Raw genomic sequence first — 144,179 nt, forward strand, 5'->3', positions numbered from 1 at the left:
AAGAGTTGGCGTTTGCGAGATGCTGCTACTGGTGCCGCTGCTGCTGTTCTTGCGGCGGGAGTCCATACATCTACCCAGTGGGCTGTCACAGTCATATAGTCCTGAGCCTGCCCTGCTCCACTTGTCCACATGTCCGTGGTTAAGTGGACATTGGGTACAACTGCATTTTTTAGGACACTGGTGAGTCTTTTTCTGAGGTCTGTGTACATTTTCGGTATCGCCTGCCTAGAGAAATGGAACCTAGATGGTATTTGGTACCGGGGACACAGTACCTCCAACAAGTCTCTAGTTGGCTCTGCAGTAATGATGGATACCGGAACCACGTTTCTCACCGCCCAGGATGCCAAGGCCTCAGTTATCCGCTTTGCAGCAGGATGACTGCTGTGATATTTCATCTTCCTCGCAAAGGACTGTTGGACAGTCAATTGCTTGGTGGAAGTAGTAAAAGTGGTCTTACGAGTACGACTTCCCCTCTGGGATGACCATCGACTCCCAGCAGCAACAACAGCAGCGCCAGCAGCAGTAGGCGTTACACGCAAGGATGCATCGGAGGAATCCCAGGCAGGAGAGGACTCGTCAGAATTGCCAGTGACATGGCCTGCAGGACTATTGGCATTCCTGGGGAAGGAGGAAATTGACACTGAGGGAGTTGGTGGGGTGGTTTGCGTGAGCTTGGTTACAAGAGGAAGGGATTTACTGGTCAGTGGACTGCTTCCGCTGTCGCCCAAAGTTTTTGAACTTGTCACTGACTTATGATGAATGCGCTGCAGGTGACGTATAAGGGAGGATGTTCCGAGGTGGTTAACGTCCTTACCCCTACTTATTACAGCTTGACAAAGGCAACACACGGCTTGACAAATGTTGTCCGCATTTCTGTTGAAATACTTCCACACCGAAGAGCTGATTTTTTTGGTATTTTCACCAGGCATGTCAATGGCCCTATTCCTCCCACGGACAAAAGGTGTCTCCCCGGGTGCCTGACTTAAACAAACCACCTCACCATCAGAATCCTCCTGGTCAATTTCCTCCCCAGCGCCAGCAACACCCATATCCTCCTCATCCTGGTGTACTTCAACACTGACATCTTCAATCTGACTATCAGGAACTGGACTGCGGGTGCTCCTTCCAGCACTTGCAGGGGGCGTGCAAATGGTGGAAGGCGCATGCTCTTCACGTCCAGTGTTGGGAAGGTCAGCCATCGCAACCGACATAATTGGACTCTCCTTGTGGATTTGTGATTTCGAAGAACGCACAGTTATTTGCTGTGCTCTTGCCAGCTTAAGTCTTTTCATTTTTCTAGCGAGAGGCTGAGTACTTCCATCCTCATGTGAAGCTGAACCACTAGCCATGAACATAGGCCAGGGCCTCAGCCGTTCCTTGCCACTCCGTGTGGTAAATGGCATATTGGCAAGTTTACGCTTCTCCTCTGACAATTTTATTTTAGATTTTTGAGTACTTTTTTTACTGATATTTGGTGTTTTGGATTTTACATGCTCTGTACTATGACATTGGGCATCGGCCTTGGCAGACGACGTTGCTGGCATTTCATCGTCTCGGCCATGACTAGTGGCAGCAGCTTCAGCACGAGGTGGAAGTCGATCTTGATCTTTCCCTATTTTTGGAACATCAACATTTTTGTTCTCCATATTTTAATAGGCACAACTAAAAGGCACCTCAGGTAAACAATGGAGATGGATGGATACTAATATACTTATGGATGGACGAGCGACTGCCGACACAGAGGTAGCTACAGCCGTGGACTACCGTACTGCGTCTGCTGCTAATATAGACTGGATGATAATGATATAAAAAATATATATATATCACTACTGCAGCCGGACAGGTATATATTATATAATGACGGACCTGCTGGACACTGTCAGCACTGCAGACTCCTAAAGTAAGCTACTAGTATCAAGAAGATAGAAAAAAAACAAACACCACAGGTAGGTGGTATACAATTATGGATGGACGAGTGACTGCCGACACAGAGGTAGCTACAGCCGTGGACTACCGTACTGCGTCTGCTGCTAATATAGACTGGATGATAATTATATAAAATATATATATATATATCACTACTGCAGCCGGACAGGTATATATTATATAATGACGGACCTGCTGGACACTGTCAGCTCAGCACTGCAGACTCCTAAAGTAAGCTACTAGTATCAAGAAGATAGAAAAAAAAAAACCACGGGTAGGTGGTATACAATTATGGATGGACGAGCGACTGCCGACACAGAGGTAGCTACAGCCGTGGACTACCGTACTGCGTCTGCTGCTAATATAGACTGGATGACAATGAGATATAAAATATATATATATCACTACTGCAGCCGGACAGGTATATATTATATAATGACGGACCTGCTGGACACTGTCAGCTCAGCACTGCAGACTCCTAAAGTAAGCTACTAGTAGTATCAAGAAGATAGAAAAAAAAAAACACCACAGGTAGGTGGTATACAATTATGGATGGACGAGCGATTGCCGACACAGAGGTAGCTACAGCCGTGGACTACCGTACTGCGTCTGCTGCTAATATAGACTGGATGATAATGATATAAAAAATATATATATATCACTACTGCAGCCGGACAGGTATATATTATATAATGACGGACCTGATGGACACTGTCAGCACTGCAGACTCCTAAAGTAAGCTACTAGTATCAAGAAGATAGGAAAAAAAAAAACACCACAGGTAGGTGGTATACAATTATGGATGGACGAGCGACTGCCGACACAGAAGTAGCTACAGCCGTGGACTACCGTACTGCGTCTGCTGCTAATATAGACTGGATGATAATGATATAAAAAATATATATATATATCACTACTGCAGCCGGACAGGTATATATTATATAATGACGGACCTGCTGGACACTGTCAGCTCAGCACTGCAGACTCCTAAAGTAAGCTACTAGTATCAAGAAGATTAAAAAAAAAAAACACCACGGGTAGGTGGTATACAATTATGGATGGACGAGCGACTGCCGACACAGAGGTAGCTACAGCCGTGGACTACCGTACTGCGTCTGCTGCTAATATAGACTGGATGATAATGATATAAAAAATATATATATATCACTACTGCAGCCGGACAGGTATATATTATATAATGACGGACCTGCTGGACACTGTCAGCTCAGCACTGCAGACTCCTAAAGTAAGCTACTAGTAGTATCAAGAAGATAAAAAAAAACCCACCACAGGTAGGTGGTATACAATTATGGATGGACGAGCGACTGCCGACACAGAGGTAGCTACATAGCTACAGCCGTGGACTACCGTACTGCGTCTGCTGCTAATATAGACTGGATGATAATGATATAAAAAATATATATATATATCACTACTGCAGCCGGACAGGTATATATTATATAATGACGGACCTGCTGGACACTGTCAGCTCAGCACTGCAGACTCCTAAAGTAAGCTACTAGTATCAAGAAGATAGAAAGAAAAAAAAACACCACGGGTAGGTGGTATACAATTATGGATGGACGAGCGACTGCCGACACAGAGGTAGCTACAGCCGTGGACTACCGTACTGCGTCTGCTGCTAATATAGACTGGATGATAATGAGATATAAAATATATATATATATCACTACTGCAGCTGGACAGGTATATATTATATAATGACGGACCTGCTGGACACTGTCAGCTCAGCACTGCAGACTCCTAAAGTAAGCTACTGGTATCAAGAAGATAGAAAAAAAAAAACACCACGGGTAGGTGGTATACAATTATGGATGGACGAGCGACTGCCGACACAGAGGTAGCTACAGCCGTGGACTACCGTACTGCGTCTGCTGCTAATATAGACTGGATGATAATGATATAAAAAATATATATATATCACTACTGCAGCCGGACAGGTATATATTATATAATGACGGACCTGCTGGACACTGTCAGCTCAGCACTGCAGACTCCTAAAGTAAGCTACTAGTATCAAGAAGATAGAAAAAAAAACACCACGGGTAGGTGGTATACAATTATGGATGGACGAGCGACTGCCGACACAGAGGTAGCTACAGCCGTGGACTACCGTACTGCGTCTGCTGCAGTGCTAATATAGACTGGATGATAATGATATAAAAAATATATATATATCACTACTGCAGCCGGACAGGTATATATTATATAATGACGGACCTGCTGGACACTGTCAGCAGAATGCGTTTATAGAATAAAAACACCACACGACGAGTGTTTAACTTTTTCAGGCAGACAATCACAATATACTGGTGGTCAGTGGTCACTGGTCAGTCACACTGGCAGTGGCACTCTGGCAGCAAAAGTGTGCACTGTTAAAATATGTACTCCTGCTATAACTGCTCCCCAGTGTCCCCCACAATTAAGCTGTGTGAGCAGTGAGCACTCAGCACAGTCAGATATACAGTATTACATAGATGATGCAGCACACTGAGGCTGAGCACAGATATGGTATGTGACTGTGTCACACTGTGTATCGTTTTTTTTCAGGCAGAGAACGGATTAATTAAACTGGTGGTCACTGGTCACACAATCAGCAAGTAGTACTCCTAATATGCTCCCCAAAATTAGTAAATCAAGTGTCTCTACCACTCTCTAGTCTACTCTAAACGGAGAGGACGCCAGCCACGTCCTCTCCCTATCAATCTCAATGCACTTGTGAAAATGGCGGCGACGCACGGCTCCTTATATAGAATCCGAGTCTCGCGATAGAATCCGAGCCTCGCGAGAATCCGACAGCGGGATGATGACGTTCGGGCGCGCTCGGGTTAACCGAGCAAGGCGGGAAGATCCGAGTCTGCCTCGGACCCATGTAAAAAGCGTGAAGTTCGGGGGGGGTTCGGTTTCCGAGAAACCGAACCCGCTCATCACTATTTCTAGGTACTCGGAACCCCCCTGCGTGCGCATATGCTCCCCTCCCCCCAATCAGATCTCCATTTATTTACCCAGACAGATCTCTATGTACCACTGCCACTGCAGCTCTGCAGGCAGCATGTCAGTCTTTAAAAAAAATGTCCTGCAAGCTGCAGTGCCAGTGCTACATGGAGATCTGTGCAATTGGAGCAATCAGGACAGACTTCATTACCCCATTTCTCGAGCCCTGGCTGCTTCCTCCCTCCCTGTAGACAGGCCAGCATCACATTACAGTGGTGGCCCAGGAGCACAGTGCAGGCAGAGGTTGGAGTAGACTTATACTACTCACCTCTCCTGCTGTACACGCACCTACCGCTGCGTCTCTTCCCCTGAGGTCTGACGCGCCGACCCCCTTTCCTGTCACCCTGTTCTCCCAGCTCAGCTGCTGACGGCCGCGGCACACATATACTGTCTGCTCTGCTGGGTCACCTGAGTGTGATGGGGTGGAGCTTGCTGTCCCAACGGTCAGTGGCTGCCGCGCACATACACTGCAGTCAGTGATGGGGCGGAGCCTGTTCTCCCAGCGCCAGCGGGCGATGGCCGCGGCATACATGCATTCTGAAGACAGTGTCAGTGGGTGATGTGCGGGGGGTGGAGCCACAGAAGACAGGCAGCCCCACACGCCAATCCGGCCCTGTATCCATCCATACCTGTGGTGCATTTCAGTTTTGCACAGTTTGCTGACCATCAGTATATATAATATATAGCAGTACGGTACAGTAGGCCACTGCTCTACCTACCTCTGTGTCGTCAAGTATACTATTCATCCATACCTGTGGTGCATTTCAGTTTTGCACAGTTAGCTGACCACCAGTATATAATATATAGCAGTACGGTACAGTAGGCCACTGCTCTACCTACCTCTGTGTCGTCAAGTATACTATCCATCCATACCTCTGGTGCATTTCAGTGGTGCGCAGTATATATAGTAGTAGGCCATTGCTATTGATATATTACTGGCATATAATTCCACACATTAAAAAATGGAGAACAAAAATGTGGAGGGTAAAATAGGGAAAGATCAAGATCCACTTCCACCTTGTGCTGAAGCTGCTGCCACTAGTCATGGCCGAGACAATGAAATGCCATCAACGTCGTCTGCAAAGGCCGATGCCCAATGTCATAGTAGAGAGCATGTAAAATTAAAAAAAAATAAAGCTCAGTAAAATGACCCAAAAATCTAAATCAAAATCGTCTGAGGAGCAGCGTAAACTTGCCAATGTGCCATTTACGACACGGAGTGGCAAGGAACGGCTGAGGGCCTGGCCTATGTTCATGGCTAGTGGTTCAGCTTCACATGAGGATGGAAGCACTCATCCTCCTGCTAGAAAACTTAAAATAGTTAAGATGGCAAAAGCACAGCAAAGAACTGTGCGTTCTTCTAAATCACAAATCCCCAAGGAGAGTCCAATTGTGTCGGTTGCGATGCCTGACCTTCCCAACACTGGACGGGAAGAGGTGGCGCCTTCCACCATTTGCACGCCCCCTGCAAGTTCTGGAAGGAGCACCCGCAGTCCAGTTCCTGATAGTCAAATTGAAGATGTCACTGTTGAAGTACACCAGGATGAGGATATGGGTGTTGCTGGCGCTGGGGAGGAAATTGACAAGGAGGATTCTGATGGTGAGGTGGCTTGTTTAAGTCAGGCACCCGGGGAGACACATGTTGTCCGTGGGACGAATATGGCCATTGACATGCCTGGTCAAAATACAAAAAAAATCACCTCTTCGGTGTGGAATTATTTCAACAGAAATGCGGACAACTGGTGTCAAGCTGTGTGTTGCCTTTGTCAAGCTGTAATAAGTAGGGGTAAGGACGTTAACCACCTAGGAACATCCTCCCTTATACGTCACCTGGAGCGCATTCATCAGAAGTCATTGACAAGTTCAAAAACTTTGGGTGACAGCGGAAGCAGTCCACTGCCAACTAAATCCCTTCCTCTTGTAACCAAGCTCCTGCAAACCACACCACCAACTCCCGCAGTGTCAATTTCCTCCTTAGACAGGAAAGCCAATAGTCCTGCAGGCCATGTCACTGCCAAGTCTGACGAGTCCTCTCCTGCCTGGGATTCCTCCGATGCATCCTTGAGTGTAACGCTTACTGCTGTTGGCGCTGCTGTTGTTGCTGCTGGAAGTCGATCGTCATCCCAGAGGGGAAGTCGGAAGACCACTTGTATCACTTCCAGTAAGCAATTGACTGTCCAACAGTCCTTTGCAAGGAAGATGAAATATCACAGCAGTCATCCTGCTGCAAAGCGGATAACTCAGGCCTTGGCAGCCTGGGTGGTGAGAAATGTGTGTCCGGTATCCACCGTTAATTCACAGGGAACTAGAGAATAGATTGAGGTACTGTGTCCCCGGCACCAAATACCTTCTAGGTTCCATTTCTCTAGGCAGGAGATACCGAAAATGTACACAGAAGTCAGAAAAAGAGTCACCAGTGTTCTAAAAAATGCAGTTGTACCCAATGTCCACTTAACCACGGACATGTGGACAAGTGGACCAGGGCAGACTCAGGACTATATGACTGTGACAGCCCACTAGGTAGATGTATTGCCTCCCGCAGCAAGAACAGCAGCGGCGGCACCAGTAGCAGCATCTCGCAAATGCCAACTCGTTCCTAGGCAGGCTAAGCTTTGTATCACCGCTTTCCATAAAAGACACACAGCTGACAACCTCTTACGGAAACTGAGGAACATCATCGCAGAATGGCTTACCCCAATTGGACTGTCCTGCGGATTTGTGACATCGGACAACGCCACCAATATTGTGCATGCATTACATCTGGGCAAATTCCAGCATGTTTCATGTTTTGCACATACCTTGAATTTGGTGGTGCAGAATTATTTAAAAAACGACAGGGGCGTGCAAGAGATGCTGTCGGTGGCCCGAAGAATTGCGGGCCACTTTCGGCATTCAGCCACCGCGTGCCGAAGACTGGAGCACCAGCAAACACTCCTGAACCTGCCCTGCCATCATCTGAAGCAAGAGGTGGTAACGAGGTGGAATTCAACCCTCTATATGATTCAGAGGATGGAGGAGCAGCAAAAGGCCATTCAAGCCTTTACAGCTACCTCTGATATAGGCAAAGGAGGGGGACTGCACCTGACTCAAGCGCAGTGGAGAATGATTTCAACATTGTGCAAGGTTCTGCAACTCTTTGAACTTGCCACACGTAAAGTCAGTTCAGACACTGCCAGCCTGAGTCAGGTCATTCCCCTCATCAGGCTTTTGCAGAAGAAGCTGGAGACATTGAAGGAGGAGCTAAAACAGAGCGATTCCGCTTGGCATGTGCGACTTGTGGATGGAGCCCTTTATTCGCTTAACCAGGATTCACGGGTGGTCAATCTGTTGAAATCAGAGCACTACATTTTGGCCACCGTGCTCGATCCTAGATTTAAAACCTACGTTGTATCTCTCTTTCCGGCAGACACAAGTCTGCAGAGGTTCAAAGACCTGCTGGTGAGAAAATTGTCAAGTCAAGCGGAACGTGACCCGTCAACAGCTCCTCTTTCACATTCTCCCGCAACTGGGGCTGCGAGGAAAATGCTTAGAGTTCCGAGCCCACCCGCTGGCGGTGATGCAGGGCAGTCTGGAGCGAGTGCTGACATCTGGTCCGGACTGACGGACCTGCCAACGATTACTGACATGTCGTCTACTGTCATTGCATATGATTCTGTCACCATTGAAAGAATGGTGGAGGATTATATGAGTGACCGCATCCAAGTAGGCATGTCAGACAGTCCGTACGTATACTGGCAGCAAAAAAAAGGCAATTTGGAGGCCCTTGCACACACTGGCTTTATTTTACCTAAGTTGCCCCCCCCCCCCCCCTCCAGTGTGTGTACTCCGAAAGAGTGTTTAGTGCAGCCGCTCACCTTGTCAGCAATCGGCGTACGAGGTTACTTCCAGAAAATGTGGAGAAGATGATGTTCATCAAAATGAATTATAATCAATTCCTCCGTGGAGACATTCACCAGCAATTGCCTCCAGAAAGTACACAGGGACCTGAGATGGTGGATTTCAGTGGGGACGAATTAATAATCTGTGAGGAGGGGGACATACACAGTGAAAGGGGTGAGTAATCGGACGATGAGGAGGAGGTGGACATCTTGCCTCTGTAGAGCCAGTTTGTGCAAGGAGAGATTGATTGCTTCTTTTTTTGGTGAGGGCCAAAACCAACCAGTCATTTCAGTCACAGTTGTGTGGCAGACCCTGTCGCTGAAATGATGAGTTTGTTAAAGTGTGCATGTCCTGTTTATACCACATAAGGGTGGGTGGGAGGGCCCAAGGACAGTTCCATCTTGCACCTCTTTTTTCTTTCATTTTTCTGTGCATCATGTGCTGTTTGGGGACTATTTTTTGAAGTGCCATCCTGTCTGACACTGCAGTGCCACTCCTAGATGGGCCAGGTGTTTGTGTCGGCCACTTGGGTCGCTTAGCTTAGTCACACAGCTACCTCATTGCGCCTCTTTTTTTCTTTGCATCATGTGCTGTTTGGGGACTATTTTTTTGAAGTGCCATCCTGTCTGACACTGCAGTGCCACTCCTAGATGGGCCAGGTGTTTGTGTCGGCCACTTGGGTCGCTTAGCTTAGTCACACAGCTACCTCATTGCGCCTCTTTTTTTCTTTGCATCATGTGCCGTTTGGGGACTATTTTTTTGAAGTGCCATCCTGTCTGACACTGCAGTGCCACTCCTAGATGGGCCAGGTGTTTGTGTCAGCCACTTGGGTCGCTTAGCTTAGTCACACAGCTACCTCATTGCGCTTCTTTTTTTCTTTGCATCATGTGCCGTTTGGGGACTATTTTTTTGAAGTGCCATCCTGTCTGACACTGCAGTGCCACCCCTAGATGGTCCAGGTGTTTGTGTCGGCCACTTGGGTCGCTTAGCTTAGTATCACAGCTACCTCATTGCGCCTCTTTTTTTCTTTGCATCATGTGCTGTTTGGGGACTATTTTTTTGAAGTGCCATCCTGTCTGACACTGCAGTGCCACTCCTAGATGGGCCAGGTGTTTGTGTCGGCCACTTGGGTCGCTTAGCTTAGTCACACAGCTACCTCATTGCGCCTCTTTTTTTCTTTGCATCATGTGGGGACTATTGTTTTGAAGTGCCATCCTGTCTGATACTGCAGTGCCACTCCTAGATGGGCCAGGTGTCTGTGTCGGCCACTTGGGTCGCTTATCTTAGTCACACAGCTACCTCATTGCGCCTCTTTGTTTCTTTGCATCATGTGCCGTTTGGGGACTATTTTTTGAAGTGCCATCCTGTCTGACACTGCAGTGCCACTACTAGATGGGACAGGTGTTTGTGTCGGCTACTTGGGTCGCTTAGCCTAGTCACACAGCTACCTCATTGCGCCTCTTATTTTCTTTGCATCATGTGCCGTTTGGGGACTATTTTTTTGAAGTGCCATCCTGTCTGACACTGCAGTGCCACTCCTAGATGGGCCAGGTGTTTGTGTCAGCCACTTGGGTCGCTTAGCTTAGTCACACAGCTACCTCATTGCGCTTCTTCTTTTCTTTGCATCATGTGCCGTTTGGGGACTATTTTTTTGAATTGCCGTCCAGTCTGACACTGCAGTGCCACCCGTAGATGGTCCAGGTGTTTGTGTCGGCCTCTTGGGTCGCTTAGCTTAGTCACACAGCTACCTCATTGCGCCTCTTTTTTTCTTTGCATCATGTGCCGTTTGGGGACTATTTTTTTGAAGTGCCATCCTGTCTGACACTGCAGTGCCACTACTAGATGGGCCAGGTGTTTGTGTCGGCTACTTGGGTCACTTAGCCTAGTCACACAGCTACCTCATTGCGCTTCTTTTTTTCTTTGCATCATGTGCCGTTTGGGGACTGTTTTTTTGAAGTGCCATCCTGTCTGACACTGCAGTGCCACCCCTAGATGGTCCAGGTGTTTGTGTCGGCCACTTGGTTCGCTTAGCTTAGTCACACAGCTACCTCATTGCGCCTCTTTTTTTCTTTGCATCATGTGCTATTTGGGGACTATTTTTTTGAAGTGCCATCCTGTCTGACACTGCAGTGCCACTCCTAGATGGGCCAGGTGTTTGTGTCAGCCACTTGGGTCGCTTATCTTAGTCACACAGCTACCTCATTGCGCCTCTTATTTTCTTTGCATCATGTGCCGTTTGGGGACTATTTTTTTGAAGTGCCATCCTGTCTGACACTGCAGTGCCACTCCTAGATGGGCCAGGTGTTTGTGTCAGCCACTTGGGTCGCTTAGCTTAGTCACACAGCTACCTCATTGCGCTTCTTTTTTTCTTTGCATCATGTGCCGTTTGGGGACTATTTTTTTGAAGTGCCATCCTGTCTGACACTGCAGTGCCACCCCTAGATGGTCCAGGTGTTTGTGTCGGCCACTTGGGTCGCTTAGCTTAGTATCACAGCTACCTCATTGCGCCTCTTTTTTTCTTTGCATCATGTGCTGTTTGGGGACTATTTTCTTGAAGTGCCATCCTGTCTGACACTGCAGTGCCACTCCTAGATGGGCCAGGTGTTTGTGTCGGCCACTTGGGTCGCTTAGCTTAGTCACACAGCTACCTCATTGCGCCTCTTTTTTTCTTTGCATCATGTGGGGACTATTGTTTTGAAGTGCCATCCTGTCTGATACTGCAGTGCCACTCCTAGATGGGCCAGGTGTTTGTGTCGGCCACTTGGGTCGCTTATCTTAGTCACACAGCTACCTCATTGCGCCTCTTTTTTTCTTTGCATCATGTGCCGTTTGGGGACTATTTTTTGAAGTGCCATCCTGTCTGACACTGCAGTGCCACTACTAGATGGGACAGGTGTTTGTGTCGGCTACTTGGGTCGCTTAGCCTAGTCACACAGCTACCTCATTGCGCCTCTTATTTTCTTTGCATCATGTGCCGTTTGGGGACTATTTTTTTGAAGTGCCATCCTGTCTGACACTGCAGTGCCACTCCTAGATGGGCCAGGTGTTTGTGTCAGCCACTTGGGTCGCTTAGCTTAGTCACACAGCTACCTCATTGCGCTTCTTCTTTTCTTTGCATCATGTGCCGTTTGGGGACTATTTTTTTGAAGTGCCGTCCAGTCTGACACTGCAGTGCCACCCGTAGATGGTCCAGGTGTTTGTGTCGGCCTCTTGGGTCGCTTAGCTTAGTCACACAGCTACCTCATTGCGCCTCTTTTTTTCTTTGCATCATGTGCCGTTTGGGGACTATTTTTTTGAAGTGCCATCCTGTCTGACACTGCAGTGCCACTACTAGATGGGCCAGGTGTTTGTGTCGGCTACTTGGGTCACTTAGCCTAGTCACACAGCTACCTCATTGCGCTTCTTTTTTTCTTTGCATCATGTGCCGTTTGGGGACTGTTTTTTTGAAGTGCCATCCTGTCTGACACTGCAGTGCCACCCCTAGATGGTCCAGGTGTTTGTGTCGGCCACTTGGTTCGCTTAGCTTAGTCACACAGCTACCTCATTGCGCCTCTTTTTATCTTTGCATCATGTGCTATTTGGGGACTATTTTTTTGAAGTGCCATCCTGTCTGACACTGCAGTGCCACTCCTAGATGGGCCAGGTGTTTGTGTCGGCCACTTGGGTCGCTTAGCTTAGTCACACAGCTACCTAATTGCGCCTCTTTTTTCTTTGCATCATGTGCTGTTTGGGGACTATTTTTTTGAAGTGCCATCCTGTCTGATACTGCAGTGCCACTCCTAGATGGGCCAGGTGTTTGTGTCGGCCACTTGGGTCGCTTATCTTAGTCACACAGCTACCTCATTGCGCCTCTTTTTTTATTTGCATCATGTGCCGTTTGGGGACTATTTTTTTGAAGTGCCATCCTGTCTGACACTGCAGTGCCACTCCTAGATGGGCCAGGTGTTTGTGTCAGCCACTTGGGTCGCTTAGCTTAGTCACACAGCTACCTCATTGCGCTTCTTTTTTTCTTTGCATCATGTGCCGTTTGGGGACTATTTTTTTGAAGTGCCATCCTGTCTGACACTGCAGTGCCACCCCTAGATGGTCCAGGTGTTTGTGTCGGCCACTTGGGTCGCTTAGCTTAGTCACACAGCTACCTCATTGCGCCTCTTTTTTTCTTTGCATCATGTGCTGTTTGGGGACTATTTTTTTGAAGTGCCATCCTGTCTGACACTGCAGTGCCACTCCTAGATGGGCCAGGTGTTTGTGTCGGCCACTTGGGTCGCTTAGCTTAGTCACACAGCTACCTCATTGCGCCTCTTTTTTTCTTTGCATCATGTGCTGTTTGGGGACTATTTTTTTTAAGTGCCATCCTGTCTGATACTGCAGTGCCACTCCTAGATGGGCCAGGTGTTTGTGTCGGCCACTTGGGTCGTTTAGCTTAGTCACACAGCTACCTCATTGTGCCTCTATTTTTCTTTGCATCATGTGCCGTTTGGGGACTATTTTTTTGAAGTGCCATCCTGTCTGACACCGCAGTGCCACTACTAGATGGGCCAGGTGTTTGTGTCGGCTACTTGGGTCACTTTGCCTAGTCACACAGCTACCTCATTGCGCCTCTTTTTTTCTTTGCATTATGTGCCGTTTGGGGACTATTTTTTTGAAGTGCCATCCTGTCTGACACTGCAGTGCCACCCCTAGATGGTCCAGGTGTTTGTGTCGGCCACTTGGGTCGCTTAGCTTAGTCACACAGCTACCTCATTGCGCCTCTTTTTTTCTTTGCATCATGTGCTGTTTGGGGACTTTTTTTTTTAAGTGCCATCCTGTCTGATACTGCAGTGCCACTCCTAGATGGGCCAGGTGTTTGTGTCGGCCACTTGGGTCGTTTAGCTTAGTCACACAGCTACCTCATTGTGCCTCTATTTTTCTTTGCATCATGTGCCGTTTGGGGACTATTTTTTTGAAGTGCCATCCTGTCTGACACCGCAGTGCCACTACTAGATGGGCCAGGTGTTTGTGTCGGCTACTTGGGTCACTTAGCCTAGTCACACAGCTACCTCATTGCGCCTCTTTTTTTCTTTGCATCATGTGCCGTTTGGGGACTATTTTTTTGAAGTGCCATCCTGTCTGACACTGCAGTGCCACCCCTAGATGGTCCAGGTGTTTGTGTCGGCCACTTGGGTCGCTTAGCTTAGTCACACAGCTACCTCATTGCGCCTCTTTTTTTCTTTGCATCATGTGCTGTTTGGGGACTATTTTTTTGAAGTGCCATCCTGTCTGACACTGCAGTGCCACTCCTAGATGGGCCAGGTGTTTGTGTCGGCCACTTGGGTCGCTTAGCTTAGTCACACAGCTACCTCATTGCGCCTCTTTTTTTCTTTGCATCATGTGCTGTTTGGGGACTATTTTTTTGAAGTGCCATCCTGTCTGATACTGCAGTGCCACTCCTAGATGGGCCAGGTGTTTGTGTCGGCCACTTGGGTCGCTTAGCTTAGTCACACAGCTACCTCATTGTGCCTCTTTTTTTCTTTGCATCATGTGCTGTTTGGGGACTATTTTTTTGAAGTGCCATCCTGTCTGACACTGCAGTGCCACTCCTAGATGGGCCAGGTGTTTGTGTCGGCCACTTGTGTCGCTTAGCTTAGCCACACAGCTACCTCATTGCGCCTCTTTTTTTTCTTTGCATCATGTGCTGTTTGGGGACTATTTTTTTGAAGTGCCATCCTGTCTGACACTGTAGTGCCACTCCTAGATGGGCCAGGTGTTTGTGTCGGCTACTTAGGTTGCTTAGCCTAGTCACACAGCTACCTCATTGCGCCTCTTTTTTTCTTTGCATCATGTGCCGTTTGGGGACTATTTTTTTGAAGTGCCATCCTGTCTGACACTGCAGTGCCACCCCTAGATGGTCCAGGTGTTTGTGTCTGCCACTTGGGTCGCTTAGCTTAGTCACACAGCTACCTCATTGCGCCTCTTTTTTTCTTTGCATCATGTGCTGTTTGGGGACTATTTTTTTGAAGTGCCATCCTGTCTGACACTGCAGTGACACTCCTAGATGGGCCAGGTGTTTGTGTCGGCCACTTGTGTCGCTTAGCTTAGTCGCACAGCTACCTCATTGCGCCTCTTTTTTTTCTTTGTATCATGTGCTGTTTGGGGACTATTTTTATGTAGTGCCATCCTGTCTGACACTGTAGTGCCACTCCTAGATGGGCCAGGTGTTTGTGTTGGCCACTTGGGTCGCTTAGCTTAGTCACACAGCTACCTCATTGCGCCTCTTTTTTTCTTTGCATCATGTGCTGTTTGGGGACTATTTTTTTGAAGTGCCATCCTGTCTGACACTGCAGTGCCACTCCTAAAAGGGCCAGGTGTTTGTGTCGGCCACTTGGGTCACTTAGCTTAGTCACACAGCTACCTCATTGCGCCTCTTTTTTTCTTTGCATCATGTGCTGTTTGGGGACTATTTTTTTGAAGTGCCATCCTGTCTGATACTGCAGTGTTACTCCTAGATGGGACAGGTGTTTGTGTCGGCCACTTGGGTCGCTTATCTTAGTCACACAGCTACCTCATTGCGCCTCTTATTTTCTTTGCATCATGTGCCGTTTGGGGACTATTTTTTTGAAGTGCCATCCTGTCTGACACTGCAGTGCCACTCCTAGATGGGCCAGGTGTTTGTGTCGGCCACTTGGGTCGCTTATCTTAGTCACACAGCTACCTCATTGCGCCTCTTTTTTTCTTTGCATCATGTGCCGTTTGGGGACTATTTTTTTGAAGTGCCATCCTGTCTGACACTGTAGTGCCACTCCTAGATGGGCCAGGTGTTTGTGTCGGCCACTTGGGTCGCTTAGCTTAGTCACACAGCTACCTCATTGCGCCTCTTTTTTTCTTTGCATCATGTGCTGTTTGGGGACTATTTTTTTGAAGTGCCATCCTGTCTGACACTGCAGTGCCACTCCTAAATGGGCCAGGTGTTTGTGTCGGCCACTTGGGTCACTTAGCTTAGTCACACAGCTACCTCATTGCGCCTCTTTTTTTCTTTGCATCATGTGCCGTTTGGGGACTATTTTTTTGAAGTGCCATCCTGTCTGACACTGCAGTGCCACTCCTAAATGGGCCAGGTGTTTGTGTCGGCCACTTGGGTCACTTAGCTTAGTCACACAGCTACCTCATTGCGCCTCTTTTTTTCTTTGCATCATGTGCCATTTGGGGACTATTTTTTTGAAGTGCCATCCTGTCTGATACTGCAGTGCCATTCCTAGATGGGCCAGGTGTTTGTGTCGGCCACTTGTGTCGCTTAGCTTAGTCACACAGCTACCTCATTGTGCCTCTTTTTTTCTTTGCATCATGTGCTGTTTGGGGACTATTTTTTTGAAGTGCCATCCTGTCTGACACTGCAGTGCCACTCCTAGATGGGCCAGGTGTTTGTGTCGGCCACTTGGGTCGCTTATCTTAGTCACACAGCTACCTCATTGCGCCTCTTTTTTTCTTTGCATCATGTGCTATTTGGGGACTATTTTTTTGAAGTGCCATCCTGTCTGACACTGCAGTGCCACTCCTAGATGGGCCAGGTGTTTGTGTCGGCCACTTGGGTCGCTTAGCCTAGTCACACAGCTACCTCATTGCGCCTCTTTTTTTCTTTGCATCATGTGCTGTTTGGGGACTTTTTTTTTTAAGTGCCATCCTGTCTGATACTGCAGTGCCACTCCTAGATGGGCCAGGTGTTTGTGTCGGCCACTTGGGTCGTTTAGCTTAGTCACACAGCTACCTCATTGTGCCTCTATTTTTCTTTGCATCATGTGCCGTTTGGGGACTATTTTTTTGAAGTGCCATCCTGTCTGACACCGCAGTGCCACTACTAGATGGGCCAGGTGTTTGTGTCGGCTACTTGGGTCACTTAGCCTAGTCACACAGCTACCTCATTGCGCCTCTTTTTTTCTTTGCATCATGTGCCGTTTGGGGACTATTTTTTTGAAGTGCCATCCTGTCTGACACTGCAGTGCCACCCCTAGATGGTCCAGGTGTTTGTGTCGGCCACTTGGGTCGCTTAGCTTAGTCACACAGCTACCTCATTGCGCCTCTTTTTTTCTTTGCATCATGTGCTGTTTGGGGACTATTTTTTTGAAGTGCCATCCTGTCTGACACTGCAGTGCCACTCCTAGATGGGCCAGGTGTTTGTGTCGGCCACTTGGGTCGCTTAGCTTAGTCACACAGCTACCTCATTGCGCCTCTTTTTTTCTTTGCATCATGTGCTGTTTGGGGACTATTTTTTTGAAGTGCCATCCTGTCTGATACTGCAGTGCCACTCCTAGATGGGCCAGGTGTTTGTGTCGGCCACTTGGGTCGCTTAGCTTAGTCACACAGCTACCTCATTGTGCCTCTTTTTTTCTTTGCATCATGTGCTGTTTGGGGACTATTTTTTTGAAGTGCCATCCTGTCTGACACTGCAGTGCCACTCCTAGATGGGCCAGGTGTTTGTGTCGGCCACTTGTGTCGCTTAGCTTAGCCACACAGCTACCTCATTGCGCCTCTTTTTTTTCTTTGCATCATGTGCTGTTTGGGGACTATTTTTTTGAAGTGCCATCCTGTCTGACACTGTAGTGCCACTCCTAGATGGGCCAGGTGTTTGTGTCGGCTACTTAGGTTGCTTAGCCTAGTCACACAGCTACCTCATTGCGCCTCTTTTTTTCTTTGCATCATGTGCCGTTTGGGGACTATTTTTTTGAAGTGCCATCCTGTCTGACACTGCAGTGCCACCCCTAGATGGTCCAGGTGTTTGTGTCTGCCACTTGGGTCGCTTAGCTTAGTCACACAGCTACCTCATTGCGCCTCTTTTTTTCTTTGCATCATGTGCTGTTTGGGGACTATTTTTTTGAAGTGCCATCCTGTCTGACACTGCAGTGACACTCCTAGATGGGCCAGGTGTTTGTGTCGGCCACTTGTGTCGCTTAGCTTAGTCGCACAGCTACCTCATTGCGCCTCTTTTTTTTCTTTGTATCATGTGCTGTTTGGGGACTATTTTTATGTAGTGCCATCCTGTCTGACACTGTAGTGCCACTCCTAGATGGGCCAGGTGTTTGTGTTGGCCACTTGGGTCGCTTAGCTTAGTCACACAGCTACCTCATTGCGCCTCTTTTTTTCTTTGCATCATGTGCTGTTTGGGGACTATTTTTTTGAAGTGCCATCCTGTCTGACACTGCAGTGCCACTCCTAAAAGGGCCAGGTGTTTGTGTCGGCCACTTGGGTCACTTAGCTTAGTCACACAGCTACCTCATTGCGCCTCTTTTTTTCTTTGCATCATGTGCTGTTTGGGGACTATTTTTTTGAAGTGCCATCCTGTCTGATACTGCAGTGTTACTCCTAGATGGGACAGGTGTTTGTGTCGGCCACTTGGGTCGCTTATCTTAGTCACACAGCTACCTCATTGCGCCTCTTATTTTCTTTGCATCATGTGCCGTTTGGGGACTATTTTTTTGAAGTGCCATCCTGTCTGACACTGCAGTGCCACTCCTAGATGGGCCAGGTGTTTGTGTCGGCCACTTGGGTCGCTTATCTTAGTCACACAGCTACCTCATTGCGCCTCTTTTTTTCTTTGCATCATGTGCCGTTTGGGGACTATTTTTTTGAAGTGCCATCCTGTCTGACACTGTAGTGCCACTCCTAGATGGGCCAGGTGTTTGTGTCGGCCACTTGGGTCGCTTAGCTTAGTCACACAGCTACCTCATTGCGCCTCTTTTTTTCTTTGCATCATGTGCTGTTTGGGGACTATTTTTTTGAAGTGCCATCCTGTCTGACACTGCAGTGCCACTCCTAAATGGGCCAGGTGTTTGTGTCGGCCACTTGGGTCACTTAGCTTAGTCACACAGCTACCTCATTGCGCCTCTTTTTTTCTTTGCATCATGTGCCGTTTGGGGACTATTTTTTTGAAGTGCCATCCTGTCTGACACTGCAGTGCCACTCCTAAATGGGCCAGGTGTTTGTGTCGGCCACTTGGGTCACTTAGCTTAGTCACACAGCTACCTCATTGCGCCTCTTTTTTTCTTTGCATCATGTGCCATTTGGGGACTATTTTTTTGAAGTGCCATCCTGTCTGATACTGCAGTGCCATTCCTAGATGGGCCAGGTGTTTGTGTCGGCCACTTGTGTCGCTTAGCTTAGTCACACAGCTACCTCATTGTGCCTCTTTTTTTCTTTGCATCATGTGCTGTTTGGGGACTATTTTTTTGAAGTGCCATCCTGTCTGACACTGCAGTGCCACTCCTAGATGGGCCAGGTGTTTGTGTCGGCCACTTGGGTCGCTTATCTTAGTCACACAGCTACCTCATTGCGCCTCTTTTTTTCTTTGCATCATGTGCTATTTGGGGACTATTTTTTTGAAGTGCCATCCTGTCTGACACTGCAGTGCCACTCCTAGATGGGCCAGGTGTTTGTGTCGGCCACTTGGGTCGCTTAGCCTAGTCACACAGCTACCTCATTGCGCCTCTTTTTTTCTTTTCATCATGTGCCATTTGGGGACTATTTTTTTGAAGTGCCATTCTGTCTGACACTGCAGTGCCATCCCTAGATGGACCAGGTGTTTGTGTTGGCCACTTGGGTCGCTTAGCTTAGTCACACAGCTACCTCATTGCGCCTCTTTTTTTCTTTGCATCATGTGCTGTTTGGGGACTATTTTTTTGAAGTGCCATCCTGTCTGACACTGCAGTGCCACTCCTAGATGGGCCAGGTGTTTGTTTCGGCCACTTGTGTCGCTTAGCTTAGTCACACAGCTACCTCATTGTGCCTCTTTTTTTTCTTTGCATCATGTGCTGTTTGGGGACTATTTTTTTGAAGTGCCATCCTGTCTGACACTGTAGTGCCACTCCTAGATGGGCCAGATGTTTGTGTCGGCCACTTGGGTCGCTTAGCTTAGTCACACAGCTACCTCATTGCGCCTCTTTTTTTCTTTGCATCATGTGCTGTTTGGGGACTATTTTTTTGAAGTGCCATCCTGTCTGACACTGCAGTGCCACTCCTAAATGGGCCAGGTGTTTGTGTCGGCCACTTGGGTCACTTAGCTTAGTCACACAGCTACCTCATTGCGCCTCTTTTTTTCTTTGCATCATGTGCTGTTTGGGGACTATTTTTTTGAAGTGCCATCCTGTCTGATACTGCAGTGCCATTCCTAGATGGGCCAGGTGTTTGTGTCGGCCACTTGGGTCGCTTATCTTAGTCACACAGCTACCTCATTGCGCCTCTTTTTTTCTTTGCATCATGTGCCGTTTGGGGACTATTTTTTTGAAGTGCCATCCTGTCTGACACTGCAGTGCCACTCCTAGATGGGCCAGGTGTTTGTGTCGGCCACTTGTGTCGCTTAGCTTAGTCACACAGCTACCTCATTGTGCCTCTTTTTTTCTTTGCATCATGTGCTGTTTGGGGACTATTTTTTTGAAGTGCCATCCTGTCTGACACTGCAGTGCCACTCCTAGATGGGCCAGGTGTTTGTGTCGGCCACTTGGGTCGCTTAGCTTAGTCACACAGCTACCTCATTGCGCCTCTTTTTTTCTTTGCATCATGTGCTGTTTGGGGACTATTTTTTTGAAGTGCCATCCTGTCTGACACTGCAGTGTCACTCCTAGATGGGCCAGGTGTTTGTGTCGGCCACTTGTGTCGCTTAGCTTAGTCACACAGCTACCTCATTGTGCCTCTTTTTTTCTTTGCATCATGTGCTGTTTGGGGACTATTTTTTTGAAGTGCCATCCTGTCTGACACTGCAGTGCCACTCCTAGATGGGCCAGGTGTTTGTGTCGGCCACTTGGGTCGCTTATCTTAGTCACACAGCTACCTCATTGCGCCTCTTTTTTTCTTTGCATCATGTGCCGTTTGGGGACTATTTTTTTGAAGTGCCATCCTGTCTGACACTGCAGTGCCACTCCTAGATGGGCCAGGTGTTTGTGTCAGCCACTTGGGTCGCTTAGCTTAGTCACACAGCTACCTCATTGCGCTTCTTTTTTTCTTTGCATCATGTGCCGTTTGGGGACTATTTTTTTGAAGTGCCATCCTGTCTGACACTGCAGTGCCACCCCTAGATGGTCCAGGTGTTTGTGTCGGCCACTTGGGTCGCTTAGCTTAGTCACACAGCTACCTCATTGCGCCTCTTTTTTTCTTTGCATCATGTGCTATTTGGGGACTATTTTTTTGAAGTGCCATCCTGTCTGACACTGCAGTGCCACTCCTAGATGGGCCAGGTGTTTGTGTCGGCCACTTGGGTCGCTTAGCCTAGTCACACAGCTACCTCATTGCGCCTCTTTTTTTCTTTTCATCATGTGCCATTTGGGGACTATTTTTTTGACGTGCCATTCTGTCTGACACTGCAGTGCCATCCCTAGATGGTCCAGGTGTTTGTGTTGGCCACTTGGGTCGCTTAGCTTAGTCACACAGCTACCTCATTGCGCCTCTTTTATTCTTTGCATCATGTGCTGTTTGGGGACTATTTTTTTGAAGTGCCATCCTGTCTGACACTGCAGTGCCACTCCTAGATGGGCCAGGTGTTTGTTTCGGCCACTTGTGTCGCTTAGCTTAGTCACACAGCTACCTCATTGTGCCTCTTTTTTTTCTTTGCATCATGTGCCGTTTGGGGACTATTTTTTTGAAGTGCCATCCTGTCTGACACTGTAGTGCCACTCCTAGATGGGCCAGGTGTTTGTGTCGGCCACTTGGGTCGCTTAGCTTAGTCACACAGCTACCTCATTGCGCCTCTTTTTTTCTTTGCATCATGTGCTGTTTGGGGACTATTTTTTTGAAGTGCCATCCTGTCTGACACTGCAGTGCCACTCCTAAATGGGCCAGGTGTTTGTGTCGGCCACTTGGGTCACTTAGCTTAGTCACACAGCTACCTCATTGCGCCTCTTTTTTTCTTTGCATCATGTGCTGTTTGGGGACTATTTTTTTGAAGTGCCATCCTGTCTGATACTGCAGTGCCATTCCTAGATGGGCCAGGTGTTTGTGTCGGCCACTTGGGTCGCTTATCTTAGTCACACAGCTACCTCATTGCGCCTCTTTTTTTCTTTGCATCATGTGCCGTTTGGGGACTATTTTTTTGAAGTGCCATCCTGTCTGACACTGCAGTGCCACTCCTAGATGGGCCAGGTGTTTGTGTCGGCCACTTGTGTCGCTTAGCTTAGTCACACAGCTACCTCATTGTGCCTCTTTTTTTCTTTGCATCATGTGCTGTTTGGGGACTATTTTTTTGAAGTGCCATCCTGTCTGACACTGCAGTGCCACTCCTAGATGGGCCAGGTGTTTGTGTTGGCCACTTGGGTCGCTTATCTTAGTCACACAGCTACCTCATTGCGCCTCTTTTTTTCTTTGCATCATGTGCCGTTTGGGGACTATTTTTTTGAAGTGCCATCCTGTCTGACACTGCAGTGCCACTCCTAGATGGGCCAGGTGTTTGTGTCGGCCACTTGTGTCGCTTAGCTTAGTCACACAGCTACCTCATTGTGCCTCTTTTTTTCTTTGCATCATGTGCTGTTTGGGGACTATTTTTTTGAAGTGCCATCCTGTCTGACACTGCAGTGCCACTCCTAGATGGGCCAGGTGTTTGTGTCGGCCACTTGGGTCGCTTATCTTAGTCACACAGCTACCTCATTGCGCCTCTTTTTTTCTTTGCATCATGTGCCGTTTGGGGACTATTTTTTTGAAGTGCCATCCTGTCTGACACTGCAGTGCCACTCCTAGATGGGCCAGGTGTTTGTGTCAGCCACTTGGGTCGCTTAGCTTAGTCACACAGCTACCTCATTGCGCTTCTTTTTTTCTTTGCATCATGTGCCGTTTGGGGACTATTTTTTTGAAGTGCCATCCTGTCTGACACTGCAGTGCCACCCCTAGATGGTCCAGGTGTTTGTGTCGGCCACTTGGGTCGCTTAGCTTAGTCACACAGCTACCTCATTGCGCCTCTTTTTTTCTTTGCATCATGTGCTATTTGGGGACTATTTTTTTGAAGTGCCATCCTGTCTGACACTGCAGTGCTACTCCTAGATGGGCCAGGTGTTTGTGTCGGCCACTTGGGTCGCTTAGCCTAGTCACACAGCTACCTCATTGCGCCTCTTTTTTTCTTTTCATCATGTGCCATTTGGGGACTATTTTTTTGAAGTGCCATTCTGTCTGACACTGCAGTGCCATCCCTAGATGGGCCAGGTGTTTGTGTCGGCCACTTGGGTCGCTTATCTTAGTCACACAGCTACCTCATTGCGCCTCTTTTTTTCTTTGCATCATGTGCCGTTTGGGGACTATTCTTTTGAAGTGCCATCCTGTCTGACACTGCAGTGCCACTCCTAGATGGTCCAGGTGTTTGTGTCGGCCACTTGGGTCGCTTAGCTTAGTCACACAGCTACCTCATTGCGCCTCTTTTTTTCTTTGCATCATGTGCTGTTTGGGGACTATTTTTTTGAAGTGCCATCCTGTCTGACACTGCAGTGCCACTCCTAGATGGGCCAGGTGTTTGTTTCGGCCACTTGTGTCGCTTAGCTTAGTCACACAGCTACCTCATTGTGCCTCTTTTTTTTCTTTGCATCATGTGCTGTTTGGGGACTATTTTTTTGAAGTGCCATCCTGTCTGACACTGTAGTGCCACTCCTAGATGGGCCAGGTGTTTGTGTCGGCCACTTGGGCCGCTTAGCTTAGTCACACAGCTACCTCATTGCGCCTCTTTTTTTCTTTGCATCATGTGCTGTTTGGGGACTATTTTTTTGAAGTGCCATCCTGTCTGACACTGCAGTGCCACTCCTAAATGGGCCAGGTGTTTGTGTCGGCCACTTGGGTCACTTAGCTTAGTCACACAGCTACCTCATTGCGCCTCTTTTTTTCTTTGCATCATGTGCTGTTTGGGGACTATTTTTTTGAAGTGCCATCCTGTCTGATACTGCAGTGCCATTCCTAGATGGGCCAGGTGTTTGTGTCGGCCACTTGGGTCGCTTATCTTAGTCACACAGCTACCTCATTGCGCCTCTTTTTTTCTTTGCATCATGTGCCGTTTGGGGACTATTTTTTTGAAGTGCCATCCTGTCTGACACTGCAGTGCCATCCCTAGATGGGCCAGGTGTTTGTGTCGGCCACTTGTGTCGCTTAGCTTAGTCACACAGCTACCTCATTGTGCCTCTTTTTTTCTTTGCATCATGTGCTGTTTGGGGACTATTTTTTTAAAGTGCCATCCTGTCTGACACTGCAGTGCCACTCCTAGATGGGCCAGGTGTTTGTGTCGGCCACTTGGGTCGCTTAGCTTAGTCACACAGCTACCTCATTGCGCCTCTTTTTTTCTTTGCATCATGTGCTGTTTGGGGACTATTTTTTTGAAGTGCCATCCTGTCTGACACTGCAGTGTCACTCCTAGATGGGCCAGGTGTTTGTGTCGGCCACTTTGGTCGCTTAGATTAGTCACACAGCTACCTCATTGCGCCTCTTTTTTTCTTTGCATCATGTGCTGTTTGGGGACATTTTTTTTAATCTGCCATCCTGTCTGACACTGCAGTGCCACTCCTAGATGGGCCAGGTGTTTGTGTCGGCCACCTGGGTCGCTTAGCTTAGTCATCCAGCGACCTCGGTGCAAATTTTAGTCCTAAAAATAATATGGTGAGGTGTGAGGTGTTCAGAATAGACTGGAAATGAGTGTAAATTATGGTTATTGAGGTTAATAATACTATGGGATCAAAATGACCCCAAATTCTATGATTTAAGCTGTTTTTGAGGGTTTTTTAAAAAAAAACTCCCGAATCCAAAACACACCCGATTCCAACAAAAAATTTTCAGGGAGGTTTTGCCAAAACGCGTCCGAATCTAAAACACGGCCGCGGAACCGAATCCAAAACCAAAACACAAAACCCGAAAAATTTCCGGTGCACATCACTACTATTTATGAAGCAGTGAAAAGGGTGGAGAAATGAGCCATTAGAGAAGTTGCCCATGGCAACCAATCAGCATTGAAGTAACATTTATAATTTGTATACTATACAATTGTACAGAGCAACTGATTGGTTGCCATGGCAACTTCACAGGCTCACTTCCCAACTCTTTTCACTCCTTCATGAATAGACCATAGTTACCTACCCTCCCTCATTCTACAGGAGACTCCCTGAAATAGTAGCAATCTCCCTGACTCCCTGAATAGACCAGCAATCTCCCTGATTGTACCTTACCCCCATTATATAGCTGTTACATTCTTGGGGGAAAAATAAATCAGAGATATATACATTCAAATGGGCCTGTCAGTGCCATTTCCCTGTATTGGTTATAAGGCACAATGATCCCTATGGCTACATGCATTTTAAATAAAGTTTTTCATTGCCACTTACAGTATATGTGTATACCGTATACTATCTTTGGGGCTCACTTACATTTGTATGTAAGTAATTTTCATGACACGCCTCTCAGATGTAGCAGAACATGTCCGCACTGATAGGTGTTACTTTCACAATCTCCCTGAATTGCTTTTTCAAAAGTAGGCAAGTATGGAATAGACCGCTTAATATTTCTTTGTACATATTTATTTACCTATCACCAGCATATTCCACTGCACTTTACAAATGGGAATAAAACAGTAAGAAAATGAAATGGGATTTTTACAGATAGACTGAGAGGTAAGGGTAGAAACACATATAGCGGCCAAGCGGGTCCCATTCAGCGGGACCCACTTGGCCGGAAGAAGACCACACATGTGCTGCAGTCCCGCCACCGCCGGATCCAACCGCAGTATGCTGCGGTCGGGCCGGATGACAGGACGGCGGGATTTTAATGTGAACACATACATTTCAGTCAGGGGCTGGCTGGCAACTTTCAGCCTGGGAGGCAGACTCAAGCAAGTGGCCCAGCTTTTCACAGGGAATGCAATGCAAAAATGGCCCTGGAACACTAAAATTGCACTGGTCCGGGCGGTAGATGGCACCCTGCCCCCTGCCCAGCCAGCCCCTGATTTCAATATATGTGTTCACACAGTGCGGCTGTGCTCTATTGAAATCCTGTGTGTCACTGGCCAGATCCTGTTCTGCGGCATCCCGCAGAACAGGATCCGTGTGCACACAAATCCCCCCTCCTGGCCAAGTAGGTCCCATTTAGCTGGACCTGCTTGGCCGCTATGTGTGGCCCTATCCTAATAGTGCCCTGCTTGCAAGCTTACAATTTATGGAAAAATCATTTTATACATGTGGATAAGTGTTACATCTTACATATTTGTCCAGCCAGAATGCAAGTGTAAAAGGGTTCATGGTGGTCTACGTGATCCAGTCACACAGCAAGGTTGACCAGGGTCAGTGGGAGGTGTGGGTGGAGGAAAATAACATACATTTATGTACTATAAGTTATACTTGCCCACTTTGAAGCACTGAGCTGCAGGAGGTCCATGAATACAGAGGTCGTCATGGCAAGCAAGAGCGTGGAGCTGTGGATTGAGTCATGATGGCTCTCGCCCTACAATGTATTGCCACGATGATGGCATTATGTTGCTGGAAAAGGGACTGAATGACCCAGAGCTATAGCAAGAAGAATAGCTTACAATCCCTTTAGTTAGGAGACTCTCCCCCAAATACAAGAGAGTGGGCAAATGTGATGTAAGTCTTGGCTCAACTGTATAGATCAGAGATAATTGGGTAGAATAGCTTCTGTAAATCCGATAGGTAGTTCAGGCATTTTGAAAGCTTGCCTGCAGAGGTATTTTTTAAGGAACCCTTGAAACTATGGAGACCAGAAGAAAGTCTTGTGCAGGGGAGGAGATTCCACAGAGTAAATGCAGCCTGATGTAAGCTGTGTAACGAGTGTGGGAGCAGGATGTGGATGAGAGATCTGCACCATTCAACTTTAGTAGACAGAAAAGATGGTGCGTCAACATACTGTAGCAGACAGTAAAAGACAAAGGGGTATATTTACTAAAGTGTGGGTTTATAGAAGCGGAGATGTTGATCATATTCTACTTATCATTTAGCACCTTCTAGAATAAATATAATAGTATCATTTAGCACCTTCTAGAATATAATAGTTAGAATCCGATTGGTTGTTATGAGCAACAACTTCACATCTATAAACCCACACTTTGATAAATATACCCCTCACTTTTACTGAGTTTACATCCAGGGCCGATTCTAGACCTTGTGGTGCCCAGGGCAAAAGTTTAATGTGCCACAGTTATCCCCCTGTAGCTGTGCCCCCAGTAGTTGTGCCCCCAATAGCTGTACCCCCAGTAGCTGTGCCCCCAGTAGTTTTGCCCCCAGTAGCTGTGCCCCCTGTAGCAGTGCCCCATGTAGCAGTGACCCTAGTAGATTTGCCCCCAGTAGCTTTGCCCGCAGTAGTTGTGCCCCTGTAGCTGTGCCCCCTGTAGTTGTGTCCCCAATAGTAGTGCCCCCAGTAGTTCTGTCCCCTGTAGCTATGCCCCCTGTAGTTGTGCCCCCAGTAGTTGTGACCCTTGTAGCTGTGCCCCAGTAGCGCTGCATACATACAAACACACACAATAAAAAAAAAAACTACACAATACTTACCAGCCACGCTCCTGCTTCCGGACCGCTGCTGCGCTGCCCTCCATCTCCGGCCCGCTGGCTCCTCTCTATGGGAGAGACGTCATGACGTCTCTCCCATAGCAGCACTGCACTGCACTGACACTAGAGGTCAATTATGACCTCTAGTGTCGGTCAGTGGAGCCGGGTGCAGTGGGCGCCCACATAGCCCATGGCGCCTGCTGCAGCCGGGGAGAGGGGAGCGGCGATCAGTAGCAGCTCTTGCCACGGCGGCGCCCTGGGCACAGCGATGCCCCGGGCAAAAAGCCTGCTTGCCCGTGGCAAGAACCGTTACTGTTTACATCATACATCTCCTTCTCACCTTTATGCCAGCTCATTGCTGATGGCTGCAGGAGTTAAAAGGGCATATTTGCATAATGGGCAAAGCATCTGATACCATCTAAAAATTATGTTAGCTTACAGAAACAATATATCTGAAAAGCTAATCTTTCACGAACTTGTTAAGCAGCAAACTGTGGGGATGGTTGTCGTTAGTAAACCTTTCAAAAACTACTGAGATATAGGTGATGTCGCTAGCATTAATGCTGTAATAACACTGGGGGCCAAATGTAATAGAGTGAGAGTTTCAGAAAGTGAGAGATTTGGTAAGGTTTTTCAGATTTTTTTTAAAGTGGCAATCATTTACACTGCAAAACCAGGTTGATCTTGCTGTGTAAATGATTGCCACTTAAAAAAAAAAACCCTGCAAAATCTTACCAAATCTCTCACTTTCTGAAACTCTCACTCTGTTACATTTGGTAAACAATCCTTATATACACACAGATTTCCTGAGTGGTCAATTTAATGTCCCTCCCCGGACGTCTGTGGGTAGACAATATCTCGGGCGCACCGATAAAAGAATTTTAATACATATTGCCCCAATTCTATCCAGAAAAGGGACCGATCATTTTATATCGATTGCCTCTTATTAAAAACAAGCTGCTCCCACTTATAGCTAGAAGTCTACTATACGTTAATCACAAATATATTATAAAGAGAGCGCTACACACCTGCAGTGTCTATATACTTATAGTGCAATTTAAGGTGACAATTATACCAACATAGTATATAAAAAAAGGAGGGTGCTTAAATATTCCTGATCGACGTGCAGCCACAGCTGGGAGTTGCTTGCTCTCTCACTCCCCAACCGGAAGAACTGTGGTCAGTACGTGAGGCTGAAATCACTCCGGGAATACGCGACTCCGGCAGAGACACATCGAGCGGCGCGTTGCTGCAGCCGGGCACTGCGTTTTCCGGAGCTCAATATCTGGACTTCTGCTGTTGGGGAGGTGAGCACCACCATTTCATGACATTCCTCCACTAAAACTCTGATACATTGAAATATAGCATGAGTTTATACTGACATACTCTATCAAATCAAAAGTTCAGCACTTGAATCAGAGTCTGGAAACAATAACGATACAAAATTACTCATTATGGTCGCTTGACACAAAGTAAAGCTCGTTATTAGGAGTGGCAACATATGTATCTCACTGGAGTCGGAGACCAAGGATTGTTCCAACAGCTATTTTAGTAACTATTAGCCTTTGAGTGTTTCCATTTATGTGAATCAGTGATTAACTTAAAGTTGTGAAAGATTATAATATCTAGCTTTTATGTGTAATAAATTGGTTATAATATATAAGGAATATTTAAGCACCCTCCTTTTTTTTGGTATCCGTTCAGATGGTCGACCATGTTATGGTCGACAGTCATTAGGTCGACCACTATTGGTCGGCGTTGACATGGTCGACGTGGACACATGGTCGACACATGAAAATTGTCGACACATGAAAAGGTCGACATGCGTTTTTTAACTTTTTTTTCTTTTGGGGAACTTTTCCATACTTTACGATCCACGTGGACTACGATTGGAACGGTAATCTGTGCCGAGCGAAGCGAAGGCACCATGCCCGAAGCATGGCGAGCGAAGCGAGCCATGCGAGGGGACGCGGTGCACTAATTGGGGTTCCCAGTCACTTTACGCAAAAAACAACACCAAAAAAAGTTAAAAAACTCATGTCGACCTTTTCATGTGTCGACATTTCATGTGTCGACCATGTTCATGTGTCGACCATGTCAATGTCGACCAATAGTGGTCGACCTAATGACTGTCGACCATAACATGGTCGACCATTCATACCGGAACACTTTTTTTAATATACTATTACATTTGGCCCTGGGACTGATTCAGGCCAACACCCAGTCCCGATTTGGTCACAAATGGCCGATGGTTTAGGGACTGCGCAGATTGGGCCTGATTCAGATGTGGTTGCTATTCAGAGTTACTATCAATGTTGCTTCCTTGGCAGCAGCAGTGATTGCACTGTATGGTAAAGCAGCAGGAGACATCTACAGTGCATCCGGAAAGTATTCACAGCACTTCACTTTTTCCACATTTTGTTATGTAACAGTCTTATTCCAAAATGGAATAAAAAAAAATTTCCCTCAAAATTCTACACACAATACCCCATAAAGACAATGTGAAAAAAGTTATTTTGAGATTTTTGCAAATTTATTAAAAATAAAAAAACTAAGAAATCACAGATGTATTCACAGCCTTTGCTGTATACTTTGTTGATGCACCTTTGGCAGCAATTACAGCCTCAAGTCTTTTTGAATGTGATGCTACAAGCTTGGCATGCCTATCTATGGCCAGTTTCACCTATTCCTCTTTGCAGCACGTTGAGGGAATTTTGAGGGGAAAAAAATGAATTTCTTCCAATATGGAATAAGCCTGTAACATAACAAAATGTGGAAAAAGTGAAGCACTGTGAATACTGTACTTTCCGGATGCACTGTACAAGAGAAAAAAACAATTGCATACAAATAATTCTTGCATAAATGAAAGTTATATTTGCTACTTTTATTATCAGGCTAACATGCCTCCCCTCTGTATTGTTTAACTCACCAGATGATACAAAAATCCCTGCAGAGTCACTGTCTACAAAAATATCTAATGGTCCAAGTTTTTGCAAGGACAGATTACAGTATATAGCAGACAGCAATACACCACAATATCAGACACCCGGGCAGTACTGTACAAGAGCAAACCATCAGACTTATCAAGACACCTGAATTCAACAGTCAAAGTAGCCCATTTTTTAATTATCAGGCTTTTTAAACAATACTTAGAATTTCTTATTGCCACTATTCACAACAACTATACACAGGATTATATTATGAAACACACAGAGGCCCTGATAGGAGTCCTTCCCTGCAATGTGTAAAGATATTTTATCAGCAGCTATTACTAGGGATGAGCGGGTTCGGTTCCCTGAGAACCGAACCCCCCCCCCTGAACTTCACGCTCTGAGTCCGGATCCGAGCCCGGCTCGGGTTTTCCCCCCAGACTCGGAAACCAGTACGAGGCAAAATGTCATCATCCCGCTGTCGAATTCTCATGGGTTTTGGATTCCATATATGGAGCCGCGCATTGCCGCCATTTTCACTCCAGTCCTGGAGAGTGTAGCGAGAGGTCGTGTCTCCTCAGTGTCTGTGCGGGGGAAAAGTGGCATGGCGCGTGGGGTCTTGACCTGCTCTTTTGTGTCATTCCAGTGCCGTCTTGTGCTGCATCAATTCAGTGGTGTGTCTTGTGCTGCATCAGTCCAGTCACAGTGGTGGTGTCCTGTGCTGCAATAAATCCAGTGCTGGTGTCCTGTGCTGACATAAGTCCAGTGGTGCTGCTGTACAAGTCCAGTCCAGTGGAGCTGTCTTGTGCTGCATCAGTCCAGTGGTGGTGTCCTGTGCTGCCATAAGTTCAGTGGTGTTGCTGTATAAGTCCAGTCCAGTGGTGCTGTGTTTTTCTGCGTCAGTCCAGTGGTGGTGTCCTGTGCTGTTATTAATCCAGTGGTAGTGTAATGTGCTGCCATAAATCCAGTGGTGCTGACGTATAAGTCCAGTCCAGTGATGCTGCTGTATAAGTCCAGTCCAGTGGTGCTGCCATATTAGTCCAGTCCGGTGGTTCTGCCATATAAGTCCAGCAGTACTGACGTATAAGTCCAGTGGTACTGCCGTATAAGTCCAGGGGTACTGCCATATAAGTACAGCAGTACTGACGTATAAGTCCAGTGGTACTGCCGTATAAGTCCAGGGGTACTGCTGTATAAGTCCAGGGATACAGCCATATAAGTCCAGTCCAGTGGTGCTGCCATATAAGTCCAGGGGTACTGCCGTATAAGTCCAGGGGTACAAACGTATAAGTCCAGTCCAGTGGTGCTGCCATATAAGTCCAGGGGTATTGTCATATAGGTCCAGGGGTATTGTCATACCGACACGGATTCTGACTCCAGTGTCGATTACAAAATCCATTCGATATATGATTATGGCAATAAAAGATGTTTTGCACATCACAGAGGAACCCCCTGTCCCTGACAAGAGGGTACATATGTACAAGGGAAAGAAGCCTGAGGTAACCTTTCCCCCCTCACACGAGCTGAACGAGTTATGTGAAAAAGCTTGGGAATCTCCAGATAAAAGACTGCAGATTTCCAAAAGGATTCTTATGGCGTATTCTTTCCCGTCAACGGACAGGTTACGATGGGAATCCTCCCCTAGGGTGGACAAAGCATTAACACGCTTATCCAAGGGGGTAGCCCTCCCATCCCAGGATCCGGCTACCCTCAAAGATTCTGCTGACGGCAAACAGGAGATTACCCTGAAGTCCATTTATACACATTCAGGTACCTTACTCAGACCGGCAATTGCGTCGGCCTGGGTGTGTAGTGCTGTAGCGGCATGGACGGATACCTTATCTGAGGGGATGGATATCCTAGATAAGGATACTATTTTATTGACCCTGGGGCATATAAGAGATGCTGTCCTATATGTGAGAGATGCTCAAAGAGACATTAGTCTACTGGGTTCTAGAATAAACGCTATGTCGATTTCTGCCAGAAGAGTCCTATGGACACGGCAATGGACAGGTGATGCTGACTCAAAAATGCATAAGGAGGTTTTACCTTACAGGGGTGAGGAATTGTTTGGGGAAGGTCTCTCGGACCTAGTCTCCACATCTACAGCTGGAAAATCAATTTTTTTTACCTTATGTTCCCTCACAGCATATGAAAGCTCTGCATTATCAAATGCAGTCCTTTCGGTCACAAAGAAACAAGAAAGTGCGAGGTGCGTCCTTTCTTGCCAGAGGCAGGGGCAGAGGAAAAAAGCTGCACAACACAGCTAGTTCCCAGGAACAGATGTCCTCCCCGGCCTCTACAAAATCTACCGCATGACGCTGGGGCTCCACTGGTGGAGTCCGGCCCAGTGGGGGCACGTCTTCGGAGTTTCAGCCACATCTGGGTTCACTCCCAGGTGGATCCCTGGGCAATAGAAATTGTTTCTCAGGGTTACAAGCTGGAATTCGAAGAAGTGCCTCCTCGCTGATTTTTCAAATCGGCCCTACCATGGTGGTCAAGGTTCCCCTCCTCCAACAAGGAAAGGGATATTACTCGACCATGTTTGTAGTCCCGAAACCGGACGGTTCGGTCAGACCCATATTAAATTTGAAATCCCTGAACCTATACTTGAAAAGGTTCAAGTTCAAGATGTAATCGCTAAGAGCGGTCATCGCAAGCCTGGAACGGGGGATTTTATGGTGTCCCTGGACATAAAGGATGCATACCTTCATGTCCCCATTTATCCACCTCATCAGGCGTACCTCAGATTTGCGGTACAGGACTGTCATTACCAATTTCAGACGTTGCCGTTTGGTCTCTCCACAGCCCCGAGAATTTTCACCAAGGTAATGGCGGAAATGATGGTGCTCCTGCGCAAGCAAGGTGTCACAATTATCCCGTACTTGGACGATCTCCTCATAAAAGCGAGATCAAGAGAGCAATTGCTGAACAGCGTATCACTTTCACTGAAGGTGGTACAGCAACACGGCTGGATTCTCAATATCCCGAAGTCGCAGTTGGTTCCTACGACTCGTCTGTCTTTCTTGGGCATGATTCTGGACACGGACTAGAAGAGGGTTTATCTCCCGATAGAAAAGGCCAAGGAACTCATGACTCTTGTCAGGAACCTATTGAAACCAAAACAGGTGTCAGTGCATCACTGCACTCGAGTCCTGGGAAAGATGGTGGCATCATACGAGGCCATTCCCTTCGGCAGGTTCCATGCGAGGACTTTCCAATGGGACCTACTGGACAAGTGGTCCGGGTCACATTTACAGATGCATCGGTTGATCACCCTGACCCCCAGGGCCAGGGTATCACTCCTGTGGTGGCGCAGAGTGCTCACCTTCTAGAGGGCCGCAGATTCGGCATTCAGGGCTGGATCCTGGTGACCACAGATGCAAGCCTCCGAGGTTGGGGAGCAGTCACACAGGGAAGAAATTTCCAAGGTCTTTGGTCAAGTCAAGAGACTTCACATCAACATCCTGAAACTAAGGGCCATATACAACGCCCTACGTCAAGCGGAGACCTTACTTCGCGACCAACCGGTTCTGATCCAGTCAGACAACGTCACCGCAGTGGCTCATGTAAACTGCCAAGGCGGCACAAGGACCAGAGTGGCAATGGCGGAAGCCACCAGAATTCTTTGCTGGGCGGAGAATCACGTAAGCGCATTGTCAGCAGTGTTCATTCCGGTAGTGGACAACTGGGAAGCAGACTTCCTCAGCAGACATGACCTACATCCGGGAGAGTAGGGACTTCATCAGGAAGTCTTCGCACAGATTACAAGTCGGTGGGAACTGCCACAGATAGACATGATGGCGTCCCTCCTCAACAAAAAGCTACAGAGGTATTGCGCAAGGTCAAGAGACCCTCAGGCAGTAGCTGTAGATGCCCTAGTGACACCGTGGGTGTTCCGGTCGGTCTATGTATTTCCTCCTCTTCCTCTCATACCCAAGGTGTTAAGGATAATAAGACAAAGAGGAGTGAGAACAATCCTCATTGTTCCAGATTGGCCACGGAGGACCTGGTATCAGGATCTGCAGGAAATGCTCACAGAAGATCCGTGGCCTCTTCCTCTAAGACAGGACCTGTTGCAGCAGGGGCCCTGTCTGTTCCAAGACTTACCGCGGCTGCGTTTGACGGCATGGCGGTTGAACGCCGGATCCTAGCAGAGAAAGGCATTCCGGTTGAGGTCATCCCTACGCTGATAAAGGCTAGGAAGGATGTAACGTCAAAACATTATCACCGTATATGGCGAAAATATGTTTCTTGATGTGAGGCCAGGAATGCTCCTGCGGAAGAATTCCACCTGGGCCGTTTCCTTCACTTCCTACAAACTGGTCCAGATTTCGGCCTTATCCATTTTCTTTCAAAAAGAGTTGGCTTCTCTTCCAGAAGTTCAGACTTTTGTAAAAGGAGTGCTGCATATTCAACCTCCTTTTGTGCCTCCGGTGGCACCTTGGGACCTTAACGTGGTGTTAGGTTTTCTAAAATCACACTGGTTTGAACCACTTAAAATGGTGGAGTTGAAATATCTCACGTGGAAGGTGGTCATGTTGTTAGCCTTGGCTTCGACTAGGTGAGTTTCGGAATTGGCGGCTTTATCACATAAAAGCCCATATCTGGTTTTCCATATGGATAGAGCGGAGTTGCGGACCCGTCCTCAATTCCTACCTAAGGTGGTCTCATCCTTTCATATGAACCAACCTATTGTGGTGCCTGTGGCTACGCGTGACTTGGAGGATTCCGAGTTACTTGATGTGGTCAGGGCTTTGAAAATTTACGTGGCCAGGACGGCTAGAATCAGGAAAACTGAAGCGCTGTTTGTCCTGTATGAACCCAACAAGATTGGTGCCCCTGCTTCAAAGCAGACTATTGCTCGCTGGATTTGTAACACGATTCAGCAAGCGCATTCTACGGCTGGATTGCCATTACCGAAATCGGTCTAGGCCCATTCCACCAGGAAAGTGGGCTCTTCTTGGGCGGCTGCCCGAGGGGTCTCGGCACTACAGCTGTGTTGTGCTGCTACTTGGTCGGGTTCAAACACCTTTGCAAAATACTATAAGTTTGATACCCTGGCTGAGGAGGACCTCATGTTTGCTCAATCGGTGCTGCAGAGTCATCCGCACTCTCCCGCCCGTTTGGGAGCTTTGGTATAATTCCCATGGTCCTTACGGAGTCCCCAGCATCCTCTAGGACGTTAGAGAAAATAAGATTTTAAACCTACCGGTAAATCTTTTTCTCGTAGTCCGTAGAGGATGCTGGGCTCCCGTCCCAAGTGCGGACTACTTCTGCAATACTTGTATATAGTTATTGCTTCAATAAGGGTTATGTTATAGTTGCATCGGTCCTGCACTGATGCTATGTTGTTTGGTCATACTGTTAACTGGGTAGTTTATCACAAGTTATACGGTGTGATTGGTGTGGCTGGTATGAATCTTGCCCTGGATTAACAAAATCCTTTCCTTGTACTGTCTGTCTCCTCTGGGCACAGTTTCTCTAACTAAGGTCTGGAGGAGGGGCATAGAGGGAGGAGCCAGTGCACACCCAGAACTAAAGTCTTTCTTAAAGTGCCCATGTCTCCTGCGGAGCCCGTCTATCCCCATGGTCCTTACGAAGTCCCCAGCATCCTCTACGGAGTACGAGAAAAAGATTTACCTGTAGGTTTAAAATCTTATTATATATATATATATATATATATATATTTATTTTATGTGATATAAGTAACAAGCATCCACAAGCGCAGTAATTATCTATTTATTGTTTTTTATGCCAGTGACATGGCCTGCAGTACTACTTCCAATCCTAATTGAAGAGGAAATTGATGAGAAGGGAGCTGCCGGTGTGGTTTGCAGGAGCAAAGGGATTTAGGTGTCCCTGGAGTGCTTACAGTATTAGTCACAGCTGACAGTGACTTTTTATAAATGCGCTGCAGGTGACGTATAAGGGAGGATTTTCCTAAGTGGTTAACGTCCTTACCCCTACTTATTACACCTTTACATAAGGTACATATGGCAAGACAGTTGTTGTCTGGATTTGGATAGAGATAATTCCAGACTGAAGAGGTGGATTTTTTGGTCTTCTGTCAAGGCATGATGATGGACTTATTCATCCCACGGACAACAACTGTTTTTCCCGGTGCCTGATTTAAACAAACCACATCACAATCAGAATCCTCCTCATCAACTTCCTCCTCAGAGCCAGCAACACCCATATCCTCATCCTGGTGTACTTCAACAGGGACATCTTCAATTTGAATATCAGAAACTAGACTGTAGGTGCTCCTTTCAGCACTTGCAGAGGGCGTGCAAATGGTGGAAGGAGTCACCTCTTCCCATCCAGTGTTGGGAAGGTCAGGCATCGCAACCGCCGACACACTTGGACTCTCCTTGGGGATTTGTGATACCACCTTAGAATGCATAGTTCTTTGCTGTGCTTTTGCCAGCTTAACTCTTTTCATTTTTCTAGTGGGAGGATGAGGGCTTCCATCATCATGTAAAGCTGAACCACCACTAGTCTGTGAACATAGGCCAGAGCCTTAGCGGTTCCTTGCCACTCCGTGTCATAAATGGCATATTGGCAAGTTTACGTTTCTACTCAGATGATTAAAATTTATTTTTTTGGGTCATTTTACTGAACTTTGGCTTTTTGGATTTTACATGCCCTCTACTATGACATTGGACATCGGCCTTGGCAGACGACGTTGATGGCATTTCATCCTCTATGTCATAACTAGTGGCAGCAGCTTCAGCCCTAGGAGAAAGTGGTTCTTGATCTTTTTCTATTTTATCCTCCAAATTTTTGTTCTCCATTATTTTTCTGGAGTTACATAACAATATGTGACACAGGAGAGCGTACCCCTAAACCACACACACACGGCAAAGCCTGTAAAAGATGACGGGGCGGGAGGCACGAAATTAAGATCACGGGGCGGGAGGCACGAAATATACAAAGTCCGGATCTCACGAGAATCCGATGATGACGTTTTGCCTCGTTCTGGGAACCGAGTCTGGCGGAAAAACCCGAGCCGGACTCGGTTCCCGATCCGGATCAGGGGTGTTCGGTGGAGTTCGGATTTCCCAAATCCCTACTTAAAAACGTATTTTTTTCCCTCCAAAATCTTGACGTATGGTCAAATAACAATAAAAGTCACCTGATTTGTCCAATAGTGGAAATATGACTCTGTGGCTCTTTAAAGATATCCTTACTTTTCCAAAATACTCATATGCAATAGGCACAGATATCCATGGCAGTCACCGATATGGAAAAGAAATAAAATATAAATAAAATGCAGATTTATTTTTTAAATAACACACTCTATAGGTGCACCCTTATCATAAGTAGCTGGGTGGAAAGTAACCCTTATCATAACTAGCTGTGTGGAAAGTAGCTCTTGTCACAACCAGCTGGGTGGAGAGTAACCCTTATCATAACTAGCTGAGTGGAAAGTAACCATTATCATAACTACAGTACCTGGGTGGAAAGTAACCCTTATCCTAAGTAGCTGGGTGGAAAGTTACCCTTATCATAACTAGTTGGGTGGAAAGTAACCTTTATCATAACTAGTTGGGTGGAAAGTAACCCTTATCATAACTACAGTACCTGGGTGGAAAGTGACCCTTATCCTAAGTAGCTGGGTGGAAAGTAACCCTTATCATAACTAGCTGGGAGGAAAGTAACCCTTATCATAACTAGCTGGGAGGAAAGTAACATAGGCTGATGGGTCTTTGGTATAACCACTGCAACAATCTCATATGATAGAGAACTCTCAGAAATGTACATAAATCTGGAAATGATTTGAACAGGACCGTCTCTCTGGTAATCTCAGGTGATGTGCTGCAAAGTGACAGGATTCAGGTTCCTGTGCCATGGAGGTATTAAATAGATGCCTAAATCCTGTGAGTGCAACATGGAAACATTCCAGATTGCAAGAAAATGGACTGGGTATAATACATCCTAAAGCACAAGATTTTCCCTTGGATGCAGGATTTACCAGTGGTAAAGGAGAGTTCTGCTTTGTGTAAGCGAATCTCTGAAATGAACACATTAGGCTCTGTTGCAGAGCAGCAGCGTATTTATAGAGCTGTCATTGATGATAAATATACAGGAATCTATTGCAGAGCGGCAGCATGTTCAAATCGTGATGTTGGCCGTGAAGTCCAGTGGAGTCCAATGAATAAAAAAGTAATTGGGCTAAATGTAATAGGGTGCGAGAAGCTGGAGATGTTGGAATTTGTACGAGAATGCCCATATCTTTAAAGCGGCAATCATTTACAAGGCAAAGCCAGGTTGGTTTTGCTTTGTAAATGATTGCTGCTTTAATAATACATGCATTCTCGCACCAACTTCCGCACTTCCAGCTTCTTGAGCCCTGGTACATTTAGCCTGTTGAATCAAATGATCTGTACTGGACAGGATTGCTCCCTGAATATAGGGAAAACATGCACCCAATGGAAATTCCTATGATCTATAGCTATCCTGGGAGGACTCTGGATATGTCATCTCTGAAAGGCAAAATCTGCTGGTACAATGTCTCAATAGTGGAGGGACACAAATTCCTTATCTTCGTAATACAGCACAACATAACTATACTTAACATGGTGTGGCAATATCCAATAGGCAATAAATACAGTAGAATAGTATGCAAATTTTAATTAATTACCTACCGGTAAATCCTTTTCTCGTAGTCATATGGTATACTGGGGTCATTCATTAATACAATGGGGTATAGAGGGTCTCCGCAGGAGGCAAGGTACATAAAGTCTTCAGCAGGGTGTGCTGGCTCTTCCCCTCTATGCCCCCGCCTACAAGCCAGTTAAGGTAAAACTGTGCCCAAAGGAGGATGGACATACTTGAGAGAAGGAACATAAGTGCAATATGTGGTGAGATTTATACCACCATACCATAACACACAAACCAGAACTACTGGAATTACATTTTTAACACATTGGCCAGAACATGTGGCAACTAGTCTAACAAACAGTAATACTGAACAGGATAACTTGAACAAGAACCTGCAGAAAACTCTGCACTGAGACGTCCAGTATCCCATATGGACTACAATAAAAGGATTTAGCGGTAGGTAATTAAAATCCTATTTTCTCGAACATCCATATGGGATACTGGGGTCATTCCTTAATACGATGGGGATGTCCCAAAGCTTCCAGAATGGGCGGAAATGTGCGGAGACTTCTGCAACACAGTCTGCCCTAGCTGGGTATCCTCTTTGGCTAGAGTATCAAACTTGTAGAACTTTACAAACATGTTCTTCCCCGACCAGGTAGTCACTCTGCAAAGTTGTAAGGCCGAGACTCTTGTAGAGTGGGCTTTCAGAGACTTAAGCACCGGTAACGTTGCCGACACATACGCTTGTTGAATGGTCATCCGAATTCAACAAGCAATAGACTGCTTAGATGCAGGGCAACCCTTCTTTTGAGCATTGTAAAGCACAAAGAGACAATCCGTCTTCCTAGTCCGATCCGTTCTTTTGACATAGGTATTTAAGGCTCTAACAGCATCCAGCGATTCTCGGATGTCAGGGTACCCTGAACTAGACGGAACCATGATAGCTTGATTGAGGTGGAATGCCGAGACCACCTTCGGCAGGAACTGTTGCCGCGTTCTGAGCTCTGCTTTATCCTCGTGGAAAATCAAATAAGGACTCTTACTCGACAAGGCTCCCAAATCTGAAACACGCCTGGCAGATGCCAGGGCCAGCAACATTACCGTCTTCCATGTAAGGTACTTGTCTTCCACTGACATCAGAGGTTCGAACCATGATGACTGTAGGAAATTCAACACAACATCCAGCTCCCATGATGCTGCCGGAGGCACAAAGGGAGGTTGTATATGTAGAACCCCTTGGAGAAAGGTCTGCACTTCAGGCAGAACTGCCAATTTCATCTGGAAAAATAGTGATAAGGCCGAAATCTGAGCTTTAAGAGATCCCAGAAGCAGGCCCAAATCCATGCCAGCCTGCAGAAAATGCAGGAAGCTTCCTAGTTTAAAATCCGCAGGTGGAAGTTTCTCCTTCTCACACCAGGATATATATCTCCTCCAGATATGATAGAAATGTGACAATGTCACCGGTTTCCGCACCTGGAGCATTGTGGATATTACTTCATTGTCCATGCCCTTTTGATCTAGGACCTGCCGCTCAACCGCTAAGCCGTCAAACGAAGACGCCGTAAGTCCGGGTAGATGAATGGTCCTTGTTGAAGTAAATCCTCTCTTAGAGGTAGAGGCCAAGGATCCTCGACCAACATGTCCAGAAGATCCACTTACCACGTCCTTCGAGGCCAATCTGGGGCCTCTGCTCTTTGACTTCTGATTCTCTTGATAATGTCGATATTATCTTAAAACATAAAGCTATACCTTTAAACACACTTTTACCATGGAGCCGCTGCTAAACTTAATATGTACTCTACGTACCTCTTACGCTATTTGCGTAATGAGTCCCGTACCATGTACGGACTCTGCGTACAAACGCCGCGCTGGGGGTACAAAGTACACGCAGCGTGTACACACCCAATTCAATACACTTTTAAACCTTATACAGTTAGTCAATGTAATACACTTTAAACCCAAGCAGGGAAAAGAGGACACAACACCGATTTGTAGTTAATCACTGGGTTCCGACACCACAGAGTAATATTTCTGAAAGGGGGTTAACAATACAAATTATGCACTACAATACAACAGAGTAAATGGCTACAGTCAATGTACATACGTGAGAATATTCGCATGCGCCTCCCGGTCCGGTCCTCCGCTATCAGGTAGATAACGTTAAGAGTCTTGTGTGTGGCCGGGCTGCAGCAGGCTTTATTTATACAAGTCTTCCAAAAGCAATACAATGGATACTGTAATCCCTTTGTCCATTGGACACAGGGATGCATCTTTACAGTACAGGAGAGGTCATAGGTTGATTTGAAAAGGTGGGCGATGTCTTTCTCAACTGTTCTTGTGGGTGGTCTCCTCTGGATTCCCGCCGCATACATAATATACAGTAAATACAGTTTATATCTATATTCTGCTTCTGCACATAACTATCCACAGGAACATGCGATCTTCCGCAAACCAACACCGGAATGCTACCCTTAAAATACCCTACAGCTGGATACCTGACACCACCTTATAACCTTAGTCTGTCCCCTCCTATCATGCAAAGGTGAATCCCTTTGTTCTGGAATCATTTAAACTGTTGATACTTGCTGATGTGGTGCAGGGGGACTAAGTGTACAATGTGCACTATTTGGATTAAATATGTAATGTTTTGATAGCCCTCCATGCGTTCACAAACTCCGCCGTAAATACCCATACCACACGCAGGACCGCGGGAGCGACCATACGCAAATTGCGGATATGTGCACGCACGACGGAACAAGTGCACGCGCAGTGGGCATGTGTGTGTATTTTATACGTGCTGCGTGTTCTGTAATATTTTTCAACTTTGACAGTCCACCCTTTGGCAGTCAACAATAACTGCCACTTATCTAATCACTAAACAGAAAAATATCAATACAATATCTACAAACGATTGGATGGTAGGAGGAGAGTTGTAGGCGGGAAATGTATGACCTAGTGGGATAGTAAAAAGCATGTATGTATGAATCCATGTCTGAGGGGCATGTATCATCGTGCCGTATATGTTCTAGATAAGCTTCGAGGTATTGCGAAGTATACATTAAATCCTTCTTATCCCGTATTAAGGGTCTGTAAGTGGGCCAACAAACACTACCAAGCTCTTTTTTCGGCTTCTTGTTCCAACAAATGGGGTGCACATTTAGTTGATGATACATGGAGGGGGAACATATGTGAGTGCTAGTATATGTTGATATCACCTGTCGACTGTGTGTGTTACTAACTGGAGGTTGTAGAGATGAAGATAAGACACATATCTAAAATACATTCACATAACATTTTCATAATCATTCTTGGGTATGGTCGATGTCTTTTCCGGATGGGTGTATCTGGGCAGAGGGGCAGACAAAGGAAAAACGGGTGAAAGAAACAGGCCATGGAATTCATTTGCAATCATGTCTTATCATAACACTGTCTCTATGGATGGGTCGTAAATTAAATCTGCTGCTGTAACAATGCCCCCGCTCCTTAAACTCATCAATTTTGTGCCGTGCTTGCGCCGCATCAGAATTCGAACACACCTAAATATCAAACCAATAATTATGACGACTCCCAGGATACAAAGGAGAAACTTTCCTGCACTCATAATAACATTTTGAGCCCACTCTCCTAATCCTGAGAACCAATTTCGTGGGTTCAACCATGAGACCCAGCCGGTCAGCTCATTACCCACAGCGGTCAGGGTAAGGTTGTGTCTCCTCCGGAACTCCCACTTCAACTGCAATATATTATCCATCTTTTGATCGATAATCTCTGTGGGGTCGTCACTGCTGTTTGTAATATACGTGCAGCACTTCACACCATATTGAGTTGCCAAAGTGACACAGTACCCACCCGTCACGGCTGTGATATAATTGAGGACCATCCTGTGCTGGATCAGTTCTCTCTTGTAAGCTTGTAACTCCCTACCCGTATACCTGAAGGTGTCGTCATACATCTCAGTGATATTATCTATCAAGTTCGCTAGCGCATGGATATACCTATAATTTATAATTCCTCTGGCAGTACGGGTGATGTCTAATGCGAGAAGGAATTGAATCCCGGTGGATTCGTGGATCAAATCAGAGGCTACATGCTCTGTCCTCTCTATGAGGTGTCTCTTGACGATGTGTTCATAGTGAGTATGAGTATAAGGAGCCTGAGCACTGCGGTGAACATATTTCATCTTATCATGGGTTATGGTCATGACCTCTGGCAACACTCTTCCAACATAACACAATCCCTCTGAGTTCGGGGCAAGCCACTTATACGCCTTCCTCCCACATATGAAATAGGCATCATCGGGGAGAACATATGGGACAGAATATGACATTACCATATTACAAACTTTCCAAGTGAAAAACCCAATCCCTAGTTCTCCCATCTGTTCAGTACAAGTATCAGGCTGGATGATATGAGCACAGTACCCTGGTGATACTTCTCCAACCCACATGGTCTTGCTTCCTCGAGTATACCTATACTGAAAAAACCTTCCACTGTTGGCTATTTAGCGTACAAGTTCAGACTCTATGGGTATCCTACCAGCTCTATGTGAAAAGGCCATTGTCTGGTTATTCCAGGTCACTTCCCAATTTCCCGGTTTTCGGTAATTGGAAATGTTGAAACACACTAAGGTTCTATCTACATGATACTGGTGGAGCTTCAAACTAGGGGGCCTAGAAATATTACATTTCTTGTCCACCGGTCTCCCACCCCGTAATTCGAGTACCTCACCTATTGCTAAAGGGTACGGTACTAATCCTGACTTGCTCTGACCTTGAGGTACTTGTGAGCACACCCAGCATTCTGTCTGGTTTAAGACCTTACCCACTAGTGAGTGGTAATCACTCAATGGATGACGGTCCATGTTGATATTAAGGGTGGACTGACATCTCTGGATGCATCCATCCTCGACTATGTTCTCACAATTCCTACTGTACAAATGCAATTTTCCTCAGCCAATAACCCTTCACAGTGCCTCCGAGCTCCCTGACTACCAGATCGCTTTCTGATACTCGCCTTTGCTCGAGTGATGTGTTGCTCTTGAGATTCTACAAATCCATCCTCGCCATCAGAACCCATTCCAGATCCTTTTTCGACCTCTCTGGGACCCTCACCGAAACAGACTGTCCTGGTCAACAACAGGATTAACAGGAAAATCGGGAACGCAGTCTCTTGGGGTAAGTCCATCTTGTTAAGGGAAGAGAAGGGAAACAAGAAGGGGGGAAAAGAGGAGGAGAGAAGGAGGGTAGTGGGAGATGGAGAAAATAATAAAAAAGAAAAACTGGTGCGACAACCGCCTCTGGTCTTTTTTTGTTCTCCGAGCTCAGGTGCCGTGACAACAGTCCTGCCTCTCAACCTTCCCGCAACAGACACTCCAGTGATACGATGTTCTCTACACTCTGCTCTTTGTCACGGGTTCTCTCTGGGTCAGCGACCTTCTTACAGTGGGACGAGTGGACCCAAGTCTCTCTTTCGGCAACCTTTAATGCTGTCGTGCTGGTTAGTAAGACTTGGTACGGTCCTTCCCATCTGTCAATAAGGCAACCTGAGCATAGAAAATTTCGAATCATTACATCAGGGGTTTGGTCCGGCCCACCAGCTTGTGTCAGTGAGACACGCTGCCGCTCAGTCCGGCAGCAGCATGTCTCAGCTGTCAGAACAGGGAGGAGAGCCCGGCTATCGGGTGGGAGCGGCGGCGTGTAGTACTTCAAACCAGCCGCCGGTCCGTGAGCCAATCAGAGCTCGCGGACCGGCAGCCAATCAGGAGCCGTGGCTGCCGGTCCGCGTGCACTGATTGGCTCTCGAACCGGCGGCTGGTTTGAAGTACTACACGCCGCTGCTCCCACCCGACAGTCGCGCTCTCCTCCGTGTTCCGCCGAAAGGAGCACGGTAAGCAGCACAGAGGGGAGAGGGGAGGGGGGAGGGCATCTGTATACCTGGCACTGTGGGGGCATTTGTATACCTGGCACTGTGGGGGCATCTGTATAACTGGCACTGTGAGGGGCATTTGTATACCTGGCACTGTGGGGGCATCTGTATACCTGGCACTGTGGGGGCATCTGTATACCTGGCACTGTGAGGGGCATTTGTATACCTGGCACTGTGGGGGGCATTTGTATACCTGGCACTGTGGGGCATCTGTATAACTGGCACTGTGAGGGGCATTTGTATACCTGGCACTGTGGGGGCATCTGTATACCTGGCACTGTGGGGACATCTGTATACCTGGCACTGTGAGGGGCATTTGTATACCTGGCACTGTGAGGGGCATTTGTATACCTGGCACTGTGGGGGCATCTATATACCTGGCACTGTGGGGGGCATTTGTATACCTGGTACTGTGGGGGGCATTTGTATACCTGGCACTGTGGGGGCATCTGTATAACTGGCACTGTGAGGGGCATTTGTATACCTGGCACTGTGGGGGCATCTGTATACCTGGCACTGTGGGGACATCTGTATACCTGGCACTGTGGGGGCATCTGTATACCTGGCACTGTGGGGGGGCATTTGTATACCTGGCACTGTGGGGGGCATTTGTATACCTGGCACTGTGGGGCATCTGTATAACTGGCACTGTGAGGGGCATTTGTATACCTGGCACTGTGGGGACATCTGTATACCTGGCACTGTGGGGGCATCTGTATACCTGGCACTGTGGGGGCATCTGTATACCTGGCACTGTGGGGACATCTGTGTACCTGGCACTGTGAGGGGCATTTGTATACCTGGCACTGTGGGGGCATCTGTATACCTGGCACTGTGGGGACATCTGTATACTTGGCACTGTGAGGGGCATTTGTATACCTGGCACTGTGAGGGACATTTGTATACCTGGCACTGTGGGGGCATTTGTATACCTGGCACTGTGGGGGCAATTGTGGATCTGGCACTGCACTATTGGGGGCATATGTGTATCACGTCCCATTTTAACTGGCCACACCCATTTTTTTTGGCGCGTGCCAGCGTACCTCTAAGGGGCAGACCTACTGGGGGGCAGGGTCATTTTTTAAGTTGAGAATTTTTGTATGGCCCCCGAAGGATTTTATAAATATCCAAATGGCCCTCGGTAGGAAAAAGGTTCCCCACCCCTGCATTACATAATCCCCAGGTTCAATGTCATGACAATTACTGTTCGGTAGGTCAGGAATCACCAGCTTTAGATTTCTGTTTTGATTCCTCAGCTGCTGGCTCATCTTAACCAAATATTTTACAGTCACTTCGTTATTACATTTCAAATCATCCTGGGGGTCTATCATTACATGGGGTTGTCGACCAAAAAGAATCTCAAAGGGTGATAGGTTAAGGGTGGACCTGGGAGTGGTTCTGATGCTGTAAAATACTAGTGGCAAAGCTTCTGGCCACAACAATCCAGTTTCAGCCATCACTTTGCTCAGCTTGTTCTTAATAGTGCTGTTCACTCTCTCCACCTTCGCACTCGCCTGTGGGCGGTACGGAGTATACAGCTTGCTATTAATTCCCATCAGTTTGCACATAACCTGAAAGACTTCACCTGTAAAATGGGTACCCCTATCGCTTTCAATTATTCTAGGGATACCATATCTACACACAAATTCCTGCACAATTTTCTTTGCAGTGAACGTAGCAGTATTTGTGGCAGCAGGGAACGCTTCTACCCAATTGGAAAACACATCAATACAGACTAACACATATTTTAAATTCCTACAGGGTGGTAACTGTATGAAATCAATTTGTATTACCTGAAAAGGGCTGTCTGTAGGAGGGATATGGGATGGTTCTGTTGGTATTGACTTTCCAATATTCTTCCTCAAGCAAGTAAGACATGTCATTGCTCTCTTACCCGCATGAGAAGAGAATCCTGGCGCACACTAGTAGGCTCTCACCAGCTTACATATACCCTCTTTACCCAGATGAGTCAGACCGTGTGCCGCCTCAGCTAAGCTTGGAAGATATGCTCTGGGGGCCACTGGCTTACCCTGTCCACCTGTCCAGAGTCCTGAGGACTCCTGGCCATACCACTTTGACCTCCAGACTGCCTTTTCCTGGGGAGAACACAAATTTTGCATTTCAATTAATTTTTGTGTGTTGATTGTGTAGAATGTCATCAGTGATGTGATATCTGTTTGTATGGGGGTGCTGGCTGCTGATTTAACAGCTTCTTCTGCCCGGCTGTTACCAAGTGAGATTGGATCTTGGTTGTAAGTGTGTGCTTTGCACTTGATAACAGCCACTCTGTCTGGTTCTTGTATCGCTGTTAGAAGCCTTTTTATGTGGGATGCATGCGCTACAGGTGTGCCAGCTGCCATCATGAAATTTCTGAGGCGCCATAGGGCCCCAAAATCATGCACTACTCCAAAGGCATACCTAGAATCTGTGTATATATTGTCTGACTTACCCTTGGCCAATTCACACGCTCTGGTTAGGGCGACCAGCTCAGCAACTTGTGCTGAGTGCGGTGGGCCCAGGGGTTCAGCTTCTATGATACCTCTGTCATCTACGACTGCGTATCCAGTACACAGGTCTCCCGAGTCCGTCTGTCTGTGGCAACTACCGTCAGTGTAAAAAGTAAAATCTACGCCTTCCAGTGGGTTGTCACTAATGTCAGGTCTTGCAGTGAAAGTCTGGTTCAGGTATTCCATACAATCATGCATGTCAGTGTCTGCACTAAATCCTCCTTCACCATCATTCTCATCCTCCACCCTTTGTGCCTGTCCAGGCACACCCAGCAGATAAGTTGCAGGATTTAGTGCGCTGCATCTCTTTATGGTGATGTTTACAGGGGCCATTAGTGCTAATTCCCACTTTGTAAACCGTGCCGATGAGACATGTCTGGTTTGGGCGGAGTTCAGTAAGGCTGACACTGCATGAGGTGTATGGATTGTCAGGTTGTGTCCTAACACTACGTCTTCGCTTTTACTTACTAGCAAAGCTATCACTGCAACACTTCGCAAGCATGTGGGGAGAGACCGCGCTACGGTGTCCAACTGTGCACTGTAGTAAGCTACCGGCCTGCTGGCATCACCATGTCTCTGGGTCAGGACACCTGCTGCACACCCAGCACTTTCCGTACCGTACAATTCAAAGGGTTTCCCATAATCTGGCATGCCTAATGCAGGTGCCTGTGATAGGCACTGTTTGAGTCTCTCAAATGCCAGTTCGGACTCATCTGTGTGCGAGATCCGATCTGGTTTGTTCGAAGAGACCATTTCTTGCAAAGGTAAAGCCAGTATGGAGAACCCTGGGATCCAGTTTCGGCAGTACCCACACATTCCAAGAAAGGTGCGGATCTGTTGCTGGGTTTGTGGCAGAGTCATGTCACGAATCGCCTGTATTCTATCAGCGGTGAGGTATCTAAGTCCTTGCGTCAAGCAATGTTCCAAATATTTTACCCTGCTCTGGCACAGCTGCAATTTATCCTTTGAAACCTTGTGTCCCGTATTAGAAAGGTGTAACAGAAGCTGTTTCGTGTCTTTCAAGGACAATTCGAGTGAATCAGAACACAGCAGTAAGTCATCTACATACTGTATTAATACTGATCCGCTCTCAGGTTAAAAGGATTGTAAACAGTCATGCAGAGCCTGGGAGAAAATACTTGGGCTGTCAATGAAACCTTGGGGTAGGCGAGTCCATGTGTACTGTACTCCCCTGTATGTGAATACAAACAGGTATTGGCTGTCAGGGTGCAGAGGGACAGAAAAGAAGGCAGAACAGAGGTCAATGACAGTGAAAAATTTTGCAGTAGGGGGAATTTGCATGAGGATGACAGCTGGATTTGGCACAACGGGGAATTGGCTCTCAACTATCTTGTTTATCCCCCTTAGATCCTGCACTAGCCTGTAACCCCTCCCCCCACTCTTTTTCACAGGGAAGATGGGACTATTGGCAGTGCTGGACGTCCTGACTAGGATGCCCTGTTGTAGCAAGCGCTCTATGACTGGGTATACTCCTAATTCCACCTCTGGCTTCAGAGGATACTGCAGGATTTTTGGAGCTATCCTACCATCTTTTATTTGCACTACTACTGGAGCTACATTCGCCATTAATCCAGTGTCTTGTCCATCTTTGTTCCAGAGGGATCCTGGTATTCGTGAGATCATTTCCTCTACCTTTGATGGACACCTGTCTATAACAGCAGAGTGTGACATTAGCCTTTGTGGGGTGTCTAACATATCCTGCACTTCCTGAACGTGATTCTCTGGTATATCCAAGAAGACACCCTCAGGAGTACAATATATGACACACCTCACTTTATACAATAAATCTCTCCCAAGTAGATTAGTCGGAGCCGATGCAGCTAGCAAAAAGGAATGCTTGGTCTGCAAAGGCCCTATTATAATCTCCGCAGGTCTACTCAAAGGGTACTGTTGCACTATTCCTGTTACTCCCATTGCGCTAAATATTGCACTCACGAACGCGCGGTCCAATCGCACAGCGTATAGGTACTTGTTACTTATCCGCCGTACGACCACTGGAATCGATTTCCAGGCTGCGAAACCTCAGCCGGAACGTATAAAAAAAAACTAATTGGGTAAACCTTCGCTAACCCCCTGGGCCGCGGTACTCTAATCCTCGCTGACCTCCTGGGCCGTGGTACTCTGCTACCTTGCTCCTTTGTACTTCAATCTTTATTAATGTGAGTCAGATGCCTCACGCCACCAAGTCTCCACTCACTTGATGTACCACTCGACGGGATCCCGAATTCCCTGGGTCCACTAAACCTTTATTACGTTTGCTCACTCACGTTCGTTCACTCAAATACACTTTGGTTTTTCTGTACAGAAAATTATCTTTCATTCAGATAAACAGCTTTACTACCAGAGGCAATACAGTAAAAAAGGTTTTATTTAAACTAAATCTTGGAAACTAAGCAATTTGTGCTAATGTAGCGTGGCTACTGTCCCGCCCCTAAAGTAAACAATGCTACTGTGTAATTTGTACTAAGCGGTCGTACCCTTACGCACGTTGCGTAAACACGCGACCGTGTGTATGTCTTTACATTGCGTACGCAGTCCCGTCCTTTGTCCGAGACACGTGTACAAAAACCGTACGTCCGCAATAGTACAAATCCCACACTTCTATAAATGTAAGCAATATTACCTATAATCGCTCACTTAACACAAAACAGTTTCTTTCTGTATAAACCTTTTTAACTAGGCCAGACTGTGTTTGTGTTTTACGTTTACTTCCTTAATATTTATTCTATGTTTTAACTAAATAGCAACAAATTTCTCCGCACAGGTCTAAATGGATCTAGTAATCAGTACTTATGGCAACAATGTGAGTAGGTATACAGAGTACAGGTGTACGCTTGTGTTGTGTGCGCATTTGGCGCCAAACAGAAATTCACAGACTTTTTAAATAGCTTTGCGTATTTACTCTACGGGTCCCACCAGCATCCCTACAAACCATGCAGAGCAGACGCCATCTAATCAGCAATAAAATAGGGTTTCCAGTGTATCCTGCGGCCAAAAAAAGGTTTACGTAGGATACCTGTCTGCCCTTTGCTGATAGATAAAGTCTGCTTTAACCTGCTAGAAAAAAACCTGTGGAAAAACCGGACAAAGCCCGCAATTGATAATGTCGATATTATCTTAAAACATAAAGCTATACCTTTAAACACACTTTTACCATGTAGCCGCTGCGGCCGCTAAACTTAATATGTACTCTACGTACCTCTTACGCTATTTGCGTAATGAGTCCCTTACCATGTACGGACTCTGCATACAAACGCCGCGCTGGGGGTACAAAGTACACGCAGCGTGTACACACTCAATTCAATACACTTTTAAACCTTATACAGTTAGTCAATGTAATACACTTTAAACCCTAGCAGGGAAAAGAGGACACAACACAGATTTGTAGTTAATCACTGGGTTCTGACACCACAGAGTAATATTTCTGAAAGGGGGTTAACAATACAAATTATGCACTACAATACAACAGAGTAAATGGCTACAGTCAATGTACATACGTGAGAATATTCGCATGCGCCTCCCAGTCCGGTCCTCCGCTATCAGGTAGATAACGTTAAGAGTCTTGTGTGTGGCCGGGCTGCAGCAGGCTTTATTTATACAAGTCTTCCAAAAGCAATACAATGGATACTGTAATCCCTTTGTCCATTGGACACAGGGATGCATCTTTACAGTACAGGAGAGGTCATAGGTTGATTTGAAAAGGTGGGCGATGTCTTTCTCAACTGTTCTTGTGGGTGGTCTCCTCTGGATTCCCGCCGCATACATAATATACAGTAAATACAGTTTATATCTATATTCTGCTTCTGCACATAACTATCCACAGGAACATGCGATCTTCCGCAAACCAACACCGGAATGCTACCCTTAAAATACCCTACAGCTGGATACCAGACACCACCTTATAACCTTAGTCTGTCCCCTCCTATCATGCAAAGGTGAATCCCTTTGTTCTGGAATCATTTAAACTGTTGATACTTGCTGATGTGGTGCAGGGGGACTAAGTGTACAATGTGCACTATTTGGATTAAATATGTAATGTTTTGATAGCCCTCCATGCATTCACAAACTCCGCCGTAAATACCCATACCACGCGCAGGACCGCGGGAGCAACCATACGCAAATTGCGGATATGTGCACGCACGGCGGAACAAGTGCACGCGCAGTGGGCATGTGTGTGTATTTTATACGTGATGCGTGTTCTGTAATATTTTTCGACTTTGACACTCTTTAACACCCTTGGGATTAATGGAATCCGAGGGAACAGATACACCAGTCGATAGGACCACCTGGTTGTCAGTGCATCCACTGCCACTGCCTGAGGGTTCCTGGTTCTTGAGCAATATCGGCTGAGCTTCTTGTTGAGCCGAGACGCCATTAGGTCGATCTGTGGACGACCCCACAGAGCCACAATCTGATTGAACACTTGTTCGTTGAGTCCCCATTCCCCAGGATGGAGGTCGTGACGACTGAGGAAGTCCGCTTCCCAGTTGTCCACTCCTGGAATGAAGATGGCTGAAACAACCCTTGCATGTTTTTCCATCCAGGAAAGTATCTTGGATTTTTCTCTAATGCAAGCTCTGCATTTTGTTCCACCTTGATGTATGCCACCGTCGTCGCGTTGTCCGATTGGACCTGGAAGGCGAGCAGGGCATCTCAGCGCCCAGTCCCTAATGGTGGCCGGAGCTTCTGTATATGATTATACTGGCTATTTCCAGCTTTTTACTGTGTGAAAGTCCCCCTGGTGGTCCAGTGGCTATCACCTACATGCCAGTGAAACGGGGGGGCTGGGAGACCCCCTCCGGAGAGTCAGCCACCACCCGCCATTTTGCCACACCTCGCTGGCGGGCCCCCCGAGCGGGGTCCCCGGTGTGTACTCACCACTCGACGCATCTTCAGACATGTCCCACGGGCGTGCGGCATGCTGCGGGTGAGTTCACTGAGCGCAATGGCCAGCGGTAACAAACACCCCCTCAGGACAGTGATCCTGCAGTGGGGATCGGCTCTGCACCTTAAAATGCGGTACCCGTGCCCCCCCCGTGGGCTCCCTCGATGCAGGTATGCTGTTGTCCAGACAGCATACCCCCAAAAATAAAAGAGAAAAATCTTACAGCGCTCAGGAATTAATAAACAATTTATTAAAATTACAATATTCAAAAAATGACACAAAACCACCTGCCGGTTTTTGAAATTAGGTTAAGTGTCCTCTATAATTAATAAATGTAATTAAAACTGCAGTAGATCTAAAACACAAAGTACTATACATCCATGTGAAATGTGGCAGGGAAATTTGTTTCCTTCAAATAGCCCAATAGCTCATAATGCAACACTTCATATAAAATATAACAAGGGTGTTTTCTCTATGTAGCCCATTAGCTCATAGTACACCACTTAACATTGACACATATGAGTTCATCAAGTGGAGACTTTGTTTCAAATGTGCTTGTGTGAAGACTGCTGCAGCTGAATTAAATTAGCTCACAGACTCCTCTGTGATGTGTATCCGAGCAAGCGTCCAAATACAGGCTTAATGCACAGTTTAAAATTATATTTAAAATATACTGTGCACAGTATCAAATTGATAATGCTTTAAAAAAGCCAAAAGAGAGAACATATAAAACATAAATCATAAAAGTGTGTCCAATTATGAACACAATAATGTAGCATATATGGTATCTCAGACCTGTCTCAATTAAGAAACGTAGTCATTGAAAAACACTGTTGCGCAATTAATTTAAACAGTAACTAAGATATCAGTTTAGAGTCCACAATAATGTATGGTGATTACTTAATTTGAACAGATATCTCAGTTCTTCAAGTCCATAAGGTATATAACTATTATTGTGATAAATACCTTTGAGAAAGTCACGTGGGTGTGACGAAACGCGTTAGGACTCCTCCCTATTTTCCCATCTGGGATACCTGCCACACGCAATTCCTCTGGTCCGATACCCAGAGGTTTGAACCGACACGGAAATTTTTGATTGGTGCCTATGAGACACAGCCAGCCGACCTCCGCTGCAGTACATCGGTCACATTATTCCATCTGACCCGGCGGGTCGGCGTAAGGTGATATAACTCCAGCTCGGCTCCCTCTCGCTACAGGACGGGTTTTCCGGTAAGAGCACTGCGAGGTGATCATCCAAGCCAGCGCAGTCTGGCGGTCACTATCTGCACTATCCGCAGGACGGGTTTGCCGGTAAGAGCATCACGAGGTGATCATCTAAGCCAGCGCAGTCTGGCGGTTACTATCTGCACCTTTCTTCCTGTTATTCAACCAAGGATCAGCGGTCTCAATATTGCCAATCAATCCAGCAGCTACATGAGGTGCGCTTAATCCAAACACCGGTTCCTATTTCACAACTATATCAGGTAACTTTACGGTGGGACGCCACACGTACCTGTCTTAGAGAACAAGCATTTCATATTATAGTTCCTTTTGCACGAACGGTATTTATCACAATAATAGTTATATACCTTATGGACTTGAAGAACTGAGATATCTGTTCAAATTAAGTAATCACCATACATTATTGTGGACTCTAAACTGATATCTTAGTTACTGTTTAAATTAATTGCGCAACAGTGTTTTTCAATGACTACGTTTCTTAATTGAGACAGGTCTGAGATACCATATATGCTACATTATTGTGTTCATAATTGGACACACTTTTATGATTTATGTTTTATATGTTCTCTCTTTTGGCTTTTTTAAAGCATTATCAATTTGATACTGTGCACAGTATATTTTAAATATAATTTTATTTTGTTATATATTAAAACATTTATGTGCAATATTGATTGGGCTCAATTGATCTGACACTCGGTGGCCTGTATTTGCATGTGCAATTAATTGATTAACTATGGTTCATTATATTCTCTGTTAATCCCGGGCGCAGCTGTATTATTTCTTTTCCTTATATTTATACACAAACGTACAGAAGTTTGTTTGCAGCAGCGAACGGGAGATACAGAGGTGCGAACATTTTGGATGTACATGTGCATGTTTGCATATGTATATATGTACTTATATATCTAATTTTTTTTCATAAAATTAGCGCCTAGGTTTTTCGTTTTTTTTGTTTTTTTTAATGCACAGTTTGTATATGTCTGGCCAGACACTTAATTAAGAAGCCTTTGGTCTCATCAGATGAAGCCGCTGACACTGCAAGGAGGCAGAGAAACGCGGTAAGATGATCTATCTTTCAAACACCACCTGTGCTGGATCTTGCATCCACAGCGTCTGCATTACCACTGATCATCCAACAGCACTCTCCCAGAGATGTCTGCATTTAAAGGTTGACAGCACCAGCAGCCAGGGAGACATACAGTAGGATTGGTGAGACCAGAGGCTTCTTACTTAAGTGTCTGGCCAGACATATACAAACTGCACTTTAAGCCTGTATTTGGACGCTTGCTTGGATACACATCACAGAGGAGTCTGTGAGCTAATTTAATTCAGCTGCAGCAGTCTTCACACAAGCAGCTGATCTAAGTACATTTGAAACAAAGTCTCCACTTGATGAACTCATATGTGTCAATGTTAAGTGGTGTACTATGAGCTAATGGGCTACATAGAGAACCTTGTTATATTTTATATGAAGTGTTGCATTACGAGCTATTGGCATACTTGCCTACCTGACCCTCTCCATGAGGGAGAAAATGCTCTGTTCCTGGACTTTCCTGGTAATGTATGATTGCCATCACCTGTGGTGAAACACCTTTCTTATCAATTAACTAGCTTACCACAGGTGATGGCAATCATACATTACCAGGAAAGTCCAGGAAAAAATAATACAAGTTTAAAAGAAACTGAAGAAAACTCTCTGGAGCTCCAGAGTGTGCATCCTCTCCAGCGGGCACATTTTTCTAAACTGGCTTGTGGGTGGGGGCATAGAGGGGAGGAGTCAGCACCCCCTGCTGGAGTCTTTATGTGCCTTCCCTCCTGCGGAGACCCTCTATACCCCATTGCATTAAGGAATGACCCCAGTATCCCATATGGATGTTAGAGAATTAGCAATATTGCTGAAAATGATGAAACACAGTATAGAGGAATTCTGGAAGTCTAAGGTAACTGTTAAGAGTGCAACAATAGCATTAATTCAACAGATAAGGAAGGCTCACACAGTATATTGTGACCCCAAGGGCGTAGCTACCATAGGTACAGGGAGCTTAGAGTGGCCCACCTTCCCTGCCAAAATTACATGAGTTATATACAAGGGCGTAGCTACCATAGGTGCGGGGAGTGTAGCTGCTATGGGTCCCAGAGCTGAGAGCGGGCTCACCTGCCCTAGCAAAGTTATATGAGTTATATACAAGGATGTAGCTACCACAGGTGCAGGTAGTGCAACTGCTTTGGGGCCCAGAGTTGAGAGGATCCACCTTCCCTGTCACAGTTTCATGTGTTATACACAAGGGTGTAGCTATCATAGGTGTAGGGAGTGCAGCTGCTATGGGGCCCAGAGCTGAGGGAAGCCCACCTTCCCTGTCACAGTTACTTGTGTTTTATACAAGGTCGTAGCTACCAAAGGTGCAGGGAGTGCAGCGGCTATGGGGTCCAGCGCTGAGAGGGGCCGACCTTCCTTGTCACCGTTACATGTGCTATATACAAGGGCATATCTACTACAAGTGCAGAGAGTGCAGCAGTTAAGGGGTCCAGAGCGGAGAGCGGCCTGTCACAGTTTCATGTGTTATACACAAGGGTGTAGCTACCATAGGTGCAGGGGGTGCAACTGCTATGATGCCCAGAGCTGAAGGGGCCCACCTTCCCTGTCACAGTTACATGTATTATATACAAGGGCGTAGCTACCACAGATGCAGGGAGTGCAGCGGCTATGGGGCCCAGATCTGAGAGGGGCTCCCTTCCCTGTCATAGTTACATGTGTTAAATACAAGGGAATAGAAACCATAGATGCAGGAGTGCAGCTGCTAAGGGGTCCATAGCTGAGAGGGGCCATCTTCTCTGTCACAGTTACATGTATCATATACATTTTTCACCATAGGTGGTACATAGGGGCACTTACACACTTTTGCCGGTGGGTTCTGCAATATATCTAGTTTTGCCCCTGGACCTGCTCATTGTAATATGGCATAATATGGACTAGAGACACTGTGGGGGGAATTCAATTCTTTGAAAAGTCGGTTGGCTTACAGCCAAAAGAACCACTTTTGGTCGAGTTGGACCTATAGTCTAAAGAACACTTGGTCCTACATTTTACATCACACAAACTTAAATAACAGTATGGATGGTGTAATGGTTAGCATTACTGTCTTACAGCACTGAGGTCATGGGTTCAATTCCCACCATGGCCCTAACTGTGTGGAGTTTGTATATTCTCCCCATGCTTGCGTGAGTTTCCTCCAGGTACTCCATTTTCCTCCCATAATCCAAAAATATACTGGTAGATTAATTGGCTCCCAACAAAAAAATTATCCCTAGCGCGAATGTGTGTGCGTGTTCATGTGGTAGGGATTATAGGGGTAGATGTATTAACCTGGAGAAGGCATAAGGAAGTGATAAAGCAGTGTTAAGTGCAAGGTGATAATGCACCAGCCAATCAGCTCCTAACTGTTAATTTACATATGGGAGCTGATTGGCTGGTGTGTTTATCACCTTGCATTTATCACTGGTTTATCACTTCCTTATGCCTTCTCCAGGTTAATACATCTGCCCCAGTGATTGTAAACTCCACTGGGGCAGGGACTGATGTAAATGGGGAAAATATTCTCTGTAAAGCGCCGCTGTATATGTGTGTGCTATATAAATAACTGGCAATAAATAAATAATAAACAATGATCATTCTTAACTGATTAACTGAACATTTAATGCAGGTAATCCAAACCCACAATTAATGCATCTGACTTGCGATTAAAAATATTATTATTTAATGATCATTCTACTTTATTGTAACACTTTTACACACATATTTTACACACGTTTCCCATCTAAAAGGGAGAAATATTTTTTGAATTATTCATTTTTATCTAACATTCTTGCTCCAGGTGCAAGAGCTGCACTAACTGGCACGGAAAAGCATCTTGTACATATTATTTATATATATTGCATAATATATCAACTCTGTTTGAAAATACCTTAATCAGACATTTACAAAATATTCCATACACAAAATACTTCAGATGTTATTAATGTTGGGAATTTTATGAAGACAGAAGCAGAAAGGGGCTTATTTTTTAGTTTCTAAAAAATTAAAAATGATAAAGGTCTTTAAACATAGCCAGTGTCGGACTGGGGCATGAAGGGCCCACCGGGGAAATGCAGTGGTAGGGGCCCATTCTTAGAGGCTTGGCTAACCATTAGTGCATGGTCTTGGCCCATTGATAAAAAATGTATGTAGTAAATACTGCTAGCGCACACATGATAATGTACCAAGGTGGTCATTCTGAGTTGTTCGCTCGGTAATTTTCTTCGCATCGCAGCGATTTTCTGCTAATTGCGCATGCGCAATGTTCGCACTGCGCCAAGTAAATTTGCTATGCAGTTAGGTATTTTACTCACGGCATTACGAGGTTTTTTCTTCGTTCTGGTGATCGTAATGTGATTGACAGGAAGTGGGTGTTTCTGGGCGGAAACTGGACGTTTTATGGGTGTGTGTGAAAAAACGCTGCCGTTTCTGGGGAAAACGCGGGAGTGTCTGAAGAAACGGGGGACTGTCTGGGCGAACGATGGGTGTGTTTGTGACGTCAAACCAGGAACAACAAGCACTGAACTGATCGCAGATGCCGAGTAAGTCTGGAGCTACTCAGAAACTGCTAAGAAGTGTCTATTCGCAATTCTGCTAATCTTTGGTTCGCAATTTTACTATGCTAAGATTCACTCCCAGTAGGCGGCGGCTTAGCGTGTGCAATGCTGCTAAAAGCAGCTTGCGAGCGAACAACTCGGAATGAGGGCCCAGATTCATAAAAGCAATGCACGGTAGAAAATATACCATAGTCCTGTGTATAATGTAACATATGCATAATTTATAATTCAGGTGTGCAATCTGGAATATTCTAGAGAAGGCTCCCCCCCACCCCCCACCCCCTGGTACCTCCTCAGTGACAGGAGCTGGGTGCTGCACTTAGCTCCCGCAACAGTTAAAGAGCCAGCAATGCAGCCACAGCAGTTTCCTGGGGTAGCCCAGCATTTCCTGGACCCACCGGAGTGAGGAAAAATAGGATTTTAATTACCTACCGGTAAATCCTTTTCTCGTAGTCCATAGAGGATTCTGGAGTTCACATTAGTACCATGGGTTATAGACGGGTCCACTAGGAGCCATGGGCACTTTAAGAAATCAATAGTGTGGGCTAGCTCCTCCCTCTATGCCCCTCCTACCAGACTCAGTCTAGAAACTGTGCCTGAGGAGACAGACATACTTCGAGAGAAGGATTTAATTGAACAGTGGTGAGATTCGAACCAGCACACACAAACAAGAGGTAAGCCATGCTAAGTAAACTTGAACAGGAACAGCAATGGCTGAACCAACAATAATACTTAACCAAGTAACAGTGCAGAAAAACTAAGCCCAGTATCCTCTACAGACTACAAGAAAAGGATTTACCGGTAAGTAATTAAAATCCTATTTTCTCTTACGTGCTAGAGGATATTGGGGTCCACATTAGTACCATGGGGATGTACCAAAGCTCCTAAACCAGGTGGGAGAGTGCTGAGGTTGCTGCAGAACTGATTGAACAAACTGAAGGTCCTCAGAGGCCAAAGTATCAAACTTGTAGAACTTAGCAAACGTGTTCGATCCTGACCAAGTAGCTGATCGGCAGAGCTGTAAAGCCGAGACACCCTGGGCAGCCACACAGGAAGAACCAACTGACCTAGTAGAGTGATCTTGTACTTTAGGAACCAGCAATCCTGCTGATGAATAAGCCTGCTGGATAGTAAGCCTGATCCAGCGAGCAATAGACTTCTTTGAAGCAGGATACCAAATTTTCTTGGGATCATAGTGAGTCAGATTTTCTGTGACAAGCTGTCCTCTTCACGTACTGTAGATCCTCAAAGCCCTCACAACATCCAGGGACTTTGAGGTAGCAGAGGTGTCAGTAAGCACCTGAACCACAATAGGTTGGTTGATATGAAATGCAGACACCACCCTAGGAAGAAATTGCTGACACGTTCTGAGTTCAGCTCTATCCTCATGAAAAACCAAATAGGGGCTTTTGTGAGACAACGCCCCCAGTTCGGACACACGCCTTGCGGAAGCCAAGGCCAACAGTGTAACAGTCTTCCACATAAGAAACTTAACATCAACGTCCTGTAAAGGTTCAAACCAGTCTGATTGCAGAAACTGCAACACCACGTTAAGATCCCATGGTGCCGTGGGAGGCACAAAGGGTGGTTGGATATGCAGAACACCCTTCAAAAATGTCTGAACCTCAGGAAGGGAAGCCAATTGTTTCTGGAAGAAAATGGACAAGGCCGAAATCTGGAATTTCAAGGAGCCCAAACGTAGGCCCACATCCACTCCTGACTGTAGAAAAAGTAGAAAACGTCCCAGTTCAAATTTCCCTGCAGTAAATTTCCTGTTTTCACACCACGAGACATATTTTTTCCAAATACGGTGGTAATGTTTAGACGTTACCCCTTTCCTAGCTTGGATCAGGGTTGGAATAACCTTGTTCGGAATGTCTTTCCGGGCTAAAATCTGATGTTCAACTTGCCGTCAAACGTAGCCGCAGTAAGTCTTGATATACGAACGGCCCCTGTTGCAGAAGATCCTCTCGCAGAGGTATAGGCCATGGGTCCTTCAGGAGCAACTCCAGTAGATCCACGTACCAGGCCCTTCTCTGCCAATCTGAAGCAATGAGAAGTGCTTGAACCTTTTCCCTTTTTATTCTCTTGAGAATTCTTGGGATTAGTGGAAGAGGTGGGAACCCATAAACCATCTGGTAAACCCATGGAGTCACCAGAGCGTCCACCGCCACTGCTTGTGGGTCCCTCGACCTGGAACAATAGCGCTTTAGCTTCTTCTTGAAACGAGAGGCCATCATGTCTATTTGTGGAATTCCCCATCCACTTGTTAAGGACTCGAACACCTGCTGGTGAAGGTCCCACTCTCCTGGATGGAGGTCGTGTCTGCTGAGGAAGTCTGCTTCCCAGTTGTCTACTCTCGGAATGAAGATTGCCGACAGTGCCACCGCGTGTTTTTCTGCCCAGAGGAGAATTTTTGTTACCTCTGACATTGCAGCTCTGCTCTTCGTTCCACCCTATTGGTTTATGTGCGTTACGGCCATCATATTGTCCAACTGAACCTGAATGGCTTGATCTTGAAGAAGATGTGATGCTTTTAGAAGTGCGTTGTATATGGCCCTTAGCTCCAGAATGTTGATCGGGAGAATGGCTTCCTGAATTGACCATTTTCCCTGGAACTGCTCCCCCAGAGTGACTGCTCCCCAACCTCTGAGGCTTGCGTCCGTGGTTAGCAGAATCCAATTTTGAATCCCGAACCGTCAATACTCAGTCAGGTGCGAAGTCTGGAGCCACCATAGAAGAGAAATCCTGGCTTTTGGCGACAGACGTATCCTCTGGTGCATGTGAAGATGTGATCCGGACTATTTGTCCAACAGATCCTGCTGGAATGGCCTGGCATGAAACCTTCCGTACTTCAGAGCCTCGCAAGAGGATACCATTTCCCCCAGAATTTGAATGCACAGATGCACCAATATCCAGGTTGGTTTTAGGACGTCCTGCAGGGCAGGGCCTGAAACTGGAAGTGACAGTCCTGCAGTGCAAACCTTAGATATGCCTGGTGAGGCAGCCAAATCGGAATGTAAAGGTACCCATCCTTGATGTCGACAGACACCTCCAGACCTGAGATCACCGCTCTCATAGAATCCATCTTGAACTTGAACTCCCGTAAGTACGGGTTCAGTGACTTGAGGTTTAACATGGGCCTTACCGAACCGTCCGGTTTCGGTACCACAAACAGATTGGAATAAAAACCTTTGTTTTGCAGGTGCAGAGGAACTGGAACAATGACCTGAGTCAGTACCAGTTTTTGAATTGCTGCTTGTAAGGTCGAACTGGCTTCTGGCGAAGCTGGTAAGCCGGATTTGAAGAATCTGGGAGGTGGGAGTTCCTGAAACTCCAGTCTGCATCTGCTATAAGATCTTTGACCCAGGGATCCTGACATGACGTTGCCCAAATGTGACTGAAACAACGTAACCGGGCTCCTACCTGCCTGTCTTCCAGGCAGTGTGTTCCACCATCATGCTGAAGGTTTTGAGGAAGCAGACCCTGAGGCCTGTTTCTGAAAACCTGCAGCTGCGGGTTTTCTGGGCTTACTTCTATTCCCTTTGAAGGCTGTAGAAGAACCCTTGGATTTGCCCTTGAATTTAGCCATCCGAAAGGACTGCAGAGTTGGAGCAGAGTAGGCTTTCCTATCTGGGGTACCTGCGGAAGGAAGGTATGTAGACTTACCCACCGTAGCCTTGGATATTAGCTCATCTAGTTCATCCCCGAACAGGACCTCTCCTGTGAAAGGCAGGTTTTCCACTCCTTTCCTGGAGTCTGCACCCGCAGTCCACTGGCGTAGCAACAATCCCCTGCGTGCTGACACTGCCATGGCAGTGGTGCATGCGTTGAGCACACCGATTTTATTTTATGGCTTCTACCATAAAGTTAGTAGAATCCTGGATATGCTGTAGGAGTAAAATAATATCATCCCTGGTTAATGAATCTAAACCATCAATTAGGTTATCTGACCATTTAGCGATGGCCCTAGTGATCCATGCACAAGCAACAGTGGGTCTCTGGGTCACCCCCGTCGCCGTGTATAAAGATATGAGAGTGGTCTCAATCTTGCGGTAAGCCGCGTCTTTTAAGGACGCAGCCCCGGGAACTGGTAAGACTATCTTACGCGACAACCTGAACACTGATGCGTCCACAATCAGCGGGTTCTCCCATTTCTTCCTGTCATCTGATGTAAAGGGAAAGGAAGAAATCAACCTTTTAGGGATCTGAAATTTCTTGTCTGGGTTTACCCAAGCCTCTTCAAAGAGGGCATTCAATTCCTTTGAAGCAGGAAAAGTAGCTGAGGATTTCTTTTTAGTATTAAAACAAGATTCCTCCTCTACCTCCCCTGTCCTGTGAGGAATGTGCAGGACAGTTCTGATAGCCTCAATGGTGACAGGACAGCATCCCTCCTGCTCGCATCCATTTCACCCTCCTCTGGATCTGATGTATCAGGATCATCCTGCATGATTTGGGCCAGAGTATACTTTTGTGGTCAAATTGCGAGGGCTTGAGACGCAGGCATGTGAGCTGAATCTTTATTTATCAGGTCATTCATAGACTGCCGTAAGAATTGTGGGGTAGATTTATAAATGTTCTTTAAGGGGGAATGCGTTATCTGTACACGTTATGTGGCTCAGATAGCGCTTCCCCTGATCTATGTACCCAGTGTTGTGCTACTTTTAGCTGCGTCGGTATGCTGGCACAGCCCTTTCGGCGCCTGTGTGTCTTCCTTAGAGCACTGCTGTGTGACCTTACTTATGAACGTTCGTTGTGTACGAACGTTAGTGTCTCCCTCCATCCGCCTGTTCGCCGTCCGGACCCGGCGCTGCGGCTGTCTTGTTTTTTTTTATTTTTTTAAATGAACTTTATTGAGATGTTGACAGTAGGCTCACACTGACGTGATTTCAACCCTCCCACAAGCAAACACATAACATCCTAACACAACCAAGGCACAGCGTGAAGCCCAGATGCAGATCAAAATTCATACCCAGGGGGACATTGTGGAGAGATCTCTCCCCTTCCGAAGCCTGCGCTACAGCTCACCTCACAGACGACGAGAGAGACACACCCCCCCCCCGACGGAGCGCATTCGTTCCTACCATCCACGCATGCGCCATCCTAACTCCCGAACTGCACGCTGGGAGTTGCTGAACGGCGCATGCGCGGAAGCAGCGACTGCGGCCGAAGCGGCCACTCGTTATGGGAGGACGCTTATCACTGGAGGGGTGAGATAACGTGTTCCCATAACGCATAGACAAATGATAGTAAATTTACCCGAAAGCTGGACCCGCTTCACCACGAAAATGCAGTGAAACGGCACACTGAACATAAAGAACCTTAGGGACATTTTAATAAATCTACCCCTGTGTCTCCTTCTCATTATGAGACAGTTTAGTGGAAATATTAGAAATCATCCCTTTTATGGAAGCTAACCATGGGGAGCACTAACCTGGGTACAGGGTAGTAAGTCCGCAGGGGATGAGAGAAGAAACATAGTCCCTGGACATGACTGTGAAGGGACACCCACACACACACAGAGACACCAAGTGAAAACACAGTATATGTTGGCAGGGTCTTTAGAGAGACTAAAAAAATATAAAGTGATTATAGAGTGCGCAATAAGACCCAGAGGTCAGCCCAGTGACAGTATAAATGAAGTTTCACCTACTTCACAGAATTTTCATAGTAATGTATAGATAATATACTCCACTTAGGCGCTCCCTGGATTTAACATGAAAATGGACCAAACCTATATAATGTATGTTCTTATTGGCAATTGCCATTAAGGTACATAACAAGAAACAAAACAAAAAAGACACAATAGTGTAGAATGCTTTTGTCAGATGGCACTGGATTCTATTTTCAATACATCTCACTCACAAGACTCCAAATGGTTTCAGGCACATCTGAGTATCATTAGAATTATCCAGTTCCACAGAATTAGTATTCAAACTTCTTCTAACAGCTCAATAACCGGCCACTTCCAATGCACATATAACGAGAAGAGGAAGGAAAAAAATAGTGCAGTACACCCTTGGACAAACGGATATTTATTTTCACACAGGTGCACTCACATGGTAGACAAATAAAACAGGCATATCTCAAAGCGGTATCCCTTCTTTCCCAAATGGCACCCCACTGGATTGCTGAGATGGTTTTTACAGCAGGTATAGTCAGAGTCCCGGTAACTCACGGCTTTCCTTCCAGGAGGTAGATGAGAAATGTAGAGGGAATCGTCAGGATACACGGCACAATCCCGCTTAACGCGTTTCGGTTGTAACCTTTCTCAAAAGCGGATCCGCTTATCTTTTCTTATCTTTTCTTAGCTTATCTTTTCTGTGACCCTCCAGCTGCAGCTCTCTCTGACCATCCAGACATCACTGGTTTCACATATACTGCCCGCATCCAGTGGCATCTTGAGGGGTGACACCAAAATACTGGCTCTCCCTCAGTGATAGGAACCAGGTGCTGCACTGTAACATTACTTGAAGCACTTTGCTGCTGTCACAGTGTAAAAGCTGGTAGTGTAGCCACACATGTCTCCAAGGACAGTGCAGCATCTCAGGGGAAGCTGAGTACACCCCGGATTGACAAAAGTCCGCTCCTTTCTAAAGCATCCTCTGAAACACATTGATGCAGCTGTTTGGACGCTGAGAAAGACGAACGTATAGGACAGGAAACACTAGTTTGAGGCTTTAGCCAAAAGATCTTGACTGTCTCCCAGGCTTTGCTGCAGACACAGAGCGCAGCCTCATTCCCACTCCAGAACGAATACTCTCGCAGACATTTACCGTTTATCATTTACTGCTTTGTTATAACTGTTTCTAATACGTCCTAGAGGATGCTGGGGACGACATCAAGACCATGGGGTATAGACGGGATCCGCAGGAGACATGGGCACTCTAAAGACTTTTCATTGGGTGTGAACTGGCTCCTCCCTCTATGCCCCTCCTCCAGACCTCATTTTTAGAAATTAGCCCAGGTCGACTGGATGCACTCTGAGGAGCTCTACTGAGTTTCTCTGAAAAGACTTATGTTAGGTTTTTTATTTTCAGGGAAATCTGCTGGCATCAGACTCCCTGCTTCGTGGGACCGAGGGGGCAGAAGCAGAACCAACTTACTCAGAGTTTCATGGCTCTGCTTCTGGCTAACAGGACACCATTAGCTCCTGAAAGGAACTGAACGCTAGCCGTGTCTAGATGCTCACTCCCACAGCACGCCGTCACCGCCCTCACAGAGCCAGAAGTCAGAAGACAGGTGAGTATGAGAAGAATGATCTTCAATGAAGTAAGTGACGGCTGAGGTGCAGCGTGGCTGGCGGGAGCGCAGCGCGCCATTGCTGCCCACACACACAGGCACTGCAGGGTGCAGGGCGCGGGGAGGGGGCGCCCTGGACAGCACAAAAAATGCCTCAAACTGGCTAAAAGGGGGCATAAGATGCCGCTGGCACAGCCCTACCCCCGACAGTATAAATAATAAGTCAATATACTGAGTGTAAGGACGCGCCATTGTGGGGGCGGAGCTTCTTCCTCAGGCAGCAAGCACACTACTCAGCTCCATTTTCTCTCTCTCCTCAGGCTGCAGAGAACACGCTGGTCCTCTCCTCCACTTCTGACAAGTACAGGGTGCTATAAAGGGGGGGCACAAAGCGATTGTGGTGCATTTGATAGTGTATATTACTATTTAAAAGCGCTTTTGGGCTGTGGACATACTGTGTTCACAGGCAATACTGGCGCTGGGTTTGTGAACTGGCTGCTCCTATTCTGTGTCCCTCTGACAGATTTTACTGTGGGTCTGTCCCCAAAATAAGTCCCAGTGTGTCTGTGAGTGTGGTGTACACGTGTGAGGCATGTCTGAGGCAGGGAGTTCCTCCCCGGAGTAATCCATTTTAGGGACACAGAGTTGTAATGTGGTGGCGCTACTGGCACACCAAGAGCCTGCATGGGTGAAGGAGCTACGTGACAGTATGCATCTGATTAACCGTAGATTGGATAAGTCTGAATCTAAGGCTGCATGCTGGAGAAAATCTGTGGAAGATGTGATTTTTCAGGATGCTGTTGTTCCTTATGCGGGCGGCCCCCTCTGGGTCACATAAGAGACCATTTGCAAATGTTGTAAACACTGATACCGACACGGATTCTGATTCTTGTGTCGACAATAGTGAATCCAGAGAGATAGATCATAAATTGGCAAAAAGTATACAATATATGATTGTGGCTATAAGGGACATGTTGGAGGTTACAGAAAGCACTCTTGTACCTCAGGAGAAAGCTTATTTATGTAAGGAAAATAAATCCAAAGTCACGTTCCCTCCTTCACACGAACTAAATGCTCTGTTTGAAGGGATGTGGGTGAATCCTGATAAAAAATTTTGTATTCCCAAAAGGATTCACATAGCTTATCCTTTCCCGGTTGAAGACAGGATAAAATGGGAGTCACCCCCTGTGTTAGACAGTGCACTTTCCAGGTTGACAAAGAAGGTAATTCTCCCTGCACCTGGCACGGCTTTTCTTAAAGAGCCAACAGACCGCAAAATGGAAACGACATTGAAATCCATTTATGTTACCAATGGTACACTGCTCAGGCCCACTATTGCCTGCGCATGGGTGAGTCGCGCTATTGAAAAATGGTCAGAAAGCGTGTCATCAGAAATTGATACGATTGATAAAGATGAGATACTCCTTAAGTTAGGGAATATCAAGGACGCTGCCGCCTACATGCTGGAAGCAATGAAGGATATTGGACTCTTGAGTTCACAAGCCGCTACCATGGCAGTATCGGCTAGGCGGGCCTTATTTGGCGATGGCATGGATGCGTTAGTCTCGGCGGCTACCGCAGGTAAGTCAACATTTTTGCCCTCTGCGCCTGCACCGGCAAAAAAGACCTATCACCCGCAAATGCGGTCCTTTCGGCCCAATAAATACAAAAAGACGAGAGGTTCCCCCTTCTTTGCAGGAAGGGGAAGGGGAAAGAAGCCCACACTGGCTCTAGGTTCCCAAGAGCAAAAGTCTACCCCTAATTCTGCCAAATCCCCAGCATGACACTGGAACTCCCTTGTGGGAGGCCGCTCGGGTGGGGGTACATCTCAATCTCTTCAGCCAGGATTGGATTCTGTCTGGCCTGGACCCCTGGGTGATGCAAATAGTATCCCAGGGATACAAACTAGAGTTTCAAGACGTTCCCCCATGCTGATTTTTCAAATCGACCTTGCCAGCTTCTCCGCCAGAGAGAGAAGCAGCAACAGCGGCAATCCAAAAATTATGTCAAGACCAGGGCATAGTCCTGGTACCGTTGTCACTACAAGGGCTGGGTTTTTAGTCAAGCCTCTTTGTTATTCCGAAGCTGGACGGCTCGGTCAGACCGATCCTTAATCTAAAAAAATCTGAATTTCTTCCTGAAAAGGTTCAAGTTCAAGATGGAATCACTTCGGGCTGTGATTGCCAGTTTGGAGGAGGGTGACTACTTGGTGTCGGTGGACATAAAGGATGCTTACCTGCATGTTCCCATTTATCCTCCTAACCAGGCTTATCTGAGATTTGCGATTCAGGATTGCCATTACCAATTCCAGATGTTACCTTTCGGTCTCTCCACGGCGCCGAGGGTATTCACCAAGGTGATGGCGGAGATGATGGTCCTCCTTCATCAGAAAGGAGTCAATATAAACCCTTATCTGGACGACCTCCTGATAAAGGCGAGATCCAGGGAGCAGTTATTACAAAACATATCCCTCTCCCTGTCAATACTCCAACAACACGGGTGGATCATAAATTACCCAAAGTCACAATTGGAACCGACGACAAGGTTGTCTTTCCTCGGGATGATTCTGGACACAGAAGTTCAGAGAGTATTTCTTCAGCTGGAAAAGGCTCTGGAAATCCAGAAAATGGTAAAACAGATATTGAAACCATCAAGTGTGTCGATCCATCAGTGCATTCAGTTGTTGGGGAAGATGGTGGCGGCCTACGAGGCCATGCAGTTAGGCAGGTTCCATGCCAGAGTATTCCAGTGGGACCTGTTGGACAAGTGGTCGGGGTCACACCTACACATGCACAGAAAGATAATACTGTCGTCAAAAACCAGGATTTCGCTCCTGTGGTGGTTGCACAGCTCTCACCTGCTAGAGGGATGCAGGTTCGGCATTCAGGACTGGGTCCTAGTAACCACGGATGCAAGTCTCTGAGGCTGGGGAGCAGTCTCTCAGGGAGAAAACTTCCAGGGACGTTGGTCACAACAGGAAGTCTGCCTTCACATAAACGTTCTGGAGCTAAGAGCCATTTACAATGGTCTTCAACAAGTGGTACATCTTCTTCAAGACCGTCCCGTGCAGATCCAGGCGGACAATGTAACAGCAGTCGCATACATAAACAGGCAGGGCGGAACGAAAAGCAGAGCGGAAATGGCAGAGACGACTAAAATCCTCCGCTGGGCAGAAAAACATCTACAAGCTCTGTCGGCAATATTCATTCCGGAAGTAGACAACTGGGAAGCAGACTTCCTCAGCAGACACGATCTCCATCCAGTAGAGTGGGGCCTCCACCAAGAAGTCTTCGCAGAGGTGACAAGTCTTTGGGGAGTTCCTCAAATAGACATGATGGCGTCTCGTCTCAACAAGAAGCTTCAGAGATACTGTTCCAGGTCGAGAGACCCTCAAGCAGTAGCAGTGGATGCACTGGTGAACCAGTGGGTGTTTCCGTCAGTGTATGTTTTCCCTCCACTTCCGCCGATCCCAAAAGTACTCAGGATTATAAGAAAGACAAGGGTTCGAGCAATCTTCATTGCCCTAGACTGGCCAAGAAGGACTTGGTACCCAGATCTTCAGGAGTTACTCATAGGAGATCCTCGGCCTCTTCCTCCTCGGGAGGACCTGCTGCAGCAGGGGCCGTGTGTGTACCAAGACTTACCGCAGCTACATTTGACGGCATGGCTGTTGAGCGTCGGATCCTAGTCCGAAAGGGTATTCCCAAGGAAGTCATCCCCACTCTTATTCAGGCCAGGAAAGGAGTAACGTCTAAACATTAACACCGTATTTGGAGAAAATATGTGTCTTGGTGTGAATCCAAGATGGCTCCTACGGAAGAGTTTGAGTTGGGACGTTTTCTCCATTTTCTGCAGGCTGGTGTGGATGCGGGCCTTAGATTGGGGTCAATCAAGGTCCAGATTTCGGCCTTATAAGTTTTCTTTCAAAAACAATTGGCCTCCTTTCCAGAAGTTCAGACGTTTGTGAAAAGGGTTCTGCACATCCAGCCTCCATTTGTGCCTCCAGTGGCACCATGGGACCTTAATGTGGTGTTGCAGTTCCTTCAGTCGGGTTGGTTTGAGCCTCTACAAGAAATAGAGTTGAAGTTTCTCACTTGGAAAGTGGTGATGCTTTTGGCGTTGGCATCCACAAGGCGGGTGTCTGAATTGGGGGCCTTGTCCCTCAAGAGCCCTTACCTGATCTTCCATGAAGATAGGACAGAGTTGAGAACTCGTCAACATTTTCTTCCAAAGGTGGTTTACTCTTTCCACATAAACCAACCTATTGTGGTGCCAGTTGCTACTGACACGTTCGCTGAGTCAAGGTCTCTAGATGTGGTTAGAGCTTTGAAGATTTATGTCGCTAGAACAGCTCGAATACGGAAAACAGAGGTTTTGTTTGTCCTGTATGCTCACAACAAGATTGGGTGTCGTGCTTCCAAGCAGACTATCCGCGCTGGATCAGAGGTACGATTCAGCTAGCTCACTCTACGGCTGGATTTCGGTTACGGATGTCGGTGAAGGCCCATTCTACTAGGAAGGTGGGCTCCTCCTGGGCAGCTGCCCGGGGGGGTCTCGGCATTACAACTTTGCCGAGCTGCTACTTGGTCAAGGTCAAACACATTTGCAAAATTCTACAAGTTTGACACCTTGGCCGATGAGGACCTAAAGTTTGGTCAATCGGTGCTGCAGGGTCATCCGCACTCTCCCGCCCGTACTGGGGCTTTGGTATAGACCCCATGGTCTTGATGTCGTCCCCAGCATCCTCTAGGACGTATGAGAAAATAGGATTTTGATAACCTACCGGTAAATCCTTTTCTCCTAGTCCATACAGGATGCTGTGCGCCCGTCCCAGTGCGTACTTTACCTGCAGTTTAGTTATTACAGTTACACAAGTTGTGTTATCTTGGTTTCAGCATGTTGCTGCAATTAGTTCATGTGTTATGTTGAATGCCATGTGTGCGGCATGGTTGAGGGTGTGAGTTGGTAGATATCTCACCACTAGTTAAGTAATTCCTTTACTCGAAATATCAGTCTCCCTGGGCACAGTTCCTACAACTGAGGTCTGGAGGAGGGGCATAGAGGGAGGAGCCAGTTCACACCCAATGAAAAGTCTTTAGAGTGCCCATGTCTCCTGCGGATCCCGTCTATACCCCATGGTCTTGATGTCGTCCCCGGCATCCTCTACAGACTAGGAGAAAAGGCTTTATCGGTAGGTGGGGATAAATTAATTATCACGCTTTATTAAAGGTGCGTACACACGGGACAAGATTTTAAACGCTTTGGATGCTTTCAACTGATCAGAAAGACAAATCATTTAAAAAGTGCCATCAGTACGCTCTATCACGATGCCGATGAACACACCCACAGGTCGCTAGTGACAGCCTATGATCTTTTTGTGATAATGTGTTAACTTTTTTGTGTACTACATGAGTACATTTCTATTTGTCAGTATGACATTAGATTTTTTAAAAATCTTTTCAAGCACATAAACCATTTCTAACTGTTTGAACCTGAAAGAGTATATCCGAAGAGGATTTGAGGTAAATCTGTACTCAGTATAGAATAATTATTTAATTCAGAATGGAACTTTCAGTGACTGGGACCTCTGTCACTGTTATATCTTGTAAAAAGGGAACCAGCCCCCTCTAGTGGTGAAAGTGTGGCACATATGGTAGATGAAAACAAATTAAATTAATACACTATGGGGCCTAATTCAAAATCTGCTAGCCTGCGTTACTCTAAGAGAATGCATCGTGGGGAATCAGATTCCCCCCATAGAATCATTACTACAGAAGGACGGTAAAAACAGCTTTGTTTTTCCAGAGGCTTCAACCACTTTGTTATTTTTCACACACCATTACATTATTGCAAACTATGACTTAAGGTTAATTATGCCGTTTTCATGTGCAGTACACATCTGCTCCAAAACCAAGCATTTGAAAATCCCCCTCTAGAATCATGTGTTTGAGTCTGCAATATATGGAAATAAGGAACCTTGATAGTTCTAAATAACTTTTAGCTAAAGTAGCACAGTAATGCATATAACTATCATGATATGGTGTATTATTGTTGAGGCTTTTTTTTATGTTCCAAGGAGAGAAAAGGGGGAAGGAGGGATGGGAGACCATATCTGACAAAGTTAGTGCCGCAAGTAGACATTTTAGAGCTGTGTGCGAGAACCAGCATCGGCGCCCCCCTCCCTCCAATTATTTATTTATTAACATCCAATTTCAAAATAGGGCCAGAGGGCGCCACAGGGGCGTAGCTTCATGGGGACAGAGCGTGACCATAAAATAATACCAATTCATATTACGCTGCACAGTAATCCTCATTATTCGAATTACGATGCACAGTAGCCCCACTTATACGCATTACACCAGGTAGAGCCCCTTTTACACATTACAGCAGGTGGAGCCCCCATTTTACACATTAAGCCAGCTTTAGTCCCCTTTTACACATTACGGCAGGCAGAGCCCCATTTTACATATTATGGCAAGTAGAATTACAAGAGAGAAACACACAGAGAGAGAGAAGGGGGGAGTGGGAGAGAGAGATATGGTTGGGAATGTGTGTTCTGCAGGGCAGTGTGTACTATGGGGCAATGGGGCAGTGTGTAATGCTGGGCACAGGACTTATGTTGGATGAGCTGGCCACAGTATGTATTTGAAATCACAGTGTGTGTGTGGGCACTGGAGGACACAGTGTATGTGGTACTGTGGGGCACAGTACAGAGGCGTCATCGGGTGTGGTGACACCCGGTGCGCGCCCCTGATCTCCTGCCGCGATCGCGGCAAAAAAGGGGGCGTGGCCTTGTACTGTATGTGGTAAGAACTGGACATAGTAAGTATCTATGTAGGAATATTCACAGTCAGGAACATCATCAGCCGTGCAGGGTAAAATACCAGAGAGGGGGGGAGTAAAGGGACGTGACAGCATATTTAGAATATACGCATGGAGGATGGGAGGTGCTTTGGGGGCAGAGGAGACTTTCATTAATCAGATGCAGCTCCCACTATACCAAGGGCGGAGACATCAGTGCTATTTACCAGTCCCGCCGGTAGCTGTTTGGAGGTGAGAGAGACCTACACATGGGAACCACAGCCACGCTGGGAACAGCCACCGGAGGCGGAGGCATGTAATTAAGCTTGTTCACAGGCTTGCAGCAGCCAACAGGTCACTTCACGGGAAAAATAAAGTAGGAGAGGGAGGAGCCAACACAGACTGAGAGTGCGCACCGAGCAGCAGACAAGATGCATCGCCCCGGCTACCAATCTCTAAGATGCGCTAACAATGTTACCTGGCGCTGCAATACTTGTGCAGTGAGGCCCTATGTGTGTACCAGCGGATGCGCCCACAGTGCAGATGCGATGTGTGCAACACACCACTGGTACACACCTAGTTACGGCCCCCTGACAAGCAAATTGGTAGGTGAAAGGGACTAATAACTAGAGATGAGCGGGTTCGTTTCGTCAAGATCCGAACCCCCCCGAACTTCACGTGTTTTACACGGGTACGAGGCAGCCTCGGACCTTCCTGCCTTGCTCGGTTAACCCGAACGCGCCCGAACGTCATCATCCCGCTGTCGGATTCTCGCAAGATTCGTATTCCATATAAAGAACCGCGCGTCACCGCCATTTTCACTCGTGCATTGGAGATTGAGCGGAGAGGACGTGGCTACGTTCTCTGCCTGAAAAGCTCAATATCTGTGCTCGGTGTGCTGCAAATATCTGTGCTCAGTGTGCTGCATTGTGGTGACCACCAGTACATTATAGTAGTACAGTACAGTAGGCCATTGCTGTATCTTGCAGCTCTGTGTCAGACTCAGTTCTGATCAGTGTTCAATATCTGCTGCATTGTTGTGTGACCAGTATATACTATATAGTAGTACAGTGCAGCATTTTGGTGACCACCAGTATAGTAGTACAGTACAGTAGGCCACTGCTGTATCTTGCAGCTCTGTGTCACTTCAAGTATCCATATCTGTGCTGCATTGTTGTGAGCAGTATATAGTAGTAGAGTGCAGCATTTTGGTGACCACCAGTATATAGTTGTACAGTAGAGTAGGCCATTGCTGTATCTTGCAGCTCTGTGTTACTTCAAGTATCCATATCTGTGCTGCATTGTTGTGAGCAGTATATAGTAGTACAGTGCAGCATTTTGGTGACCACCAGTATATAGTTGTACAGTACAGTAGGCCATTGCTGTATCTTGCAGCTCTGTGTCACTTCAAGTATCCATATCTGTGCTGCATTGTTGTGAGCAGTATATAGTAGTACAGTGCAGCATTTTGTGGACCACCAGTATATATAGTAGTACACAGTGTCAGACTGGGGCATGAAGGGCCCACCGGGGAAATGCAGTGGTAGTGGCCCATTCTTAGAGGCTTGGGTAACCATTAGTGCATGGTCTGGGCCCCTTGATAAATAATATATATAGTAAATACTGCTAGTGCATGCATGATAATGTACCAGATTAATAACAGCAATGCCCTGTAGAAATACACAATAGTCCTGTGCAATATAATGTAACATATTCATACTGTATAATTGGGAGGGTGGGCCCCTAGGCAGTGGGGCCCACCGGTGGTTTCCCCTGTACCCCTATGGGCCAGTCCGAGCCTGGTAGTACAGTACAGTAGGCCACTGCTGTACCTTGCAGCTCCGTGTCACTTCAAGTATCCATATCTGTGCTGCATTGTTGTGAGCAGTATATAGTAGTACAGTGCAGCATTTTAGTGACCACCAGTATATATAGTAGTACAGTACAGTAGGCCATTGCTGTACCTTGCAGCTCCGTGTCACTTCAAGTATCCATATCTGTGCTGCATTGTTGTGAGCAGTATATAGTAGTACAGTGCAGCATTTTGGTGACCACCAGTATATATAGTTGTACAGTACAGTAGGCCATTGCTGTATCTTGCAGCTCCGTGTCAGACTCAATTCTATTCTTCGGATCAGTGCTCAATATCTTTGCTGCATTGTGGGGACCAGTATACTACAGTACAATAGTCCAGTGCTGTTCTCGCTGCTCAGTGTCAGTTCCCCGTAGTATCATCAGTGCTCAGTATAATCAGTTCTCAGTATAATCAATGCGCTGTTAGACGTGCGCCCATTTTCCGCCATTATTGCATTGGGATTTAGACAATTGATGAAGTTATTGTGTCCCCGGTACAAAATCCCATCTAGATTCCACTTCACTAGGCAGGTGATAGCGAAAATTTACCAATTAATATCAGTGATTTATATATATTAATTAGAGATGAGCGGGTTCGGTTCCTCTGAATCCGAACCCGCCCGAACTTCAGGTTTTTTACACGGGTCCGAGCAGGCTCGGATCTTCCCGCCTTGCTCGGCTAACCCGAGCGCGCCCGAACGTCATCATCACGCTGTCGGATTCTCGCGAGGCTCGGATTCTATCGCGAGACTCGGATTCTATATAAGGAGCCGTGCGTCGCCGCCATTTTCACACGTGCATTGAGAGTCATAGGGAGAGGACGTGGCTGGCGTCCTCTCCGTTTAGAGAAGAGAGAGACACAGTATTTTGGGGAGCATTATTAGGAGGAGTACTACTATACTGTATACTACTATACTACTTGCTGCTGAAGTGATATTTTATACTAGATTAGATAATAGATAGTGTGACTGTAAGTGTATTATCTGACTTGTGGGGGAGACACTGACAGTGGGGAGCAGTTAGAGTCTGAGAGCAGGACTCAGGAGTACATATAACGTACAGTGCACACTTTTGCTGCCAGAGTCAGTGCCACACTGCCATTGTTGTGACCACACTGACCACCAGTATAATAATATATTTTGTGATTGTCTGCTTAGGCCTCGGAGTACTAGTTGCAAGTTGCAACGTGACCTGAAGTGACCACCAGTTTAATAATCAATCACCACCAGTTTAATATATATATATATATATATATATATATATATATATATATAATTGTATATAATATATATATATATATATATATATATATATATAATATTGTATACCACCTACCCGTGTTTTTTTTTTTTCATTCTTCTTTATACATACTACTATAGTAGCTTACTGTAGCAGTCTGCGGTGCTGTGCTGACCTGACAGTGTCCAGCAGGTCCGTCATCAGTTATTACATAATAAATATATATAGTACCTGTCCGGCTGCAGTACTAGTGATATTATATTGATTTCATCTCATTATCAATAATTTATCATCCAGTCTAGACTCTATATTAGCAGCAGACACAGTACGTTAGTCCACGGCTGTAGCTACCTCTGTGTCGGCACTCGGCAGTCCATCCATAATTGTATACCACCTACCCGTGGTTTTTTTTTTTTCTTTCTTCTTTGTACATACTACTATAGAGTATAGTAGCTTACTGTAGCAGTCTGCGGTGCTGCTGAGCTGACAGTGTCCAGCAGGTCCGTCATCAGTCATCATTACCTAATAAATATATTATCTACCTGTCCGGCTGCAGTACTAGTGATATTATATATACATACATATATATATATATTGATTTCATCTCATTATCAATCATCCAGTCTATATTAGCAGCAGACACAGTACGTTAGTCCACGGCTGTAGCTTCCTCTGTGTCGGCACTCGGCAGTCCATCCATAATTGTATACCACCTACCCGTGGTTTTTTTTTTTCTTTCTTCTTTGTACATACTACTATAGTATAGTAGCTTACTGTAGCAGTCTGCGGTGCTGCTGAGCTGACAGTGTCCAGCAGGTCCGTCATCAGTCATCATTACCTAATAAATATATTATCTACCTGTCCGGCTGCAGTACTAGTGATATTATATATACATACATATATATATATTGATTTCATCTCATTATCAATCATCCAGTCTATATTAGCAGCAGACACAGTACGTTAGTCCACGGCTGTAGCTACCTCTGTGTCGGCACTCGGCAGTCCATCCATAATTGTATACCACCTACCCGTGTTTTTTTTTTTTCTTTCTTCTTTGTACATACTACTATAGTATAGTAGCTTACTGTAGCAGTCTGCGGTGCTGCTGAGCTGACAGTGTCCAGCAGGTCCGTCATCAGTCATCATTACCTAATAAATATATTATCTACCTGTCCGGCTGCAGTACTAGTGATATTATATATACATACATATATATATATTGATTTCATCTCATTATCAATCATCCAGTCTATATTAGCAGCAGACACAGTACGTTAGTCCACGGCTGTAGCTACCTCTGTGTCGGCACTCGGCAGTCCATCCATAATTGTATACCACCTACCCGTGGTTTTTTTTTTCTTTCTTCTTTGTACATACTACTAGTATAGTATAGTAGCTTACTGTAGCAGTCTGCGGTGCTGCTGAGCTGACAGTGTCCAGCAGGTCCGTCATCAGTCATCATTACCTAATAAATATATTATCTACCTGTCCGGCTGCAGTACTAGTGATATTATATATACATACATATATATATATTGATTTCATCTCATTATCAATCATCCAGTCTATTTTAGCAGCAGACACAGTACGTTAGTCCACGGCTGTAGCTACCTCTGTGTCGGCACTCGGCAGTCCATCCATAATTGTATACCACCTACCCGTGGTTTTTTTTTTTCTTTCTTCTTTGTACATACTACTAGTATAGTATAGTAGCTTACTGTAGCAGTCTGCGGTGCTGCTGAGCTGACAGTGTCCAGCAGGTCCGTCATCAGTCATCATTACCTAATAAATATATTATCTACCTGTCCGGCTGCAGTACTAGTGATATTATATATACATACATATATATATATATTGATTTCATCTCATTATCAATCATCCAGTCTATATTAGCAGCAGACACAGTACGTTAGTCCACGGCTGTAGCTACCTCTGTGTCGGCACTCGGCAGTCCATCCATAAGTATACTAGTATCCATCCATCTCCATTGTTTACCTGAGGTGCCTTTTAGTTGTGCCTATTAAAATATGGAGAACAAAAATGTTGAGGTTCCAAAATTAGGGAAAGATCAAGATCCACTTCCACCTCGTGCTGAAGCTGCTGCCACTAGTCATGGCCGAGACGATGAAATGCCAGCAACGTCGTCTGCCAAGGCCGATGCCCAATGTCATAGTACAGAGCATGTCAAATCCAAAACACCAAATATCAGTAAAAAAAGGACTCCAAAACCTAAAATAAAATTGTCGGAGGAGAAGCGTAAACTTGCCAATATGCCATTTACCACACGGAGTGGCAAGGAACGGCTGAGGCCCTGGCCTATGTTCATGGCTAGTGGTTCAGCTTCACATGAGGATGGAAGCACTCAGCCTCTCGCTAGAAAACTGAAAAGACTCAAGCTGGCAAAAGCACCGCAAAGAACTGTGCGTTCTTCGAAATCCCAAATCTACAAGGAGAGTCCAATTGTGTCGGTTGCGATGCCTGACCTTCCCAACACTGGACGTGAAGAGCATGCGCCTTCCACCATTTGCACGCCCCCTGCAAGTGCTGGAAGGAGCACCCGCAGTCCAGTTCCTGATAGTCAGATTGAAGATGTCAGTGTTGAAGTACACCAGGATGAGGAGGATATGGGTGTTGCTGGCGCTGGGGAGGAAATTGACCAGGAGGATTCTGATGGTGAGGTGGTTTGTTTAAGTCAGGCACCCGGGGAGACACCTGTTGTCCGTGGGAGGAATATGGCCGTTGACATGCCTGGTGAAAATACCAAAAAAATCAGCTCTTCAGTGTGGAGGTATTTCAACAGAAAAGCGGACAACAGGTGTCAAGCCGTGTGTTGCCTTTGTCAAGCTGTAATAAGTAGGGGTAAGGACGTTAACCATCTCGGAACATCCTCCCTTATACGTCACCTGCAGCGCATTCATAATAAGTCAGTGACAAGTTCAAAAACTTTGGGCGACAGCGGAAGCAGTCCACTGACCAGTAAATCCCTTCCTCTTGTAACCAAGCTCACGCAAACCACCCCACCAACTCCCTCAGTGTCAATTTCCTCCTTCCCCAGGAATGCCAATAGTCCTGCAGGCCATGTCACTGGCAATTCTGACGAGTCCTCTCCTGCCTGGGATTCCTCCGATGCATCCTTGCGTGTAACGCCTACTGCTGCTGGCGCTGCTGTTGTTGCTGCTGGGAGTCGATGGTCATCCCAGAGGGGAAGTCGTAAGCCCACTTGTACTACTTCCAGTAAGCAATTGACTGTCCAACAGTCCTTTGCGAGGAAGATGAAATATCACAGCAGTCATCCTGCTGCAAAGCGGATAACTGAGGCCTTGACAACTATGTTGGTGTTAGACGTGCGTCCGGTATCCGTCGTTAGTTCACAGGGAACTAGACAATTTATTGAGGCAGTGTGCCCCCGTTACCAAATACCATCTAGGTTCCACTTCTCTAGGCAGGCGATACCGAGAATGTACACGGACGTCAGAAAAAGACTCACCAGTGTCCTAAAAAATGCAGTTGTACCCAATGTCCACTTAACCACGGACATGTGGACAAGTGGAGCAGGGCAGGGTCAGGACTATATGACTGTGACCGCCCACTGGGTAGATGTATGGACTCCCGCCGCAAGAACAGCAGCGGCGGCACCAGTAGCAGCATCTCGCAAACGCCAACTCTTTCCTAGGCAGGCTACGCTTTGTATCACCGCTTTCCAGAATACGCACACAGCTGAAAACCTCTTACGGCAACTGAGGAAGATCATCGCGGAATGGCTTACCCCAATTGGACTCTCCTGTGGATTTGTGGCATCGGACAACGCCAGCAATATTGTGTGTGCATTAAATATGGGCAAATTCCAGCACGTCCCATGTTTTGCACATACCTTGAATTTGGTGGTGCAGAATTTTTTAAAAAACGACAGGGGCGTGCAAGAGATGCTGTCGGTGGCCAGAAGAATTGCGGGACACTTTCGGCGTACAGGCACCACGTACAGAAGACTGGAGCACCACCAAAAACTACTGAACCTGCCCTGCCATCATCTGAAGCAAGAAGTGGTAACGAGGTGGAATTCAACCCTCTATATGCTTCAGAGGTTGGAGGAGCAGCAAAAGGCCATTCAAGCCTATACAATTGAGCACGATATAGGAGGTGGAATGCACCTGTCTCAAGCGCAGTGGAGAATGATTTCAACGTTGTGCAAGGTTCTGATGCCCTTTGAACTTGCCACACGTGAAGTCAGTTCAGACACTGCCAGCCTGAGTCAGGTCATTCCCCTCATCAGGCTTTTGCAGAAGAAGCTGGAGACATTGAAGGAGGAGCTAACACGGAGCGATTCCGCTAGGCATGTGGGACTTGTGGATGGAGCCCTTAATTCGCTTAACAAGGATTCACGGGTGGTCAATCTGTTGAAATCAGAGCACTACATTTTGGCCACCGTGCTCGATCCTAGATTTAAAGCCTACCTTGGATCTCTCTTTCCGGCAGACACAAGTCTGCTGGGGTTGAAAGACCTGCTGGTGACAAAATTGTCAAGTCAAGCGGAACGCGACCTGTCAACATCTCCTCCTTCACATTCTCCCGCAACTGGGGGTGCGAGGAAAAGGCTCAGAATTCCGAGCCCACCCGCTGGCGGTGATGCAGGGCAGTCTGGAGCGACTGCTGATGCTGACATCTGGTCCGGACTGAAGGACCTGACAACGATTACGGACATGTCGTCTACTGTCACTGCATATGATTCTCTCACCATTGAAAGAATGGTGGAGGATTATATGAGTGACCGCATCCAAGTAGGCACGTCACACAGTCCGTACTTATACTGGCAGGAAAAAGAGGCAATTTGGAGGCCCTTGCACAAACTGGCTTTATTCTACCTAAGTTGCCCTCCCACAAGTGTGTACTCCGAAAGAGTGTTTAGTGCCGCCGCTCACCTTGTCAGCAATCGGCGTACGAGGTTACATCCAGAAAATGTGGAGAAGATGATGTTCATTAAAATGAATTATAATCAATTCCTCCGTGGAGACATTGACCAGCAGCAATTGCCTCCACAAAGTACACAGGGAGCTGAGATGGTGGATTCCAGTGGGGACGAATTGATAATCTGTGAGGAGGGGGATGTACACGGTGATATATCGGAGGATGATGATGAGGTGGACATCTTGCCTCTGTAGAGCCAGTTTGTGCAAGGAGAGATTAATTGCTTCTTTTTTGGTGGGGGTCCAAACCAACCCGTCATTTCAGTCACAGTCGTGTGGCAGACCCTGTCACTGAAATGATGGGTTGGTTAAAGTGTGCATGTCCTGTTTATACAACATAAGGGTTGGTGGGAGGGCCCAAGGACAATTCCATCTTGCACCTCTTTTTTCTTTAATTTTTCTTTGCGTCATGTGCTGTTTGTGGAATGTTTTTTGGAAGGGCCATCCTGCGTGACACTGCAGTGCCACTCCTAGATGGGCCCGGTGTTTGTGTCGGCCACTAGGGTCGCTTATCTTACTCACACAGCTACCTCATTGCGCCTCTTTTTTTCTTTGTGTCATGTGCTGCTTGGGGAGGGTTTTTTGGAAGGGCCATCCTGCGTGACACTGCAGTGCCACTCCTAGATGGGCACGGTGTTTGTGTCGGCCACTAGGGTCGCTTATCTTACTCACACAGCTACCTCATTGCGCCTCCTTTTTTCTTTGCGTCATGTGCTGTTTGGGGAGGGTTTTTTGGAAGGGCCATCCTGCGTGACACTGCAGTGCCACTCCTAGATGGGCACGGTGTTTGTGTCGGCCACTAGGGTCGCTTATCTTACTCACACAGCTACCTCATTGCGCCTCCTTTTTTCTTTGCGTCATGTGCTGTTTGGGGAGGGTTTTTTGGAAGGGCCATCCTGCGTGACACTGCAGTGACACTCCTAGATGGGCACGGTGTTTGTGTCGGCCACTAGGGTCGCTTATCTTACTCACACAGCTACCTCATTGCGCCTCTTTTTTTCTTTGCGTCATGTGCTGTTTGGGGAGGGTTTTTTGGAAGGGCCATCCTGCGTGACACTGCAGTGCCACTCCTAGATGGGCACGGTGTTTGTGTCGGCCACTAGGGTCGCTTATCTTACTCACACAGCTACCTCATTGCGCCTCTTTTTTTCTTTGCGTCATGTGCTGTTTGGGGAGTGTTTTTTGGAAGGGCCATCCTGCGTGACACTGCAGTGCCACTCCTAGATGGGCCCGGTGTTTGTGTCGGCCACTAGGGTCGCTTATCTTACTCACACAGCTACCTCATTGCGCCTCTTTTTTTCTTTGCGTCATGTGCTGTTTGGGGAGGGTTTTTTGGAAGGGCCATCCTGCGTGACACTGCAGTGCCACTCCTAGATGGGCCCGGTGTTTGTGTCGGCCACTAGGGTCGCTTATCTTACTCACACAGCTACCTCATTGCGCCTCTTTTTTTCTTTGCGTCATGTGCTGTTTGGGGAGTGTTTTTTGGAAGGGCCATCCTGCGTGACACTGCAGTGCCACTCCTAGATGGGCACGGTGTTTGTGTCAGCCACTAGGGTCGCTTAGCTTAGTCATCCAGCGACCTAGGTGCAAATTTTAGGACTAAAAATAATATTGTGAGGTGTGAGGTATTCAGAATAGACTGAAAATGAGTGGAAATTATGGTTTTTGAGGTTAATAATACTTTGGGATCGAAATGACCCCCAAATTCTATGATTTAAGCAGTTTTTTAGTGTTTTTAAAAAAAAACACCCGAATCCAAAACACACCCGAATCCGACAAAAAAAATTCGGTGAGGTTTTGCCAAAACGCGGTCGAACCCAAAACAGGGCCGCGGAACCGAACCCAAAACCAAAACACAAAACCCGAAAAATTTCAAGTGCACATCTCTAATATTAATTACAGCGATCTTGCCAAATAATTCCAGTGATTTTGTCATTTTCTTCCAGTGATTTGGACCAATAATACCAGTGATTAGAACGAATAATTCCTGTGATTTTGTCATTTTCTTCCAGTGATTTGGATCAATAATACCATTGATTAGAACAAATAATTCCTGTGATATTGAGGTGTTTGTGTCGCTTAGCTTAGCTTAGCTATCCAGTGACCACAGTGCACCTCTTTTTCTCTTTTCTTTGCATCATGTGCTGTTTGGGGACTATTTTTTTAAGTGCCATCCTGTCTGACACTTCCGTATATGTCCAGTGGTACTGCCATTTGATATAATTCCCAACATTACTGCCATTTGATTCCAGTGATTTTGTCATTTTCTTCCAGTGATTTGGACCAATAATACCATTGATTAGAGCGAATAATTCCTGTGATTTGGGCATTTGCTTCCAGTGATTTGGACCAATAATACCATTGATTAGAACGAATAATTCCTGTGATTTTGTCATTTTCTTCCAGTGATTTGGACCAATAATTAGAGATGAGCGCCTGAAATTTTTCGGGTTTTGTGTTTTGGTTTTGGGTTCGGTTCCGCGGCCGTGTTTTGGGTTCGAACGCGTTTTGGCAAAACCTCACCGAATTTTTTTTGTCGGATTCGGGTGTGTTTTGGATTCGGGTGTTTTTTTCAAAAAACACTAAAAAACAGCTTAAATCATAGAATTTGGGGGTCATTTTGATCCCAAAGTATTATTAACCTCAAAAACCATAATTTACACTCATTTTCAGTCTATTCTGAATACCTCACACCTCACAATATTATTTTTAGTCCTAAAATTTGCACCGAGGTCGCTGTGTGAGTAAGATAAGCGACCCTAGTGGCCGACACAAACACCGGGCCCATCTAGGAGTGGCACTGCAGTGTCACGCAGGATGTCCCTTCCAAAAAACCCTCCCCAAACAGCACATGACGCAAAGAAAAAAAGAGGCGCAATGAGGTAGCTGTGTGAGTAAGATTAGCGACCCTAGTGGCCGACACAAACACCGGGCCCATCTAGGAGTGGCACTGCAGTGTCACGCAGGATGGCCCTTCCAAAAAACCCTCCCCAAACAGCACATGACGCAAAGAAAAAAAGAGGCGCAATGAGGTAGCTGTGTGAGTAAGATTAGCGACCCTAGTGGCCGACACAAACACCGGGCCCATCTAGGAGTGGCACTGCAGTGTCACGCAGGATGTCCCTTCCAAAAAACCCTCCCCAAACAGCACATGACGCAAAGAAAAAAAGAGGCGCAATGAGGTAGCTGTGTGAGTAAGATTAGCGACCCTAGTGGCCGACACAAACACCGGGCCCATCTAGGAGTGGCACTGCAGTGTCACGCAGGATGTCCCTTCCAAAAAACCCTCCCCAAACAGCACATGACGCAAAGAAAAAAAGAGGCGCAATGAGGTAGCTGACTGTGTGAGTAAGATTAGCGACCCTAGTGGCCGACACAAACACCGGGCCCATCTAGGAGTGGCACTGCAGTGTCACGCAGGATGTCCCTTCCAAAAAACCCTCCCCAATCAGCACATGATGCAAAGAAAAAGAAAAGAAAAAAGAGGTGCAAGATGGAATTGTCCTTGGGCCCTCCCACCCACCCTTATGTTGTATAAACAAAACAGGACATGCACACTTTAACCAACCCATCATTTCAGTGACAGGGTCTGCCACACGACTGGGACTGATATGACGGGTTGGTTTGGACCCCCCCCAAAAAAGAAGCAATTAATCTCTCCTTGCACAAACTGGCTCTACAGAGGCAAGATGTCCACCTCATCTTCATCCTCCGATATATCACCGTGTACATCCCCCTCCTCACAGATTATCAATTCGTCCCCACTGGAATCCACCATCTCAGCTCCCTGTGTACTTTGTGGAGGCAATTGCTGCTGGTCAATGTCTCCGCGGAGGAATTGATTATAATTCATTTTAATGAACATCATCTTCTCCACATTTTCTGGATGTAACCTCGTACGCCGATTGCTGACAAGGTGAGCGGCGGCACTAAACACTCTTTCGGAGTACACACTTGTGGGAGGGCAACTTAGGTAGAATAAAGCCAGTTTGTGCAAGGGCCTCCAAATTGCCTCTTTTTCCTGCCAGTATAAGTACGGACTGTGTGACGTGCCTACTTGGATGCGGTCACTCATATAATCCTCCACCATTCTATCAATGTTGAGAGAATCATATGCAGTGACAGTAGACGACATGTCCGTAATCGTTGTCAGGTCCTTCAGTCCGGACCAGATGTCAGCATCAGCAGTCGCTCCAGACTGCCCTGCATCACCGCCAGCGGGTGGGCTCGGTATTCTGAGCCTTTTCCTCGCACCCCCAGTTGCGGGAGAATGTGAAGGAGGAGATGTTGACAGGTCGCGTTCCGCTTGACTTGACAATTTTGTCACCAGCAGGTCTTTCAACCCCAGCAGACTTGTGTCTGCCGGAAAGAGAGATCCAAGGTAGGCTTTAAATCTAGGATCGAGCACGGTGGCCAAAATGTAGTGCTCTGATTTCAACAGATTGACCACCCGTGAATCCTTGTTAAGCGAATTAAGGGCTGCATCCACAAGTCCCACATGCCTAGCGGAATCGCTCCCTTTTAGCTCCTTCTTCAATGCCTCCAGCTTCTTCTGCAAAAGCCTGATGAGGGGAATGACCTGACTCAGGCTGGCAGTGTCTGAACTGACTTCACGTGTGGCAAGTTCAAAGGGCATCAGAACCTTGCACAACGTTGAAATCATTCTCCACTGCACTTGAGACAGGTGCATTCCACCTCCTATATCGTGCTCAATTGTATAGGCTTGAATGGCCTTTTGCTGCTCCTCCAACCTCTGAAGCATATAGAGGGTTGAATTCCACCTCGTTACCACTTCTTGCTTCAGATGATGGCAGGGCAGGTTCAGTAGTTTTTGGTGGTGCTCCAGTCTTCTGTACGTGGTGCCTGTACGCCGAAAGTGTCCCGCAATTCTTCTGGCCACCGACAGCATCTCTTGCACGCCCCTGTCGTTTTTTAAAAAATTCTGCACCACCAAATTCAAGGTATGTGCAAAACATGGGACGTGCTGGAATTTGCCCATATTTAATGCACACACAATATTGCTGGCGTTGTCCGATGCCACAAATCCACAGGAGAGTCCAATTGGGGTAAGCCATTCCGCGATGATCTTCCTCAGTTGCCGTAAGAGGTTTTCAGCTGTGTGCGTATTCTGGAAAGCGGTGATACAAAGCGTAGCCTGCCTAGGAAAGAGTTGGCGTTTGCGAGATGCTGCTACTGGTGCCGCCGCTGCTGTTCTTGCGGCGGGAGTCCATACATCTACCCAGTGGGCTGTCACAGTCATATAGTCCTGACCCTGCCCTGCTCCACTTGTCCACATGTCCGTGGTTAAGTGGACATTGGGTACAACTGCATTTTTTAGGACACTGGTGAGTCTTTTTCTGACGTCCGTGTACATTCTCGGTATCGCCTGCCTAGAGAAGTGGAACCTAGATGGTATTTGGTAACGGGGGCACACTGCCTCAATAAATTGTCTAGTTCCCTGTGAACTAACGGCGGATACCGGACGCACGTCTAACACCAACATAGTTGTCAAGGCCTCAGTTATCCGCTTTGCAGTAGGATGACTGCTGTGATATTTCATCTTCCTCGCAAAGGACTGTTGAACAGTCAATTGCTTACTGGAAGTAGTACAAGTGGGCTTACGACTTCCCCTCTGGGATGACCATCGACTCCCAGCGGCAACAACAGCAGCGCCAGCAGCAGTAGGCGTTACACGCAAGGATGCATCGGAGGAATCCCAGGCAGGAGAGGACTCGTCAGAATTGCCAGTGACATGGCCTGCAGGACTATTGGCATTCCCGGGGAAGGAGGAAATTGACACTGAGGGAGTTGGTGGGGTGGTTTGCGTGAGCTTGGTTACAAGAGGAAGGGATTTACTGGTCAGTGGACTGCTTCCGCTGTCACCCAAAGTTTTTGAACTTGTCACTGACTTATTATGAATGCGCTGCAGGTGACGTATAAGGGAGGATGTTCCGAGGTGGTTAACGTCCTTACCCCTACTTATTACAGCTTGACAAAGGGAACACACGGCTTGATACCTGTTGTCCGCATTTCTGGTGAAATACCTCCACACCAAAGAGCTGATTTTTTTGGTATTTTCACCTGGCATGTCAACGGCCATATTCCTCCCACGGACAACAGGTGTCTCCCCGGGTGCCTGACTTAAACAAACCACCTCACCATCAGAATCCTCCTGGTCAATTTCCTCCCCAGCGCCAGCAACACCCATATCCTCCTCATCCTGGTGTACTTCAACACTGACATCTTCAATCTGACTATCAGGAACTGGACTGCGGGTGCTCCTTCCAGCACTTGCAGGGGGCGTGCAAATGGTGGAAGGCGCATGCTCTTCACGTCCAGTGTTGGGAAGGTCAGGCATCGCAACCGACACAATTGGACTCTCCTTGTGGATTTGGGATTTCGAAGAATGCACAGTTCTTTGCTGTGCTGCTTTTGCCAGCTTGAGTCTTTTCATTTTTCTAGCGAGAGGCTGAGTGCTTCCATCCTCATGTGAAGCTGAACCACTAGCCATGAACATAGGCCAGGGCCTCAGCCGTTCCTTGCCACTCCGTGTGGTAAATGGCATATTGGCAAGTTTACGCTTCTCCTCCGACAATTTTATTTTAGGTTTTGGAGTCCTTTTTTTTCTGATATTTGGTGTTTTGGATTTGACATGCTCTGTACTATGACATTGGGCATCGGCCTTGGCAGACGACGTTGCTGGCATTTCATCGTCTCGGCCATGACTAGTGGCAGCAGCTTCAGCACGAGGTGGAAGTGGATCTTGATCTTTCCCTAATTTTGGAACCTCAACATTTTTGTTCTCCATATTTTAATAGGCACAACTAAAAGGCACCTCAGGTAAACAATGGAGATGGATACTAGTATACAATTATGGACTGCCTGCCGACTGCAGACACAGAGGTAGCCACAGCCGTGAACTACCGTACTGTACTGTGTCTGCAGCTAATATAGACTGGTTGATAAAGAGAAGATGTCTATGTAACTATGTATGTATAAAGAAGACTGAAAAAAATCCACGGTTAGGTGGTATACAATTATGGACGGACTGCCTGCCGAGTGCAGACACAGAGGTAGCCACAGCCGTGAACTACCGTACTGTACTGTGTCTGCAGCTAATATAGACTGGTTGATAAAGAGAAGATGTCTATGTAACTATGTATGTATAAAGAAGAATGAAAAAAAAACCACGGTTAGGTGGTATACAATTATGGACGGACTGCCTGCCGAGTGCAGACACAGAGGTAGCCACAGCCGTGAACTACCGTACTGTACTGTGTCTGCAGCTAATATAGACTGGTTGATAAAGAGAAGATGTCTATGTAACTATGTATGTATAAAGAAGAATGAAAAAAATCCACGGTTAGGTGGTATTACAATTATGGACGGACTGCCTGCCGAGTGCAGAGACACAGAGGTAGCCACAGCCGTGAACTACCGTACTGTGTCTGCTGCGACTGGATGATAAATGATATAAAAAATATATATATATCACTACTGCAGCCGGACAGGTATATATTATATATTATATAATGACGGACCTGCTGGACACTGTCTGTCAGCAGAATGAGTTTTATTTTTATAGAATAAAAAAAAAAAAAAACACACAAGTGAAGTCACACGACGAGTGTTTAACTTTTTCAGGCAATCACAATATAAGTATACTACTAACTATACTGGTGGTCAGTGTGGTCAGGTCACTGGTCAGTCACACTGGCAGTGGCACTCCTGCAGCAAAAGTGTGCACTGTTTAATTTTAATATAATATGTACTCCTGGCTCCTGCTATAACCTATAACTGGCACTGCAGTAGTGCTCCCCAGTCTCCCCCACAATTATAAGCTGTGTGAGCTGAGCAGTCAGACAGATATATAATATATATAGATGATGCAGCACACTGGCCTGAGCCTGAGCAGTGCACACAGATATGGTATGTGACTGACTGAGTCACTGTGTGTATCGCTTTTTTCAGGCAGAGAACGGATATATTAAATAAACTGCACTGTGTGTCTGGTGGTCACTCACTATATAATATATTATGTACTCCTGGCTCCTGCTATAACCTATAACTGGCACTGCAGTAGTGCTCCCCAGTCTCCCCCACAATTATAAGCTGTGTGAGCTGAGCAGTCAGACAGATATATATAATATTATATATAGATAATAGATGATGCAGCACACTGGCCTGAGCCTGAGCAGTGCACACAGATATGGTATGTGACTGACTGAGTCACTGTGTGTATCGCTTTTTTCAGGCAGAGAACGGATATATTAAATAAACTGCACTGTGTGTCTGGTGGTCACTCACTATATAATATATTATGTACTCCTGGCTCCTGCTATAACCTATAACTGGCACTGCAGTAGTGCTCCCCAGTCTCCCCCACAATTATAAGCTGTGTGAGCTGAGCAGTCAGACAGATATATATAATATTATATATAGATAATAGATGATGCAGCACACTGGCCTGAGCCTGAGCAGTGCACACAGATATGGTATGTGACTGACTGAGTCACTGTGTGTATCGCTTTTTTCAGGCAGAGAACGGATATATTAAATAAACTGCACTGTGTGTCTGGTGGTCACTCACTATATAATATATTATGTACTCCTGGCTCCTGCTATAACCTATAACTGGCACTGCAGTAGTGCTCCCCAGTCTCCCCCACAATTATAAGCTGTGTGAGCTGAGCAGTCAGACAGATATATATAATATTATATATAGATAATAGATGATGCAGCACACTGGCCTGAGCCTGAGCAGTGCACACAGATATGGTATGTGACTGAGTCACTGTGTGCTGTGTATCGCTTTTTTCAGGCAGAGAACGGATTATAAAGTAAACTGCACTGTCCTCACTAGTAAACTCTCTCCACTCAGTCTCTACACTTCTACAGTAACAGTACTCCTCCTAGTCAGCTCCAGTAAATCTCTCTCAGTCTCTTATAATCTAAATGGAGAGGACGCCAGCCACGTCCTCTCCCTATCAATCTCAATGCACGTGTGAAAATGGCGGCGACGCGCGGCTCCTTATATAGAATCCGAGTCTCGCGATAGAATCCGAGCCTCGCGAGAATCCGACAGCGTCATGATGACGTTCGGGCGCGCTCGGGTTAACCGAGCAAGGCGGGAAGATCCGAGTCGCTCGGACCCGTGAAAAAAAACATGAAGTTCTGGCGGGTTCGGATTCAGAGAAACCGAACCCGCTCATCTCTACCAATAATACCAGTGAATATAACAAACAATTCCTGTGATTTTGTCATTTTCTTCCAGTGATTTGGACCAATAATACCATTGATTAGAACGAATAATTCTTGTGATTTTGTCATTTTCTTCCAGTGATTTGGACCAATAATACCATTGATTAGAACGAATAATTCCTGTGATTTTGTAATTTGCTTCCAGTGATTTGGACCAATAATACCATTGATTAGAACGAATAATTCTTGTGATTTTGTCATTTTCTTCCAGTGATTTGGACCAATAATACCATTGATTAGAACGAATAATTCCAGTGATTTTGTCATTTTCTTCCAGTGATTTGGACCAATAATACCATTGATTAGAACAAATAATTCCTGTGATATTGAGGTGTTTGTGTCGCTTAGCTTAGCCATCCAGCGACCACAGTGCACCTCTTTTTCTCTTTTCTCTGCATCATGTGCTGTCTGACACTGCAGTGCCACTCCTAGATGGGCCAGGTGTTTGTGCCGGCCACTTGGGTCGCTTAGCTTTGTCATCCAGCGACCTTGGTGCAAATTTTAGGACTAAAAATAATATTGTGAGGTGTGAGGTGTTCAGAATAGACTGGAAATGAGTGGAAATTATGGTTATTGAGGTTAATAATAGGATTTTAATACCTACCGATAATTCCTTTTCTCTTAGTCCGTAGAGGATGCTGGGGTCACATCAAGAACCATGGGGTATAGACGGGATCCGCAGGAGACATGGGCACTTTAAGACTTTCAAAGGGTGTGAACTGGCTCCTCCCTCTATGCCCCTCCTCCAGACTCCAGTTATAGGAACTGTGTCCAGGGAGACGGACATTTAGAGGAAAATGATTTATTGTTAAACCAAGGTGAGATACATACCAGCTCACACCTCAAGCACGCCGTACAACATGGCATTCAACATAACGCAAGTCAACGGCATGAACAACGTCAGCAACAGGCTGACTAAAATGTAACACAACATGTGTTGAAACGTAACAAAAAACTGCAGATACAGTACGCACTGGGACGGGCGCCCAGCATCCTCTACGGACTAAGAGAAAAGGATTTACCGGTAGGTATTAAAATCCTATTTTCTCATACGTCCTAGAGGATGCTGGGGTCACATCAAGAACCATGGGGTTATACCAAACAGTGCCGTAAATAGGCATTCCAGTGCTGTGTGCAAGAAACGGCATTGGCGCCCCCCCATATGTAAAACATGGGTGTTGCCACAAAATAATACCAATTCATACTACGGTGCACAGTAGTCTCCATTATTCAAATTACGCCGCACAGTAGCGCCACTACACCAGGTAGATCCCCTTTTACACATTACGGCAAACAGCGCCCCCCTTTTTACACATTGCGGCAGACAGCATCCCCCTTTTTACACATTACGGCATGTTAAAAAATATGTCTGCTAGCGAGGGAAATGAAGGCACCTACAGGGTAAATACTATGACCCTGCTTGCCCGCTTCTTGTGAGTGCCAGCGGATGCGCCCTCAGTGCAGATGCGCTGTGTGCAACGCACCGCTGGCCCACACCTAGTCACGGCACTGATACCAAAGCTCTAGAACGGGCGGGAGAGTGCGGATGACTCTGCAGCACCGATTGACCAAACATGAGGTCCTCATCAGACAGGGTATCAAACTTGAAGAACTTCGCAAAGGTGTTTGAACCGGACCAAGTAGCCACTCGGCAAAGTTGTAATGCCAAAACCTCCCAGGCAACCGTCAAGGACGAGACCACCTTTCTGGTAGAATGGGCCTTCACCAATTTCGGTAACGGCAATCCAGCCGTAGAATGAGCATGCTGAATCATATGACAGATCCAGCGTGCAATAGTCTGCTTGGAAGCAGGAGCCCCAATCTTGTTGTGAGCATACAGGACAAACAGAGCCTCCGTTTTCCTAAACTGACCCGTTCTGGCGGCATAAATTTTCAAAGCTCTGACTACATCGAGAAACTTCAATTCCAGCAAGGCATCAGTAGCCACTGGCACCACAATAGGTTGGTTCAAGTGAAACGACGAAACTACTTTCAGCAGAAATTGAGTCCTCAACTCTGCTCTATCTTCATGGAAGATCAAATAAGGGCTCTTGTGAGACAAGGCCGCTAATTCAGACACCCGCCTTGCGGATGCCAAGGCCAACAGCATGACCACTTTCCAAGTGAGGAATTTCAACTCTACCTTCTGTAAAGGTTCAAACTAGTGATGTGCACCAGACATTTTTCGGGTTTTGTGTTTTGGTTTTGGATTTGGTTCCGCGGCCGTGTTTTGGATTCGGACGCGTTTTGGCAAAACCTCCCTGAAATTTTTTTGTCGGATTCGGGTGTGTTTTGGATTCGGGTGTTTTTTTTACAAAAAACCCTCAAAAACAGCTTAAATCATAGAATTTGGGGGTCATTTTGATCCCATAGTATTATTAACCTCAATAACCATAATTTACACTCATTTTCAGTCTATTCTGAACACCTCACAATATTATTTTTAGTCTTAAAATTTGCACCGAGGTCGCTGGATGGCTAAGCTAAGCGACCCAAGTGGCCGACACAAACACCTGACCCATCTAGGAGTGGCACTGCAGTGTCATGCAGGATGGCACTTCAAAAAAATTGTCCCCAAACAGCACATGATGCAAAGAAAAAAAGAGGCGCACCAAGGTCGCTGTGTGACTAAGCTAAGCGACACAAGTGGCCGACACAAACACCTGGCCCATCTAGGAGTGGCACTGCAGTGTCAGGCAGGATGGCACTTCAAAAAAATTGTCCCCAAACAGCACATGATGCAAAGAAAAAAAGAGGCGCACAAAGGTCGCTGTGTGACTAAGCTAAGCGACACAAGTGGCCGACACAAACACCTGGCCCATCTAGGAGTGGCACTGCAGTGTCAGGCAGGATGGCACTTCAAAAAAATTGTCCCCAAACAGCACATGATGCAAAGAAAAAAAGAGGCGCACCAAGGTCGCTGTGTGACTAAGCTAAGCGACACAAGTGGCCGACACAAACACCTGGCCCATCTAGGAGTGGCTCTGCAGTGTCAGGCAGGATGGCACTTCAAAAAAATTGTCCCCAAACAGCACATGATGCAAAGAAAAAAAGAGGCGCACCAAGGTCGCTGTGTGACTAAGCTAAGCGACACAAGTGGCCGACACAAACACCTGGCCCATCTAGGAGTGGCACTGCAGTGTCAGGCAGGATGGCACTTCAAAAAAATTGTCCCCAAACAGCACATGATGCAAAGAAAAAAAGAGGCGCACCAAGGTCGCTGTGTGACTAAGCTAAGCGACACAAGTGGTCGACAAAAACACCTGGCCCATCTAGGAGTGGCACTGCAGTTTTCTAGCAAGAGGATGAGTGCTTCCATCCTCATGTGAATCTGAACTACTAGCCATGAACATAGGCCAGGGCCTCAGCCGTTCCTTGCCACTCCGTGTCGTAAATGGCATATTGGCAAGTTTACGCTTCTCATCAGACACTTTCAATTTTGATTTTTGGGTCATTTTACTGAACTTTTGTTTTTTGGATTTTACATGCTCACTACTATGACATTGGGCATTGGCCTTGGCAGACGACGTTGATGGCATTTCATCGTCTCGGCCATGACTAGTGGCAGCAGCTTCAGCATGAGGTGGAAGTGGATCTTGATCTTTCCCTATTTTAACCTCCACATTTTTGTTCTCCATTTTTTAATGTGTGGAATTATATGCCAGTATCAATAGCAATGGCCTACTACTATATATACTGCGCAAAACTGAAATGCACCACAGGTATGGATGGATAGTATACAGAGCCGGCCCTAGGCATAGGCAAACTAGGCAATTGCCTAGGGCATCTGGTATGCCTAGGGGCACACGCAGCTTCTGCTGATTAAAATGATATGCCTATATTCTGTGTGTAGCATTTCGTATGCAGATACAGCCACAGTCGCACACAGTATATAGGCATGCCACATATCATTTTAATCAGCAGAAGCTGCTTGTGCATCCTAGCCACATAGCAATGCAAATAAGATGCATTTTCATAAAAAATAGGCACCTGACGTTAGCAGAGATGCCAGTTGACTCACGCCAGAAACTATATGTGTCATTATGTGTATAAGGGCATTAATAATGTGTAACATATGTGTAAGGGGCACTATGTGTGTCATTATGTGTATAAAGGCACTAATAAAGTGCAGCATATGTGTAAGGGACATTATGTGTGTCATTATGTGTATAGGCATTAACACTGTGCGGCATATTTGTAAGGGAAATTATGTGTATAAGGGCATTAATAAGGGTTGGCATAATGTGTAAGGTGCATTATGTTTATAAGGACATTAATAATGTGTGTCATATGTGTAAGGGGCATTACTGTGTGGTATTATGTGTATAAATGCATTACCAATGTGTGGCATTATGTGTATAAGGTACTCTACTGTGTGGCATAACGCATAGAAAGGGCACTACTGTGTGGTCTAATGTGAATAAAGAGCAATAGGGTGTGGTGTAATGTGAATAAGGAGCAATATGGCATGGTGTAATGAGAATAAAGAGCAATATGGTGTGGTGTAACGTGAATAAGGAGTAATTCAGTAAGATGTTATGTGAATGAGGGGCACTGCTGTGAGGAGTAACGTATATAAGGTAAAGTGGTACTACTGTGTGATGTAATGTGAATAAGGGACACTATCGTATGATAAATTGTGAACAAAGTTGCACTACTGTGAGGCATAATTTGAATTAAGGGTACTATTGTGTGGCCATGCCCCTTGCCAGCAAAAACACATACTTTTTTGGCCTGTGTGCCACTGTTCTTATTTAAATTACAGGGGGTAGGAAAACAAAATAAGGACTGCTATGGGTGGGGGGTGATGGTGCTGGGACAGGGGGGCAGGGTCAGAAGTAGAAATAGCGGTGGTGCTAGGGGGCACCAGCCAAAGTCTTGCCTAGGGCATCATATTGGTTAGGGCCGGCTCTGATAGTATACTTGACGACACAGAGGTAGGTACAGCAGTGGCCTACTGTACCGTAATGCTATATATTATATACTGGTGGTCAGCAAACTGTGCTAAACTGAAATGCACCACAGGTATGGATGGATAGTATACTTGACGACACAGAGGTAGGTACAGCAGTGGCCTACTGTACCGTAATGCTATATATTATATACCAGTGCTCAGCAAACTGTGCAAAACTGAAATGCACCACAGGTATGGATGGATAGTATACTTGACGACACAGAGGTAGGTACAGCAGTGGCCTACTGTACCGTAATGCTATATATTATATACTGGTGGTCAGCAAACTGTGCAAAACTGAAATGCACCACAGGTATGGATGGATAGTATACTTGACGACACAGAGGTAGGTACAGCAGTGGCCTACTGTACTGTAATGCTATATATTATATACTGGTGGTCAGCAAACTGTGCAAAACTGAAATGCACCACAGGTATGGATGGATAGTATACTTGACGACACAGAGGTAGGTACAGCAGTGGCCTACTGTACCGTAATGCTATATATTATATACTGGTGGTCAGCAAACTGTGCTAAACTGAAATGCACCACAGGTATGGATGGATAGTATACTTGACGACACAGAGGTAGGTACAGCAGTGGCCTACTGTACCGTAATGCTATATATTATATACTGGTGGTCAGCAAACTGTGCAAAACTGAAATGCACCACAGGTATGGATGGATTGTATACTTGACGACACAGAGGTAGGTACAGCAGTGGCCTACTGTACCGTAATGCTATATATTATATACTGGTGGTCAGCAAACTGTGCAAAACTGAAATGCACCACAGGTATGGATGGATAGTATACTTGACGACACAGAGGTAGATACAGCAGTGGCCTACTGTACCGTAATGCCATATATTATATACTGGTGGTCAGCAAACTGTGCAAAACTGAAATGCACCACAGGTATGGATGGATAGTATACTTGACGACACAGAGATAGGTACAGCAGTGGCCTACTGTACCGTAATGCTATATATTATATACTGGTGGTCAGCAAACTGTGCTAAACTGAAATGCACCACAGGTATGGATGGATAGTATACTTGACGACACAGAGGTAGGTACAGCAGTGGCCTTCTGTACCGTACTCCTATATATTATATACTGGTGGTCAGCAAAATTATGCACTGTAATCCTACTATATACTACAATGCAGCACAGATATGGAGTGTTTTTCAGGCAGACAACGTATACTTGTGGTCACTGTCAGCAAAACTCTGCACTGTACTCCTCCTATATAATACAGCTGCTCCCCAGTCCCCACAATTAAGCAGTGTGAGCACAGATATATGCAGCACACTGAGCACAGATATGGAGTGTTTTTCAGGCAGACAACGTATACTGGTGGTCACTGTCAGCAAAACTCTGCACTGTACTCCTCCTATATAATACTGCTGGTCCCCAGTCCCCACAATAAAGCAGTGTGAGCACAGAAATATGCAGCACACTGAGCACAGATATGGAGTGTTTTTCAGGCAGACAACGTATACTGGTGGTCACTGTCAGCAAAACTCTGCACTGTACTCCTCCTATATAATACTGCTGCTCCCCAGTCCCCACAATTAAGCAGTGTGAGCACAGATATATGCAGCACACTGAGCACAGATAACGGATAAGGAGCGTTTTTTTCATGCAGAGAACGGATAAAACTGGTGGTCACTGATCAGCAAAACTCTGCACTGTACTCCTCCTATAATAAAATACAAAGCAAGCACAAATACAATGAATAACGGAGAGGACGCCAGCCACGTCCTCTCCCTAACATTTCCAATGCACGAGTGAAAAAGGCGGCGACGCGCGTCTGCTTATATAGAATCCGAATCTCGCGAGAATCCGACAGCGGGATGATGACGTTCGGGCGCGCTCGGGTTAACCGGGCCATACGGGAGAATCCGAGTATGCCTCGGACCCGTGTAAAATGGGTGAAGTTCGGGGGGGTTCGGTTTCCGAGGAATCGAACCCGCTCATCACTAGTTCAAACCAATGAGATTGAAGGAATTGCAACACCACGTTAAGATCCCACGGTGCCACTGGGGGCACAAAGGGAGGTTGGATGTGCAACACGCCTTTCACGAAAGTCTGAACTTCTGGAAGGGAGGCCAATTGTTTTTGGAAGAAAATCAATAAGGCTGAAATTTGTACTTTAATTGAGCCCAACTTTAGGCCTGCATCCACACCAGCTTGTAGACAATGGAGAAAACGTCCTAACTGAAATTCTTCCGTAGGAGCCTTCCTGGATTCACACCAAGACACGTATTTTCTCCAAATACGGTGGTAATGTTTAGACGTTACTCCTTTTCTGGCCTGAATAAGAGTGGGGATGACTTCCTTGGGAATACCCTTTCAGACTAGGATTTGGCGTTCAACCGCCAAATCGTCAAACAAAGTAGCGGTAAGTCTTGGAACATGCACGGCCTCTGCTGTAACAGATCCTCCCTCAGAGGAAGAGGCCAGGGATCTCCTATAAGTAATTCCTGAAGATATGGATACCAAGCCCTCCTTGGCCAGTCTGGAACAATGAGGATTGCTTGAACCTTTGCTCGTCTTGTGATCTTTATCACTTTTGGAATGAGTGGAAGCGGAGGAAACACATACACCGACTGAAACACCCACGGTGTCACTAGGGCGTCCACTGCTATTGCTTGAGGGTCTCTCGACCTGGAACAATATCTCTGAAGTTTCTTGTGGAGGCGAGACGCCATCATGTCTATTTGAGGAATTCCCCAAAGACTTGTCACTTCTGCAAAGACCTCTTGATGAAGACCCCACTCTCCTGGATGGAGATCGTGTCTGCTGAGGAAGTCTGCTTCCCAGTTGTCCACTCCTGGAATGAAGATCGCTGACAGAGCGCTTGTATGCCTTCCCGCGCAGCGGAGAACCTTTGTGGCCTCTGCCATTGCCGCTCTGCTCCTCATTCCGCCCTGGCGGTTTATGTATGCTACTGCTGTTATGTTGTCCGACTGAATCAAGACGGCCCGATTGCGAAGAAGACGTTCTGCTTGTCGAAGGCCATTGTAAATGGCCCTTAACTCCAGAACGTTTATGTGTAGACAAATTTCCTGGCTTGACCATCTTCCCTGGAAGCTTTCCCCCCGTGTGACTGATCCCCAGCCTCAGAGACTCGCATCCGTGGTGACCAGGATCCAGTCCTGGATCCCGAACCTGCGTCCCTCTAGGAGGTGAGAGCTGTGCAGCCACCACAGGAGTGAGATTCTGGTCTTGGAAGACAGGATTATCCTTCGGTGCATGTGCAGATGGGACCCGGACCACTTGTCCAACAGGTCCCACTGAAACACTCTGGCATGGAATCTGCCAAACTGAATGGCCTCGTAGGCCGCCACCATCTTCCCCAGCAACCGAGTGCATTGATGGATCGATACTCTTGCTGGTTTCAGAATTTGTTTGACCAAGTTCTGAATTTCCAGAGCCTTTTCCACTGCAAGAAAAACTCTCTCTAATTCTGTGACCAGAATCATTCCCAAAAACGACAGCCGTCTCGTCGGAACCAACTGTGATTTTGGCAAGTTTAGGAGCCAACCATGTTGCTGCAGTATTGTCAGGGAGAGCGTAATGTTCTGCAGTAATTGGTCCCTGGATCTCACCTTTATCAGGAGATCGTCCAAGTACGGGATAATTGTGACTCCTTGTTTGCGCAGAAGAACCATAATTTCGGGCATTACTTTGGTGAAAACCCTCGGAGCCGTGGACAGACCAAACGGCAATGTCTGAAATTGGTAATGACAATCCTGAACTGCAAACCTCAGGTAAGCCTGATGTGGAGGATAAATGGGAACATGTAAGTGGGCATCCTTTATGTCTACCGACACCATAAAATCCCCCTCCTCCAGACTGGAGATCACTACCCGGAGAGATTCCATCTTGAATTTGAATTTTCTCAGGTAGAAATTGAGGGATTTGAGGTTCAGGATTGGTCTGACTGAGCCGTCTGGCTTCGGGACCACGAACAGGCTCGAATAAAAGCCTTCTCCCTGTTGCGACGGGAGAACCCTGACAATGACTTGATTGTGACAAAGTTTTTGTATTGTGGCGCATACCACCTCCCTGTCCGGAGTAAATGCTGGTAAGGCTGATTTGAAAAATCAGCGAGGGGGAATGTCTTGAAACTCCAGTTTGTACCCCTGGGACACTATTTCTAAAACCCATGGGTCCAGGGCCGAACGAGCCCAGAACTGACTGAAGAGCCTGAGACGTGCCCCCACCAGTGCGGACTCCTGCAGAGGAGCCCCAGCGTCATGCGGTGGATTTGGCAGAAGCCGGGGAGGACTTCTGCTCCTGGGAACCAGCCATGGCCGGTGATCATTTACCTTTTCCCTTTCCTCTAGAAGCAAGGAAGGAAGACCATCTGCCTTTTCTGTACTTATTGGGCCGAAAGGACTGCATCTGATAGTGGTGTGCTTTCTTTTGTGGTGCAGGCACATAGGGTAAAAATTATGACTTACCCGCGGTAGCCGTAGATACCAAGTCAGCGAGGCCGTCACCAAACAATACACCACCTTTATACAGTAGAGACGGGTGTGGTTCGTTTTATCGACAGTATCTAGGTCGACAATGTTTAGGTCGACCACTATAGGTCGACAGTCACTAGGTCGACATGGATGGAAGGTCGACAGGGTTTCTAGGTCGACATGTGCTAGGTCGACAGGTCTAAAGGTCGACATGAGGATTTTTTTTTGTGTGTCGTTTTCTTCGGAAAGTGACCGGGATCCCAAATTAGTGCACCGCGTCCCCTCGCATGGCTCGCTTCGCTCGCCATGCTTCGGGCATGGTGCCTTCGCTCCACTACTGCTTCGCTCGGCAGTGGCAAACGCAGGATTTGCATGGGGGGGTTTCCAGAACTGGGCGGAGCCAATCACGGGGGTGGGGACTGAGGTGACCCAGTATATGATGGGTCCATAAAACTAGTGTGTCTGTGTGTGTGTGTATATATATATATATATATATATCTACACACACATTATATATATATATACACATACACACACACATACATATACACGGGTGGTCTTCAGTATGCCGGCGGTCGGGCTCCCGGCGACCAGCATACCGACGCCGGGAGCCTGACCGCCGGCATACCGACACTTATTCTCCCTCGTGGGGGTCCACGACCCCCCTGGAGGGAGAATAGAATAGTGTGGCGCGCGTAGCGTGGCGAGCGCGGCGAGCGTGGCGAGCCCGCAAGGGGCTCATTTGCACTCGCCACACTGTTGGTAAGCCGGCGGCCGGCCTCCCGGCGCCGGTATGCTGGTCTCCGGGAGGCCGGCCGCCGGGAGATCGTAGTGAACCCATATACACATATACATAGCATATTAAACATGCATACATATATATATACACACACACATACAGTACACATATATATACATGTATATATATATATATCATATGTGTGTGTGTGTGTGTGTGTGTGTGTGTGTGTGTGTGTTTATATGTATGTATGTATGTATATACATGTGTATATATGTAGGCACATGGATATATATGTACTATAATTAAAATAAAGTAAACTTTTATTGCACTTGCAAGTGCCACCAGGAAGACAGCAGGCTGCAGAGGACGCTAGACAGTCATTAATAATACTCATGCAGCTAAAAAAAAAAAAAAAAAAAAATTTTGTGGAGGGGGGTTTCTGGGTACTCGGAACCCCCCCCTGGGTGCGCCACTGCTCGGCACACTTTACCGTTCCAATCGTAGCCCACGTGGATCGTTAAGTATGAAAAAATCCACAAAAAAAATTGTGAAAAACTCATGTCGACCTTTAGACCTGTCGACCTAGCACATGTCGACCTAGAAACCCTGTCGACGTTCCATCCATGTCGACCTAGTAACTGTCGACCTATAGTGGTCGACCTAAACATTGTCGACCTAGACACTGTCGATCTTCAGACCGGATCCCGTAGAGACTCCATAGCTTTCTTAGAGTCAGCATCAGCATTCCATTGATGAATCCACAATGCTCTCCTAGCTGAGACTGCCATGGCATTGACCCTTGATCCCAAGAGGCCATTATCCCTCGTAGCTTCCTTTAGGTAGACTGCAACGTCCCTGATATAACCTAGTGTCAAAAGAACGCTATCCCTATCCAGGGTATCTATTTCAGATGACAAGTTATCTGCCCATTTTTCGATAGCACTACTCACCCATGCAGATGCAATGGCTGGTCTGAGTAGCTTACCCGTGGTGACATAAATGGATTTCAATGTATTTTCCTGCCTACGATCCGCAGGATCCTTAAGGGCTGCCGTGTCAGGGGATGGAAAAGCCACCTTTTTGGACAGCCATGATAGAGCTTTGTCCACAATAGGGGGTGACTCCCATTTTTCCCTATCTCCAGAGGGAAACGGATACGCCACTGGAATCCTTTTGGGAATCTGAAACTTTTTGTCAGGATTTTCCCAAACCTTTTCACAAAGCGTGTTCAGTTCATGAGAGGGAGGAAACGTTACCTCAGGTTTCTTTCCTTTATACATACAGACCCTAGTATCAGGAACAGTAGGGTCCTCAGTGATATGTAATACGTCTTTTATTGCCACAATCATGTACTGAATGCTCTTTGCCAGTTTTGGATCTAATCTGGCATCACTATAGTCGGCACTTGAGTCAGTGTCCGTGACGGTATCCGTGACTGCCAGCTGGGCAAATGAACGTTTTTGTGACCCCGAGGGGGTCTGGTCTTATTTATCAGAGCCACATTTGCATTCAAAGCACTCAAAACAATCACCCAATCAGGTGTCGGCGGTGCAGACAGGGTCACTCCCACAGCCGTTTGTGTCCTTAACATAGTCTTCTCCTGGGAAGAGCACTCCGCCTCAGACATGCCGACACACGTGCACCCAATACACCCAGACACACTGGGCCTATAGGGGACAGACCCACCGTAAAGCCTGTCAGAGGGACACAGAGGGAGTTATTGCCAGCTCACACCCCAGCGCTCAATCCCGGTCTGAAACACCACAGAAAATGCCCCAGACCTGCAGCACTTTTATAATAAACATATAATGCACCAAAATAACTGTGCCCCCCCACCCCCCGTTTTTCACCCTGATACTTATGCAGCAATGTGAGGTAGGACCAGTGTCTCTGCAGCCTTGTGTAGAGAAAATGGCGCCGGGTTGTGTGCTGTGAGGCTAAGCTCCGCCCCCGTAATGGTGCGCTGCAGACCCGCTCTTTTCAAATTAATTTTTATACTGGCGGGGGTCCGGACAGTGACCTGGTACTATGTCCGCTCTTGCCAGTTACTTATAGAGGTCATATATGCCGCCCAGGGCGCCCCCCCCCGCGCTCTGCACCCTGTAGTGCCGCTGTGCGTGGGAGCATGGCGGTACCTCAAAGCCGTCACTGAAGTCTTCTTTTCTTCCTCTACTCACCTGTCTTCTGACTTCTGGCTTTGCAAGGGGGGTGACGGCGGGCTCTGGGAACGAGCATCTAGGCGTACCTAGCGATTAGACCCTCAGGAGCTAATGGTGTCCTGTAGCCAAAGAAGCAGAGCCTTTAAACTCACAGAAGTAGTAGGTCTGACTTCTCTCCCCTAAGTCCCACGAAGCAGGGAGACTGTTGCCAGCAGTCTCCCTGAAAATAAAAAACCTAAGTCTTTATCAGAGAAACTCAGTAGAGCTCCTCAGAGTGCATCCAGTCTCACTGGGCACAGATTCTAAACTGGAGTCTGGAGGTGGGGCATAGAGGGATGAGCCAGTTCACACCCTTTAAAAGTCTTAAAGTGCCCATGTCTCCTGCGGATCCCGTCTATACCCCATGGTTCTTGAAGTGACCCCAGCATCCTCTAGGACGTATGAGAAAATACTATAGGATCAAAAATACCCCCAAATTCTATGATTTAAGCTGTTTTTGAGGGTTTTTTGAAAAAAAACACCCGAATCCAAAACATACCTGAATCCGACAAAAATTTTTAAGGGAGGTTTTGCCAAAACGCGTCCGAATCTAAAATACGGCCGCGGAACCCAATCCAAAACCAAAACATAAAACCCAAAAAATTTCTGGTGCACATCTCTACTAATAACTAGAGATGAGCGGGTTCGGTTCTCCGAGATCCGAACCCCCCCGAACTTCACCTATTTTACAGGGTTCCGAGGCAGCCTCGGATCTTCCCGCCTTGCTCGGTTAACCCGAACGAGGCCGAACGTCATCATCCCGCTGTCGGATTCTCGCGAGATTCGTATTCTATATAAAGAGCCGCGCGTCGCCGCCATTTTCACTCGTGCATTGGAGATTGAACGGAGAGGACGTGGCTGCGTTATCTCCCTGAAAAGCTCCGTAATCTGTGTGCTGCAAATATCTGTGCTCAGTGTGCTGCAAATATCTGGGCTCAGTGTGCTGAAAATATCTACGTTCTCTGCCTGAAAACACTCCATATCTGTGCTCAGTGTGCTGCAAATATCTGTGCTCAGTGTGCTTTATTGTGGGGACCACCAGTATAATAGTAGTACAGTACAGTAGGCCATTGCTGTATCTTGCAGCTCTGTGTCACTGCAAGTATCCATTCCATATCTGTGCTGCATTTTTGTGAGCAGTATATATAGTATTACAGTGCAGGATTTTGGTGACCAACAGTATATAGTTGTACAGTAGGCCATTGCTGTATCTTGCAGCTCTGTGTCACTGCAAGTATCCATTCCATATCTGTGCTGCATTTTTGTGAGCAGTATATATAGTATTACAGTGCAGCATTTTGGGGACCAACAGTATATAGTTGTACAGTAGGCCATTGCTGTATCTTGCAGCTCTGTGTCACTGCAAGTATCCATTCCATATCTGTGCTGCATTATTGTGAGCAATATATATATAGCATTACAGTACAGCATTTTGGTGAGTAACAGTATACATATATAGTACAGTACAGTAGGCCATTGCTATTGATATATTACTGGCATATAATTCCACACATTAAAAAATGGAGAACAAAAATGTGGAGGGAAAAATAGGGAAAGATTAAGATCCACTTCCACCTCGTGCTGAAGCTGCTGCCACTAGTCATGGCCAAGATGATGAAATGCCATCAACGTCGTCTGCCAAGGCCGATGCCCAATGTCATAGTAGAGAGCATGTAAAATCCAAAAAGCTAAAGTTCAGTAAAATAACCCAAAAATCTAAATGAAAAGCGTCTGAGGAGAAGCGTAAACCTGCCAATATGCCATTTACGACACGGTGTGGCAAGGAATGGCTGAGGCCCTGGCCTATGTTTATGGCTAGTGGTCCAGCTTCACATGAGGATGGAAGCACTTATCCTCCCGCTAGAAAACTGAAAAGAGTTAAGATTGCAAAAGCACAGCAAAGAACTGTGCGTTCTTCTAAATCACAAATCCCCAAGGAGAATCCAATTGTGTCGGTTGCGATGCCTGACCTTCCCAACACTGGACGGGAAAAGGTGGCGCCTTCCACCATTAGCACGCCCCCTGCAAGTGCTGGAAGGAGCACCCACAGTCCAGTTCTTGATAGTCAAATTGAAGATGTCACTGTTGAAGTACACCAGGATGAGGATATGGGTGTTGCTGGCGCTGAGGAGGAAATTGACAAGGAGTATTCTGATGGTGAGGTGGTTTGTTTAAGTCAGGCACCCGGGGAGACACCTGTTATCCGTGGGATGAATATTGTTATGATTCCAGCACTCTGGTCAGAGGAGATCTTATGGCAAGGACCGGAGCACTGGAACGGAATGCTGGGGAAGGGAGCAGGACAGGAAAATAGCCCCTGGCGCCCTAACTCTGTTGTCTCACCCGTGTTGTCAGAAATCCCCTGCGAGACTATGGTTTCTTGAGCCCTTGGCAGCCGCGTTTGAAGGGCGGATTATGTCTGCCCAACTTCGATGCCCCCCGGTCTTAATGAGAGACAAAGGGAAACCCGAGACAGGGTGATAACAAGAGGCCCTCTAACTAAACAACCAGGCCAGGGGCTAAGCAAACTCAAAACTATAATATGTGCAGAGAAACCGCCAGGGAAAAGGACAACCAAAATATCCACTTGTCCAATTCTCCTACCTGGCACCGCCGAGTACCAGAGAGGACTTGTGGAAGCGGAACACTCCGCAAATGCTCCAAACACAAAATATAAATGGTAAAGCGGCTGAGCCGCAACACACGGCAGAGCCGCAACTCACGAACACCACTGGATATAAAACGGTGATCAGTCAGGACTCCAGGGAACCAAAGGACCTCTTGGGATGAGATGACAACTCCCGAATACCGGACTTCTGAGGACTGGAATGACCGGATACAGCAGGACTGGAAACAGACTCTCAGCAAACAAAGGCAGCATGCAGGAAGCTATTACCGGCGTCAGTGAGAAGCCCTGGGAGTGTATTTAACAAGGAGTCCTCCAATCAGCTGCTAAAGGCTGATTAGAATAAATGCCGTGCAACTGCCTTGCTGCACGGCCAGAGAGCAGGTGAATATCTTAATTTCCTAAAGCCTAGCAACGGGGAACGCGGTCCGCCAGTGGCGTCCCCGTTGCTAGGGTCCGTGCGGCTCAGCGCGCCCGGCGTCTAGCGTTGCTAGGGAGCCGGCGGCTGTACGTGCACGACGTCTCTAGTTGCTAGTCGCCGGGCCGCGCAGACCATCAAGCGGACCCTGGCGCCTAACAAATATGGCCATTGACATGCCTGGTCAAATTACAAAAAAAATCACCTCTTCGGTGTGGAATTATTTTAACAGAAATGCGGACAACAGGTGTCAAGCCGTGTGTTGCCTTTGTCAAGCTGTAATAAGTAGGGGTAAAGACGTTAACCACCTAGGAACATCCTCCCTTATGCGTCACCTGGAGCGCATTCATCAGAAGTCATTGACAAGTTAAATTTTTTTTGGGTGACAGCGGAAGCAGTCCACTGACAACTAAATCCCTTCCTCTTGTACCCAAGCTCCTGCAAACCACACCACCAACTCCCTCAGTGTTAATTTCCTCCTTAGATAGGAACGCCAATAGTCCTGCAGGCTATGTCACTGGCAAGTCTGACGAGTCCTCTCCTAACTTGGATTCCTCCGATGGATACTTGAGTGTAACGCCTACTGCTGCTGGCGCTGCTGTTATTGCTGCTGGGAGTCGATCGTCATCCCAGAGGGGAAGTCGGAAGACTACTTGTACTACTTCCAGTAAGCAATTGACTGTCCAACAGTCCTTTGCGAGGAAGATGAAATATCACAGCAGTCATCCTGCTGCAAAGCGGATAACTCAGGTCTTGGCAGCTGTGTTGGTGTTAAACGTGTGTCCGGTATCCACCGTTAATTGACAGGGAATTAGAGAATTGCTTGAGGTACTGTGTCCCCGGTACCAAATACCATCTAGGTTCCTCTTCTCTAGGCAGGCGATACCGAGAATGTACACAGACGTCAGAAAAAGAGTCACCAGTGTCCTAAAAAATGCAGTTGTACCCAATGTCCACTTAACCACGGACATGTGGACAAGTGGAGCAGGGCAGACTCAGGACTATGTGACTATGACAGCCCACTGGGTAGATGTATTGCCTCCCGCAGCAAAAACAGCAGTGGTGGCTCCAGTAGCAGCATCTCGCAAACACCAACTCGTTCCTAGGCAGGCTACGCTTTGTATCACCGCTTTCCATAAGAGGCACACAGCTGACATCCTCTTACGGAAACTGAGGAACATCATCGCAGAATGGCTTACCCCAATTGGACTCTCCTGGGGATTTGTGACATCGGACAATGCCACCAATATTGTGCGTGCATTACATGTGGGCAAATTCCAGCACATCCCATGTTTTGCACATACATTGAATTTGGTGGTGTAGAATTTTGTAAAAAAACGACAGGAGCGTGCAAGAGATGCTGTCGGTGGCCCGAAGAATTGCGGGCCACTTTCGACATTAAGCAACCGCGTGCCGAAGACTGGAGCACCAGCAAACACTCCTGAAACTGCCCCGCCATCATCTGAAGCAAGAGGTGGTAACGAGGTGGAATTCAACCATCTATATGTTTCAGAGGATGGAGGATCAGCAAAAGGCCATTCAAGCCTATACATCTGCCTACTATATAGGCAAAGGAGGGGGAATGCACCTGGCTCAAGCGCAGTGGAGAATGATTTCAACATTGTGCAAGGTTCTGCAACCCTTTGAACTTGCCACACGTGAAGTCAGTTCAGACACTGCCAGCCTGAGTCAGGTCATTCCCCTCATCAGGCTTTTGCAGAAGCAGCTGGAGAGATTGAAGGAGGAGCTAAAACGGAGCGATTCCGCTAGGCATGTGGGACTTGTGGATGGAGCCCTTCATTCGCTTAACCAGGATTCACGGGTGGTCAATCTGTTGAAATCAGAGCACTACATTTTGGCCACCGTGCTCGATCCTAGGTTTAAAGCCTACGTTGTATCTCTCTTTCCGGCAGACACAAGTCTGCACATGTTCAAAGACCTGCTGGTGAGACACTTGTCAAGTCAAGCGGTACGTGACCCGTCAACAGCTCCTCCTACACATTCTCCCGCAACTGGGGCTACAAGGATAAGGCTAAGAATTCCGAGCCCACCGGCTGGCGGTGATGCAGGGCAGTCTGGAGCGAGTGCTGACATCTGGTCCAGACTGAAGGACCTGCCAACGATTACTGACATGTCGTCTACTGTCACTGCATATGATTCTGTCACCATTGAAAGAATGGTGGAGGATTATATGAGTGACCGCATCCAAGTAGCCACGTCAGACAGTCCGTACGTATACTGGCAAGAAAAAGAGGCAATTTGGAGGCCCTTGCACAAACTGGATTTATTTTACCTAAGATGCCCCCCCCCCCCTCCAGTGTGTACTCCGAAAGAGTGTTTAGTGCAGCCAGTCACCTTGTCAGAAATCGGCGTACGAGGTTACTTCCAGAAAATGTGGAGTAGATGATGTTAATCAAAATGAATTATAATCAATTCCTCCGTGGATACATACACCAGCAATTGCCTCCAGAAAGTACACAGGGACCTAAAATGGTGGATTCCAGTGGGGACAAATTAATACTCTGTGAGGAGGGGGATGTACACAGTGAAAGGGGTGAGGAATCGGACGATGAGGTGGACATCTTGCCTCTGTCGAGCCAGTTTGTGCAAGGAGAGATTGATTGCTTCTTATTTGGTGGGGGCCCAAACCAACCAGTCATTTCAGCCACAGTCATGTGGCAGACCCTGTGTCTGAAATGATGGTGATAATGTCGATATTATCTTAAACCATAAAGCTATGCCTTTAAACACACTTTTACCATGAAGCCGCTGCGGCCGCTAGACTTAATATGCACTCTACGTACTTTGTACGCTATTTGCGTACAGAGGCCCTCATTCCGAGTTGATCGCAGCGGGTCATCGCATCGCAAATAGGCAGAAAATGAGTAACTGCGCATGCGCAAAAGTGGAAATACGCATGCGCGAGTATAGCGAAACGACACTTGTGCAGAAATACTACAAATAAAACTGCTCATTACACAGAAACGAAAACGGGGATTGCCGAAGGCGTGGCAGAGGCGCGGCTTCGCAATCGTACGACATGGGCGTGAAAGTGGGCGTCTAGTGTGGGAGTATGCAACTAGCAGTAGGCGTGTTTTTAGCAGAAATGCTTTTTCGATGTTAAACTTAACATAGCAAATCTTCTCAATCTTGACGCAGCATCCGAGTAGCTCTGCAGTTACTCAGCATTTGCGAAGTAGTGTTACAAGTGTGTATGCAATAATTAGCAGTTAATTGGAGAGCCCATTCATCTGTTGCTCAATTACTTCCTAAACACTGCTCTGCTGAAGTACTGCAAACAGCAATTGTGTGGACACATTACATGTTTATTGTAAGCACTTATAAATCTGTCACGCTGCCAAATAAGGTGTTTTTTTTTTGGTCCAAGTTTTAAACTAAACATTAATGTAAAGTGCATGTTTTGATGTTTTAAATACTACCAAATGCAAACAAGTTTAATTAACCAAACTTAAACTACATCTAAACTACATAAAATGTAACCCTTTGTATATCACAAATATCTGTACCAACATAATGCAGCATACACTTTTTATTTTAAACAAAAAACATTTCACTTTTGTTTGAATATCTGACAATGTTTAATATTATGTCATGTTGCCCATAGTAACCCAAAAACCTAGTTGTGAATACTATTTTAATATGGCCATTAAAGTGTTGTGCAAGGCATACCTGTTGCATTTTTAAAGATGCAATGCTTGTATGATTATTCTGGTTGTTCCCTTGTTCCCAAAGTGTCTATATGCCTTGCTAAACTTTACTGGGCTAAGATTAACATAATGCATTAACTTTAATAAACTACAGAAATTTTTGTTTCTTTTTATTATTGCAAAAAATTTAACAGTGGTCCAAACAACATGGCTACAGGTGAGTATCACAGGCAAAGATGGACCAAGCAGCAAGCAGATGCCACTGACACAAATCACATAGCAGAACTCAGTACTAGGGAAACTCCATCTTCTGACCAAATAATAATTTTATTAAAAAAAAAAAATATGGTGTAAACACCCAGCCAGACATATATTTTTGGGGAACTGAGTTAGATTCAGGAGCCACCACACAAACACAACAATACACAGCACGCTAGGAAGAGGAAGATGGCTCTGGTGTACAGGAAAAAAAGCTCACAGGCTACAATATCTGAAAACTGAAATCTATATTTTCACTAAAAGGGAGTTAGCCATTCTGGCCACACAAGGCAACACAAAAAATACATAGAGCCAACATGAAAAACATGGGTGCTGCCCATCTGGAGAGACATCACTTTCTCTTTTTTTCCCCCGCCTGATGATGTTCTTCTTGGCTTGGTCTGCGGCGCAACCTTCGTGGGCCCTGCCCAGTGGGATGTTCTTCCTGGGCAGGGTGAGGGGAGGGAGCCGATGTGGCTGGCTCTCTGCCACTGTGGGCAAGGGAGACAGCGATGGCCTGGAGCCCTTGCAAGATCGAATTTGCAAGGTCTTTGAAGGAGGAGGCAAATTGATCTTGTCCCTGCCTGATCTCTGCCAGACCTTGGCAGAGTTGAGCTACACCTTGCTCCACACTGGTTCTGTGCTCAGTGAGCTGAACAGCTATCTGGCTTACCTCCCGGAGCATCCTGTCCTGAAAAGCATTTAGGCTCTCACCATACCTAGCTATTTCAGTCAGGATTTCCGGGATAGCAGAGGGTTGGGTGGGGGGGCCAGTTGGAATCTGGATAGGTGGGATTTGTGGTCCCACACTACCAGACACACTAGGTCCCTCCACCTCAGCCTCAGCCACATAACCCTCCTGTGACTCTACCTGATCACCCCCCTGTGCTTTGTTATGTGCAAAGCAAATAGAAGAATGTTTGGAAAAAGAGTTAAAAATTTAAATTTAGTGACTTTTGTAACAAAAACAATTAAACAATACAAATATGTGTGTAAACTTACCTGGCAAGTCATGTGCCATCAGTATTTCAGGCAGGTCCGTGTCCATATAAGACACCCCTCCCCCCTCCTCATAACTGACACAGTCCATGGCCATCTCCTCCAGATCTGTGTACTCCACAGTGGCAGCTGGTCCTGCCCCTGTAGCCCTTGAGGCATTCCACTCCGCAGACCTCTTGCCCTTCAGGCGGGATTTGAAGTCGGCCCAACTACATATGTTTGGAAAAATAGGGGCAAGGTATATTAAAAAAATAAATACCTCCTTTAATATCTAGGACACATGTTATGCATTTGGTTGCTATAGGCAACATCACATCTAATATCTAGGACACATGTTATGCATTTGGTTGCTATAGGCACCATCACATCTAATATCTAAGACACATGTTATGCATTTGTTTGCTATAGGCAACATCACATCTAATATCTAGGACACATGTTATGCATTTGGTTGCTATAGGCAACATCACATCTAATATCTAGGACACATGTTATGCATTTGGTTTTTAAAGAATACTTTGCACAGATAATGGACTGCCTATATACACTTACCGTCTTCTAACTTCCTGTGATGTTCGGACTATAGAGCCGACTTCATTCACAGAGTGAGTGATGTCCCTCCAGATTCTATCTTTGGTAGCAGCACCCATGTTTTTTGGTCCTCTATGTATTTTTGACATGGCCTGTGTGACCAAAACACGCAACTCCCTCTTAGTGAATGCGGGCTGCCTTTTTCTTCTCCTTGAAGTAGCCTGTGAGCTTTGGTCCTGTTCCTCACCATCTTCCTCTTCACTAGCTGCTTGTGTATTTTGTGTTTCTGCGGCTAATGCTGAATCTCCCTCAGTTACCCCAGTATGTCTGTCTGGCAGGGTATCATCTCTTAACTGCTGGGGATCAGAAGCTGGAATGTCTCTAGTACTGAGTCCTGCTTCTTCAGAATCCGCGGAGGCGGATTGCAGCATCTGCCGACGCAACGCCATGCGTCTTTGTGACAATGCGGACACCTGCTGCTGCACGCGGTCCAGCTCTGCTGCCAACTCCTCACGAGTAGCCATGTTGCTAGTGGCATGTCTGTACGCACAGGTGTGTAGCTATTTATAGCTGCGTGCGTAGCAGAAATTTACACAGGTGTAAATTATGCTAATTATGTGACTGATTGTACTGCTTATTTAAGAGCCTGGTTTGCAGCCTGTGTGAGTGGGTGTATGATGAATGAAGCTGCTGTGTGTTCTCATCGAAGGTGGTCATCTTTGGAACAACTTTGCAGAGTGAGTTATTTTTGCATTGTCTTGCAGACAGATGGCCGTTTATTCGCTTTTCACATTTTGTGTAGCGTAGTGCATTTTTTTTGGCTAAGTTTCTTTTGTGAGTATTCCTACATTAGTCAATTATCAAGCCAAGTATGTATGGTGGTGCAATGGAACTGGGTTTATGTATTTTGGAGGATATCTGTTTGATATTTAAATGGTTTATTATGGCATATGTGGTTTTTTCTTACCTGTACTTTACAGTGTGTATGTTATATTGTTCACACAGTTTGTTTGATTTATTAGACTCCTTCTGTGTCTCTTGTAGGTGTCTCATTAGTGGATTTTGGATCCCTATTTATTTTGTGCCCAAGTAGGCTGCATTTTTGTTGTTTTTGCTACCACATTTGTATCTTCATTTATTGAGCAGGTAAGTAGCCTATCCCTGTGTGTGCTGCTGTTTGTTGTAAGTGTCTATATGATTTCTTAGACTCCTTATGTGTCTCTTGTAGGTGTCTCATTAGTGGATTTTGGATCCCTATTTATTTTGTGCCCAAGTAGGCTGCATTTTTGTTGTTTTTACTACCACATTTGTATCTTCATTTATTGAGCAGGTAAGTAGCCTATCCCTGTGTGTGCTGCTGTTTGTTGTAAGTGTCTATATGATCTCTTAGACTCCTTCTGTGTCTCTTGTAGGTGTCTCATTTGTGGATTTTGGATCCCTATTTATTTTGTGCCCAAGTAGGCTGCATTTTTGTTGTTTTTGCTACCAAATTTGTATCTTCATTTATTGAGCAGGTAAGTAGCCTATCCCTGTGTGTGCTGCTGTTTGTTGTAAGTGTCTATATGATCTCTTAGACTCCTTCTGTGTCTCTTGTAGGTGTCTTATTTGTGGATTTTGGATCCCTATTTATTTTGTGCCCAAGTAGGCTGCATTTTTGTTGTTTTTGCTACCACATTTGTATCTTCATTTATTGAGCAGGTAAGTAGCCTATCCCTGTGTGTGCTGCTGTTTGTTGTAAGTGTCTATATGATCTCTTAGACTCCTTCTGTGTCTCTTGTAGGTGTCTCATTTGTGGATTTTGGATCCCTATTTATTTTGTGCCCAAGTAGGCTGCATTTTTGTTGTTTTTGCTACCACATTTGAATCTTCATTTATTGAGCAGGTAAGTAGGCTATCCCTGTGTGTCCTGGAGTGTGTTTGTAGCAAGTGTGTATCTTATTTCTTATAGGCCATTTCTCTCTCTTGTAGGTGTCATTTCTTTGTTTACAAAGCATTTACTTTTGACAAAGTAGGGCTGATTTTTGCTGTATTAGCTACTAAAGGACCCCCATTTATTTTTTTGTGTTGTTTGTTTTTTTATTAAAATTTTAAAACTAATTTACATTATTTATACTCAGTTGTTTAAAAATATATTGTGCCAGTAATTATATGGGTATGTTTGAAATCTCAAATACTTTTTGATTTGTGATGTTAACCTATGTTTGAAATAATTAGCTAAAGGTTTGTTTTTGTTTTGTTCCCAATTTTGTGTTTTGGACCCGTATTTTATTCTTGAAGAAATGGAGTACGCTCCTGCAGTAAGTTAACACCCATACACTTTGACTTTGATTATGGATGACAATGTGTGTTGTTGTTTTTTTTTTTTTTTTATTATTCTTACCTTCATTTTAAGTTGGTGATGTCCATTCATGTGGCAGCTGAAGCCCTCCCAGCCCAACCCACGGAACCACTCCCACCCCAACCGCTGCAAGCCCTCCAACCGCAACCGGCTCCTCGTCATCCAAGGCAACGGAGGCGTGCTAGGCCACCAATTTTCCGTACCCGTGTCCTCCTTTTTGGGATGCCTGATGATGTGGTTTTGCGCAGATACAGGCTGCCACCTCATCTAATCCTAGACACTCTCTCCATAATAGAGAGTGATCTAGAACAATCCATTAGGTATCCTACAGCAATACCAGCATTGACACAATTCCTTGCTGTGTTACATTTTGTTGCCACTGGTTCATACCAGCATGTTGTGGGCGATCTGGTTGGCATGACGCAGGGCCAGTTCAGTAAGGTCCTGCGGCGTGTCAGCCAGGCTTTTATTAAGCGAGTTAAGCAATTTATTGCTATGCCTTTGGATGTTGGGGCCCTAGATGTGGTGAAGCGGCAATTTGAGGAAGGTGGTAGTTGCTTCCCACATGTTATTGGGGTTGTGGATGGCACACATGTAGCTATTGTACCACCAAGACATAATGAAGAAATTTATAGAAACAGGAAACTGTTTCATTCTCTGAATGTAATGGTTGTTTGTGGGCCATCCCTCCAGATCCTGTCCCTGAATGCTAAGTTCCTGGGGAACTCCCATGATGCCCATGTCATTAGACAATCAGGGATATGGCACAGATTAAGATCGATGGAAGGACAAGACATGTGGTTATTGGGTGAGTTTTTATTTTTTTTTTACTTACAATAATATTTTTAAATTTAAGATTCTAAATATTTTCTTTTCTTCTCATCAAACAGGAGACCGTGGATATCCTTGCACCCCCTGGCTCATGACTCCTTACAGTAAGCCCAGGCCAGGACCACAGATGGCATTTAACTCTGCGCTTACTGCCACTAGACAGCTGGTAGAGCGCACGATTGGTGTCCTTAAAGGGCGCTTTCGTGTGCTCCACCGCACTGGTGGCGACATAATGTATTCGCCGGAGATGGTAAGTAAAATTGTGGTCCTGTGCGCTATCCTACATAACATTGCTGTAAGGAGTCGCGTTGAGCTTCCTCACACAGAGGAATTGCCAGATGAGGAGCCAGGGGTTGGGCGGAGAGTCGGTGGGGGGAGTGTTTCCCGGAGGGGAAACGAAATAAGGGCACGCATTGTGCGGGAATATTTCAGGTATAGTGAATTGTTACAAATTATAAAAATATTAAACAAAGTCACTGTATGTTTATGTTAATTTTGCTCTGATGTCATTTAGGTAGCTATTGAAAGCTCATTGTGTAATTGTTTTGGTGTGTGTGAATATATTATTAGTTGTTTCTGTAAATATTCAAACATGTTAACCTTACAATGTTTTTTTTTTTTAAATATATTTACGTTGCTAAATTGTTGTAATTACTGTTTTTTTTTTATCCTGTTTTCAAAACAAAATACACAACATATGATACTAAATGTTGTAAACTTTCTGACTGTGCAGCTGATTGTTCCTCCAAAATGTGGTGAGTACACAGATTGTATCAAATATTTTAGTAAAAATGTGTGTGTGTGTGTGTGTGTGTGTGTGTGTGTGTGTGTGTGTGTGTGTGTGTGTGTGTGTGTGTGTGTGTGTGTGTGGAATTGTGAGGGTAGGTTCTTTTATTATCATGCTCTTCCGCGACTGCGATTTTCCGCTATAGCGAACTAACCCCTCTGCTCTTCACAGCACTGCAGACAGCAATAAAGTTTATTCAATGCACACATCAATAAAGTTAATTTAGATGACAGCATAGATTTTACAACAATCACATGCCAACACACACTATAAATATATGCCCATATGTGGAAAACGCCATTGCCATGATGCGTGCTGCACCATTCACACGGCGTGAGCTCCGCGTCTTGGTGGCGGTGATGGACCGCCGCGTAGGCCGCGTAGGGCGCTTTGTCCCAAATTGGGTAAAGCGCGAGGCCTACGCAGAGGTCCGCCGCTTGTTAAGGACCCGCATCCGCAGCCGGAGGTCAGTTATCCAGCTTGAGAGACGCTGGAGCGACCTACGAAGGCGTACGCCGGACTTGTTGGCGGAGCTGCGACAACAAATCCGTACCCTACGTGGGCGCAGTAAGTAACATTTCGTTACATGACGGATTACCCGCATAACCTTTGCATACTTTCACTAAGTGAGAGTGTGAACATTTGCACACTTACAATAAACATGAGTGTGTGTGGGTAGGGCAAGCAGTACTGCATACCTCCCAACATGACCCTCTCCAGGAGGGACAGAATACTCTGCTTCTGGACTTGTCACTTAATTTATGGAATAAAGGTGTTTCAGCACAGGTGATGGCAATCATAAATTAAGAGGGAAGTGACGGAGCAGAACATTCTGACCCTCCTGGAGAGGGTCATGTTGGGAGGTATGGTACTGACTGTATGTTGTTGTGCATAATTACTACACAGGCTGACAACTGAACCCAATAACCTGCTCAGTGGGTTTTTAAAAAAAATGTTGCTGGTTTGGAGAACTGGTGATGTTGGCAATAACAAACATTCAGATTCTATATATTATCTGATAGAAGGTGCTTAAGAAAGTTTATGTATAATATGATTGGTTGCTATGGGCAACATCACCAGTATAAACATTTTACTAACTTAGTAATGTTACCCCTGTCTCTTTAACATGGTACAGAACAGAGTAATAGGAATATGCTGATGTTCTAAATGTATATGTTAAAACCTAAAAATTACATATGTCATTCTAGGGCGAGCACAACGACAAGGTGCTGCTGCTGGTGCTGGGAGGCCACAACAGGCACATTCTCAAGCCCCTTCCCCTTCTGGGTCACCCTCCACCTCTCCTGCCCAATCCCCCTCTCCTGCCCAATCCCCCTCTCCAGCCCAATCCCCCTCTCCAGCCACCTCACCCTCTCCAGCCACCTCACCCTCATTTTCCCACTCCCCCTCTCCAGCCCAAGCCCACTCTCTTTCCCAATCTCCCTCTCCAGCCCACACCCCCTCTCCAGCCCAATCCCACTCTCTTTCCAAATTCCCCTCTCTGCCCCCCTCCCCCTCTGTGTCCCAAAAAAGCACACCACCACCCTCACCCTATCATTCCCAAACCCCTCTGTAAGTACCTCCCCCTTCCATCCTCTCACACAATTGGACCCTCCTTCCCCCTTCCTGCCTCCTTCCCCCATCCAGCACCCATCCCCCATCCAGCCAACCTCACCCATCCAGCCTCCATCCCCCAGCCAGCCAACTTCGCCACCAACAGAATGGGCAGCAGAGGCCCCGGAGCCACTAGAGGGAGGTGGCCAAGTGGCAGAGGAGAGTAAGTTCGCACACATTCCTTATTTTTTTATTTAAAATAGAAAAAACACATTCAAATAAATGCAGTGTTGTACTGTGGTCAATCTTTTGTCAAGGTTAAATGCTTGTCTTATTCATCATGGTATGGATGATGCATTCACATTTGTGTGCGGGACATTATATGTACAGTGTCTACATCTGGTTGCTAATCACTATGTCGACAGGTTTGCCTGCACAACAAGGTTTGTATGTGAAACATTATATGCAACACATTTAGACCTGAGTGTTACTTTTTGTGTGGTTTTACTTTTACAATTGTGCTTGGGTATTGCGATTTAAAAAAAAAAAAAGTCGCATGAGTCACTTTGTTAGCCAGCCTAACGACACAATGATTTGTGTTGTGAAAGTTACACTCACAAAATGCTTATTTGCTTTTTCAAAACCTGTTTGACCTTATTTAGTAAGGCAGGCTTTCAGGGAGTGTGGGCATGCTAGGATATGTTGTCCTTCTGAAGATGTTGATATGCAGTGTGATGATGCAGGGCCAAACAGCACAAAAGACAAGTCTGCTTCACTCCAGATGCGACTGAAGACCAGTATGGGGTTACATGTAATAATTTGGGGGTGTGATTCAAGATTGGATGTTGCCCATAGCAACCAAACACAAACAAATTTTCAGTTATTTACCACCTTCTAGAAGAGAAGTAGAATGTGATTGGTTGCTATGGACAACATCACACCCTAAATATAACTCCCATCTTAGTAAATGTACATCATGGTGTGGTAGACTTTTACACATTTTAATTTTGCTATGACAAACATTGCTGAGTATGCTTGTGTGTTGGTATGCTACTGTTTTGTCATTTATACATCCATGATGTATATCATTTTATATGAAAGTGTGCTTTGTGGAATTGTGAAGTAATAGGTAATGTGAGTTATGTTTTAAATTGCATTTTTACTCTGCATTTCAGATGGTGCCGTTGGAGATCCCACAAGACTGGCAGTCATCGTTGCCCGCATGAAGGCACATTTGGAGGCCATGTTGGCCGAAGTTGAAGTTTTAAAAAATTTACTTTAAAATAAATGTTAAAAAAAAAAGTTTCTTTTTCAATTTTGGAAAAAAAAATATATGTGGAAATAGTAAAAATTTATTTTACTCCGTTATGCGCTTGTGATGTTTTTAATGGTAAAAATTTAAACCATATTGCAAAGCATAAATTGGTTACCTAACAAAAAAAATAAAAAAATAAAAATATTAGTCTTATTTATTACATACAAATTAGGTTAGTTAGTAGGTTATATTTTAAAAAAACATGTAAACACATACATTCACACACTAAACATCCACACAAAATTATGCTATTTACATTTATGTCAGGCACAGTTTACACATCTCTTGCACTTGTTTAAAAACAAACATGGTAATGTCCAATTAGGCCTACAAAGTGTTCTTGAGGTATTCTTTGCAGACTTAATTGGTCATGCACACAATCAATCATTACACTAATTGTTTTTTTAATTGAGGGACGCTTGTTGAGTTTGAATTGCAAGGTGTCATCTAAATTAGGGGAAAAAAAACATTGCTGTGCGTTTGTTTGCTAAAGCCTTAGCACATTTAAGAGGAATGTGTAAATCTACGATGACCTCGTATTTTTTCGATGAGGTTTGTGCGTATGCCATGGATTCGCATTAATGCGTTATAATTTGACATACGCCTACGTTGTGTAGTACTGCGTACGAAATAGCAAATTTACGATGGGGGTGGATGTTCGCAATTTTACAACAAAATCGCAACTTTGCGAATATGTTGTGCGAACGAAAAAAATAGCGCACAACTCGGAATGACCACCAGAGTCCCGTACCGTGTACGGACTTAGCGTACAAACGCCGCGCTGGGGGTACAAAGTACACACAGCGCGCACACACCCAGAGTTATACTTTAAACCTTATGCAGCAATGCAATGCAATAATGCTATTACACTTTAAACCTTATGCAGCGCTGACGGTACAAAGTACCCGCAGCGCGTACACACCTTATCAATACACTTTTAAACCTTATACAGTTAGGTAATGTAATACGCTTTACACCGTAGCAGGGAAAAGAGGACACAACACCGATTTGTAGTTAAACACTGGGCTCCGACACCACAGAGTATATATCTGGAAGGGGGTTAACAATACAATTTATACACTACAATACAACAGAGTAAATGGCTACAGTCAATGTACATACGTGAGAATATTCGCATGCGCTTCCTGGTCCAGTCCTCCGCTAATCAGGTAGATAGCGTTAAGAGTCTTCTGACCGGCCAGGCAGCAACAGGCTTTTTATACACTACTTCCAAAAGCAATACAATGGATACTGTAATCCCTTTGTCCATTGGACACAGGGATGCATCCTTACATTACAGGAGAGGTCATAGGTTGATTTGAAAAGGTGGGCGATGTCTTTCTCAACTGCTCTTGTGGGTGGTCTCCTCTGGATTCCCGCCGCATACATAATATACAGTAAATACAGTTTATATCTATATTCTACTTCTGCACATAACTATACGCAGGAACATGCGATCTTCCTCTAACCAACACCGGAATGTTACCCTTAAAATACCCTACAGCTGTATACCAGACACCACCTTATAACCTTAGTCTACTTGCTGATGTGGTGCAGGGGGGCTGTGTGTACAATGTGCACTATTTGGATTAAATATGTAATGTTTTGATAACCATCCATGCGTTCACAAACTCCGCCGTAAATACCCATACCACGCGCAGGACCGCGGGAGCGACCATACGCAAATTGCGGATATGTGCACGCACGGCGGAACAAGTGCTTGCGCAGCGGGCATGTGTGTGTCGTTAGTACGTGATGTGTGTACTGGAATATTTTTCGACTTTGACAGTCCACCCTTTGGCAGTCAACAATAACTGCCACTATCTAAACACTAAACAGAAAAATATACAATACAATATCTACAGATGGTTGGATGGTAGGAGGGGAGGTGTAGGCGGGAAATGTATGACCTAGTGGGATAGTAAAAGCATGTATGTATGAATCCATGTCTGAGGGGCATGTATCATCGTGCTGTATATGTTCTAGATAAGCTTCGAGGTATTGCGAAGTATACATTAAATCCTTCTTATCCCGTATTAAGGGTCTGTAAGTGGGCCAACAAACACTACCGAGCTCTTTTCGGCTTCTTGTTCCAACAAATGGGGTGCACATTTAGTTGATGATACATGGAGGGTGAACATATGTGAGTGCTAGTATATGTGGATATCACCTGTCGACTATGTGTGTCACTAACTGAAGGTTGTAGAGATGAAGATAAGACACATATCTAAAATACATTCACATAACATTTTCATAATCATTCTTGGGTGTAGTCGATGTCTTTTCCGGATCGGTGTATCTGGGCAAAGGGAGAGACAAAGGAAAAACGGGTGAAAGAAACAGGCCATGGAATTCATTTGCAATCCTTATCATAACATTGTCTCTATGGATGGGTCGTAAATTAAATCTGCTGCTGTAACAATGCCCCCGCTCCTTAAACTCATCAATTTTGTGCCGTGCTTGCGCCGCATCATAATTCGAAAACACCTAAATATCAAACCAAAAATGATGACGACTCCCAGGATACAAAGGAGAAACTTTCCCACACTCATAATAACATTTTGAGCCCACTCTCCTAATCCTGAGAACCAATTTCGTGGGTTCAACCATGAGACCCAGCCGGTCAGTTCATTACTCACAGCCGTCAGGGTAATGTTGTGTCTCCTTCGGAACTCCCACTTCAACTGCAAGATATCATCCATCTTTGATCGATAATCTCTGTGGGGTCGTCAGTGCTGTTTGTAATATACGTGCAGCACTTCACACCATATTGAGTTGCCAAAGTGACACAGTACCCACCCGTCACAGCTGTGATATAATTAAGTACCATCCTGTGCTGGATCAGTTCTGTTTTGTAAGCTTGCAACTCCCTACCTGTATACCTGAAGGTGTCATCATACATCTCAGTGATATTATCTATCAAGTTCGCTAGCGCATGGATATACCTATAATTTATAATTCCTCTGGCAGTACGGGTGATGTCTAATGCGAGAAGGAATTGAATCCCGGTGGATTCGTGGATCAAATCAGAGGCTACGTGCTCTGTCCTATCTATGAGGTGTCTCTTAACGATGTGTTCATAGTGAGTATGACTATAGGGAGCCTGAGCACTGCGGTGAACGTCTTTCATCTTATCATGGGTTATGGTCATGACCTCTGGCAACACTTTTCCAACATAACACAATCCCTCTGAGTTTGGGACAAGCCACTTATACGCCTTCCTCCCACATATGAAATAGGCATCATCGGGGAGAACATATGGGACAGAATATGACATTACCATATTACAAACTTTCCAAGTGAAAAACCCAATCCCTAGTTCTCTCATCTGTTCAGTACAAGTATCAGGCTGTATGATATAAGCACAGTACCCTGGTGATACTTCTCCAACCCACATGGTCTTGCTTCCTCGAGTATACCTATACCGAAAATACCTTTCACTGTTGGCTATTTGGTGTACAAGTTCAGAGTCTATGGGTATCCTATCAGCTCTATGCAAAAAGGCCATGGTCTGGTTATTCCATGTCACCTCCCAATTTCCTGGTTTTCGGAAATTGGAAATGTTGAAGCATAATAAGGATCTATCTACATGATACTGGTGGAGCTTCAAACTAGGGGGCCTAGAAATATTAAATTTCTTGTCCACCGGTCTCCCACCCCGTAATTTGAGTACCTCATCTATTGCTAAAGGGTATGGTACTAATCCTGACTTGCTTTGACCTTGAGGTACTTGTGAGCACACCCAGCATTCTGTTTGGTTTAAAACCTTACCCACTAGTGAGTGGTAATCACTCAATGGTTGATGGTCCATGTTGATATTAAGGCTGGACTGACATCTCTGGATGCACCCATCCTCAACTATGTTCTCACATTTTTTACAAATGCAATTTTCCTCAGCCAATAACCCTTCACAGTGCCTCCGAGCTCCCTGACTACCAGATCGTTTTCTGATACTCGCCTTTGCTCGAGTGATGTGTTGCTCTTGGAATTCTACAAATCCGTCCTCGCCATCAGAACCCATTCCAGATCCTTTCTCGACCTCTCTGGGACTCTCACCGAAACAGACTGTTTTGGTCAACAACAGGGTTAACAGGAATACCCGGAACGCAGTCTCTTGGGGTAAGTCCATCTTGTTAAGGGAAGAGAAAGGAAACAAGAAGGGGGAGGAAAAGGGAAGGAAAGAAGGGGGGTAGTGGGAGATGGAGAAAATAATAAAAAAGAAAAACTGGTGCGACAACCGCCTCTGGTCTTGTTGTTCTCCGCGCTCAGGTGCCATGACAACAGTTCTGCCTCTCAACCTTCCCGGAATAGACACTCCAGTGATACGATGTTCTCTACACTCTGCTCTTTGTCACGGGTTCTCTCTGGGTCAGCGACCTTCTTACAGTGGGACGAGTGGACCCAAGTCTCTCTTTCGGCAACCTTTAATGCTGTCGTGCTAGTTAGTAAGACTTGGTACGGTCCTTCCCACCTGTCAATGAGGCAACCTGAGCGTAGAAAATTTTGAATCATTACATAATCCCCAGGATCAATGTCATGACAATTACTGTTCGGTAGGTCCGGAATCACCAGCTTTAGATTTTTGTTTTGATTCCTCAGCTGCTGGCTCATCTTAGCCAAATATTTTACAGTCACTTCGTTATTGCATTTCAAATCATCCTGGGGATCTATCATTACATGGGGTTGTCTGCCAAAAAGAATCTCAAAGGGTGATAGGTTAAGGGGGGACCTGGGAGTGGTTCTGATGCTGTACAATACTAGTGGCAAAGCTTCTGGCCACAACAATCCAGTTTCAGCCATCACTTTGCTCAGCTTATTCTTAATAGTGCTGTTTACTCTCTCCACCTTCGCACTCGCCTGTGGGCGGTACGGAGTGTGCAGCTTGCTATTAATTCCCATCAGTTTGCATATAACCTAAAAGACTTCACCTGTAAAATGGGTACCCCTATCGCTTTCAATTATTCTAGGGATACCATATCTACACACAAATTCCTGCACAATTTTCTTTGCAGTGAACGTAGCAGTATTTGTGGCAGCAGGGAACGCTTCTACCCAATTGGAAAACACATCAATACAGACTAACACATATTTTAAATTCCTACAGGGTGGTAACTGTATGAAATCAATTTGTATTACCTGAAAAGGGCCGTCTGTCGGCAGGATATGCGATGGTTCTGTTGGTATTGACTTTCCAATATTCTTCCTCAAGCAAATAAGACATGTCATTGCTCTCTTAACCGCATGAGAAGAGAATCCTGGCGCACATCAGTAGGCTCTCACCAGCTTAAACATACCCTCTTTACCTAGATGAGTCAGACCGTGTGCCGCCTCAGCTAAGCATGGAAGATATGCTCTGGGGGCCACTGGCTTACCCTGTCCACCTGTCCAGAGTCCTGAGGACTCCTGGCCATAACCCTTTGACCTCCAGACCGCCTTTTCCTGTGGAGAACACAAATTTTGCATTTCACTTAATTTTTGTGTGTTGATGGTGTTGAATATCATCAGTGATGTGATATCTGTTTGTATGGGGGTGCTGGCTGCTGATTTAGCAGCTTCGTCTGCCCGGCTGTTACCAAGTGAGATTGGATCTTAGTTGTAAGTGTGTGCTTTGCACTTGATAACAGCCACTCTGTCTGGTTCTTGTATCGCTGTTAGAAGCCTTTTTATGTGGGATGCATGCGCTACAGGTGTGCCAGCTGCCATCATGAAATTTCTGAGGCGCCATAGGGCCCCGAAATCATGCACTACTCCAAAGGCATACCTAGAATCTGTATATATATTGGCTGACTTACCCTTGGCCAATTCACACGCTCTAGTTAGGGCGACCAGCTCAGCAACTTGTGCTGAGTGCGGTGGGCCCAGGGGTTCAGCTTCTATGATACCTCTGTCATCTGCGACTGCGTATCCAGTACACAGGTCTCCCGAGTCTGTCTGTGGCAACTACCATCAGTGTAAAAGGTAAAATCTACGCCTTCCAGTGGGTTGTCACTAATGTCGGGTCTTGCAGTGAAAGTCTGGTTCAGATATTCCATACAATCATGCGTGTCAGTATCTGCACTAAATCCTCCTTCACCATCATTCTCGTCCTCCACCCTTTGTGCCTGTCCAGGCACACCTGGCTGATAAGTTGCAGGATTTAGTGTGCTGCATCTCTTGATGGTGATGTTTACAGGGGCCATTAGTGCTAATTCCCACCTTGTAAACCGCGCTGATGAGACATGTCTGGTTTGGGCAGAGTTCAGTAAGGCTGACACTGCATGAGGCATATGGACTGTCAGGTTGTGTCCTAACACTACGTCTTCGCTTTTACTTACTAGCAAAGCTATCGCTGCAACACTTCGCAAGCATGTGGGAAGAGACCGCACTACGGTGTCCAACTGTGCACTGTAGTAAGCTACCGGCCTGCTGGCATCACCATGTCTCTGGGTTAGGACACCTGCCGCACACCCAGCACTTTCCGTACCGTACAGTACAAAGGGTTTCCCATAATCTGGCATGCCTAATGCAGGTGCCTGTGATAGGCACTGTTTGAGTCTCTCAAATGCCAGTTCGGACTCATCTGTGTGCGAGATCCGATCTGGTTTGTTTGAAGAGACCATTTCTTGCAAAGGCAAGGCCAGTATGGAGAACCCTGGGATCCAGTTTCGGCAGTACCCACACATTCCAAGAAAAGTGCGGATCTGTTGCTGGGTTTGTGGCAGAGTCATGTCGCGAATCGTCTGTTATCTATCAGCAGTAAGGTGTCTAAGGCCTTGCGTCAAGCAATGTCCCAAATATTTTACCCTGGTCTGGCGCAACTGCAACTTATCCTTTTAAACCGTGTGTCCCGTATTAGAAAGGTGAAACAGAAGCTGTTTCGTGTCTTTCAAGGACGATTCGAGTGAATCAGAACACAGCAGTAAGTCAACTACATACTGTATTAATACTGATCCACTCTCAGGTTGAAAGGATTGTAAACAGTCATGCAGAGCCTGGGAGAAAATACTTGGGCTGTCAATGAAACCTTGGGGTAGGCGAGTCCAGGTGTACTGTACTCCCCTGTATGTGAATGCAAACAGGTATTGGCTGTCAGGGTGCAGAGGGACAGAAAAGAAAGCAGAACAGAAGTCAATGACAGTGAAAAATTTTGCAGTAGGGGTAAATTTGCATGAGGATGACAGCTGGATTTGGCACTACTGGGAATTGGCTCTCAACTATCTTGTTTATCCCTCTTAGATCCTGCACTAGTGTGTAACCCCTCCCCCCACTCTTTTTCACAGGGAAGATGGGACTATTGGCAGTGCTGGATGTCCTAACTAGGATGCCCTGTTGTAGCAAGCGCTCTATGACTGGGTACACTCCTAATTCCACCTCTGGCTTCAGAGGATTCTGTGGGATTTTTGGAGCTATCCTACCATCTTTTATTTGCACTACTACGGGAGCTACATTCGCCATCAATCCAGTGTCTTGTCCATCTTTGGTCCAGAGGGATCCCGGTATTTGTGAGATCATTTTCTTTACCTTGGATGGACACCTGTCTATACCAGCAGAGTGTGACATTAGCCTTTGTGGGGTGTCTAACATATCCTGCACTTCCTGAACGTGATTCTCGGGTATATCCAGGAAGACACCCTCAGGAGTACAATATACGACACACCCCATTTTACACAATAGATCTCTCCCAAGTAGATTAGTCGGAGCCGATGCAGCTAACAAAAAGGAATGCTTGGTCTGCAAAGGCCCTATCGTGATCTCCGCAGGTCTACTCAAAGGGTAGTGTTGTACTACTCCTGTTACTCCCATTGCCAAAATTGTTTTACCCGTGGTTTTCATACCTGCCGTCGAATTTAACACTGACCTGGCCGCCCCTGTATCTACAAGAAAAGGTAGTGATCTACCAGCTACATCAACTGTGACCTCAGGTTCACTACCAAGGCTAGCAATCAACTTCACTGGCTGCAGACTACAGGTGTGGCCCAACCCCTATTGTATATTGTGACCCTCCCGCAGCGCGCTGACAGCTACAATATGTCAGGGGGATAGCTGAGAATTTTCAGAGGTCTGCCAGTCCCTCCTTGGTGGGTACCTCCTTGTTTCCCCTGCATGCGGCTCATAACTTCTATGCGATCCCTGATCCCTATCATGTGTATTATAATGTGGTTCATATCCTGGTCTAGGGGGTCGATATACCTTATGTGTGCCTTTATAACTACAGTTCCGTGCAAAATGTCCTTCCTTCCGACAGTTATAGCATACTACTAAACGTGACTTACCATCAGGGGTATGGGGTTTTGGCTGATGCGGTTTGGATGTAAGGGCATTTATACTTACTGTCATCAGCTTATCTCCCTGTGCTTAATGACGTTCCGATCGTGCTCTATAGCGGACTCTCTTAATGCAGCCACCGAGATACCTCTGTTACGTTCCTGGTGCTCAGAACAAGAGAGATGTTGCGTAGTGAGTCCAGAGCACCAGAACGTGACGCTGAAATAAGGTGTGGTATGGTAATAGCCCCTAGCAGCCTACCTCCATTGTTTCACCCATGTGGTCAGTTCACGACTGCGTGACTATGGTTTCTTGGGCCCACGGCAGCCGCGTTTGAAGGGCGGATTTGGTCTGCCCAACTCCGATGCCCCCAGGTCTTAGAGCGAGACAAGGCGTGAACCGAGACAGGATAATAACAAGGGGACCTCTAACTAAAGCAAACAGAAGGCTAGGGGCTACTAACAACCCTAAAACTAAATACATGTGCGGCACGCCGCCAAAGGAAAAGAACAACAAAGGAAATGCTGTCCACACGCCGACACTATACTGTTGTGTACCGGCAGTGACAGCATATGCAGAACCCTCTGCAAAACACCAGTAACAGATATAACCAAGGAATACAGCGGCCTAGGCCGACGGATGCGGCAAAGCCGCTACTCACGGAACCGGTACAAATACTGGCAAACGGACAGGAACCCCCAACGTAGCCGACACAGGCTCTCAGAACCGGAGGACAGGCAGAATCCCAAACGACAAACCGGTGGACACCAAGAAGCCAGATACTCGACCAGGAACAGACCAAGCCACAGGACTTCTGGACAGGAACGCTTCACGGCAGGATATGGGATCAGACACTGGAACCGACACTGGAACCGACACTGGAACCGACACTCAGGAACTGGCAGGAACTAGCTCAGAACTCAAGAACTATCACCGGCGTCTGTGTATTGCACTGAGCCAGAATATAACAGAGAGCCCTAATTAATTATGTCGTGCAGCTGCCCTGTTGCATGACTCCAAACTGACAAGATGCAATTAGCAGACAGGTGAGGCCAAACACATGGAAACAGGCTGCAATACACAGACTCACCACCGACAGCAAACAAGAATCTTCTAACCCAGAGCAAAGGGAAATCCTGGCCTGCAAGAGAACTATAAAAATAAAATACGGAAAACAGGAATGAACCACTACCTGTGGTTCATAACAACCTCTCCAGTTAGGTAGAGTGGTTTGTACCCTTGTTCTTAATGTCTCTTTTAACCCATCCATTAATACTGACACAGCTACCTCCCTGTGATGTACATTTTCTTTAATGTCCTCGACCCCAGTGTATCTAGCCATTTCCTGCAGTGCTCGGTGGAAATATTCAGATGCCGTTTAACCTTCTTTTTGTCTTATGGAAAAGATTTTATTCCATTTGACAACAGTAGGGAAATATACTCCTAATTGCAGATTGATCTGTCGTACATTCTCCTGAGTGTACTCATCAGTGAGAGGTACTTCTGCGTCTAATTTACAATCAGTAATGAATTTCGCGGGGTCAATATTGGAAGGTAAACATACTCGTAGCACTGTTCGCCAATCTTTGTTTGTGGGTTCGGTGGCGTTACCTAATTCTTTAATAAACCTCTGGCATGCGACTAGATCCTTTCTGGGATTGGGAAATTCAGACATAATTGTCCTCAATTCTGTCCGGGACCAAGGACAATGCATAGCAATGTTCCTGATGGGAGTGACTCCCTGAGCGTCAGTCTTCCCATTGGTGACTGCGATCACCCTGACAGGATTTAATTCAATTACAACATTCTGAGTTGACTCCACAATCTGAGGTCCTATTGTCTCTGCATAATGTATGGTACCGTACTTACCTGTGGACACAACCTCACTTATCCCTCCGCTAGGGGGCCTTACAACTGATCTTACTGGTTGGGCCGTGCCCACCTGAGTGTTCTGTTTGGTGGCTGCAGAGACAGTGCCGATATAGTGCTGGGCTCATCTTCTTGCTCACAGTCCTGAGGAAAGTTTAAAATGGGATACAACTTGTACGGGGTACAATATAAGGTGGTGGTGGTGCGGTTGCCATAATTTTCCTGCTAGGTTTGGAACCTGCTGCGTAAGCTAGTTCCCTTTGCATATCGCCCTCTATCTGCCATAAATTTAAACAGTTTGTGTGTCTGACCCTTTGCTTTCGGGATTTTATCAGACATATCCTAATCCTTAAATTCTGCAATACCTCTGGTTCAAAACTGCCTACCTTTGGGAATGGTTCCCTATCTTCCGCAGTCATACGTTCCCATTCATTGCAAAAAACTTCTGTGTGTGGTCCATGCTTCTCACACATTATGCACCTCGCCGACCCCCTGGGCCGCGGAATGTCAACCTGAACCCTGGTTGAACGTCCCTTACTTGAGCAACTGGCCCCCATATTTTGCAGGTATTTGTCCTTTTGGCTAATCCCACAAAAATAACCAAAATACTCAATATAAGGCAACGGTGAAAGTTCTCCGAGTGCTCTCACCCACTCACGCCCACGTTGGCCAGTACTACCATACACTGTCGATAGCGCAGGCAATGTACCCAACCTAGGGCCCTATGTAACCTCTATTCACTGGAAGTATCTAGAAATAACTTACTCTTTCCAGTAAATATACGTTGTTGGAGATTTCCTGAGAGAGACCAGCGAAAACTCCCTAAACCTTTATTATACACAAATCACGCTTGCGTATGCTATATTCAGCGCTAATAATCCTGCGATTTTACGCAAAGCTCGTAAAAAGAGTTTCACGTTGCGCTAACTATTGCACCCACTCACGCACGGTCCAATCACACAGCGTATAGGTACTTGTTACTTATCCGCCGTACGACCAATGGAATCGATTTTTCAGTCTACGACACCTCAGCCGGAGCGTATCAAAAACAAGCCTATATGGGTAAACCTCGCTAACCCCCTGGGCTGCGGTACTCTAAACCTCGCTGACCTCTTGGGCCGTGGTACTCTAAACCTCGCTGACCTTCTGGTCTGCGGTACTCTGCTACCTTGCTCCTTTGTACTTCAATCTATATTAACGTGAGCCAGCTATTCTCACGCCACCAAGTCTCCACTCACCTGGTGTACCACTTCTACGGGATCCCGAATTCCGTGGGTCCACAACACCTTTATTATGTTTGCACACTCACATTCGTTCACTCAAATACACTTTGGTTTTTCTGTACAGAAAATTAACTTTCATTCAGATAAACAGCCTTAGTACCAGAGGTAATACAGTAAAAAAAGTTTTATTTAAACTAAATTTTGGAAACCGAGCAATTTGTGCTATTGTAGCGTGGCTACTGTTCCGCCCCTAAACTAAACAATGCTATTGTGTAAATTGTTCTTAGCGGTCGTACCGTTATACGCGACCGTGCGTATGTCTTTACGTTGCGTACGCAGTCCCGTACTTTGTCCGAGACACGTGTACAAAAACCGTACGTCCGCAATAGTACAAATCCCACACTTCTATAAATGTAAGCGATATTACCTATAATCGTTTACTTAACACAACACAGTTTCTTTCTGTATAAACCTGTTTAACTAGGCCAGACTGTATTTGTGTTTTACGTTTACTTCCTTAATATTTAGTCTATGTTTTAACTAAATAGCAACAAATTTCTCCGTACAGGTCTAAATGAATCTAGTAATCAGTATTTATGGAAACAATACGAGCAGGTATACAAATACAAAGTACAGGTGTATGCTTGTGTTGTGTGCGCATTTGGCGCCAAAATAGATATTCACCGATTTTTAAAATAGCTTTGCGTATTTACTCTACGGGTCCCACCAGCATCCCTACAAACCATGCAGAGCAGACACCATCTAATCAGCAATAACTTAGGGTTTCCAGTGTAATCTACGGCCAGGAAAAGGTTCACGTAGGATACCTGTCCGCCCTTTGCTGATAGATAAAGTCTGCTTTAACCTGCTAGGCTGCGGGTATGAGGAAAAACCGGACGATGCCCCCAATTGATAATGTCGATATTATCTTAAACCATAAAGCTATACCTTTAAACACACTTTTACCATGAAGCCGCTGCGGCCGCTAGACTTAATATGCACTCTACTTGTACGGTATTTGCGTACAGAGTCCCGTACCGTGTACGGACATAGCGTACAAACGCCGCGCTGGGGGTACAAAGTACACACAGCGCGCACACACCCAGAGTTATACTTTAAACCTTATGCAGCAATGCAATGCAATAATGCTATTACACTTTAAACCTTATGCAGCGCTGACGGTACAAAGTACCCGCAGCGCATACACACCTTATCAATAGACTTTTAAACCTTATACAGTTAGGTAATGTAATATGCTTTGCACCCTAGCAGGGAAAAGAGGACACAACACTGATTTGTAGTTAAACACTGGGCTCCGACACCACAGAGTATATATCTAAAAGGGGGTTAACAATACAATTTATACACTACAATACAACAGAGTAAATGGCTACAGTCAATGTACACACGTGAGAATATTTGCATGCGCTTCCTGGTCCAGTCCTCTGCTAATCAGGTAGATAGCGTTAAGAGTCTTCTGACCGGCCAGGCAGCAACAGGCTTTTTATACACTACTTCCAAAAGCAATACAATGGATACTGTAATCCCTTTGTCCATTGGACACAGGGATGCATCTTTACATTACAGGAGAGGTCATAGGTTGTGTGTGTGGTTAGTACGTGATGTGTGTACTGGAATATTTTTCGACTTTGACAATGGGTTTGTTAAAGTGTGCATGTCCTGTTTATACAACATAAGGGTGGGTGGGAGGGCCCAAGGACAATTCCATCTTGCACCTCTTTTTTTTTATTTATCTTTGCATCATGTGATGTTTGGGGCTAATTTTTTTAAGTGCCATCCTGTCTGACACTGCAGTGCCACTCCTAGATGTGCCAGGTGTTTGTGTCGGCCACTTGGGTTGCTTAGCTTAGTCATCCAGCGACCACAGTGCAAATTTTAGGACTAAAAATAATATTGTGAGGTGTGAGGTGTTCAGAATAGACTGGAAATGAGTGGAAATTATGGTTATTGAGGTTAATAATACTATGGGATCAAAATTTCCCCCAAAATCTATGATTTAAGCTGTTTTTGAGGGATTTTTGAAAAAAAAAACACCCGAATCCAAAACACACCCGAATCCGACAAACAATTTTCATGGAGGTTTTGCCAAAACGTGTCCGAATCCAAAACAGGGCCGCGGAACCGAATCCAAAACCAAAACCCGAAAAATCTCCGGTGCACATCTCTACTAATAACAACTCTTAAGGGTCTATTCATGAAGCAGTGAAAAGTGTGGAGAAGTGAGCCAGTTGAGAAGTTACTCACGGCAACCAATCAGCATTAAAGTAACATTTATAATTTGCATACTATACAACTGTACGGAGCAGCTGATTGGTTGCCATGGTCTAAAAAAAAAGTAGCTTTTTTTGCTTGTTCCACAGCATACAGCCTTGGAAAAAGCAACCTTCGCGGCACTGAAACTTTGGCAGAGTTATGCCATCTGTTTGATTGATTTTTTCGATTTGTCCAGTACACATCTTTTTCACTAGTCCTCTGATTGCCGCCTGGTTCTTTATGTATTGAGAGTGGGCTGATGCATACCCCTCTCTAGAAGACCACAGTTTGTATATCCTCCTCAGGTAGTCCGGCACTCATCAGTCAATGCAACATAAATAGCTTGCTGGGGTGCGGTCCTTAGAACTTGAAGCAGTCCAATATAATAGAGGAAATAAGGCGTCACTCCACACACTTGAAAAACGATTAAATGAAGTCCTTTATTCCTACGTCGTTTCCCTGACAACGGGGTTTCACCCCAAAGCGACGTAGGAATAAAGGACTTCATTTTAAGATATTCCTTGCTCCGGTGCCCTCCATGGGATTTTTATATTCCCGTATACTTGTAAGCTGGATGGCGGCTCTCAGAGTCTTCTATAATCGTGAAAAAAGTTGCTTTTATTACTTCACCATTTCGAACGCGTGCCCGTCGTCAGGAAAGCATGCCAAGAGTGTGCAAAGCTGTCATTAAAGCAAAAGGGGGCTACTTTGAGGAATCTAAAATATAAAACCTATTTTGATTTGTTTAACACTTGTTTACAACATAATTCTATATATGTTCTTTCATTGTTTTGATGTCTTCAGTATTAATCTACAATGTAGAAAATAATAAAAATAAATAAAAACCATTGAATGAGAAGGTGTGTCCAAACTTTTGACTTGTACATGTGTAGATACCAGGGCCATAAAAGGGGCATTGCGAATCCGACCACATACACCTGCCGTCGCAACCCGAACCCTGCTCCATCTCCCGGCTCCTGCACTGTGTCATGATGTCTTCTACAGTGCTGTGGGATCTGTACTACAAACTGGATCGCCCTAAGAATGCCCCCAGCAGCACCCTAGAAACTTGGTGAAGGCGCTGCCGCCAACCCACCCTTCCCTTCGGGTGCAGATCTATGGGAGCCACTCAAGGGGTGGGTGCTGTATAGGGTGCACTGACACCTGTTATGGGCCTGATACACACAAAAACAAACATATATAGACGGGGCAACACCTGTAGGAAGATACTGTACTGAGTATGCCTATTAGTTTCTCTGCACAGCTGGAAACAGCTGCTATTTCTCCTCTGCTTGGTAGCTCAGACTTTATGTTCCACCCACATCACATGTTCACAACATTTTAGTGCCCTGCTGCCAAATGAACTCAGTTGTTGAGGCAGGGGTGGGGGCGACAAAATGGGCTCCAGGCGTCTGAGGGACACAAAATGCGGAGCTTCGGATGGCTAGGGGACAGAGCTTCAGGCAGCAGGGGGTAGAGCTTCAGACTGCTCTGTGGGGGGTGCCAGGGCCAGACTGGGACTAATATTAGGCCCTAGCATTTAAAGCATAGAGGCCCACCTTGGCATCAGCGTCTGCTCCTGGCAGAGACTCCTCCCTGTCATGGGAGAGAGAGAGGAAAATGGGGCAGAGGAGGAATAGGGGGAGACAGGAGAGAGAGAGAAAGAGAAGAAATAGAGAGAGAGAGAGAGAGAGAGGGCACGAACAAGGAGAGAGAGAGAGAGAGAGAGAGAGGGCACGAACAAGGAGAGAGAGAGGGCACGAACAAGGAGAGAGAGAGGGCACGAACAAGGAGAGAGAGAGAGAGGGCACAAACAAGGAGAGAGAGAGAGAGGGAGAGAGAGAGAGAGAGAGAGAGAGAGAGAGAGAGAGAGAGAGAGAGAGGAGGAATAGGGGGATACAGTAAAGAGATAGGCAAAATACGGGGAGACGAGAGAGAGGTTGAATAGGTGTAGACAGGAGAGAGAGAGAGAGAGAGAGAGAGAAATAATAGAGGGAGAGAGAGGAGGAATAGGGGATACAGGAGAGAAGAGGAATAGGGGGAGATGGCAGAGAGAGACTGGAGGAAAGGAAAGGGGGAAATGGCAGAGAGAGCGTGAGAGAGAGAGAGAGAACATATTCACACTATATACAGTCAGAGCAGGAGAAGACATTTACTTGTCTGTAGTGAGTTCCTGTTTCCTTTGGATGCTGACTGTCTCTGCAGTAACTATAGGGTTTATTCAGAGTTGTTAGCAAACCACAAAAACACACTAATGGGCAAGACCATGTACACTGCAGGTGGGGTAGATGTAACGTGCAGAGAGAACAAGATTTGGGTGGGGTGTGTTCAAACTGAAATCTAAATTGCAGTGTAAAAATTAAGCAACCAGTATTTACCCTGCACAGAAACAATATAACCCACCCAAATCTAAAGCTCTCTGCACGTTACATTTTCCCCACCTGCAGTGCAGCATGGTTTTCCCATTAGTGTGCTTTTGTGGTTTGCTAACAACTCTGAATAACCCCCATAGCAGTGCACGTTGCCCTATTTCTTACTTTTTTGGTTAGCTAACAACTCTGAAAAACCCCCTATGTCCACCAACACCCAGACGAGGGTACACGGTCATGGGTGGTGGTAGAATAGGGAAGAGAAGGTTGTTGGAGGTAGTCAAAATCAGTGATGAGAGGAAATATAGAAGAGAAGGTTGTCAGAGGGAGTCACAATTAGAGATAATGGTTGTATAAGGAAGAGAAGCGTGTCAGAGGGAGTCACATCAGGGATGGGGGGTATAGGGTGTTAGGATTGCTAGGTTTCTCTGTGTGTGCGCATACCTGAAATGAGGTCAGCTGAAGCCAGGTGAAAATTAAAACAAGGTTTATTGTAGAAAAGAACCAGTAAAATATCAGCATACAGAAACTGGATCCTTGAATAACATGAAACAGAACACAATATTCCCAGATAATTGTAATGGCTTGTTATAGAAACAGGGAGGATGATTATGCTCGAATATAGGTATAGTCCAGGTTAATTACAGAGGTGAAATAAACATGAAGAAATCCGGGTTTAAACCAAGCAGGGGGAAAATAACATACCAAAACGTAGTAATCAGGCAGGGGTGGAAACAGACTGCAAATAATAATACAGGAATGCAGATGTTGATCCAGCAGGGTTAGAAGTATTGTAGCAAGGCATGTGTAACGGCAAACTGCAGGAAATGTCTCCAAGATGTAGGTATGGCAGAAGCAGGACAGGATAACTGGAGAGAGCCTAGTCACACTCCAGACGGAACCACAATGATCTGCACATGAATGCTGGTGAGCTGGAGCTAAATAGCAGCACAAGGTGTTGGCCACAGCTGCTCACAATCAGGTAATCAACCTGCAGGAACAGAGTGTGCAACTGCCATTCAGACCTAAGGCAGCAAGTGAGACCCCTAGAGGCAGAAATGAGACAATGCAAGGCAACACAAACACACAGACATTCCTAACATTATTCCCCCCTTAAACAGGTGGATTCCAGACGCCTAAAAGTTCACCTTCTCTTCTTTTTTCCTCTCCTCTTTTTGGGTTGCCTAGATCTTATTGAATGTGTCACAAAGACACTACTCGGCAGTACAGGTCCATCAATTATAAGTCTAGGATCCTCCAGAAGCTCGCTCTCAGAATCAGAGCCACAACCCAACGGCAGTAGTGACCCCTTATTTTCTTGGATCGTATCAAGAGCGGATGGTAAATTTGAAGAAATCAAACTTGCCGAGCAATCTGCGTGAACACCTAAAGATACGTGCCCACATCTCAAAAACTGAGGGTGCTGCCCACACTGCAAAGGCAGGTTCTCAGACGGGCACACTTTAACAGATTCATCCAGGAGAGCGAGGACAGTTGGTGGACTGAATCTTTCGGACACTGCCTTGAGGAAAGCGGGCAAATCTTGTAAAACTGGATCTTCCGCATCTATAAGACCATTTACCCACTTCAAGGCCATCCCTCTGAACCTCATACATATGTTAGCAATGATATCAATAGGGGAAAAGTCATCAAAACTCAGATAATACTTGGAGAGCTAAACACTGAGAGATATCTCCATCAAAGTAAGGCACTTCCTCAACGACTCGGCTTTCCAAATTAGATGTTACATCAGGGAGGATAGACAACTGTGGCCTCTCAGACAAGATGGACTCTTCTTGCACCTTAGACAGGGAAGTCTCAGATGGCCCCGGCTGGGCAGACACCTCGGGCAAATCTTGGATCTCGGGCATGGCAGGCACCTCTATCTGGTGCTGGAGAGGCGGAGCCCCCTCCTGGGGCTGGACAGACAGAGCCCCCTCCTGGGGCTGGACAGACAGAGCCCCCTCCTGGGGCTGGACAGGCAGAGCCCCCTCCTGGGGCTGGACAGGCAGAGCCCCCTCCTGGGGCTGGACAGGCAGAGCCCCCTCCTGGGGCTGGACAGGCAGAGCCCCCTCCTGGGGCTGGACAGGCAGAGCCCCCTCCTGGGGCTGGACAGGCCTTCACACGACCTCTGGCAAGGCAGACATCTCTCGGACCTCTGGCAAGGCGGACACCTCTCGGACCTCTGGCAAGGCGGACACCTCTCGGACCTCTGGCAAGGCGGACACCTCTCGGACCTCTGGCAAGGCGGACACCTCTCGGACCTCTGGCAAGGCGGACACCTCTCGGACCTCTGGCAAGGCGGACACCTCACGGACCTCTGGCAAGGCAGACACCTCACGGACCTCTGGCATGGCAGACTTGGATGACTGAGTGACCCTGAAAGACAAAATAACATTTGGACTGACCATTGACACGGCCGTCCTAATTTGCCCAATAGACGGAAAAACAGCATCCTCATGCCATAAGGCAAGGGCAGACAGGTCCTCATGCCGTGAGGCAAGGGCAACAGAGACCTCATGCCATGAGGCAAGGGCAACAGAGACCTCATGCCGTGAGGCAAGGGCAACAGAGACCTCATGCCATGAGGCAAGGGCAACAGAGACCTCATGCCGTGAGGCAAGGGCAACAGAGACCTCATGCCGTGAGGCAAGGGCAACAGAGACCTCATGCCGTGAGGCAAGGGCAACAGAGACCTCATGTCGTGAGGCAAGGGCAGCAGGGACCTCATGCCGTGAGGCAAGGGCAGCAGGGACCTCATGCCGTGAGGCAAGGGCAGCAGGGACCTCATGCCGTGAGGCAAGGGCAGCAGGGACCTCATGCCGTGAGGCAAGGGCAGCAGGGACCTCATGCCGTGAGGCAAGGGCAGCAGAGTCCTCATGCCCAAAGGCAAGGGCAGCAGAGTCCTCATGCCCTCCTGGGGTCGCTGGGCCGGACACCCCTCCTGGGGTCGCTGGGCCGGACACCCCTCCTGGGGTCGCTGGGCCGGACACCCCTCCTGGGGTCGCTGGGCCGGACACCCCTCCTGGGGTCGCTGGGATGGACACCCCTCCTGGGGTCGCTGGGACGGACACCCCTCCTGGGGTCGCTGGGCCGGACACCCCTCCTGGGGTCGCTTGGCCGGACACCTCTCCTGGGGTCGCTTGGCCGGACACCCCTCCTTTTGAAATTTGAGCACCACAGTGGCATAACGGAGCAGAATTAGGCACTATGGCAGAATGAGCAAAGCTCTTTTTAGGTTTGCGAGCAGGACATAATTGAATAAAATGTCCAGACCTGCCGCAATAAAAACAAAGTTTTTTATCCCTTCTGTATCTTTTTTCTTCCTCAGAGAGGCTGAGTCGTGGAGAGCTCCAGAACTTGCCTTTGCTTGGGATTGGAAAACAGCAGCCAGAATTGAGAGCACCAGACTCATATTTTTCCCTTTTCCCCTGCGTCTCCTTAAAGGGAACTGGTAATCTTATTGAAAATTCAGACAGAGCAGACAATATCTCTGAAGACAGGGTTTGAATATTCTCCAGTTTCTCTCTGAAATCCAGTAGCAATGTAGAACCCTCAAGAGGCAGGGATTTTTTTTAAATGAAGCCATTTTATAAAATTCAGCTATACCTCAAACTCCTGCACACGTTTATTTGGGCAGATCATTCTGTTAGGATTACTAGGTTTCTCTGTGTGTGCATACCTGAAATGAGGTCAGCTGAAGCCAGGTGAAAATTAAAACAAGGTTTATTGTAGAAAAGAACCAGTAAAATATCAGCATACAGAAACTGGATCCTTGATTAACATGAAACAGAACACAATATTCCCAGATAATTGTAATGGCTTGTTATAGAAACAGGGAGGATGATTATGCTCGAATATAGGTATAGTCCAGGTTAATTACAGAGGTGAAATAAACATGAAGAAATCTGGGTATAAACCAAGCAGAGGGAAAATAACATACCAAAACGTAGTAATCAGGCAGGGGTGGAAACAGACTGCAAATAATAATACAGGAATGCAGATGTTGATCCAGCAGGGTTAGAAGTCTTGTAGCAAGGCATGTGTAACGACAAACTGCAGGAAATGTCTCCAAGATGTAGGTATGGCAGAAGCAGGACAGGATAACTGGAGAGAGCCTGGTCACACTCCAGATGGAACCACAATGATCTGCACATGAATGCTGGTGAGCTGGAGCTAAATAGCAGCACAAGGTGTTGGCCACAGCTGCTCACAATCAGGTAATCAACCTGCAGGAAAAGAGTGTGCAACTGCCATTCAGACCTAAGGCAGCAAGTGAGACCCCTAGAGGCAGGAATGAGACAATGCAAGGCAACACAAACACACAGACATTCCTAACATAAAGCAGATTAAGTTGTCAGGGGGAGTCAGGGATGGAGGGGGGTATATGGAAAATAAGATTGTCCGAAGGAGTTGCAGTCAGAGATAGGAGGGGGTGTATAGGGAAGATAATGTCGGAGGGAGTGAAAGTCTGGGATGGGGTATAGGGAGGGAAGATGAGATTGTTGGAGGGAGGCATGATCAGGGATGGTGGTGTTAGGTAAGATAAGGTTGTAAGAGGCAGGTACGGTCAGGGAATAGGTGAATAGGGAAAATAAGGTTATCAGAGTGAGGGACTGTCAGGGATGAGGGATAGGAAAGATTACGTTTTCAGGGTTAGAGTTATGAAGGATAAGGAGATAGAGGGATGAAGGGGCACTATGTTGGTCAGATTTCCTCCTGTGTGTGAATACATACCCCTATGCAGCACCCTCAGATGGCTAGCTTCAAATCCCTCCCCCCCCAAATCAGCATGTCTCCTTCTCCTCCTCCCCTAAACAAGCATCCCCAACCCCACTGATCCTACTCTTCCATTCTCCCTCTCACCTGCTCCACTCTACTTCAGCGCCTCTTTCAGCTCTGGGATCTTCAGCAAGGGCAGGTCCAGCGCAGCACCATACTGCTCCAGGAAGGAACACACCAGGTGAAGTCCAGTCGTGCATCCACAGGACAGAGGCCAATCGCCAGGGGTACCCCCAAGTGCGCTGGAGCCATCTTTAAAGTTGAGGATTATGGGAGCTGTGTGGGAAGGGAGGGGGGACACGTACACGGATCTGTACACCTCATCCTCCGGAGCAGTGCTTAAAGAGGTCCGAGAGAGGTGGTGGAACTCACCCCCACGCCCCTTCCCCCCGTAGGTGCCATAGCAACACCCCTAGCCCCTCCCACCTTGCAGATGACACACACACTGGCCCACAGGGGTATAGGGGAATCCACCGGTGGGCCCCACTGCCAGGGGGGCCCACCTCCTGCACTAAAGATCAGGTTCCAGACTATGTACTTGATGGTGTATTTTCTACAGCGCATTGCTGTTATTAATCTGTTATTAATCTGGTACATTATCATGCATGCAGCACCTGAATTTACTGTGTATATTTATGAAGGGGCCCAGACATTGCACTCCCTAATGGTTCGTCATACCAATGAGGTGGAAGGCCACACCCCTTCTGCTGACTGACCACACCCCTAACACTGCACCCCCCCGGTGGGCCCTACGTGCCCCAGTCCGACACTGCACACAGCCCCTCCCACCTGGTGATGTCACACCCCTAGTCCCTCTCCTCAAGTGAGCAATATAGAAGCATCACTCTCCCTGCCATTGTATAATAATCACCGATTATGATATAATTGTAGAGTGAGTGATGCTGCTACATAGCTCTCTTCCACCAAATATTGTTCTATTTAGCCAGCCCAGCAGACACATTTAATGGCAGATGCTGACAGTGTAAGATTATTTATTATATGTCACGTGAAGGTAAAATTATATATAGTGTATACAATAAGAAACATACAGGTATGTGGTGATACAGGTCAAAGCAGAGGACAGTCCTCTGCTTTAACCTGCATCATCACATTCCTGTATGTTTAATATTGTATGTACTAATATGTATTAGGATTTTAATACCTACCGGTAAATCCTTGTCTCTTAGTCTGTAGAAGATGCTGGGGTCACTTCAAGAACCATGGGGTACAGATGGGATCCACAGGAGACATGGGCACTTTAAGACTTTCAAAGGGGTGTGAACTGGCTCCTCCCTCTATGCCCCTCCTCCAGACTCCAGTTATAGGAACTGTGCCCAGGGAGACAGACATTTCAAGGAAAAGGATTTATTGTTAAACTAAGGTGAGATACATACCAGCTCGCACCTCAAGCACGGCGTACAACATGGCATTCAACACAACGCAAGTCAACGGCATGAACAACATCAGCAACAGGCTGACTATAAATGTAACACAACATGTGTGTAACCATAACCAGTAACTGCAGATACAGTACGCACTGGGATGGGCGCCCAGCATCCTCTACGGACTAAGAGAAAAGGATTTACCGGTAGGTATTAAAATCCTATTTTCTCATACGTCCTAGAGGATGCTGGGGTCACTTCAAGAACCATGGGGTTTATACCAAAGCTCTAGAACGGGCGGGAGAGTGCGGATGACTCTGCAGCACCGATTGACCAAGCATGAGGTTCTCATTAGCCAGGGTATCAAACTTGTTGAACTTCGCAAAGGTGTTTGAACCCGACCAAGTAGCTGCTCGTCAAAGATGTAATGCCGAGACCCCCCGGGCAGCCGCCCAGGATGAGCCCACCTTTCTGGTAGAATGGGCCTTTACCGATTTCAGTAACGGCAATCCAGCCGTAGAATGAGCCTGCTGAATCGTATGACAGATCCAGCACGCAATAGTCTGCTTGGAAGCAGAAGCCCCAATTTTATTGTGAGCATACAGGAAAAACAGCCTCTGTTTTCCTGAACTGAGCCATTCTGGTGACATAAATTTTCAAAGCTCTGACTACATCGAGAAACTTCGATTCCAGCAAGGCGTCAGTAGCCACTGGCACCACAATAGGTTGGTTCAAGTGGAACGATGAAACCACTTTCCTCAACTCTGCTCTATCTTCATGGAAGATCAAATAAGGGCTCTTGTGAGACAAGGCCGCCAATTCAGACACCCACCTTGCGGATGCCAAGGCCAACAGCATGACCACTTAACAAGTAAGGAATTTCAACTCAACCTTCTGTAAAGGTTCAAACCAATGAGATTGAAGGAATTGCAACACCACGTTAAGATCCCATGGTGCCACAGGGGGCACAAAGGGAGGTTGGATGTGTGATACACCTTTCACGAAGGTCTAAACTTCTGGAAGGGAGGCCAATTGTTTTTGGAAGAAAACTGATAAAGCTGAAATTTGAACTTTAATTGAGCCCAACTTTAGGCCTGCATCCACACCGGCTTGTAGAAAATGGAGAAAACGTCCTAACTGAAATTCTTCCATAGGAGATTTCTTGGATTCACACCAAGACATGTATTTTCTCCAAATACGGTGGTAATGTCTAGACGTTACTCCTTTCTTGGCCTGAATAAGAGTGGGGATGACTTCCTTGGGAATAACCTTTTGGGCTAGGATCTGGCGTTCAACCTCCAAGCCATCAAACAAAGTCGCGGTAAGTCTTGGAACACGCACGGCCCCTGCTGTAACAGATCCTCCCTCAGAGGAAGAGGCCAGGGATCTCCTATGAGTAATTCCTGAAGATTTGGATACCAAATCTCCCTTGGCCAGTCTGGAACAATGAGGATCGCTTGAACCTTTGTTCTTCTTATGATCTTTATCACTATTGGAATGAGTGGAAGCGGAGGAAACACGTACACCAACTGAAACACCCACGGTGTCACTAGGGTGTCCACTGCTATTGCTTGAGGGTCTCTCGACCTGGAACAATATCTCTGAAGTTTATTGTTGAGGCGAGACGCCATCATGCCAATTTGAGGAATTCCCCAAAGACTTGTCACTTCTGCAAAAACCTCTTGATGAAGACCCCACCCTCCTGGATGGAGATCGTGTATGCTGAGGAAGTCTGCTTCCCAGCTGTCCATTCCTGGAATGAAGATCGCTGACAGAGCGCTTGTATGCCTTTCCGCCCAACGGAGCACCTTAGTGGCCTCTGCCATTGCTGCTCTGCTCCTCGTTCCACCCTGGCGGTTTATGTACGCTACTGCTGTTATGTTGTCCGACTGAATCAAGATGGGCAGATAGCGAAGAAGATGTTACGCTTGCAGAAGGCCATTGTGAATGGCCCTTAACTCCAGAACGTTTATGTGTAGACACATTTCCTGGCTTGACCATCTTCCCAGGAAGCTTTTCCCCTGTGTGACTGCTCCCCAGCCTCAGAGACTCGCATCCGTGGTCACTAAGATCCAGTCCTGGATTCCGAACCTGCGTCCCTCTAGGAGGTGAGAGCTGTGCAGCCACCACAGGAGTGAGATCCTGGTCTTGGACAAGGTTATCCGTCGGTGCATGTGCAGATGGGACTCGGACCACTTGTCCAACAGGTCCCACTGAAACACTCTGGCATGGAATCTGCCAAACTGAATGGCCTCGTAGGCCGCCACCATCTTCCCCAGCAACCGAGTACATTGATGGATTGATACTCTTGCTGGTTTCAGAATTTGTTTGACCAGGTTTTGAATTTCCAGAGCCTTTTCCACTGGAAGAAAAACTCTCTGTAATTCTGTGTCCAGAATCATTCCCAAAAACGACAGCCGTCTCGTCGGAACCAACTGTGATTTCGGCAAGTTTAGGAGCCAACCATGTTGCTGCAGAATTGTCAGGGAGAGTGTAATGTTCTGCAGTAATTGGTCCCTGGATCTCGCCTTTATCAGGAGATCGTCCAAGTACGGGATAATTGTGACTCCTTGTTTGCGCAGGAGAACCATAATTTCGGCCATTACTTTGGTGAAAACCCTCGGAGCCGTGGACAGACCAAACGGCAACATCTGAAATTGGTAATGACAATCCTGAACTGCAAACCTCAGGTAAGCCTGATGTGGAGGATAAATGGGAACATGTAAGTAGGCATCCTTTATGTCTATCGACACCATAAAATCTCCCTCCTCCAGACTGGAGATCACTGCCCGGAGAGATTCCATCTTGAATTTGAATTTTTTCAGGTAGAAATTGAGGTATTTGAGGTTCAGGATTGGTCTGACTGAGCCGTCTGGCTTCGGGACCACGAACAGGCTCGAATAAAAGCCTTCTCCCTGATGCGACAGGGGAACCCTGACAACGACTTGATTGTGACACAATATTGGTATTGCGGGGCATACCATCTCCCTGTCTGGAAGAGAAGCTGGTAAGGCTGATTTGAAATATCGTAGAGGGGGGACGTCTTGAAACTCCAGTTTGTACCCTTGGGACACTATTTCTAAAACCCATGGGTCCAGGGCCGAACAAGCCCAGAACTGACTGAAGAGCCTGAGACGTGCCCCCACTGGTGTGGACTCCCGCAGAGGAGCCCCAGCGTCATGCGGTGGATTTGGCAGAAGCCGGGGAGGACTTCTGCTCCTGGAAACCGGCCACGGGCAGTGATCGTTTATCTTTTCCCTTTCCTCCTATCCTCTAGTAGCAAGGAAGGAAGACCCTCGGCCCTTTCTGTATTTCTTGGGCCGAAAGGACTGCATCTGATAGTGGTGTGCTTTCTTTTGTGGTGCAGGCATATAAGGTAAAAATGATGACTTACCCGCGGTAGCATTAGATACCAAGTCAACGAGGCCGTCACCAAACAACACACCACCTTTATATGGTAGAGACTCCATAGCTTTCTTAGAGTCAGCATCAGCATTCCATTGATGAATCCACAATGCTCTCCTAGCTGAGACTGCCATGGCATTGGCCCGTGATCCCAAGAGGCCAATATCTCTCGCAGCTTCCTTTAGGTAGACTGCAGCATCCCTGATATGACCTAGTGTCAAAAGAATGCTATCCCTAATCAAGGTATCCATTTCAGATGACAAGTTATCTGCCCATTTTTCGATAGCACTACTTACCCACGCAGATGTAATGGCTGGTCTGAGTAGCGTACCCATGGTGACATAAATGGATTTCAATGTATTTTCCTGTCTACGATCCACAGGATCCTTTAGGGCTGCCGTGTCAGGGGACTGGAGAGCCACCTTTTTGGACAGCCATGACAGAGCTTTGTCCACAATGGGGGGTGACTCCCATTTTTCCCTATCCCCAGAGGGAAACGGATACGCCACTACAATCCTTTTGGGAATCTGAAGCTTTTTGTCAGGACTTTCCCAAACCTTTTCACAAAGCGTGTTCAGTTCATGAGAGGGAGGAAATGTTACCTCAGTGTGCAACTGCCATTCAGACCTAAGGCAGCAAGTGAGACCCCTAGAGGCAGGAATGAGACAATGCAAGGCAACACAAACACACAGACATTCCTAACATTATTCCCCCCTTAAACAGGTGGATTCCAGACGCCTAAAAGTTCACCTTCTCTTCTTTTTTCCTCTCCTCTTTTTGGGTTGCCTAGATCTAATTGAATGTGTCACAAAGACACTACTCGGCAGTACAGGTCCATCAATTATTAGTCTAGGATCCTCCAGAAGCTCGCTCTCAGAATCAGAGCCACAACCCAACGGCAGTAGTGACCCCTTATTTTCTTGGATCGTATCAAGAGCGGATGGTAAATTTGAAGAAATCAAACTTGCCGAGCAATCTGCGTGAACACCTAAAGATACGTGCCCACATCTCAAAAACTGAGGGTGCTGCCCACACTGCAAAGGCAGGTTCTCAGACGGGCACACTTTAACAGATTCATCCAGGAGAGCGAGGACAGTTGGTGGACTGAATCTTTCGGACACTGCCTTGAGGAAAGCGGGCAAATCTTGTAAAACTGGTTCTTCCGCATCTATAAGACCATTTACCCACTTCAAGGCCCTCCCTCTGAACCTCATACATATGTTAGCAATGATATCAATAGGGGAAAAGTCATCAAAACTCAGATAATACTTGGAGAGCTAAACACTGAGAGATATCTCCATCAAAGTAAGGCACTTCCTCAACGACTCGGCTTTCCAAATTAGATGTTACATCAGGGAGGATAGACAACCGTGGCCTCTCAGACAAGATGGACTCTTCTTGCACCTTAGACAGGGAAGTCTCAGATGGCCCCGGCTGGGCAGACACCTCGGGCAAATCTTGGATCTCGGGCATGGCAGGCACCTCTATCTGGTGCTGGAGAGGCGGAGCCCCCTCCTGGGGCTGGACAGACAGA

Source organism: Pseudophryne corroboree, chromosome 4 (assembly GCF_028390025.1).
Source record: "Pseudophryne corroboree isolate aPseCor3 chromosome 4, aPseCor3.hap2, whole genome shotgun sequence".
Taxonomy (NCBI): domain Eukaryota; kingdom Metazoa; phylum Chordata; class Amphibia; order Anura; family Myobatrachidae; genus Pseudophryne; species Pseudophryne corroboree.